The 106,058-nt window shown below is 44.1% G+C and overlaps 3 protein-coding genes and 1 long non-coding RNA gene across 6 annotated transcripts; 1 reads left to right on the top strand and 3 right to left on the bottom strand.

The window, feature by feature from the left end:
- Positions 1-3,256: 3,256 nt before the first annotated feature.
- LTO1 (LTO1 maturation factor of ABCE1) lies at positions 3,257-11,721 on the bottom strand. 2 transcript variants are annotated; one of them, XM_083466146.1, is made up of 5 exons: positions 11,562-11,721; positions 8,770-8,875; positions 8,378-8,448; positions 6,075-6,192; positions 3,257-5,220 (listed from the first exon to the last, which is right to left on the bottom strand). In XM_083466146.1, the coding sequence occupies exons 1-5, from the start codon at positions 11,618-11,620 to the stop codon at positions 5,152-5,154; spliced, it is 423 nt and encodes a 140-aa protein (XP_083322272.1). In that variant the 5' UTR covers positions 11,621-11,721; the 3' UTR covers positions 3,257-5,151. The 2 variants fall into 2 exon arrangements, with proteins under 2 accessions (XP_083322272.1, XP_083322273.1); XM_083466147.1 differs by having other exon boundaries at positions 8,790-8,875.
- A 12,762-nt stretch (positions 11,722-24,483) lies between these two features.
- FGF19 (fibroblast growth factor 19) lies at positions 24,484-34,776 on the bottom strand. The gene is made up of 3 exons (XM_083465809.1): positions 33,760-34,776; positions 33,165-33,268; positions 24,484-26,774 (listed from the first exon to the last, which is right to left on the bottom strand). The coding sequence occupies exons 1-3, from the start codon at positions 33,992-33,994 to the stop codon at positions 26,448-26,450; spliced, it is 666 nt and encodes a 221-aa protein (XP_083321935.1). The 5' UTR covers positions 33,995-34,776; the 3' UTR covers positions 24,484-26,447.
- Positions 34,777-61,032: 26,256 nt separating this feature from the next.
- Positions 61,033-79,751, bottom strand: FGF4 (fibroblast growth factor 4). Its single transcript, XM_083465852.1, has 3 exons — positions 78,809-79,751; positions 74,777-74,880; positions 61,033-66,878 (listed from the first exon to the last, which is right to left on the bottom strand). Exons 1-3 carry the CDS (start codon positions 79,149-79,151, stop codon positions 66,702-66,704), a joined length of 624 nt encoding a protein of 207 aa, XP_083321978.1. The 5' UTR covers positions 79,152-79,751; the 3' UTR covers positions 61,033-66,701.
- Positions 79,752-80,088: 337 nt separating this feature from the next.
- On the top strand, positions 80,089-82,477 carry LOC310689199. Of its 2 annotated transcripts, none has more exons than XR_014517395.1 (2): positions 80,089-80,203; positions 81,990-82,477. It is a non-coding gene; the product is annotated as an uncharacterized lncRNA (long non-coding RNA). The 2 variants fall into 2 exon arrangements; XR_014517396.1 differs by lacking the exon at positions 80,089-80,203 and adding an exon at positions 81,272-81,357.
- The last annotated feature ends 23,581 nt before the right edge of the window (positions 82,478-106,058 follow it).

Below are 106,058 nucleotides of genomic sequence, written 5' to 3'. Positions count from 1 at the left end.
CATGGTCTGAGGGATGGTGGACTGGCCCATGGCTGAAAAAGGCTGCTGACCCCTGACATAGGAGGATTCACTTCTCAGTAAACATACATAGGACTATGCTGTTAGTGAACAAGTGAGCAGAATATTGCCACCCCTCATACATCCATATGCAAAAGGTCCAGAGTCATGGTTCCCAACCATGCCCACAGGAGGGCAATTTTTAAGGGGGGCAATTTGAGAATGAGTTGTAAACAGCTAATGGCCTTTTAGGCTTCCTCCACATGAATAGTTTTTGAAAAATAAGAATTATATGTCGGGGGGGGGGGGGAATCAGGATTTTAGAGATGCTGAGGTGGGGCATGGCCAAAAAAAGGCTGGGAACCACTGGTCTAGAGGTTTATGTTAAAAGGGGACACAATGTTCTGCCCTAGACTCATCGTTAGGAATGGTGGGTTAGAAGGCTTTTAAATGAAATAAATAGCTCACCCTTAGGTCCCACTGAAATCAATATGTGTAACTAACACTCACCCAAAAATTGTGATTTTATTCATTTTGGGGTGAGGTATTGTTGTTTTTTGCAGCTACCATGGATGGTTATTTCTATAGATGTCGGCTGTGTGTTTTTAATGTTATAAACACTCTTGAGGGCAGGATTGAGCTACTTTGGCAGGATATAAGTGATTTAAAAAATATTAAAATTAATTAATGGTCCGTTTTAAGGAATGTGAGCAATGAAGCTGCACTTGGGCAAAATTGCTGTAAGGTCCTATTATATTTGCACTCATGAAAGCTATTGAAGTTATTTAACTCGTAATACCGAAAATTACCCCCCATTACAGGCTGCAATCATATACATATATACCTGGGGGAAAGCTCCATTGACCTCAGTGGTTTATGGTAAATACACGGGGGTGGGAAACCTCAAGCCTAGGGGCTGAACGCAATCCTCCCAGACAGTGTCCCCTTCCAAGGTCCTTGAACTGTAACATTATCTTGCTTGCAAGGATGGAGAGTGGCGTGTGTCCAGCCACAGATGTATCCAGCAGCCATAATCCCCAGAAGGCTGCCTATGAAGGAATGCAGCCCTTGGGCTGAAAATGCCCCCCCCCCTGCCTAGGGTCACCCTTTACATATTAATGCATTTATTTACTAATCTTTTTGTGATCTTTGGTTTGACTACTTTGCCAACTGTATAGACCTACATCCTTGCAAGGAAAGTTCACATGGCATTCTAACTAATAGTCAAAAGGACCATCAAGCCAAGTGGCATTAACGACGTTTAAAGTCTTCTAAACCTCAAGCTATTCTGCTCTAACCATTTTTTAAATAATCAAATTAACTAATTGGCAGAATGGGTTGCAGACAAGGAAACATAAAAGGCAGCATGCTACTTAGGATCAAAGCACAAGGGTCATTTTTGTCTGTGTCAAACATGAGTGTAATATCTTGTACAAGGGAGACATTTTCTTATATATTTTAATGGTCCAGGTTGTGTTACTCCTAAGTGTAGAGTCTTTGATATAATTAAATCTTCACCTTAAAAGCTGCCGCCTAGAAAGAGACATTCCACACTTGGCATGGTGTATATTTAATTTGGTAGTACTGAGAACAATAGGCGTAGACATAAAAGAGTTTATGGATCTTAGGTTTCAAAAACCTTGCAAACCGAGATTAATCTAATCTCCTTTGTGTAAACCAGACCCATATAAAGGAATCAACACCTTTCCTAAGCTAGTCTGTAATATTAGGGGGCAGGTGGATTTGTTGCTAATTTACAACCATTCCTCCAAAGGTACACACTATACAGCTGGACAGTAAGGAGGTCACCAAAGATTTTTACATACATAGTCATCGGCTCTTAACAAAAATTAATCTAATGTAAAAGTCTCAGTGGCTAACTTCCGAAGCAGAGGAACTCAACAAATGTCTCTAGACAGAAATCCATATGCAAATTAACTCTTAATGGATAAATTGCACACGAATCATTTTGGAAATAACTTTAAAGTTACAAATAAACTGTGATCCTCGGATGAAGGGCAGTATATAAATTTAATAAATTTAAATCAATAAACGTGTCTCTTACAAGTGTCAATTTGTACCTTTATATTTCCAAAATTGGTGTGTGCATTTATCGGTCCTACAACATAAATCAAACCATCAGATTTAATAAACTGATGATCTTCTTCTGGTATAGTGGTCCTGATTAGGTGGGAGAAGGAACTGCCAGAGGATCCCTTCTAAGCCCTCTCATGGTGCTCCAACCTATAGTCCCTTCTCACCTGTTGAAGCAATACAGATTTCTGTCAAGGAGGCAGAGAAGTCTCTGCAGTTGGCCATTTCTAGAAAAACAAAGAGATAGCTGCCATATATAATGCAAGGTTTTTTAGCCAAGCGTACAGTATTTTATAAAACTGAAAATTAAGTCTCTGGGCAACAAATGGCCTGTCTCTGTTACTGCACACATACATGTTTGGATTCAGAAATGTGCAACTGGAAAGTCACTCAGACAAAGGAACTTGTGTGTCTCTTTTTCCCCACATCAGTCCGTTGCACCAGACAAAAATATTCTCATGTGGGGTTGGAGCATCTCCAGAGTGGCAAAGGTGAGGCACAGGAGGTTGCAGTTCCACTGGTGCACATCTAGCTAGGTTGGGAAAAGGCAACATGTTGTTTGTGGGCTCTAAAGCCCATCAACTCTGAACACTGGCTAGATCCATGCCCTTGACTGCAAATCTGCAATATTATTTCAACCTCCTCAGCCATTATAATTAGGTAAATGTAAACACATGAACAAATGCTCTAGCTCCATTCCCCCATTGCCATTTTCATTGCTTTCCTACTCAGAGCTGGCAAGCCTCTGTAGCGGGGAACCTTTTGTACCGGTGGAGGATTCCCATGTGGTTTAGAACCCTAGAAAAACCAGGATTTTAAAACAGGTAGTGATGGGGGAGCCTCTATGAATTGGGAAATTAAAAGACTGGTGATGGGAGTAGGAGAAAGCAAACATGCTACCAGCTTATGACCTGGTTGCATTAGTCTATTGTAACTTTTGAAGAAGGCTTATGTATACTGTTTTTCTCAATTTTACTTAATGGGGCATATAGCTAAATTACTTCTGGTCCCCTTGCTAGAGACTCCTCCCCCTTCATTACGCCCTCACATTAGTTTATTTTAGCTAATTTGTGTCCCCTCACAAAAATCTGACTAAATTAAGTGGGTTAATAAATTCTCATGAGTCTGCACTTTAGATAGTGAACTGGACTGCCACAAGAGAGAATATGAAGAAAAAGGTTTTAATACAAAGAAAAGGATATTCCAAAGTGACATCTAACACCAGACAGGGGACACAATACAAAACAGGCTGTGGATGTGACCATCTCATGCAGTACATTTGAGTCCCACGATCAGCATTACAAACAATATTAAGAGGTGTAGTTATGAACAAAATGTGAGTAAATGGTTACAACTGAACAATCCACCATGGACATGAATGAAGATTATCCTGCATCAGAACAAATGTCAGGGAGAAGAATATTTGCTTGTTTGCAATGGAAAAAATCCTGAAATCTCATTGAAATGAAAAGGCAAAGCTGGAAATCACTGTACTGCATGATACAATGAAGCTGTAAAAACATGGAAAGCTGTGTAACATAAAAATGGGTCCTCGGGGGGGTGGGGTGGTTTCAGTATTTTATTTTACCAAAGCAGTTTAAGCATACAACATTCCATTCATTTTGGAGGTTAAATTTTAAGGATTACATGTCTATATATGAAAAAAGGATCTCTTGAAAAATTCTCAACCGCCTTTGGAATTTCCAGTGAAACACAAAAGCAGTTTTACATCTTTATTTCCTAGATGATATATTTACTTTTCCCACTAGGTGGCCCTAAACTAGCAGCTTGCTTACAGAGATCTATTTGGTAGCTTAAACAGAAAGGATACCTTTCTCCTTGCATGGATGCAGCACATGTATATAGAGCAAGATAATAGAGGGAAACCAGAGCTATGGGTCAGCTTCTTCTTTGCCCTGTGCCCAACAAACATGCATGGGTTTTGTTGTTGTTGTTGCTGCTGTTGTTGTTTTGGGGGGAATCACACCTAAATTGAGTTATTACATAATCATGTTCACAGGCACCAAGAATATCATCCACTCCATTTAAAAAGTGAATATTTCAAGTACAGAGATGCTGAGATTAAAAATGGGTAGGGAAGAAAGAGTCAACACTGTCAGTGGGAATCCCAAAAACTGCAAGGAAACACTGGCTTTTGCAAGCAAACCATCCAACTTCCTTTAGCTGAGCATGTATGCTGGTCTCATGTTGTCAAGTAATGTGGCGACAAAGAACAGAGTGAAGAAATAGATTTCCCTAGCCAGAGCTGAGAGTTAAACTGGTACTTACTTTACTTACCCTTAACTGCAACCAGTTAAGGGCACAGGTAGGAGGAAAAGGGGTACACTGGGCCAATTTGTTCCCTTCCTAATAGGATCCTTTAAAAAGCTTAAAGAACCGCAGCCAGGGCAGGTGTGTGTGTGCTGGCCCACAAAGGCACTTGAAATGTTCTGCAAAGGCTCCCACTTCTGTTTCCTTATTTTGATGAGAGTCTAATTGTATTTTCTAGAAAAAGTATTAAAGCCAGGCTAAGTCATTTCCACATCTCAGTACTGAAGATATTTCTTATCTCAGTGTGTGAGATATTTCAAAGGAAAAGTGGTGTTTTGGAATGAAACATTCTTTGAGGGCCAGCAGGTCAGATATCTATTAAAAAATATGCTTTCATCTGTGAACTATATCACTATAGTAATATCAGCTGAGACTGCACAGCATGCCGGGGGGGGGGGAGACACAACTACATATAAGGATAACATCTGTTTTACAGATTAGGTTGCTGCATTTCTTGCACTAATATAGTGCGATATATCTTTACACACATTTGCCAGGAGAATGTCAGGTTTACAAATGAAATTTTGAAAGTGTTTACAAGACCCAGATCAAAGTATCTGAAGTCATTTCAAAGTTACCTACTCAATACAAATGACACCAGTATATTAACAAGCCACTGTGTTGTAGTCCAATTTCCAATATTAATTTCTAGCCTCATTTTCTCCACTCAAGATTTCACCACTTCTTTAGTAGCCTGATGGGAGTTCTTTTCTCCATTTGTGGTCCTTTTCAGAATGTAAGTGCAGATCCTTCAGCACCAAGTCTAACACTAGAAGGAATATGCAGCAATGAACGAACCTAAAATGAAAAACAGAAATTGTAAGCAATGGTTTTTATAGTTATACTATGCATTATCCTCAAGTGATATACATAATTAGTCACACTCAGAACAGATCCATTAAAGCCAATGACCCTAAGCTTACTTAGTATGATTTAGTTGGATATTACCAGTTAGTTAAGTTACATTGGGTGACATCTTACTCAGTGCTTCCCCCCCCCCCCAGAAAAATAGGTGCCGGTACTCACCATGTTGTTACGGTAAGGGCCACATTTTTTAACAGCAACAAAAGATGTGCCAGTACTGCGTGCCCCTTGAGTGCCCCCTGACAAAAAGCACTAATCTTACTGTGTCCGTACGCTTCAGGAATGGCTTTTTGCACATGCAGTGGGACTTTCCTCTCTTTCCCTCTGAACTACAGCACCCTGCACACCTCCAAAATCTGTTCCATATTCTCCAAAGCAGATTTTGGGAGACATGGGAAGGTATGGAGGGGGGTGGGAAACAGGGGGGCGGGTCTGCTCATGCAACACTGGATATCAGCTATTATTCCATGGGAATAGCATACAATTTGAATACAGTGGTGCCTCGCAAGATGAAAATAATTCATTCCGCGAGTCTTTTCATCTTGCGATGTTTTTCGTCTTGCGAAGCACGGTCCGTCGCAACTGCGCCTCTTCAAGCGGCTTTTAAAAAAAGCGCAAGACGTTTTCGTCGTGCAAAGCAAGTCCATAGGGAAATTCGTCTAGCGAAGCAACGCAAAACCCTTTCGTCTAGCGAGTTTTTCGTCTTGCGAGGCATTCGTCTTGCGGGGCACCACTGTACAGCTGAAATGAATACTCCTTTTATTCCAACACTAAAATCAGTTTCTAACCTGTTTAAACCGTCCTCTGATTTTCTCCAGGTCTTCCTGAAGTTTTTCATAGGCTGGGTCCTCACAAGGAAATGTCCGAATCATCTCTATTAATGACTCTAGAGCTTTTATCTTTTTACTGAAAAAATAAGACCATTTTATTTTACAAACAGTATTTAATAATTTGATGTTTTGAAAGGCAGACTTTGGTCACACAATCCCTTCAAATGTATTCTGCTACTGTTATTCATTTCAGCATCATACCACCAAGATGGACAACTCACAAAAAGCAAAGCTATGTTCACAAATATCTACCACTGAGATGTGGGACCCACTTTGACAATGGCCCCTTATGCCTTGGCATCAATAATACCTGGAAAGGCAAATCACGCAAGTCAGGACTGTGATACCCAGACTAGCACTGCCTCATTCTGAGGGATTGCAACAGAGAGCCTTGCCATTTGACCAATCCACAGAATTTCTTTTTGCCCCCATTTATTAGACCAGCATGAGATGCAGCCATGCTACCCTAGAATTATATGTAGTAATCCATTTGAAAACCTGTTCTTCTGAAATATCTTCAAAACATATATAGATAGTAGCACACTTTGGACATTCAAATTGAATGTGTGAAGAGAGTACCTTTCCTCACCTCCAGTGAAATGCTTTGCAAATGTGTCTGCATTTCCATTTTGTCTTTTTTGCACAGGATCTTGGCTGAAGTCAGAAAAAGCCTTCCTGCTTTGTGCTCACAACATGGTGCCCATGAGCGCACAAGCATACATGGCAGCCTTCCCTAGCATTCATAGGGTCTCCTCTCCACTGAAAATAGGTTTGAAGTAAGCATTCTACTGTAGCCAACAGAATAGGTAAGAGAGCTCATTTTCTCCAGTTTGCATATGGGCCCCCCAAGAGAAGCTTAATCAACCAACTGATTCCTTAAATCAAATGACAACCCTAAATTATTTCCTGTTCCATAGAAGGGAACATTCAGTAACTAAAAAAGATGCTTGAACAAATGGAATTTGAACAAAGATGTTCCACACCTGTATCTTCTACCTGTATGCGGAACAACACCAGCTCAGAATTTTTTTCCATATACCTCTTAAAGAATTCATGTAAACACAGGTTTTCAGCATGCTTAGTGAGGGCAATTCAGCAACAAATGCAGCAGAACAAATGACACGGGTTAGGGCCACAGGTTACATCATGTATGCTGTGCATTGGACAAAAAATACTACATTTCAGTTGTTTTTCAGAGTACTAACTAGCAATGCAATCAAAACTTTTAAATAAACATCCCTATTTAGCAATCTGGCACTTGCTGGGTCAGAGCGGCATCCATTTGCCAGGCAGCGAGCCCAGAAATGCTTGTCTATATATATAAAAAACCCTGATATCCTACACATGACCTCATCTCTTAATGTCTAGCAGTGGATTCCTGCCAGTTAACAGTCACCTCTGTATCTGAAGGAGGAATGGAAACTGCATCCACATGATATTTAGTGGTGGTCATTGCCAAAACACTTAAAAATACAGAGGTAATCCAGCCAGACCAGCATGAAAGCATGTTATAAAGAGGTGGTAGAGAGAGGAGAGACACATGGTTTAACTTACATCCCTTTGTTTCAGAAGGTAAAAACATCTGTACTGCCCAGTGAAAGTCAACCGAATACCATGCTTGAGCATTGCTAAATTTGGAAAGCCAGAATCATGTTTTCTGAATCCTGATATAGATGTAATGTTGCTGAACACAAATAAAATGGTACAATGTACGATACTGTGCTAAGAGTTATTGGTATGATATAGGTGTCACATAATACTCGCTCCACATTTGTTAAAACCCAAGCACTTAGTGTGGCAGCATCTACACTTTGGAACTGTATTATTTTTGGCGCCAGCTAAAAATGTTCTTGTTTACTCAAGCCTACCCAGTTGCTTAGAAAAGCTGATGTGAATTTTAAACCGTTTCAGTATTTTAACTTCTTGTATGTTTTAATATATTGTAATTTCCCCCTCACTTTATGGTTCTATCTTTTTGTAAAATGTTTTGAGGGTGTGTGTTTTTACACAACCAAGCAGTGTATAAATTTCATGAAATAAAATTAATAGATATTTGATGCTTAAATCCTGGTCACTCTTAGTGACCAGCGCTGCTACCTCCCCAGTTATTTTATTGTTGGTGTTATGGTCTTATGGTGTTACGTTCTCTCTCCTCCTTCTACTGTGATATTATCTGCTCTCTCGCTCTCTCTCTCTTTTTAATCTGAAGGAAACAAAGAGAACCAATGCATGATACACTGGCTTTATTTTTTAAAACCTACCTGTTTTTCTCATCAGAGCCTTTATGAAGCAATTTCTGCCATGTCATTGCAAAACCAAGATATGATCCAATCTACAAATTTGGAAAGAGATCATTTAATTTTCCTTGTTATGCCAATTATGTCTTTTTCATTTAAGAAAATCTCAGATATGTATTTAACGGGACTTACTTCCATGTAAATATACTTAAGAATGAAGCCTAAACGAACCTGTTTGAATCTAGGATTGTTACTACAATATGAATTTTGCATGGAACTTGGATATGTCCAATAACAGAACAGCAGAAACAGTGATGCTCGCTTTATAGATGAATATACATTCAGGCTCCAAGAAACACAGATTGTCATGTTGCTTCTTTTGATCAAAATGCTCGTTTTATTTTTTTAACACATACTTCTAAACCAATCTTTGCACCTTGTTGTATGCCATATTGCCTTCCTTCAAGGAGTCCAGCACATGTTCCTTCAGCATATCCTTCCTGATAGCCTTCACCATGAAATCTGAAATGAAAGATTTTGAAAGAGCTGTTAGGCTGAAGCAGCGAAAGAGTGCTTGCACCTTGGAGGCTAACAGCCCAATCCTATGCATGTTAACTTCAAAAGGAGCCCCACTGAGTGTTAACCAGCTTGAATGGGATTAACTATGTGCAGTTGATTTCTTCAAGTATGACCAAACTTCGCTACATCATCTTAGTGCTACATACTTTTTATTGGGTGGCATACAAATAAGGCAAATAAGAAAATAAAGTTATACAGTTAAGTAAAGCCATCTAGCTATATGGCCCCCCCCCCCAAAGTAATAACTCATTGTCTTTGTCCATGGAGTTTTCTTGGCAGGGATACTGGAGTGGCTTGCCAGTTCCTACTCCAGGTGGATGACGTTTGGTCAAAACTCTCCACTATGACCTGTCCATCTTGGGTGGCCCTGCAAGACATAGCTCATAGCTTCTCTGAGTTATTCAAGCCCCTTCGCCATGGCAAGGCTCACTGGAAGGACAGATCCTGAAGCTGAGGCTCCAATACTTTGGCCACCTCATCAGAAGAGAAGACTCCCTGGAAAAGACCCTGATGTTGGGAAAGATGGAGGGCACAAGGAGAAGGGTACGTAAGAGGACGAGATGGTTGGACAATGTTCTCGAAGCTACGAACATGAGTTTGACCAAGCTGCGGGAGGCAGTGGAAAACAGGAGTGCCTGGCATGCTCTGGTCCATGGGTTCATGAAGAGTCGGACATGAATAAACAACAAGAATTCATATTTTGTTGAATTCATAAAACCTAAGGACAGGACAGAACTTCTGGAAAAAGAGCTTCAAGGGGATCCAGCAGCAAGCCATACTTTTAGAAAGTCATCTTAAGCTTCTTTGAGGCAGTTCCCCCAGCAAGCAAATTATATTACAACTGAATTCCCTTAGTTTAAGTCAAGTATTTATTTTAGGTGGTGTTGAGTCTATGGTAATGCGGAGGCACTTTACTAATTTCCCACACTTTGAAAGTACTTGTCCATGGGCAGAGAGGTGGTCGAAGTTATACAACGCTATGTTCTAAACATAGATGGAAGCTGTTAGATGCTCTTTAGGTGACAGGGTTGCACTTTTAGCCCAAACTGATTCAGGTCACACAAAAAGTGTTCAAGCTGCCAAGGTTATAAATGGTTTTATAGATTTAAAGTTTCTAAGTTGTAAGGCAGATGAACTGGTATGGCAGATATGAGCCTGCGAGTACTGGAAGACTAGCCTTCCAGATCTTTTCCCATCTGGCCTGACAGAGCAGGGCCCTGACTCTGCAAAAAGCTGCAAAAGCTGAGGCTGCGGAACAGACTCTTGGGCTGGAGTATTATTTAGGGGCAGGGTCTTTGTTGTTGCTGCTGTTATTTGTTTGGGGAGTATCTCTACTTTTAGATCTTATGATTTATGTGGAAATTGTTTCAATCTGGTTGTGTACTTTTTAATGTGTTTTATATGTATCATTTACTTACTTTTGCTATGTTTCCATTCACATAATTGGTTTCATGCTGTAAGCCGCCTTGAGCATTGTTTTAACTATAGAATGGCAGCATATAAATAAAGTGATGAAAATGAGCCAGAATATATGCATTACAATTTTATTGATATATGGTCATACAGTGAAACTTGACTGACTAGCCTAGTGGTCTTAACGCTAGTGAATATGAACATACTTTGTAAAAGCTACTATTCTCATTAGGGTTCTAGGGGAAGCAAATACAACATTAAAGTGAAAAGAAACAATACAATCACACAGAACAGCCCTTCTAAGGCAGGTCACATTTACTCTTATTTTACAAACTAGAGAATGGAGGAAAAGTAAAAACTGGCCAGGCCTACCCATGAGCTTGGAGCGCGCGCTCTCTCTCTCTCTCTCTCTCTCTGTGTGTGTGTGTGAGAGAGAGAGAGAGAGAGAACCACCACCACCCCATCATTCTCTGTGCAATCTCATATTTTTAACAGTGACACAACAGGCAGAAATCTAGCAGGTTAAACTTTCCTCTGGTATTGCATCTCTGGGAGGAGGAGAAACTGCATTTCTAACACACAGGTGTTAAAATGACAGCAGCCACGGGGGGCATAATATAAGTTTATGACATTCTAAACTCTCTCATATAACACTAGGCCTCTTGGGCAGCCAACGAAGCTGAATGTTGGATGTTTCAGGAGGGGCAAAAGAAAGCACCTCTTCAATCAAACCACGGAACTCGCTCCCAGGAGCCAGCGATGGCCCCCAACGTGGACGGCTTCCAAAGAGGACTAGACAAATGGATGGGAGGAGAGAGGGCTGTCGATGGACGCAGCTGCGAGGCAGCAATGCTTCCGAAGACCAGTTGCTGGAAACCACTGCAGGGGAGCTTGGATGCTGCTTGGCCGCTGCGAGAACAGGATGCTGGGAGAGATGGACCGAAGGCCTCATCCAGAAGGGCTCTTCTTATGGGGCCGAGTTTGAGCCCAGATCTCCCAAGGCGAAAGCAGTTTCCCTGAGAGAAGCAACAGCCTCAGCACAGGGTTCCTCCCCGAGGGGCCTATAAAGCCAGGCTCAGAGCCACAAGCCTCATCACCGAGTCCAACGGGGCCCAGGGACGCCGCGCCTCTCTGCCCGATGCGGAGGCGAAGGAAGCGGGCAGAGCTCCCCGCAAAGGACGCCCAAGGCAGACCCGGGAACACCATCCGGCCCTACCTCGTCTCCGCCATGACAATGGTATCGAAGGCGTCCGACCCGCCCGCGTCAGCCTCCATGGTATACGACGGCTCCTGCCTCACCGGCTCCCAACCACCGACTGGTTCTCTCACCGTGCGGCGACGTAAGGAAGCAACGGACGGCAAGCCGGCGGGGCCAAACGCGATCGCCCTCGTCGCGCATGCTCGAAAGGACTCGGGCTTTCCCTCGTGACGTCACAGCCCGACTGGCTGGAGCGCCGCGCTCACGGTGTAGTTTTGGGCCGTTTTCCTCAAGTGCCGCGTTTCTTTGCTCCTTCCCAGGTCAGCCGCTAGAGGGCGCCGGTATTCTTCGCGAAAACGCCTCGTCTCTTTAGAGAAGCTGAATCTGAGCGCGCCGCCTTTGACTGCTGTTTATCACGAGGATAAGGGCTTCCCCTTTCGCTGTGACGCGTCGGGCGTTTTCACACGTGACGCGCAAGAAAGGAGGCAAACTTTCTGCTTTCCGGATTTCTTTTTCTCTGATATATAATATGAGATATTCCAAATTAATTATCGTACTGCTTGAGTTTATTGAGAACTATCCGACACATTTTTATTTTTAGAAACTGCATATGTTGCATTTGGTTTAATTTCGTTTTGCACAAATTCCCCTTTCTAAACAGAACAACAACCGCAAGCCCCCTCCATCTCTTCTCATCTGTGGTTGGTTAAAGACTTGTGCTACCAATATTCATGCATGTATTTGCTCTTTCAAAAATGGCACAAAATGCGAAAACAAATTGTGGCATTTTGAACTGCATTGGTGTCTTTTACTGTGTTCTACTACACTGGCAGGGTTGCTGTGGTTAAAGTATGTATAATAGTTTGGAAGTATATGAGAGTGATGGATTAGAAATATTCTATAGTGAAATGTATGAGTTCCTTTTCTTTTCTTGGCTGGTTAAAAATTGACAAAGATTTTGGACAATTTTTGAGCAGTTTTTCAAGTACCGAGTGACCCAGACATGGTCATTCAAGTGCAGCGCTGAGACATCCATCTAATCTTCCCTGCTGAAACAACAGAGCAATTCCATCCAAAGTTATCAGTCAAAATTTCCTTCTGTAAACAGTCATCTCAGCTGCTAAAACACATTGTTTATGGGGAAACTGGGAGAACTAGTAACTTTCACAGGGTGACACTGAGCAAAGAGCAAGGTCCAATTTAGTTGATTCCCTTGCAGCCTCCGACCTAGATGCAAGCAACACATACCAAGAAGTACAAGATACTGGCTTTGATGCCTGAATGGGAAAGTGTTAATTAACATTTTTTAAAAAAAAAACTTACAAACTATATTTGCATAAGAAAAAAACAATCAAAATGAAATGGTTGGTATTCACTGAGTATTGGGAAAGGGCCATAGGTCAGTACTACAGCATCTGTCTTGCACGCAGAATGCCCCAGGTAGAGTTGGGAATGTTCCCTGTCTGAAATTCCAGAAAGCCATTGCCAATCAGTGTAGACAGCAAGATGGACCTAACTCTGTATAAAGCCATTTTCTATGTTCCCCCAAGGAAACCATGCTCATCAGCTGATGTGGCACATACAGTGGTACCTCGGGTTAAGAACTTAATTCGTTCTGGAGGTCCGTTCTTAACCTGAAACTGTTCTCAACCTGAGGTACCACTTTAGCTAATGGGGCCTCCCGCTGCCGCCGTGTGATTTCTGTTCTCATCCTGAAGCAAAGTTCTTAACCCGAGGTACTATTTCTGGGTTAGCAGAGTCTGTAACCTGAAGCGTCTGTAACCTGAAGCGTCTGTAACCCGAGGTACCACTGTACATTCCATCTGTTGTGATTTACGGTGATTTCCAACTTATCATCTGTGGGAAAATGATTGCTTGTACATGAGAGCATGAGCAAAGTTCTTATTGTTACAGGGTGATCTCATAGCTAGAAGCATCCTTGGAGCATGAATAGCGCGTGAACAGCTCGTGCTGTCCCATATGATTGGCTAACGTAGTATGGCCTGATCGCTCGCATGGTCTAGTACCAAGGTCTTTATCTGCTGGCTAGAACAAATTGCTTGGCTTGTATTTTTTGTATCTTTCTATTTCACACAATAAAAGCTGTGCTGCATTAGCCCTAGGAGCAGCCATATTTCCCTAGGAGCAGCCATATTTCGGAACCTATCATGGTGTGAGACTGATTTTTCTTTGGATGCCGAGCTGTAACTCGACAATTGGTGCCCCGTGTGGCGCTCTTCTGTTGCCTCGTCTTCGCCCAAGGAGACACCAACGCCTTGAAACCCTATTTTACGCTGTTTGCCGGTGATGACCTCTCACCTGACCTCAACCCACATTGCAGTTGGAGACATCGCCATATTGATGTGCCCTGGATAAAGTCACCTTCCACAGCTGTTCCAGTGTTTCCTGGCATGTTGAAAGGCCATCTTCAACCCTATCGCGTTGGCCCCCCTTCCCCCTGGGAAGCCACCGTTTCTACCACTTATCGTTACAGTTTTGCCGCCTCTTGTCTGGGAAATGAACCTGGCTTTGAAGGATGCCCTCGTCAGACCGGCATCGCTTGGGTTTTGCCCCCCAATAGCGACCATCCCATCTGTGTCACCACGTTTCGTTGGGTTTGGATTTTTGGCTCAGCAGTGCACGGAGCAGTACATGAGGCCTATTTACAGCAAATGGGCTCCTGTATCTGCAGAAATGGCTGTGTGGCTTCTTCTGGATTGTGGTTTTTACATGCCAATAATCGAGCCACGAAATATCACGCAGGTTGCTCGGAAACAGCTATTGGAATAATTCACCATTCTCACCCTTATTGCCCCCCCGAGCAACCAATATGGCATCGTCCTGAGTGGCCCCACAATTCCACTTCACACGGGTGGAGCCTCTCCGGGAACTTTGTAAAACGCCGCTTTCGTCGTGCTGCTCTTTTGCAGAAGGCCAGGAGGCCTGAACTTTATCATCAGATTTGGACTAACAATACTTACGTTAGAGACATTAATCATTTTGCTTCTATGCTTAACCTTTCTGATTGTTGGATGTGTATGCATATCCCTCCTCAATCAAAAAGATCTGGCATTTTATTACATGGTGTCAGGGGTTCAGAGACAGAGACACAGGTGAGGGAGGAGACGGAGAGCGACGAGGAAGAATCCCAGGACAGTGAGGAAGAGGATGACAATGACTTGAGATCTTCCATGAGTCTCTCAAGTGAATCGGAGGATTCTCAGGAGGGGGCGCCCCTAGTCAGGACAAGGGGGGTCACAGGGGGGACCTGCCAGGAGCAGGGAAGCAGCAGGGAAACCCCGAGCGGGAGTGGGAGATCGGGGCCGGCTTCCCAGCAGGAACGAAGGGAAGAGAGGGGGGTTCCCAGTGTGACACACGGAGCGGAGCAGGAAAGAGACAGGGGAAGGAGATCTGGGGAGAACGTCCTGCCGGAAGAGGGGGAGAGTAGTACAGGGAGTAGTGTCAGTGTCAAAAGGAAGGTCAGGGGTAGCGAGCGCGCGCCAAGTTCAAATGTGGAGGCGCGCGGAAATGGAGAAAGCCCGGAGGAGGAGCCCAGCCCCAAAGCACGAAGGAGGGGGGAACAGGCATCTCAGGAATCCGCTTCGGGAGAGAGCAGGAGGGAAGGAACCCAGGGGGGTAGAAAGACCCTGCGGAAAAGGAAAGACAGGAAGCGGTGGTCTAGCACAAGCCTCATAAGTTGGTGCAGGGGCGGGGACGAGTCAGAGGGGACTTCAAACGTCTGACGTTAAAGACACGGGGCTGCACGCCTCGGTTGTGGAATCTACAATGAACTGCAATAAACATCCCTGTATATAAGAAGAGCTTGGCGTTGGTCTTTTGTGAGCTGAGACCTGAGGCAGCCTCTGACAGTAAGTCCCCTCCAAAACTACGCAAAATTTTTTTTTGCAAAGCTCACAAAGTTTGGCAGCCCTGAGTATGGAGCAGCAGATAGCTGAGCTACGCAACGCAGTCTCCCGGCTTACCACTGAGGTAGTGGTCTCGCAGAAGAAGGGGGAAGAGGCGGAAAAGCGGTGCCAAGATCTGCAAGCCAGGTGGGATCATGCATGCCAGGTGGGGTTCCCGGGGACCAAAGCGGCTGGAGTAGCACTGGGCAGAAGAGGGGGCAACTTGGTAGCCCACTTCGATGGGAACCTGCAGCAATACCCCAGTTTTAAAGCAGACGTAGAATATGCGTTGCACTTGCTTCGCGACGACTTTAAAGATGAGGAAGAGAAAGTGGGGTTCATTGTGTCCCACTTGCATGGGGAAGCGAGGGCTTGGTTGCGCAATCTGTGGCGTGAGGATTGTCCTGCTCGAAGGGACTCTGATGAATTTATCAAATGCATGGACGCTTGCTTCCAGTCTAGTGTGGATGTGGATGTGGCACGCCATCAGATCCATGGTTTAAGGCAAGGCAAGGCTTCCGTACGTCAGTATCATGCTCGCTTTTTCGCCTTGCTGAATGTGCTGCGCTGGGAGAAGGATTCTTTGGCTGTCAGAGACTTATTCTGGGAGGGGCTATCTGGCCCTGTGAAGGACGAGCTGGCTAGGGGGGACAGACCTAAAACCCTGGCAGACGTGGTGCAGCGAGCGCTTGCCATTGGAGTGCGCCAGGAAGAACGCCCTTGGCGCAATGAGGGGGGTAGCCAGCTTCACGCACCGCCCAGAGTGCCTCCTTTGTTTCCCAGAGATCCAGGACGTCCGCGTCTCTCCCCTCAGCTGCAGCCAGGGGAGGAGCCTATGGAACTGGGGAGTGCTAAGGCTCAGTCAGTGGCCGGAGCCCCAGCGTCCGGAACAGTCAAGAAGAAGCCTCCTAGAGGGAACAGGAAGTGTTACATCTGTGACTGTGCAACGCACATGGCGAAAGAGTGTCCCCAGAGGCTCCGGCAGCACACTGCAGCCTTGGCAACAGTAAATGCAGCAGCACAGCATGAAGAGCTGTTTCAGGGAAACGACAATGCCTGGCTGGAATCAGCAATGTTGGGGCACAGCCAGGCAAGTCAGTAGAGCAGTCCCCAGCGCTTTTGCAGCCTACAGACCCCCTGCCACCCAAACCTGTAGTGCAGCTCACTGCAACCCTCCAGCTACCTAATGGACGCACCCTGGAGGTCCCCATCACAATTGACAGTGGGAGCAACGCAGACTTCGTGGGGGTGCAGTTCGTCAAGCAGCATCGCATAGAGCTTCTGCCAGCCACGCTGCCATTGAACGTCGTCACAGTGGATGGCAGGAAACTGCTGGGGGGGCAAGTGGTACAACAGACGCCGCCCATGGTGATGCAGATTGGCAATCACCGAGAAGTCATCAGTTTCAACGTCACCCGCCTGTCAGACACGCCTATAGTGTTAGGCATGAGTTGGCTGGATAGGCACAGCCCGACCATGGCGTGGTACCAGCGGCAGCTCACCTTCGGCTCGTCCTATTGCGCGCAGCATTGCATCCAGACCGGTCAGGAGGAGGAGGGCCAAGAGGAGGGGCAGCAGCTACGTCTCAGCATGGCGCAAGCAGTACCCCTCAAGTACAAGGGGTTTTTGGAGGTTTTCTGCGAAAAGGAGGCTGACCAATTGCCACCTCACCGGCCCTACGATTGCACTATTGACCTCTTGCCAGGGACAACGCTGCCGCCTGTGAAGCTGTATTCCATGTCCGAGGAGGAGCTGCAGGAGCTCCGGGAATTCATAGACCACAATCTGCAGCGGGGATTCATCCGAGAATCGAAGGCTGTAGGGGGCAGTCCTGTGTTTTTTGTGAAGAAGAAGGACACGCCCCAAAAGAGGCTCATCGTAGACTTCAGATTCATAAACTCAAAAACAAAGCCCGCGGCCTTTCCCATGCCCAAGATCGACGACCTGCTCGCGACGGTGCGGAAAGGGAAGATCTTCACCAAGTTGGATCTCCGCGGAGCTTACAATCTCATACGTGTGCGAGAGGGTGATGAGTGGAAGACGGCCATGTTCACGCCGTTGGGCACCTACGAATACAGAGTTATGCCGTTTGGTCTCCAAAATGGCTCCCACTTTTTCCAAGCTTTTATGCATCATGTGCTGGCGGGACTCCTCTACAAGAAGTGCGTATGTTTCCTCGACGACATTCTGATCTTCTCAGAATCGCCGGAGACTCACGAGAGCGACGTGAAGGAGGTCCTGCAGAGGCTACGGGAGCACAGGCTCTACGCCAAGTTGGAGAAGTGCCAATTCGACGTGACGGAGGTGGATTTTCTGGGCTATAGGCTGTCCGACAGGGGACTAGCCATGGACAGTGCCAAGGTCCGCGCGGTGTTGGACTGGAAGAGCCCGCGAAATCGGAAAGAGGTCCAGAGGTTCGTCGGCTTCGCCAACTTTTACCGCAAGTTCATCAAGGGTTTCGCCAAGGAGACGGCAGCTATCACGGACACTCTCAGCTCCAAGAAGAAGAAGTTCACCTGGACGGACCAAGCGGAGCAGTCCTTCAGGAGACTTAAGAGTCTCTTCGCGTCCGAAGAACAGCTGCTACACGTGAATCCTGGCAGGCCCATGAGGGTGGAGACTGACGCATCTGACAGAGCGGTGGGGGCCGTCCTCTTACAGGAAGACCCGCAGGGAAACTGGAGGCCCTGTGCTTTCTACTCCCGGAAGCTCAGCAAGTCGGAGCAGAACTACACCATTTGGGACAGGGAGTTGCTGGCCATCCACGCAGCTTTCAAGGCGTGGAGGCACTTTCTCATCGGAGCCAAGCACACCGTGCAGGTCCGCACGGACCACAAGAACCTAGAGTACTGGCGCACGGCGAAGCTACAGAGCCAGAGGCACATACGCTGGGCAGAGTTCTTTGCGGATTTCGATTTCAGGATAGAGTACATCCCAGGCGACAACAATGTCATAGCAGATGCGCTCTCCAGGAAACCGCAGTATCTCGAGGCGGCGGCACCGGTGGCAGCCAAGCACATTTTTGCACCGCAGGCGTGGGCGTGCGCTTCAGCCGCCGTGGACCTGGAGGCGGTGCGTCACGCGTTGCAGGCGGATCCATTCGCACAGTCCAAGATGGAAGAGGTGCGGAGGGGCACAGCGAAGGACGACGAGTTCCAGATACGCGACGGCCTGCTGACCCGTAAAGGTGCTCTCTACATTCCGGGAGACGATCTCCGCGCGAAGGTTCTGCAGCAGTTGCACGACGCACCCAGCGCTGGCCACTTCGGCAAGGAAAAGACGACAGAATTAGTGGCCAGAGACTTTTGGTGGCCCCAGATGCGAGGGGAGGTCGCGGAGTACGTCGCCAGGTGTGACACGTGCCAAAGGTCCAAGCCAGTGCACCAGAAGCCAGCGGGACTGCTGGAACCACTGGAAACGCCACTGCAACCGTGGGAGAGGGTGGCGCTGGACTTTGTCACTGATCTGCCCAGTTCGCGAGGCAAGACGGCGGTGCTTGTGGTTGTAGACCTGTTCACCAAGATGGCGCATTTCATTCCTTGTGCGAAGGTGGCGACAGCGGAGCAGACAGCCAAACTGTTCATCGACCACGTGTTCAAGGTGCATGGCTTGCCACGGTCCATTCTGTCTGACAGGGGGCGCCAGTTTGTGTCCAGTTTCTGGCGGAAGCTCCTAGGGATCCTGCACGTCAAAATCAACCTGTCGTCGGCGAGACATCCGCAGACCAACGGCCAAGCAGAGAGGGTCAACGCGATCATGCAGCAGTACCTGAGATGTTACGCCAATCAGCGACCCGCGGCTTGGGTGGATTACCTGCCGATGGCTGAGTTTGCCTACAACAACACGAAGCACGCGTCTACGGGGGTGACGCCGTTCTTTGCTAACAATGGAAGGCATCCCAGAACCTTCCCGGGGCTCGTAACGACGGGGGAGGGGGAGCCACAGGAAGCCGACCATTTCGCAGCAGAATTGCAAGAGGTGCACGACGAGCTACGGAGACATTTAGAGCTAGCTAAACAAGCCTATAAGGTGCAGGCGGACAAACACAGGAGGGAGGGGGAAGACATCCAGGTGGGAGACTGGGTATGGTTAGCGGCCCAAGCGGTGCCGGCCAAGTCGTTAGCTAAAAAGAAGCTAGGACACAGGCAACTAGGGCCGTACCAAGTTGAGGCCAGGATCAATCCCGTAGCGTTTCGATTGACCCTCCCCGAGGGTTCCAGAATGCACCCGGTCTTTCATAGGTCGATGCTCACCCCCTACAAGGCCCCACACAGATTTCAGGAGTCAGGGACGGCACCAGAACCAAGCAGGGAGTCGCCCAAGAGGGGGAGGTCACCTAAGGACGAACCAGTCAACGAGGTCACAGAGATTCTGGACTCGAGATGGGGGGAAGAGGGAGTAGAATATTTTCTCGCCAGGGAGGGCGCCCCGGCCAGCACCAACAGTTGGGTGCCAGACTACGCTTTGGACGAACCCCTCCTCAAGGACGAGTTCCATGCCCTTTTCCCACACAGGCCCATGCCAGCACAGTTTTTCGACGATTGGCTTTTTACGCCCACACTTTCCGCCAGCACCTTCCGAGGGTTCTCCTCCGCAGAGGAGACGACGCCAGAGTCGAGCCCTCCAAGGGGATCGTGTTCGGGGGTGGACACCGACCCTTCTTACTGGTGGGACGACCAACCAGAAGAGGACTGGCGCATGAGGTGGCGGGTGGGTCCTTGGCAAGCAGACCCCACCCAGGCAACAGGGGGAGGGGAGGACGTGAACATGTTGGGAGAGGACAATGGGTTCGAGTACACAAACAATGAACTGGAAGCAGAGGAGATCGACGTCGACGACCTGTGTCCGGCAGCGACCTCCGCAACGACGGAGCCCCCGGAACCTGCGCCCGAGCAGCGGGAGGGGGGAAGGGGGGGTTTCGAGGGGGGGATGGATGTCAGGGGTTCAGAGACAGAGACACAGGTGAGGGAGGAGACGGAGAGCGACGAGGAAGAATCCCAGGACAGTGAGGAAGAGGATGACAATGACTTGAGATCTTCCATGAGTCTCTCAAGTGAATCGGAGGATTCTCAGGAGGGGGCGCCCCTAGTCAGGACAAGGGGGGTCACAGGGGGGACCTGCCAGGAGCAGGGAAGCAGCAGGGAAACCCCGAGCGGGAGTGGGAGATCGGGGCCGGCTTCCCAGCAGGAACGAAGGGAAGAGAGGGGGGTTCCCAGTGTGACACACGGAGCGGAGCAGGAAAGAGACAGGGGAAGGAGATCTGGGGAGAACGTCCTGCCGGAAGAGGGGGAGAGTAGTACAGGGAGTAGTGTCAGTGTCAAAAGGAAGGTCAGGGGTAGCGAGCGCGCGCCAAGTTCAAATGTGGAGGCGCGCGGAAATGGAGAAAGCCCGGAGGAGGAGCCCAGCCCCAAAGCACGAAGGAGGGGGGAACAGGCATCTCAGGAATCCGCTTCGGGAGAGAGCAGGAGGGAAGGAACCCAGGGGGGCAGAAAGACCCTGCGGAAAAGGAAAGACAGGAAGCGGTGGTCTAGCACAAGCCTCATAAGTTGGTGCAGGGGCGGGGACGAGTCAGAGGGGACTTCAAACGTCTGACGTTAAAGACACGGGGCTGCACGCCTCGGTTGTGGAATCTACAATGAACTGCAATAAACATCCCTGTATATAAGAAGAGCTTGGCGTTGGTCTTTTGTGAGCTGAGACCTGAGGCAGCCTCTGACACATGGTATTCCTATAAATGCTTCATATAAGATTAGCAATAATATGAAAGACAATCGCATAAGTTTACCTCCTGTATCTCTATCGCTTGTAGAATTAGCTCCGTATTGTTTTCATTTTAATCACAATAGCAAAAAAATTTTAGGTCATTATCCATATTTTAATTGGACATATGAATACATTAATGGATCTTCTTGTTTTCTTAATGTTACAACCATGAGTGGTAGGCCAAAGGTTTTAATTAATAATGTCACAACTTACATGACCTATGAACAACAAGCTGCGTGTAGAGACTTTTATGTTTGGTTCGACTGGATGAGAAAGAGCAGCAGAACTACATGTTTGCTTCAATCTGATTTATGGTTATTTTGTGGCACACATGCCTACAAAGAAATCCCCTCTGCCTTTTCTGGTACCTGCACGTTAGGTATAGTAGTACCCTTGGTGTATAAAATAGATAAGCTCCCAGCGGTCCGTTTGCGTAACAGAAGGGAAGTACAATCACCTATTTCTCAATATACAGGGACAGCCATTTCTAGGTCTCTTCTGCCTTCTTTAGGTGCAGCCATGAATTACCGTGATTTGCATAAATTGGCAAACTGGACAGAAAATTTGTTTAATTCCACCATTTTGGCTTTAAAAATGATTAACAAAGAAATATCAGAAATAAGAAATGTAGTTCTTCAACATCATTATGCTTTAGATGTGATCCTTGCTTCTAAAGGTGGAATTTGTGCCTTAATTTATTCTCATTGCTGCATGTATATAACTGATCAATCGACCAATATCTCTGCTACTATTGATCATATGGAACAAATGATAGCCCATAATCCTTTGAATCCACCTGAAGGTTTTGATCCATGGGAGTGGTTGTCTTCTTGGTTACCTAATGGATTATGGTTAAGAAAAATATTATTGATTGTAATTGCATGTATTGCTGGCTTCATTATGGTGTGTTGTTGCATTCAATGCATACCCTCTTTGATTTCCCAATGCACTGCATGGTGGTACCGACCACGGCCCACCACAGGGGTTACAAGAGGAATTTATGTTGCAAAGTGTAGACGCTTAGGCAATGAAGTGTACGATTTGGACTAATGGTCCCTCTTTTCCTCTAATAATATAAACAAGAAAAGGGGACATGTGGGAAAATGATTGCTTGTACATGAGAGCATGAGCAAAGTTCTTATTGTTACAGGGTGATCTCATAGCTAGAAGCATCCTTGGAGCATGAATAGCGCGTGAACAGCTCGTGCTGTCCCATATGATTGGCTAACGTAGTATGGCCTGATCGCTCGCATGGTCTAGTACCAAGGTCTTTATCTGCTGGCTAGAACAAATTGCTTGGCTTGTATTTTTTGTATCTTTCTATTTCACACAATAAAAGCTGTGCTGCATTAGCCCTAGGAGCAGCCATATTTCCCTAGGAGCAGCCATATTTCGGAACCTATCATGGTGTGAGACTGATTTTTCTTTGGATGCCGAGCTGTAACTCGACAATCATCTATTATATTTCTGTGTTTCTGTTTACAATCATTATTATAGTTTGTTGTTTGTATCTTTGAATACTTGCAGTCACTCCCTCTAAGTCGAGTGCCAAAAGGATTGGAGACAAGAGGAAGGTGAGAGATGTGGAGAGGGTTATTGGCTTGTTCTTGTTTTTCATGTATTTTGTGTTTTTCCATCTTGTACTTTTATGTTGTGAAGTGCCCTGAGATCTACAGATGAAGGGCAATATACAAATTTAATAAATGATAACAATATGATAATAACATCCTTGAGGTTTGCGGAAATACATTTATTTATTTTTTTAAAAATCCTGAAAAAAGCCCTTTGAGGACTGAGATTGTTCAGTAGTCATGGAACATTTGGTAGCAATGGAGGGTGGGGAAGAATAAAATATAAGGGATGGGCGATGGAATTCCCTGCTTAAGAAGAGCCAGGCTGCTTGGAACACTCAATGGGGAGGATTCCTGTTAGGAGGTGAGGAACTACTGCAACATTTTGTTGCTGAACCCACTATGACGAACATGCATCAGTAAGATAGGCTTGTTGATTTCCACAGAGCTTAGGCGCCTGTAAAAGCAGCTGTTGTGTTGGCAGCTATGTAGCCCATTCCTGCCCTTGCTTTAGCTGCTGCAGTGCAAATGGGCAAAACAGTAACAAAAATTGTAATCCTGTGCATGTCTACTCAGAGGTAAGCCTCCTAGTGTTTAATGGATGTGGATGGGAGACCTTCTGGTAACGATACCACCTTGGTTTCTATGATGGAAGAAGTGTGGGATAGAAATGTAAAGAAATAATACTAACTTTTGGTACAGAATAAAAAGGACAGCTATTTTCCTGAGAATGGGGGCAGTTAAAAAGAGTCAGACTGTCTGTTTAAAGGAATCAGTTATTTGATTAAGGCAGGCATAGGCAAACTCGGCCCTCCTGCTGTTTTGAGACTACAATTCCCATCATCCCTGACCACTGATCCTATTAGCTAGGGATGGTGGGAGTTGTAGTCCCAAAACAGTTGGAGGGCCGAGTTTGGGGATTCCTGGATTAAGGAAATGTAGACTACCTATATATTATATCTAGGGTCACAGGAAGACACAGCTAGTGCATTTTTCTAGTACATCAGAGGAAGTTAAGTGATGAGTGTTGCTCAAGGACAGAAAGAAACTTCTCTTCTGCTGCAAAATTCCTTACTGGTAAGGAGAAATTTTCTCCGTGTTGTATTGCACAAGTGACTGATCCATTGTGGATGCTCCTGGTTACCTTTGAAATGCAGTCAGGTGACAGTGAGTTAAACTGACTAGACTGATCTGGTATGATGTTAATCTATAGCTGCATTCCTACACACACACACACTGCACACCTGCTTGGTAGCTGAGTCTATGAAGTCAATAGAATCTATTACTAAGTTTTTCCTGATATGTTACCACAGGAACATATAGGTGTTGTTTTTTAATCTCCTCTAACTGGAATGCACAGAACATTGTAAGAATCTCTGTTTTCATTTGCAAACAACCAAGCTTCTATCTCAAAGGCTGCAACAATAGCCTTGAAACAATAGCAATATCAGACAGAGAAATCTGAGAAACTGGATAGGGGAGAGATACCACAGAATTCCAGTAATGAAGGGGTATGTTTTCAGAGTGCTACATAGTTCTTTAGCCTCTCCTTAGCACTGCCAGGAGCAAACTTAGCAAATATGCGCCCTTTCGATTAATGCACCCAGGACACAAATTCCAGGGTTGTTTTTTTCCTTGATGCCACATATAAACAATCTGAGTAACACCAGTACAGACAACAGACAACTGAACTTTTCATTCTAATTGGGTTTTTATTAAAAATGTTACATGCTAAAGCTACAGATTTTACACTCACAAACATTTTTACATTTCATTTCTGCTCACCCTTATAAAAATTACAAAGCTTTGCTACCTTTGGCCCAGACTGCTTTTTGTTTTTAAAAAAGACACTGTTGGAGTACATAAATAGAAATTTAAGTATAAATATGGTAACAAAATAAATGGATGTATGTGTTTAATAAATTAATCATAAATATTGTGTTGACAAGGAAGTGCTACATCAGGAAAATAATTATTTACAGAGCCATGCTACTATATACATACAAAACCCTTTGGGAAAGAATATTATCCCATAGTAAGCTAGTTATTCACTAGAGGAAAATCTAACGTTAGTAAAAACTGCTATTTACAAAAAAAAATAATCCATGAAATAATACTCACAATTATATTTTTTAAAAATTCCATCATGTTAGTCTATAGAGATTTAAAATAACTGAATTATACCCAAAGCATCTCTTACAAGTCATAGGTGGCATTTATCCATTAGGTCAAGGTGTGGAACCTCAGGCTCAGGATTTGGCCCTCTGTGCCCCTCAGTCTGGCCCTTGCCACTCTCCTTAGGCCACGCCTTCTCTCCCTTGGGCACATCTCTCACAGAACTTGCTTCACCCACTGAGGGTTTTTGTCTGGTTAGAATGTGAGCTATGATGATATCTGCCTGCCTGATCATCACAAATCCTTAGTACTAACCTTCTAATCAAATTCAGCCAGCCAGCAGATATATGATACAAAAAGTAACCTATCAGGGTTTTGTTTTGTTTTGTTTTGAAAGTATTTTAGTTACATAAAATTCTGGGTCAGGCAAAATCAGCCTCCGGTTAGAGAATTGGTTACCTGTTCAATTGTTTTTACTCACTCCAGAGATTGCAGCCTTATCATACTTTTGCTCCTTCAACAAATAATGTTTTGGAATTGTGCACGTGTTCTGCCTGATGAAGAACCTGTGTAAATTGAAGGTTGGCATAGTCTTTTGGCAACCATCATTCAGGTACTGTGAACTTCAGTTTACTAAACACTCAAAGGGGCAGCACAGCAAAGAGGATGCTATTTTCACCCCATTACCATTCTGGTCACTCTCTACAAGTTAGAGGGCAAATGTCCAAAGTGGGGAGCCTCAATTACTGATGGAGAATGCCCACTGTGTGCTTGAGAACCTTGGAAAACCATGGTTCTAAAATGTGGGGGGGGGGGGAGCCTCCATGAGCACAGCAGACTCCCCAATTCAGATTCCTGGATGGTAACTGGAATGGTGTGAGGGGACAGAGCTAGCGTGCATAGTGTTTCCGTATGTTTAGTCAACTCCGTAGAAGAAAACCTGAAGAGGCTTGCTAGAACACAACTGCTTGTTAGTTTCTTTTGTCCCATTCCCTGTGGTTCCTGTTACCTCCTGTAGGGATCAAACGTTCAAGGACAGAAATTGCATCTCAATAGCTGATCTTCTGAAAACCAGTAGCAGAGGTTTGTGAAAAGATTGTGTGCTAAGTTACTTGTTTAGCTTCCTTTAACTGGCTGCTCCTCTTTAATTTCTGACACTGATGTGTTTAAGGGTCTTGAAGAGAAGGACTTATCCCTCTTTGAATGAACTGCATTTGTTACATCTGTCATCAGGCCTCAGAGGTGAAGGAAGGAAGCAGTAAAGCAAAATATTCACAATCTTATCCCTCCAAGCATCCTCCAAGGCAGAAGAAATACCTGCACGCTACGCATTTTTGTCATTCCTGAATTAAATGGCATATTTTTGACGAATGCTTTCTAAATACCGTGCCTGTGTGTCTGTAGTCTTCATGGTATTCGTATTGCCGTTTGACAAGAAAGGGTAGTGCCGCATCTGAATGTAGCCATGTGTGAAATATCACTGCTAGAAATAATATCCTGCTGGCAATGCTTTTTTTATGGAGCACAACTAACGTAAGGAGCACTTGTTCTCATTTCCCAAAACTAAGGCTTTTCACGGATACATCTGAGGTGATGCCGAAGGGATCCATGCTGTCAGTTTCAAGAGGGGGACTGAAAACTCCGGATTGCAAATGCTGCCCAGTGTCGCCATAATCTCCAAAATCGGTTGACTCCACCGGCACAGTGTTGATCATTGGCAAGAAATGAGACAGTGGAAAGTCTTTCCCTTTATTTTGTTGCCTTTGCCTGGCAGTACTTAAGGACACCAAAACTCCATATTTCTTGGACTTGTAGATGTTGTAGCCATCTGGGCGCATCTCCTCTTCAAAGGAACAATCCTCTGTAGAATAACTGAGCTGAGAGGAAGTGAAAAATATTACACATTGGCTTTATACATTTTTTGCACTCTTAAATGGCATATGATGCAACAGTGTTTAGGGAAACCAGCCGTCTTATGGAATGATCTATTCAGTGTGCTCTACGTGGCACTACCTTTGAAGGTGACCCGGAAACTACAACTAATCCAGAATGCGGCAGCTAGACTGGTGACTGGGGACGGCCGCCAAGATCACATAACAACGGTCTTGAAAGACTTACATTGGCTCCCAGTACGTTTCCGAGCACAATTCAAAGTGTTGGTGTTGACCTTTATAACCCTAAATGGCCTCGGCCCAGTATACCTGAGGGAGTGTCTCCACCTCCATCATTCTGCCCGGACGCTGAGGTCCAGCGCCGAGGGCCTTCTCGGTAGTGGCGCCCGCCCTGTGGAACGCCCTCCCATCAGATGTCAAAGAGATAAACAACTACCTAGCATTTAGAAGACAACTGAAGGCAGCCCTGTTCAGGGAAGTTTTTAATGTGTAACACTTTAATATATTTTTAATCTTTGTTGGAAGCTGCCTAGAGTGGCTGGGGAAACCCAGCCAGATGGGCGGGGTACAAATAAGAAATTATTATTATTATTATTATTATTATTATTATTATTATTATTATTATTATTATTATTAACCATTCTTCCATAGAGCTAAATTTGATACAGACTAGTGCAGGAAGATACAAGGAGTCATTTATAACCCAAACATGGAGAATGGAAGTTCTCTGTGGGGTTATGAATAGGTGTGGTTCTGCTTTTATAGATTTACGCAGTAAGATTCAATTTGATTTCTCTTACTCTGCTAACTGGTTGTAAAGCAAGAACTGTTTTGAAGCCACAATGGCCCATCACAGCAACCCACAGTTCCTAGCTGAGAAGGCTTGTTTTCGCTATGTAAATATAGCAAAAGCATTGCAGCTCAATGTGCACTTGAACCAAAGTTTACTGGAGTTCATGAGACACCCCAGGCTACCAGAAGCTAAAGGCAAATAACAGGGGAAAGGTTCACGGTAAAACAGATTGCTGCATAGTTAAAGCAACTGTCATACAGGTCTTGATTCTGATGAGGTTGCTGAACAGGCTGCCATTGCCAAGTCCTGACTGGACAACCTACCGTATTTTTTGCTCTATAAGACTCACTTTTTCCCTCCTAAAAAGGAAGGGGAAATGTGTGTGCGTCTTATGGAGCGAATGCAGGCTGCGCAGCTATCCCAGAAGCCAGAACAGCAAGAGGGATCTCTGCTTTCACTGCGCAGCGATCCCTCTTGCTGTTCTGGCTTCTGAGATTCAGAATATTTTTTTTCTTGTTTTCCTCCTCCAAAAATTAGGTGCGTCTTGTGGTCTGGTGTGTCTTATAGAGTGAAAAATACGGTAAGTTGTGTCAACCTATCCCAGCTATGCCCTCTCAAGTTTGTGGTGTTAGATTCTAGGGGGATTTCTGTGTTTTATTGGAGTCCTAGGTGTCCTCTCCCATTTACCAGAACCTGATTTGCCTCCTTATATACTAGGGCAATGAAGCAATAGAGTTGACAACTAGAACACAAATGGAGAAAGATCTAATATGGGTTCGCCAAACAGACTAAACACTATTTTGGGACCATCTCCATGATGATGGTGACAGTAGAGCACTTTCATCTCCATCGCCATTGCATCGGCACAGCACTATCCAGACAACATTTTTCAGGGTGCCCCTTCCAGCATTATGTGAGAGAACCATTGATATTTTAAAATATAAAATTTAAATGATAAGCATTTTTAAACAGTGTGCACACAGTCCCTGCAATGTGGCCAGCATTTAAAAATTAGACATGAACCATGTTTAGTAAGCTAATTTAATTGAAAAAATCCCTTTGACAAAATGAGGATTTGTATTTTATAATGTCACAGAGTAAGAATTGGTCATGTAGTGTTAACATATATTCTGAGTATTGGAACCAAAAAATGTGCTCGCTAACACAGAAAGACTAGCACATAATAAAACAAAAACAAACAAAAAACAAAACAGGATGGTGATTTTAGTCTGTTCCAGGTCCTCTGTGTCACTGCTCTATTTCTTAAAACTCTGGTACTATTCTGGTTCGGTCATTAGAGGTGACTGAACTCTCTGTCAACTCAGAAGTATCGCTGATTGCGTCTGGGGCTTCGATGATAAGAGAAATGGTGTTCGTGCATGAACTCTTTACCTACCAAGTCCCTGTGTCATACTTTCCTCCCTACACGTGTAACATATTATGCTGACAATCATCATTAAGAAGTAGAAGAGGCTAGAGCAGAATTCTCTTAATGACTAAATAGGCTTAAAGTGCAGCACTTCAGATGTGGACTGGGCTATCAGGCATGTGGAAAAACATGTTTTTGGTTTTTGTCTAGATTAGGGAAACATCTTGAGATGAGAGACTGCTGCCATGCAAGTCACTTAACTGCCTTTAACTGTTGAGTTAATTCATTAATTTTCACACAGTCACAATGCAGAACAAAATTCAGTATGGCAATAACAGTTTGACTTGCAAGGCAGTCCTCAGGCATGTTTACACAGAAATGAATTCTAAAGTGTTCAGAGGGGCTTATTTTCAAGTGTAGCCTTACTTTTTGTAATGTGAATGATACAGATCTATACAAAAACTATACAGTAGTACCTCAGTTTTCAAATGTCTCCATTGACGAACATTTCGGTTTTTTAATGCCATAAACCTGGAAGTAAATGCTTCCATTTTCGAATGCACCTCAGAAGTCGAATGGCTTCGGCTGAGGTACCACTGTATTTTTCTCAATTTTCTCTATTAAATTTGCAGGCCGCCCTTTGCATCTCGGTTTCCAGATGTTTTGGAACTCGAATGATCTTCCGGAATGGATTACATTTCTTAACCAAGAGGTGGTTTACAACAAGTTCTGTCACTATTTACAGACAGCAGCTTGAATGAGACTAAATTTAAAACCCATTATTTATATCTGTGTTTACTGTTGAAAAATAACATTGGGGCATGTAAGATATGCACGTTAGAGAGTTATGAATGAGGATGGAGATACTAGTGTATCCCAAGGTCCCTGGTAAATTTCTATATCCTCATCTGCTGGAAGACCACATAAACAGCACTTTGAAAGCATGCTAACCTGATTGGACTAGATAACACTTGTGGTCCCTTCCAACTCTACAATTTGTTGATTAGCTAAGCTCAAGTGAAAATAGCTGCACTGCTCAATATGCATTCACATTTCAATGCACTGATTTCAATAGGGCACAACCATCTATAAGTGTGATTTGAGCTGTTGTGCTGGTAAGCAGTTACATGATTATTGGGCTGGAAAGGGATCTTGGGGTCAACCAATCCAGCCCTCCGCAGTGCAGGATCTGTAACTGCAGGATGCAATGGCGACACCCATGACCAATGACTCTTTCGTCTCTGCTTAACACCCTCCAGTGAAGAAGAGACCACCACTCCCCGAGGCAGCCTGTTTTGCCATCTTAACATCTCAGGCCATTAGGAAGTCTCTCCTAACGTGTAGCAGAAATCTGCTTCCTTGCAATTTCCACCCATTATTTTTAATCCTTCCCTCTTGAGCAACAGAAAACAAGTCTGCTCCATTGTCTGACACCACTTCAGATATTTGAAGAGAGCTCTCATATCTCCCCTTAATAGTCTCTAAACATACACAGCACTTTCATGACTTACTCATGGGACTTGATGTCCAGACCCCTCACTATCCTGGTTAGATTAGGCTGATTGACCTACTTTAAACTGACTCAACATCAATAAAACCGCAGCAATCCACCTCGCAACAAATCTGGTTTCCCACAGAGCAGAGTGCCATATATTCTTAAATTAGTCTCCTTATGAAGTTAACTAAATAAGAATGACACATATCAGACTTTGAGACCTGATGCTGGTTATCTAGGGTGATTTTTCAGCAGCATCTCAGTTCTCAGGTATACAAGGGCAGAAAAGAATACATTATCCTCCAAGTAGGTTATGGAGGCTTTTCAAACCGAATGGGGATTAGAGCTCTGTGGACCTTCGTGATATAGGCTGCAATTCAAGCCTGTCCCCTCCTGGTGGCGGCACTGAGCAGTCACCCTATCCACAGCCCTGCTGCACACAGTAGCGGAGGCAGAAGCTCGGGGACATGAAGATCACTGTGCCAGCTTGAAGTTGCTCATGCAGCAACGTGGCCCAATGCCGTCATGCTACAGCAGTGAGACTGGCTCAGGGTTCAATGAATCATGGGGTGGCTCAGCCCTGCTTGAAGGAATCCCCTCCCCCAGTGGCACTCCTGCCCACATGACTGGTAGAAGGAAGACTGGTAATCTGTTATCCTGGGCACATACACACCTCGGAGTAAGCCCCACGGGGATTTTCTTCTAAGAAAACATGCCCAGGATTGCACTGTTAGAGACATTCAAACTAAAGGTACCGTAATTGTTTTTTGGAAATCCAGGCTTCAATCCTGCACCCATTTCCTTGTACGCCTCATTGAACTCAATGGGAATTACTTTGGGCTAGACGTGCATAGCTTTTGGGGTGCAGTCCGTGCTCCACTGAAGGCCACGGCCGGACTGCACCTTCTGTCCTTAGCTCACGATCTAAACATGGAAACGCTGTGTATCATCTGAATGAAAATGGGTTGTGTAGAAGAGCTTAAGAATGCCCCATTACAATTGTAGCAGAGAACCTGTAGATCTGGTGAAGGCTGGTCTGTTAGGGCAAATCAGGCAGCACCCCGCCCATCTCAGCCAGCCAGCCCCCCCTTTGCCTGCCTTTGTACTTTGAACTGGTCCATAGGGTGACCTTGGCTTTCGGCTTCTCCTCCTTAGCCGCTCTGCTGCCCTTTTAGGGCTTGGCAGGGAAGAGGATGAGGACAAACCCAGAATTAGCTCTACCTGGCATTAGCTCTGCATCTGCCTACCATCAGTCTCCCTGCCTTCCGCCCAACAAGTCTCTGTGGGCACTGCATCAGCTACCACTGTGTAGACCAGCTTTCTCCCAACCTGATGCTTCTCCAGATGTTTTGGAATAGCTGTGCTGGCTGGGGCAGGTGGAAGTTGTAGTCCAAAGTGTCTGGAAGTCACCAGGCTGCAGACACTATAGACAAACTTTTGAGTCCATCACAGGTTCCCTCAACTTCAGTTAAGAAAGCAACAAAAGGTGCCGATTTCCTTCACCAATAGCTATATTTCTATAAAACCACAGCTAGAGGGGAGTGGGGAGGAATACAGGAGCAATCTCTGGCAGATTATCTGCAGAATGACCTGAACAGCAAGAAGATTTTGTGCTAATTTAGTAATTCCATGCAATAAATATTTGGCATATATCCCAGTCCAACTGGAGAAATTTAAGCCCATGATTAACTGTCCCATCAAAAATCACTGGAATTTATAAGTCCTTAACTTTGACCAAATTACACCAAGTTATTTCACACCAAGATTCAATAATGCCTTTCCTAGCTTTGAACATCGGGAATCATGTGTTGGTGCAAAAAGTTACACCTTCACATGCATGATCCTAATCAAAAACAGGATAAAAAGAGTAAGAAATTGGAGCTGGAACAAATGTTATGTAATAAAGATCTCAGGGTACAAACACCTTCTGTAATGTTATGGGTGTGATGTGCTGGTTGTATTTTGACATGGGAAGCCCTGCTCAAATCTCTGTTTAGTCGGGCAGGCTTACTGGGTGGCCTTGGGTACATCCTTATCTCTCAGCCTCACCTACCTTAAGGGTTGCTGTGAGGACAGAATGAGATAAAGATCAACCATCCAGCCTGGAGCCCCTTTAAATAGTTCAGAAAAGAAATCTAAACAAATCGTAAATCTTAGTAGTCCAAATTCTGGAATGCTGCTGGTTCTGCCACTATTCATAGAGGGAAAAAATACACAGAGTAAGTGCAAAGAAGAAGCTATTCCTCCATTTCCTCTTTTGTTCAGTTCAAAGTTATTTGTTATTACCTTAATGGTTATTTTATTACCATGCTACCTTAATCCTATGCAGCGTGGACTCTTCCCTTTGCCTGAACCTTACCACCAGCGAGACTGGAGTTCCCAAATTACCTCGTGATTGGATTTTTAAAATTCTTTCTGTTGCCTAATCACAGAGCCCAGAGCTTAACTAATAATAATAATAATAATAATAATAATAATAATAATAATAATAATAATAGGTTTCCTTTCAAACCCGTTTAAGATCGTGGCGCGACGTGTTTAGACTGCTTTGTTGTGTGGGAGTAAAATAAAATTGGCCAGGCTGCTATTGTTTTGTCTGGCCCGGGAGCACTGGATACAAATCGCCAGGAGCCGTTGTGGGGGCGCATGCATGCAAAATCCTTTCCCCCTCGGGGCTCGGGGCATGCCTAGGTCGAGGGGGTCCCCGCCGCAACTTACAAGCCCGCGCAGCCTTCCCTCCGCTTCCATGCAGAGGTAGCGAGAGCTTTCCACGCCCTTGATCGCCACCGTACGAACGGACACGGCTCGGATCTCCAGCAAACCTGCGCAGCGAAACAAAACGCAGCGTTAGTACACGGTGAGGTGGAGACGGGAAAGTTGGCTCTGCGGGAAACAACCTCTCCCTCTCTTGCGCGCGCAGCTTTGCCGGACCGTCGGTGTTTTAGATCCCTGTCCCAACTGTACTCACCTATCCCCCTCCCCTAGATACACGTCAAGGACCCGCACATTGGCATAGCCAGGATTTATGGGGGGGGGGGGCAGGCCACCCACCTGTCACTACCCGCTGTCCGGCTCTGTCTCGGAATGAAATATCTCAATAGCAATTGTTTTAAATTCTTTTCTTTTGTCCCCAAGTGCTCAGAAAAAAATGTATCAAAATCTTGTTACTTTTTTTTTTACATTTAGTTAACTATTTATTTATTTGATCTAGCGGGGTCAGCTGCCCCCCCCGCCCCCGCCCATGGCTCAGGAACCGAAGAAGAGAAGTGGCTCTGCAAGATTGCGCGGCGCTTTGGCGAGCGCGGTTACTTACTATGCAGATTCTGGGCGCTGGCGCCGTCCACTCGGCCGTCGCTGTTGATCCTCAAGAAATAGCTGAACGAGCTGTGTCTGCCGGCGGTGTAGAGGTGCCTCAATCTTATGGCCTCTCCCCAGCCATAGTTGACATGTGGTCCAGCATCGGTGAGGGGCAGGGACCGGGCGAGCGTGACCAAGCAAAGCCCCACCAGAGCCAGGAGCGCGCCAGCTTTGCGCAAAGTCGGCCACATCTTTCGCCGAGGAGAGGAGTTCCACCGCAGCGCAAACGCAGGCAGAGGCGCAAAGGTTCCCGCGGAGAAGAAGACCGAGGTGGCCAAAAAAGACAGGGCGGGGTGGTGGTGAAGCTCAGGGCTTTGGGAGCGACTTGCTTCAGGAGCGATTGCAGGAGAGGCAAAGCCAATCCGCGGCCTTTTATAGGTCTCCTTATCAGCCCAATCGATAAGGCTAATTCCAATATAGACACTGCTCCATCGCAGGACTAGGGCCAATACCCGCCCCGCTGGATCGATAAGGATTACATCACAAGCCCCGGGACACCCCTTCGGGTTGCATTTCTGCCGCGCGCTTTATTTTATTGCCAAAGCAATTCGCTGACCGCTCTTCCAGCGTGGCTTTAAAAAACGCGCACGACGAGCAAAGTTTTCGGAAGACTAGCGAGCGTGCTTCCAAAGCTAGGATCAGAGGGAGGAGAAATGGGTGCGCGGCGGGAAGCGAGAAAGAAAACCTTGAAAAGCCGAGTGCACCCGGAGGCGCGAAGAATAGGAAGAGCGAGGAAATCAATGGAGAAATGGAAGTAAAAGGAGAGATCAAAGGCAGCAGAATTCACCCGAGACGTTCCAAATTCTTTCCGGGAGGAGGGTTTGGGTGGGGGGCGTTGACCCTCCCTCCCCCTCAATCTGTTCGCTTTCCCCAAAACACATTCCCACGACCCACTCCTTGCAAAAATGCAAGCAATTTCATATGTGTTGAGAAAGGGTTGCTTTGAATTTCGCCCCTTTTATGGACGAGAACCCCAGCGCTTTTTTAAAAAATACCCCTTCCCCGTGCTGCTAAGGCAACAGCAGATCATCCTTTCGCCATTGGCATCTCTGGAAGTGGCGTGAGCGAGGCTGGCCCGGTCGCTCATTGTATCCCGCCAGAGACCACAGAGCTTGAAAAAAGGCCGGCTGGAGAAAGTCTAAATCTCAATGGAATTTACTAATGACCCGGAAAATCGCCCACTTAGGGGGCGGGGAGGTTGCCTCGCCTTTGTTCCACAAGGTGGCCAGAAACGCGTTGGCTGATGCAACGCCTCCCAAGATTGCAAAGCAAGGGAATCCCTACATGCAGCCTGGCCCCCTCCTCATCTCCGTGCCTCTGGGGTGAAGGAAAGAGCAAGCAGCACGTACTTGTATAGATGTCTAACCTTCTTCCTTCCTTTTCTTTATTGCATTCATATCCCACCTTTCCTCAAAGGACCCCTCTCCTCCCAATTTACAACAACCCTATGCGGTAGGCTAGGCCCAAATAGTGACGGGCCCAAAGTCACTCTCAGTGAGAATCGTGGCTGAGGAGAGACTTGAACTGTGGCCCTCCAGGTCCAAGGCTACCCTGCTTTAAAGAAATCTTTTCATTAATATGCTTTTTATTAATACACTGTATGTCATAGCATAACACCACATAGCTCTGTATCTAGTTTATATTGTTATCATTATTTTTTACGTATTTATCTTAAAGCATTTCCAAACTGCTTAATATTTAAAAATGTCTAAGCTGTATACAAAAAAATACAGCATTAAAGACTTTTTTTAAAAAAAGTTTCATAAAAACAGAGTTGCAACATAAAAAACCAGCAAAACAGTATTCTAAAAACAGATAAAACTGGGAATTCAGTAATAAAACAGTTAACAAGTTAGTAATGTAAACAAAAGCAATCAGAGAGTCTCAGGCACCTTAAAAGATGAACACATTGTTTTCATGGGCTCAAGCCCGCTTCATGGGATATGGGTGAAGTGAAATCGTAGTTGGCAGGTAACTCAATAAAGGAGAAAATGGGAAGGTGGGAGCTGGAAGGTAATGAGATGCAATTTTGCAGTCAGTGTGATAATGATCTGACAAAGTGGGTTTGAGTATGTGGAAAGCATATGCCATTATAAATTTGTTAGTCTTGAAGATACCACAGTTATTTTTTTGCCATTGACTAGCACACTCTGGATGTACAATGGTACCTCGGGTTAGGTGCTTCAGGTTACAGACACTTCAGGTTACAGATTTGCTAACTCAGAAATAGTACCTCAGGTTAAGAACTTTGCCTCAGGATGAGAACAGAAATCACACGATGGCGGTGCGGCAGCAGTAGGAGGCCCCATTAGCTAAAGTGGTACCTCAGGTTAAGAACAGTTTCAGGTTAAGAATGGACCTCCAGAACGAATTAAGTTCTTAACCCGAGGTACCACTGTATATAGAATGTGTGCCTACATAAATGTATATGCGTATGGTACAAGCATACACAGTGATGTGTGTGTAAAACTGTTAGGTAAAAGTTACATAGTAAACCTCTGGGTGGCACTCCAAGGCCAATAGGCAAGGACTTCTCAGACCATCTTTGGTTAACTTAGCATTCCACCCATTCCCAAAGTTCCTAGGCTGGACTGTCAAAACAGAGGTGGAAGCGCCGATTAGCTTTGTCTTTTTCCTAGTTAGATTCCCTGCTCTAGGAGCCACACAGTTGCTGGGCTTCCAGGTATCATGGGCCCAGCTCCCTTGTCCTGACAAAGGATAGTGCAGATCATTTCCTAATGATGTACATTCAGGAGACTTTCTTCAAAGCCTCTAATGTCACCTTTCACTCAGTGCTAAAGCTCTTTACCTGGGAGTAAACCCCAAGAGGAAGTCCATGGATTTCAGTCGGCCTGCTTTCAGGATGAATTCATTGAATACAGCTCTCTGTTCACTAATGAGTTCTGTTGATTTCAGTGGGACTTCCTTCCTGACAAATATGCTGCAATGACTGTCCTAGTCTTATAGTTTTCCTAAATAAAACTATGCTTAAAACATTTCGGTACTTGACTTTTACATATTTATACGCAAAAATGTCTATATCTCCAAAATTAAGAACAGCATAATATCAACATCAGTCTCATAAAATGAGTACAAAATACATGAGTTCCTGGCAATTTTTTGAGCAAATTGTTTTGCTTTTTGCAATGATTGGAAGCTGTCAGTAAATGTTTGAAGACGACCTGTAGGGCTACACCCTTACTGTTCTGTTTCTGTTTTTATTATGTATTTTGGTGCTGGTCTTTAAAGCCCTAAATGACCTTGGCCCAGTGTACCTGAAGGTGTGTCTCCACCCTCATCATTCTGCCAAGACACTGAGGTCCAGCTCTGAGGGTCTTCTTCTGGTTCCCTCCCTGTGAGAAGCGAGATTACAGGGAACCAGGCAGAGGGCCTTCTTGGTAGTGGCTCCCTCCCTGTGGAACACCCTCCCTTCAGATGTCAAGGAAATAAACAACTATCTGACTTTTAGAAGACATCTGAAGGCAGCCCTGTATCAGGAGGTTTTTAATGTTTGATATTTTTATTATGTTTGTAGGTATGTTGTAAGCTGCCCAGAGTGGCTGGGAAAACCCAGCCAGATGGGTGGGGCATAAATAATAAAATTGTTGTTGATGGTGGTGGTGGTGATGATGATGATGCTGTGTTCTGGCCTGAGATCTTTGTTGGAAGGATGGTATACAAATTTAATATATAAAATGAAATAATGCATTTGTGTGAGACCATATCCTGCTGAATTCAGTGGGGCTTATTTCTGAGTAAACACTGGGAAGTGTTCTGTACCTCTTACCCTTTAGAGATCCAATTCGTTAATTGTACAAGGGCTGCTTCTTAGTTACATTGCTTTTTACCTGCATAGCCTGCTTGCATAGGAAACAGTGTACATATAAGCACCTGGCGCTGTCACATACAGAGTGTTGTGCAAGTCTTGGTTTCATTACTAAGACCAGGTGGATACAGTAGAATACTTGTAGCAAGATAGAATGCTTTGCTGCATTGGGGATTGAGCCCATTAATTTCCCCATGAGAATTAATGGATCTGCATTTGGGGAAAATAGCAGATCAAGTGTTCCAAGGGCTTAGAGAATGACAATACAGAGATTATTTAGCTTTATAGGAAGGCTCTGAAATTAGATACATCTATGATGAATGGATTTATTTTGGGAATGGATTTATTTTGACTCAATATATGTTTGGTATTTAGGGACCCATCTGGCAGAGGCATGCTCAAATTCTGCAGCTAACCTTAATTCTTTGTTTGGCCACAAGATGGCACTTTAAGCCGTAAGACTTCTCTCCCTCTTCCTGATTCTACAGAAAGCAGTGCCAGTTTTGAAAGTGCCCTGTAAGCTTATTGCGGCTGCCTTCTCAAATACTTGGCTTTATGTTTTGTGTAGCAGAAGCTATGGACACTATCACTGCCTCTGCTTTAGGCAAGACAAAGTCCATTAAGACAGCTATGTTAGAGCTCGTTCATTCACAAAGGGTCTGGTTCTCGGGGCATCAATTTCATTCACAAAAGTTTCCATTAATTGAAGTCAGGGGTGTTGCTGGGCTATTTATTAATTAAAACATATACACCTTTGAGCATAAAACCCTCTCAAAGTGGACTACAGGTCCCACCATCCCTGTCCAGAAAAAGCTGACCAGTGCAACTTGGGAGTCCCAGATAATGGGAGTTTATTAAAGGTGAAATAATGAATTTAGGCAGAAAGAGACTTAGGCAGGAAGAACCAGCTGCACAAATACGATGGGGGACCTGGATTGCCAACAGTACATGTGAAAAGGACCTAGGGGTCTTAGTGGACCACAAACTTAACCTGAGTCAACACTGTGATGCAGCAGCAAAAAAAGCTAATGCTATTCTAGGCTGCATTAACAGAAGTATAGTGTCTTGATCAAGGGAAGTAATAGTACCTCTCTATCCTGCCTAGGTCAGACCTCACCTGGAATACTGTCTCTCGTTCTGGATGCCACACTTTAAAATAAACCCTGCAAGGATATAAATAAAGGATTCCATTCTATGTTCTAACAATGTGAAAAGTAATATTCTGCTCTGACCACAGACCGGGATGGCATTTCAATCTCTAGTTACAGATGTCTTTCAAAAATCAATACAATTAGAAAGCTAATTTTAAGCGCAGCTGATGAAAAGGCACTGACAGATATTTTACGTAATGGATTCTTAATCACTGCTGGTAGTGAATATATTCCTAAGAGACGCACAATTCTTCAGACTTCTCAGAAACTCTGCTAATTAAAAAGAAAGGGAGCAGCTTTCCCCAAGCAATCAGTTTCAGAAGTCATTGGGACTATTTTCATTTTCTTCCGGGTGTTTTGAAAGCAGGGCTTAATTGAAACAAATTTCACAAGGTCAAACATGATTGGGGAGAGGGCCATAGCTCAGTGGCTGAGTATGTCTTTTAGCCTGACCTACCTCACAGGGTTCTTGTGAGGACATCCAGGTAGGACTGGGAATCCCTGAAGAGATGTTGTCAGCCATTGCAGAGCAGGTGGATGGATTAATGGTATGACTCAGTATAAGACAGTTTCCCATGTTGCTGTTTGCTTGCCCACTCACCATTCATTCCTACCGTAGATACAATTACCTTCAAGATGATGCAATTTGAGGAACGCATACATAAGTGATACAAATTTATTTTTAAGATCGTTTACCCCCTCCCTACATACACATTGTGGACAACTTTGAAATACATCTTTTAAAAAATCAGCTTTAAAAGAATCAGCTGATTTTTAAAATTTATTTTTTCTCATTTCATCATCTTTTAATTGTAAGTTGACCAAGAAAAAACCCTGCGAAATCTTTCTGTAAAAACATTCCTTGGTTGGGATCTCTCTTGCTACAGAGAAAGAAACACAAAGAACAAGCAGCTGTACTGTTGTGTCACTTCATTTTTTTAAAAGTCACTGGAATCAGTTGACAAAATTACTTTCCAGTATTATAAATACACTGGCCAAGATTCCAAGTTTCATTAAACCAGTTGCATAAATCTACTGGTGTTTAGACTTATTTCCTCAAACAACATCCCCCCTCATACACCTCTGCTATACCCCATGGCAAGCTGCTCTTGAAAATGAAGGGATTAGATCTGATAGATGATAGATAGATATAGATATAGATATAGATATAGATATAGATATAGATATAGATATAGATATAGATATAGATATAGATATAGATATAGATATAGATATAGATATAGATATAGATATAGATGATAGATAGATAGATAGATAGATAGATAGAGTGATAGGATATGAGGACTAGCTGTTCAAAGTCCCTCCGGCTATTTCTTCTCAACCTTGGGTCACCAAATGATGTTAAATTACAACTCCATCATCCTCACCCAGTTTAGCCAATTGTAAGGGGTGAGGGGACTTGTAGTTCAACAATATCTGGGAGCTCATGGAGCTTATAAATCTAGGACAGGCATAGGCAAATTCTGGCCCTCCAGATGTTTGTGACTACAATTCCCACCATCCCTGACCACTGGTCCTCTTAGCTAGGGATGATGGGAATTGTAGTCCCAAACATCTGGAGGGCCGGAATTTGCCTATGTCTGAACTAGGCAGCTCTTAGAATCCCAGTTCCTCCTGGTTCTGGACATGAGATAGATGGATTCCTTTTTTGTATACTAAATATTTTATGTACAACCTATTTTCCTTGCCCAGCACTATGGCTGGCTCCAGGTTTATGGAGCTGTCAGCAAAGTGTCCTCTGTCGGTGGGCTTCCTTGGTGGTGCTGGAGAACAGCAGCAACACAACGGTGAGTCCAAGATGACTTGGAGTCACCATTTAAATTTCCCAGAATGCCTCTGATGTTGCTCTGGGACCCTGTGGGAAATGTAAATGACAGCCAGGCTCCCTGCCCAGCAAAGTTTCCTTGTGTATGTGTGGCACTGAATCCCACTACAAACTTCTATCATGTTTTAAATCTAAGCATGCAGTTACAAGTTCTTCTCTGGAATATATTTCCTTAGAGGAAATTCTGCATAATTAAAGTAGATCGAATCTATTGCTGCAAACCTGCCCACATTTATGTCCCATTAGTCACAATGTGAATGACCTATGTGTTATTGTGCTACTATCCTAGTGTTTTTGGCCATATGTAACTTGACCTCTGGTTTAGAAGGAAATAGCCCTTCTGTTCCATTCATTTTCAGATTATTTGCTCTCAGTGTTCGAAAACTGATTTCTCTTTGTAAGTTTACTTGCCAAACACTTTGGCTTACATGTGTTCTTTTCAGTTGAACTATGGATTAATGACCCCAGGTAGAGCTTACCCAACTCTTCTCTGGAAAAAGAAATAAAGGGGGGGGGGGACATTTTCTAGCTCTCCTGAGAAGGGTAAATTGGGGTTGTTGACATTGTTTACTAGGGCTTTCTTCACACATTACATTCCAGGCATCCTGGGTTTGGCATGCTGGGAATGCTTGTAGACCAAAACAATGTTTTGTCTTGTTTTGTTTTTCCACTCCTATGGTAAGATGAATCTTGCTTGTTTTCAATAGAATTCTTAGTTGAGCTGGCCAGATGTTTGGTATACTACTGTATCTCTGGAGAGTTCATATTGCCCTAAAGCAGGGGGCGGAACCTGTGGCCCTCCAGATGTTGGCCCTCCAACTCCCAGCAGTCCCAGCCAGCACTGCCAATGGTGAGAAATGATGGCAGTTGTAGTCCACCAGCATCTGGAGGGCTGCAGGTGTCCCACCCTCCTCTAAACAGACACCACTGGGCTGATTTCTACATGTGTATCCTGGTTCCAAGGTTAACTCAGGAATATAGAAATAGAGAAAGCTGCCTTATACTGGGTCTGACTGTTGATCCATCTAGCTCAGTATTGTCTGTTCTGATTGGGTGGGGTGGGGGGCAGGTCTTCAGGGTTTTAAGCAGAGGACATTCCAAAGCTAGAGATGTGAGCCTTCTGAACCTGGAACCTTCTGCATGCAAGGTGAATGGTTTCCCACTGAGCTATAGCCTTTCCGCTCAGTCGGTTATTTCAAACATTAACTCACCTGGAAACGAACCCTATGTAGTTCAGGCTAGTTAGCACCATATTGAAAACCCACTCATTTGGGTGGGACTTGCCTGAGAAACATGGGTGCTGTTTTGCACAAGTAGCTAATAATGTTGAGAAGATCCATATGGTTGATCTCCCTGGCAACAACCATTCCATTAGGCTGGTGTAGCCAATATTGTTATCAGTTGGGCCTCATGCAAACCACCAACTCTCTAATGCTTTGGCATTCCCACTATGTACCGTACTACCTTAGGTTTTGTTCCTTCAGGCTTTCCATACTTGTGTGTACCTCTGAAGTACCCTGAGCCTAGTAGTCCTTCTTTCTGGGTAGGGACGTGGGTGGTGGTGTGCTCTAAACCACTGAGTCTCTTGGGCTTGCTGATCGGAAGGTTGGTGGTTCAAATCCACTTGACATGATGAGCTCCTGGTGCTCTGTCCCAGCTCCTGCCAACCTAGCAGTTCAAAAACACACCAGCGCAAGTAAATAGGTACTGCTGTGGCAGGAAGGTAAACAGCATTTCCGTGTACTCTGGCACTCGCCATGGTGTCCTGTTGTGCCAGAAGCGGTTTAGTCATGCCGGCCACATGACCCGGAAAGCTGTCTGCGGACAAACGGCATCTCCCTTGGCCTGAAAGCAAGATGAGCACCAAACCCCCATTGTCGCCTTTGACTGGACTTAACCATCACGGGGTCATTTACCTACCTTTGCCTTTTTTGGGGTGAAGGGCACACTTTTTGCCACATAAGCATGAGCATGGAGAGACTCAAAACAGTATAAGTTTACATTAGTATACTAATAGAAATAGTCATTTTGTTGCATATACTTTTTTTCGGAAGTAAATAGAGAAAAGCATTTTTGAATGTTATCCTTTTCCCCATCGTCATCATCATCATCAGGCCCTGTATGCAATCATTTATAGTCTTTATATTTTGGGCCAAGTGACATTTGCTGAAGGTTATTTAAATTGGGTTGACTCCAGAAGCTTTTGAAATAATTTTAATTCGAAAAGGAGAGCCATACATCCACTGGTGAATCATTTAACATTTCCAGAGTATGTTTTATAAATTATTTGTTGTGATGTGCACCGCCTCCTGCCTTCATGACAGTTTCTTAACTAATCATGTTGGGGGGGGGTTGTCGCCATGAGTCATGGCTCAGGCACAGTGGAGGTCAAGAATTGAAGGCCAAAGGTCACTGGAAGCATCCTGCCTATGGCAGCTATAATTGACCTTTATTTGACAAAACAGAAGTAACCTGGGATCTAAAAGAATGGTAGTCAAATGGCCATCTGAACATTGCATCTGAACATTGCATTTGGATTGATTGTAATCAGACTTAAATGGTCAATTAAAAGGCGATTTGAAAGTAAGATGAGCAGAACAGATAACGAAAAGACAGAGAAACTTAACTAATAAAATGCTTCGCATCTTAATTTGAGTCTGCTGAGGTTGCACACTTGTATGAAAGCGGACCAGTGGTAGATATGCCTGGTCAGTGTTTTGTTCAATAGTTTTACTTTAAGTTGCAATAAAATAATTCATGGAGAGGAAAGGTCCGGGTTAAATAGACAAAGATATACTGGAGACAATTTTGGACACTCTGGTGAATTAATATGTCTTCACACTGTATGATGTGGGTAAGTTTCATGGCTCTTCCCATTTATTCCCTGTGTTTTATTTGACCCATTTTTAGATGATTATTTACAGTATATCTTTTATGACATTATAAGCTGTCTACTGCATGGTGCCATTCACTAAGATATGGGCTATAAATAGGATGAAAAAGTGTATGTGCACTGAAACTTCTTAGGCTCTTACTGCTTGTGTTGCTTTACCAATGATATCATAGGAATGAATCCAGACACTTTGATTCATTTTGTTTAAAGTAGTTGATAAAAATATAGAGCATTTCTCCGAACAGCATCTACCAAATTAGAAGTCCATATCACTCCTTGGAAAACAAACTCTGTTCAGTTCAAAGGAGGTGGTTAATAAGTGTTCCTGAAGTGCTTGAGGGAGCTCAGTTTCTCTTAACCTCTTCAGGGATTTCTCTGGCAATGTGTAAGGATCTGATGCAGAATAAGGAACAGGACGGCTGCAGGAAATAGCACACCTCTTTAAAAGGATATATAATTATAACAATTATTTCTTTTGTTTGTTTGTCACTTTGTGCAAGAAAAGTATCCAAGTGACTTACAACAGCATAAAATACAAAACAGCTGAAATCAGTGAGGAAAAGCCACATACAGTGGTACCTCGGGTTAAGTACTTAATTTGTTCCGGTGCTCTGTTCTTAACCTGAAACTGTTCTTAACTTGAAGCACCAATTTAGCTAATGGAGCCTCCTGCTGCCGCTGCACCGCCGGAGCCCGATTTCTGTTCTTATCCTGAAGCAAAATTCTTAACCTGAAGCACTATTTCTGGGTTAGCAGAGTCTGTAACCTGAAGCGTATGTAACCTGAAGCGTATTTAACCTGAGGTACCACTGTACAACAAATAAGAGGGCATAATCATATGAAGGCATCATACAAAAGTAAGAGCCCAAAGCCTTGGCAAAAATGTCTTAGCTGGATGCCTTAAAGCCTATAATGATTGCATTAGGTGTGCTTTCCTGGGGCGAGCATTCCACAAACAGGGAGACGCCACTGAAAAAGCCCATTCTCATGTTGCCATGCTCCACGCCTTCCTTAGAGGAGGCACATAGTGAAGGGCCTCTGATGACGGACCTCAGGATCCAGGAAGGTTGATGATGGGATAAGCTGGTCTCTGAGGCAAGGCTTTATAGGGTTTATATTGGACCTGCTGGAAGTGCAACAGCCAGGATCATTTCATGTGTAACTTAAGGGTTAATTCTGTTATCAGTAAGCCAACTAATCAGAGCAGTGGTGGTGGTGGTGGTGGTGGAGGTGTTGCTTAGCAACCAGGCAGAATAGCATGATCCTTATTAAAGTAGCATATGCCCTGATTGGTTGTGTAGTTCTGAGGGAGTTTCCCATCTGCATGATCCCTGCTATGTACAAGCCCTATACTAAGAAAGACAAAACCTCTGTTTGCTTATTTCCCCCCATATTATACACTATTTTTGTTCAGTTTCCTCAGCAAAGTGCTATCAAGACTATATGCATTATTTTGCAATATTTTAACATTATTTATTAATTTTGTATACCGCCCGTACCTGTAGATCTCACAACATAAAATCACAATCAAAAACACAAAATGCATAATAAAGTGTATTTATTTAAGTGGCTTTTCTAACAGGACCAACTTTTTAAAGCCATTCAATAATTTCGATCAGAAGTGGCCAGACTTCAAGCTTGTGAGATCTCCCCCCTGTCCCCGGAATATTGAGATATACCAATTTTAGAGCCTAATGCAAGGTTCAGAGCTGGCCAGAGGAAGAAGGAAGCTAGGTACAAAATGCTGCTCTGGGAATGAAGTCAGTTATCTCCTGCAAAGGGGGGGGGGTTCACCCTGTTCTTCAGTTGAGGGCCACATTCATCCAGGAATAATTCATCAGGGGCCACATACTGGCGGTGGGCAGAACCAAAGCAATGATGGAGGGAGTCAGAGACAAGAAGTGTTCAGGATTAACTAATTTGGGCAAAAGACCACACTGCTTCAATTTTCACCATGACTACATTCAATTACAATTCCCAATCCTCTGAAGGTATCATCAGAAGTAGTAGTTCAATATTACTACCATTCTGAAAAGCAAGTGATAATCTTCCTTTCTGACTTTGGTGTGACACAAACACACTAACTATTTTTACTTGAGGCAGCTGTGGGGCAGAATTTATACAACCAGGATTTTTCCCCTTGCCCCCCCCCCAAAAAGACTGGGGTGCCCTGCATACATCAGTCTACATCTGATTTAAAATAAACAGGTAAGGACAAGACTGAGTTACAATAAATAAGATACGTAACACACCTCAAAAATCAAGTCAGCAGAGCTTCTCAAATTCCTGGTCAGAGGCAATTGCTCTAATGAGACGTATGCTGCAACCCCAGAAGTAGGTGCTTTGGTTTGTGAACTTTGCCTTGGAATAAGAACATGTTTCGCTTCCTGTTGAGTGTGTTCCGTTTGTAGATTGAGTCCCCCGCTGTTATGGAAAAGCACACCTTGGTTTAAGAACGCTTTAGTTTAAGAACAGACTTCCGGAACAGATGAAGTTTGTAAACCAAGGTACCACTGTAGATCCACACAATATATTTAAAGCACATCCAACACATATTTAAAGTGCCCGATTTGCCCCAAAGAACCCAGGGAATTGTAGCTGAGCTACAATTCCCAGCACCCTTAACAAACAACGGTTTCCAGAATTCTTGGAGGAAGTTGTGTGTTTTAAATGCACACCGACTGATCTTTAAGGGTATTGTGTAACACCCCCCTTTTTTACGTGCTTTAGATAAACATTTGGGAGTTAGAGAATCCCTTACTGATATCCTGCAAATCTTCCCTTGCCTCCCATTCAGCTGTCTGCCATGGACCTAGAGTCCCCCTCCTCTTTTTCTAATGTGTCACTTGTGTCAAGGTAGCACATCTTTTGGCTTCAGTATCAGCAAGGCCTCTCATCAATCATAGTATGTCACTGCCAACAGTCCTGGGCTGGCGAGATCTTTTGCATTTCTCCAAAGGATATGAAAGGCAAGCACACTTCATGGCTCCCCTCTTCTGTCACTCCATTGTCATTCAGCAAATGGGACCAAAGGGGAAAGCGATCAGCACATCAACTCTTCAAGCCTTCCCCAGTCTCCAGCTGTCATCAGTTTTCAGCTCTCTTGGCTGATCTTATCTGCTGCCGAGTGATTGAAAGTAATTTGTTTTGGTTGAAAGTAATTTGTTTTTGGAGAGTAATTAGATTATCTCTTTGGTGGCTTCCTACCTGGTGACCCAGAGCTTCTCTGCGCCTTGTTGCTCATTAACATCAATTACCATAGAGGCCTTCTTCAAAGAAAGGCATCCACTGCCCGATGAAGGGAGCCCATTATGGAATAGCCTTCTTATTCCTGTTAGGAGATAATAAACGTTCTGATGTTCACCAAGCATTTTAGGGTCAAACACACATGACCCTGCTGAGCTCTTCCTTTTCTGTCTTGAGGAGGGGAACTCGTAGGAATTACAAAGCAAACTGTGGGGTCTGATTGGTTGCATGTCATGTGGAAATGTGTGTTGACATGAGCATAACAGGACAAATTTGGAAGGTGAACACTTGTGTGGCGAAGGGGCAGCGCTTTTTAAAAACTGGAACTCACTGGAACTCAGTTCCAGCACCTCTCAGGTTTGCGCCACTGCCATTCTAGGAGAGGAAGGTGTTCGTGGTGAGTTCCAGCACCTCTTTTTTCTAGAAAAAGAGCACAGCCAAGGGGTATTCATCGACACTCCTGAAGAAGGGCCACAGCTCTGTGGTAGAACATCTGCTTTACATACAGAAGGTCTGAGGTCCAATTCCTGGGGAAACTCAGCCAGATGGGAGGGGTATAAATAAGAAATTATTATTATTATATCTCCTGGGCAAGATTCTTGCCTGAAACCCTGGAGAGCCACTGCTAGTCAAAGCAGATAATACTAGGCTAGATGAACCAGTAGTCTGACTTAGTATAAGGCAGCTGTTTATGCTAAGTAGCAATGCAGTTAATGCTCTATTGCACAGCCAGTTTCAGAGGTTCTTAGACCCATGGGCATCATGGATGCTATTAAGACATGTCACAGGGTTAGAGCACCTGTGTCAAGGTTTTCTCCTCTGGTTAATTTACAAGGCACGGGTTTTATAAATTCTGAAAGCATGCGCCCGGGTGTATGCTGTGTGTGTTTTAATGCCTCCCTCCAACTCAAACCCTGTAACTTTGAATGAGCCTCTTGCACAACATGATGCTTGTCTTTCTGACACAAGGCCCAGCTCATGCAAGTGCTAGCCAGCACCCCCATACGTGTGGCGGGGCACAGGGTCCAGCTGCACAATCTTCTTTGCGTGTCAACAGTGCTGTGATATGAAAGTGACATGCATACATCTAGATGCATGAACAATTCATGTGTGCTATTCTGCTACCAGTTTTGTTTTTAAAGAGGAAATGTCCATAGGTATTGGGCAAATGTGCAAACACATATTGTATGCCCCCTGCAACATTTGATAGAAAATATATGGGTAAGTCAAGGTTTTAACGCTGTCTATACCTGCTACTGGTTTTGGACATTTTGGACATCATCATCATCATTATTATTATTTACTGAATTTATATACCACCCTATACCTGGAGATCTCAGGGAGGTTCACAGAACAAAATCAAAATATATAATTAAAATATAAACAACAACCCAATAACCCTCTCCCCAAACCCCACATTTTAAAAGGCCATATGGGTTATCTTTGAATCTACATTTGTTGTTGTTGTTGTTGTCTAATGTATTTATACCCCACCTCGCCCCAAGTTGGGATTCAAGACAGTTTACAAGATTTAAAAATAACACCATAAAATACAAAGTAATAAAAACAAACTAGTGAAAAAACAATTAAAATACATCAGAACACATGTAGAATCAGACATTAAAATACAGTTTACCTTGACAGCAGCCCAATGGCCAGCATTGTCTGCACCTTAGTTTTGAAATGCTGGTCAGTTACTGCTGCTTTCTAGAAATGATTTTGACATGATACCCGCTGATAACATTGATTGGTAGATGTTTATATTATTTAGTAAAAACTGATCAATCAAAATAAACTCAGAAGGGTTTGCTACTTTCAACAAAGAGGGGCAGGGCTCTCCCACTGACTCCTCACCTGGACTGCAAATGTACTCCCAGAAGCCCCCAGCAGGGCTGTGGAAACCGCTTTTCACCATAAGGGCCACATTCCATTGCTGGCCACCTTCTGTGGGCCACATGGCAGGGATGTATGGAATGAGATGAGTGGGCTAAGAGGTGAGAGGCAAAAAGTGGGCAGAGCAATCAGTGTGACTCTTCCTTTTTCTGCAGCGGACTACACTCCAGCGACGCAAAAGTGTGTTTCCACATACAGTGGTACCTCGGGTTAAGTACTTAATTCATTCCGGAGGTCTGTTCTTAATCTGAATCAGTTCTTAACCTGAAGCACCACTTTAGCTAATGGGGCCTCCCGCTGCCGCTGTGCAATTTCTGTTCTCATCCTGAAGGAAAGTTCTTAACCCGAGGTACTATTTCTGGGTTAGCAGAGTCTGTAACCCATAGCTGTCAACCAGCGCCGTGTCCCGCTGCTGTCCCTTATTGATGATGTCCCTTAAATTTCCCGGGTTTCAAAGGAAGCAGCTCTTCTCCCTCCCTTCCTGCCGGCCAGGGAGGAGGGAGGCTCCAACTGTGTTGCTTGGCTGCGTTGCTCACCCAATAAGGGTCTAAGAATGACTGGGGGGTGGATCTTGCATGCCTTGTGCCGATCAAATCGGCCACGTTGCCTGGGGACTTGCCTTTACTCAGCGCTTCCCAGCGGAGAGGTGACGGTGGTTTTCCTTGCTGCATCCGCTTTGGCGGGTTGCTGCGCTGTGGGAACCACCGCTTGAGGCTTCGTTTGGCTGGGAAAATCCCTTATTTTGGCTGCTGATCCCTTATTTTCAAGGCTGCTGGTCCCTTATTTTCAAATATGTAAGTTGACAGCTATGCTGTAACCTGAAGCGAATGTAACCTGAAGTGTATGTAACCAGAGGTACCACTGTATGCACACGCAAGCACCTCCGTCTATGCAACCAAGAGACATCCTTACAGTTGAAGGACATATTGCAGCTGGGCAAAAGCACTCAAGGATTGTGTAGAGCAGGACCCCTCAGGGACATGGCAGAGGGAAGGTGCGGCCTAGGAAGGAGGCATGACCTGGAGAGAGCCCCAAGGGTTAGAGAGGCTTGGAGGTTGCCCACCCCTCTTAAGCAATGCTGGGGTGCAGCTGCAGTGCTGAGGGACTACCAGCCATGTGTAAAACTCAGCATGCTGAGTGCCCAGCCTTCCCCTGAGGTAAATATGTTTTCAAAACCAAACATGTTTATTAGAAGAAGAAAAAGGGCACATTGAAATGATATTAAAAGCATCTTTTCCTGAAAGTGTGTATGTTGTGATGATAATGTGCAAATTCCCACCACTTTTCCCCTTCAAGGAATCACAGAATTGTCAAGTTGGTAAAAGGTTCCAAGGGTCATCTAGTCCAACCCCCTGCATTGCAGGAATCTCAGCTAAAACATCCGCGACATCTGTCAAATGCCTCTTAAGTCAACACGTAAATGAAGTAAACAACTTTCCGTTTTCATCTTTTCCTTTCGGGTGGTTATGTCAGTGCCTGTGAAAGTGATTGTTTTATATGTGTGCCAAAACAAGAATAATAAAGAGCTTTGAGGAGTACCGTTGGCGGGCGTGTAAATGGGGGGAAGGAATGCAGATGCAAAGTAGCTAAATGACCTTTCTGAAACAAGCACTCCCCCTCAACTACCATATTTTGTCTGCGTTAAAGCCAGTTAATATGCTTTTTTCCCCCTTGCTAGTTTTCTTACAGTTTGTCCCCCCCAAAAAACACTTCCTTTTCTGATAAAAATGCATTTGGTCTCCAGGACCGTTTAAAGAGGGACCTTTCTCTTTGTTTGTTAAATAGCAAACCCAAGACTCCATGCCTTGTATAGAATTTGCAGGGCGTGCCTCTCATGTTAATTTCTGAAATGCTATATGAGGGGTCAGCAAACTTTTTCAACAGGGGGCCGGTCCACTATATTTTTTGGGGGGGAAATATGAACGAATTCCTATGCCCCACAAATAACCCAGAGATGCATTTTAAATAAAAGCACACATTCTACTCATGTAAAAACATGCTGATTTCTGGACCATCCGCAGGCCAGACTGAGAAGGCAATTGGGCCGGATCTGGTCCCCGGGCCTTAGTTTGCCTACCCATGTGCTAAATGGTCTCAGGTACCGGTACTTTGAGGCACATAGGAGGCTGCATTATATATAACAGCTTAGAATGTTTGTGGCTGGACCTGGAAGCCCATACAAAGATTTTCACTAGTGTGTAGAATCACTAGAACATCACCATCTGGATAGCTCAGTTGGTTACAGCATGGTGTTGATAATGCCAAGGTTACAGGTTCATATGGGACAGGTGCATATTCTTGCATTGCAAGGAGTTAGACTAGATGATCCTCAGGGTCCCTTGCACCTCCGCAATTCTGTGGCTCTAGGATCACACATGGGGGAGGAGTGGAGGACCCTCTGTTAGGCAAGAAGAAATGCTTGTGCTGGTGGGACAATTTCCTTAGTGCTATGTTGAATTCCTCTCTGTTTTTTAACCAATTGCATTTTAATGTGCTCCTATCTTATCTGATTTTTATTGTTATATTGCTTACTTGCTTTTGAACTAGTTGTTTTATATCATGGATTTTATTGCCGATAGCTGCCTCCAGCACTTTTGTATGAGAACAGCCAGGTATAAATGGAACTAACAGAGGCATAAAGAAAGCTTCTGGTTAAAGCCTCCTTTTTCTGCCGAGGCTTGCTAAGGAGAACACGTGCAGAAAAACAGGGCGTGGATGAAAGAACGAATTAATATAGGCCAATTAACAGGGAGCAGATAATTATTAATCTTCTCTTGGTTAAAACTGGCTTCCATGGACAGCCTGCAGTTGTTTGTGATGAAAGCATGACTTGAGGATGTGAATTTGCTTAGCAAAATGGAATGGAGCAAAATGACTCGTAAAATGGCCCTTTTGATTAGGTTTTGTATATTCTATGTGCAGTCTGAACAACTCTTACTTGCTAAGGCAACCAGCTGTCAGACCTGTCTTCTTGAAGCACCATTCCCAATACAGACCATAATAGTAGCCACTGGTGTGTGGTATGCTGACCCCGCTGACATGGCAAGGGTATTAACCTTTGTGATCCTGACCCATGTCAAGTGGCAGAGGCCACCACTGCTCTGGTTGACTCCTTCACCACATGAAATCACAAACCAACTTCGTTCTTTTGTAAAGCTCAAGCACCAGCGTCCTCAGCATTTACAAATACTGATTACGGGACATGGTTGTGTGGTCCCCGCCCAGTGCATCCTTTCCCCACAGGTATAATAGAGATCCAGAAATTCCTGCAAAATGAGGAAGATTGGAGTGCATATTATTTATTTATTTATTGACTTCTGCAGCCAGCAATACCAGGGTACTTGACAATCCACAAGCCACCAAAATACCAACAATCTCAGTTAACCATCAGTGAAACACGAAGTATCCAAACCAATGTTCTTTTAATTGTACAGCAGCAGAAAATCAACGCAACGCAACACCCAGAGCACAAGTCAATTTGCCCCCAAAGTCTGGCTGGGTAAGAGCGTATTCAGCTGCTGTCAAGAAATCTCCACTAAAGATGCTTGGTGCAATTCCAGGGGTAGGATGCTCTATGGAGAAGGTCTTCTTGTGAGCCACCATCAGCCAGGAAGACCATGGCAAGGGACCCCAACCCCACTACCAGTTGGCAGCCACCAATCTCAACGACTGAGCTGGCAGATAACTGCCCTTCCCTTTAATTCCCAGTACAGTTATTAAAAGTATTGTATGCATTTTCTTTCAAGAAAGTAGAGGCTCCAGAGATGATGGCTAGGCTGGGAAAAATGTTCGCCCGTAGGCAATAAGTTATTAGCGTCCTCATAATTTTTCATCTGCATAAGTCATTTTCCACTCACATTGCCAGAACATGGTAAAATCCCACCGAGAGCAGAGTTTGGCACAATGACAATGTCCCTGTGCATTAGATATGACTTCCTTGTTGGTACTTGAAAGCTTATTCAGCGCCTATTTTCCTTTTAATTGCTGTTGCCTCCTATTCCAGGGTTTGGGGCATTAAAAGACTGGGGAAATTCAGTGGGTTTCAAAAATCAGTTTTGTGACATTTTAGCTTGCCGTATAAAGATATTATGGATTGTGGAATGAAATTAAATGACTCCAAAGGCAAAAGTCTTGAATGAATAAATGAATTTTGTATGATAAATTCTTTTCTTTGACATCAAATTTACCTGTTTCTTATTCTGCTACTTCTAAATCCTCTGCATTTCTTTTTGTGTGTGTAGGATTTCTGTCAAAGATGAACGTTTTTGTTTTCTATTCCAAAAACTGGTAGGAGGCTTTTGTTAATGGTTGCATGGGTGAGAAAACAGAGTGTTAGATTGCCACTTACTATACATATGTCATGACATGGCTTAAAAAGATAAGAACAAATGATGAGTGAAATTTAGCATCTCCGCCTGAAGTAACTGTTGTTTGCCTATGCAACTGATGTACGTAATTCAATTATCAGGATTAGGCTTATTTTGCCCATAAAGGGATAAACAAACCTTTAGCCTTTACCTTAGTCAACAGAAAAACTCTATATACATTATTACCAAGTGTTCTTCATGTTGTTAAAACTGTTAAAATTAACCAGACTCTGCAGTGTTAATGTAGAGCAGTCTATGATATTTCTACAGAATGAGAGCTATTTATGATCAATGCTAAACTGATTAGTGTTGTGCATTTCACCCTAATGTTATACCCTAGTAGTTCTTGCCCACAGTAGTAGATATGATAGTCATCCAATCTGAATTCACCCATTCACTCTGAATGCTAGTTGCCGGGAATCACAAGTGGAGAGATTGGGGAGAGCACTCGGGTCCTGCTGATCCCAAAGGCATCTGATCAGCCACTGTGATGGGCCATTGACAGGATCCAGCAGGCTCAGTGATAAGTTGTGGGTGAACATATCAGATGACACAGCGATTCTTCAAACAGCTCTTGTTTATTCAGAGGCCAGAACAGAACTGAGCTGAAGGGTTCAGTCAGCCTGCTTATATAGAGCTCCAGTACACATAATTGTAACAACTTTCTAAAACTATCCAATCACTAAACGTCACTTTTGATCCCTTATTTGCATAACTATCTACAGTATCCCCCTGCTGGCCCAGGGTGAGAACTTCAGTACATAACACTTCTGTCATGTGATCTATCTATCTATCTATCTATCTATCTATCTATCTATCTAATTTTCTGTTTTACAATTTAGAATATTCATTTAAAGATCCTTAAAATATCAATGACTTCACTTCTTCTCTTTCCATGGTTCACTTTGCATAACATAAATCCCTGCATATTTTATATCAACTAAACTATTCCGTATTCCATTATTACATCCATCAAAACTTATTTACACTGTTGAATCTATCTTAATGCTGCCAACGTTTTCAAGTGTACGCAGTTTCCCCCCATATATTCAATAAACATTTTCCAGTCTTCTTTAAATGTACGTTCTTCTTGTTCTCTTATTCTATATGTTAGGTCTGCAAGCTGCGCATATTCCATCAGTTTAAGTTGCCATTTTTCTTTAGTTGGGACCTTGCTCCTTTTCCATTTTGGAGCTAACAAAACACGGCCCACAGTAGTGGCATACACAAATGGCCTTTTTTGACACCTGGGAATTTCCGTCTGAATTATCCCCAACAAAAAAGACTCTGGTTTTTTTTGGAAAGCACTTTTAAAGCTGGACCATAAAGAAGGCTGATCGCCGAAGAATTGATGCTTTTGAATTATGGTGCTGGAGGAGAGAGTCCCATGGACTGCCAGAAGATCAAACGTATCCATTCTTCAGGAAATCAGCCCTGAGTGCTCACTGGAAGGACAAATCCAGAAGCTGAGACTCCAGTACTTTGGCCACCTCATGAGAAGAGAAGACTCCCTGGAAAAGACCCTGATGTTGGGAAAGATTGAGGGCACAAGGAGAAGGGGATGACAGAGGACGAGATGGTTGGACGGTGTCCTCGAAGCTACAAACATGAGTCTGACCAAACTGCAGAAGGCAGTGGAAGATAGGAGTGCCTGGCGTGCTCTGGTCCATGGGGTCACGAAGAGTCGGACACGACTAAACGACTAAACAACAACTTTTAAACATTTTTTTCAATTCATTATGGATTATTTCCCAATACTTTTCTTTACCCTTTTACAGGTCTACCACATATGAAAGAACGTTCTTACGTTCTCCATTAGGTGCTATGTGGAAATGAATCGCATTGGAACGAATGGAAATTGTTTCACTGTGATACACTAAGGAATGGGAGTATTGGCCATGGGTTCCTTATGTAAAAGTTGAGTAGATTAAGTTCTGTGGGGTTTTAGAAACTGCTCAAGAGGCAAAAATAGGAGAGTCATCTCAGCAGAGAAGTCTAATGAACATGTCAGAGAAATGTGTCAGAATTGAACTTGCACATTTCGACATATCAAGGTAGCACTTTATTAGTTTGTCCAAAGACACTATATTTGTGTTTCACATATTGTTGTTGTTCCATTGAAATGCATTAAAGGGTCTGTCAATGGAAAAATGTGAAAGGATTATGCCTGCAAGAGTTCATATTACAAAGAGAGGGGGTTGGGTTTTGTTTTGTATGGTTTTCTTGATCTCACTCTTCCCTGTGGCTGTATTGCATAACTGCATTTATCTGTTACTGAGCACCTTTTATGCATATCAAATTTATTCTGAACCACATGCTTCCTACCAATTTAACCGCATTAATAAGAACTTAAGAAGAGCTGTGTAGGATCTGTGGGGTGTATTGCTAGAGCAGTCAAGTCCAACATTTCCTGTTTTCCTAGAATGGACACGTAGGGGAATGTGGCTTCAAAGAGGGAGGACTCCCTGTCATACTGGTTGGAAGCCACCTCCCCCTGCGTGTGACCAGGTAGATGGGTGTGACCCTAGCTGACCCAAGGCCAGGCACACAGCCATCTTTCTCTTTTGGACTTCTCTTTTGACCAGCTTTTGCTCCTGGCTCTTAGCCAGCACATGGCTCATCCATAACAAAGGATGCAAGCCCATGTTGTACGTCTAAGACTTAGCTCAGACTTCTCTTCTCTATAATCTACAAATGTACCTGTAACTACAACTCAAGCCTGCCTTCAGATTGCTACTGGATGCGAGTAAACTTTATTCTTCTTTTTCCAAGAAGACTGTGTTGTGTTGTTATTATTTTAAGAGGGAAATAAAGGGGAAATTACTAGGAAGAATGCAGTCTGCACAAAGGGCATCCTGGATTGCTTAGTTAAAAGGTTGAAACCAGTCATCAACAGCTTCACTGTTTGCTGCAAGGAATGTGCTCTGCTGTATGCTCACTGGCGTGAGGAGGGTTCATATCAAATTAATATATCCTCTCCTACTTTCCTTAACTTTCCTTCCTACAGGTTCAGGCCCACTAGACCAGCATCCTGTTCTCACAGTGACCAACCAGATATTTATGGAAAGCCCACAAGGAGGACCAAAGTCCAACAGCACTCTCACCGCTTGTGATTTTCAGCAACTGGCATTCAGAGGTGTAATGTCTCCAACAGTGGAGGTAGAATATGGCCACTGTGACTAGTAGTCATTGATCCTCATGAGTTTATCTAACCTTATTTTAAAGACATCCAAGTTGGTGGTCATCACAACAACTTGTGGGAGCTTATTCCATATTTTAGCCACTGGCGGAGGAAGAGGAATGCGGGGGGGAGCACACCGCCCCTGGCAGCACAACCCCCAGGGTGCCATCGCTGCTGGCCCCCCCGCCCACACTGGGCGCCCTGCCCCCACAGGCGGCGCCCCCCGCCCCCGGGATGTGACCAGCCCCGCCCCTGGTGCCAGAGCATGAAGCTCTGCCACTTAGCTATGCACTGTGTGCATAAATATTCTTTTTTGTCCGTCCTGAATCTAGCAGTACCAAGAGCAATGTCCAAGCCTAGAAATTTATTTGCTCATATCTAATCGGACATTCAAGCTGAGGGTTGTTTGTTTTGTATTGGGCAACCTTTTTGCTTGGATGATTGATTTGTGAATGAATCAATGCAATGCTGTAGAGACAAATTATAATACTTAACTCCAGTCAAGATGAAAAGATAACCTCTGTATGACACTCAAAAATTATTTAAAAAGTGGAGTTTTGCTCCTATCAGTTATAGAGGACTAGAATATTATCATGTATCACTCGCTGTTGCTTTGAGCATCACTGTGGTCCTTCCACTACACTCCTATGGAGCATCATGCTTCTTCATTTACACTGTTTCATAGCAGTTGAAGAAAGTGATTTGACAATGTTTGTCTCCATTAGCATCTCACAGTTCAAACTGCCTGTTAATCAGGCTACCTCTGAAGTACAAATCTGTCCTTCAACAGCTTAAAGGAGTCTGAGAAGTGTCAAAGTCACTTAGTAAAACACTATGGTTCCCAGTAAGTTGCTATTAGTATTTACTTCTCTCTTGCATTCACTCTACGCTTTGTCTCCAGTGGTTTCAAGAAATGTATTTGGGAATGTTAGCTGATGATCAACACAGCTGCTTAATGTCAAATGATGCACAGCAGGTCACCCTGAAAGAGCATGGGTTTTAGACCCACCTGGAGAAATACTTCTCATGCCAGTCCCTTGGGGTGGGGATGGAAGGCTAGAGAATGTTTAGATTCCAGGGTTTAAAGCAAAACTCTGTAAAGAGATTATGAGCAGAAACATGTTTTTCCATGGCCTGAATGATAGAGATTCCACGTGTTTGTGGGTGAAAATGCTCCTGAGGTACTGACCGAATACACCATGTTTAACAAAAGTTCAACAAACCCTTGTGGAACCCTTATTGCTTGTACTTAAATATGGGATGCAAGTTTTATTGTTTCAGAGATCAGGAGCAGCCATTGCTTCTTCATTCCAGAATTCTATGTGTAGAATCTGATATCCGTTGTACTGAGGAAGGACTTATTCAGCCTGCTAACTGTATCGTGGAACTGAGTCTACAAGCTGACCTCATGGCTACATTATTGTTATTGTTGCCATTATTGCTCATCCCTGTCACCCCCTGCTTGGTATCACCTCTTGCCTAGAGAACTCAAAAGCTTGCCACATTCTTCTGACATTTTGGTTGAATCCAATAAAGGATTGTGGATTTTTTTGGTGTGTGTGTTTCCCCCCCTTATGGACTAATCTTTGTACTCTCTCTTTCTCTCTCTAATCATTGTTCTTGCAATAAGCTGGAAAAATTCGTTCCAGGAGCCTTCTTTACTTTGCTTATATTGTTCAAGATTTTGATTATTGATTTTGATTATAAAATATATTCTCATCTCCCCCATGTCCTTTCATTTGCTCCCACCCTAATCTAGTGATCAAGCCTTGAGGTGCATTCCTCATCAGGCATGAGAGACTCATCAAAAGGCCCAAGGGGGAAATGGGTGGGAGAATGAGGGCTAGCTTTTTTTTTAGTAACTAGTGGTTGTGGATGTTTGTGGGGGAGAGGGAATCATAAAACTGAGTAGGAAAATCCTTATATTCTCAGAATATTTCTTATCAACAGAGTTCCCTACAATTATTTGCTTTAATTGTTCATCTGTATTCATCCACAACTTCTATATCCTCAAAAGTGTTTATTATGTCTGCTGAGTTTTGCTCTTTCACAATAGCAAATAGAAGGGGAAGAAATAGAGGCAGTAAGAGATTTTACTTTCTTGAGTTCCATGATCACTGCAGATGGTGACTGCAGTCATGAAATTAAAAGACGCCTGCTTCTTGGGAGAAAAGCAATGACAAACCTAGACAGCATCTTAAAAAGCAGAGACATCACCTTGCCGACAAAGGTCCATATAGTTAAAGCTATGGTTTTCCCAGTAGTGATGTATGGAAGTGAGAGCTGGACCATAAAGAAGGCTGATTGCTGAAGAACTGATGCTTTTGAATTACAGTGGTACCTCGGGTTAAGTATTTAATTCATTCCGGAGGTCTGTTCTTAACCTGGAACTGTTCTTAACCTGAACACCACTTTAGATAATGGGGCCTCCTGCTGCCACTGCACCGCTGGAGCACAATTTCTGTTCTCACCCTGACGCTCTTAACCCGAGGTACTATTTCTGGGTTAGCGGAGTCTGTAAGCATATGTAACCTGAAGTGTATGTAACCTGAGGTACCACTGTATGGTGCTGGAGGAGACTCTTGAGAGTCCCATGGACTGCAAGAAGATCAAACCTATCCATTCTTAAGGAAATCAGCCCTGAGTGCTCACTGGAAGGACAGATCCTGAAGCTGAGACTCCAATACTTTGGCCACCTCATGAGAAGAGAAGACTCCCTGGAAAAGACCCTGATGCTGGGAAAGATGGAGGGCCCACGGAGAAGGGGATGACAGAGGACGAGATGGTTGGACATTGTTCTTGAAGCTACCGGCATGAGTTTGACCAAACTGCGGAAGGCAGTGGAAGACAGGAGTGCCTGGCGTGCCCTGGTCCATGGGGTCATGATGAGTCGGGCACGACTAAATGACTAAACAACAACAACAACAAGTGTTACAAATGGGCAACCCATCTGAGATATCTAGCCATGTCATTGTCCCAGTCCAGAGATCTGCTTGTTCAGGAGATGGTGCTGGACTTTGTGAGACACTGGGAGATTTTCCTATCTTTTCATGAGAAAAGGACAAATTATCCATGTACATATGTCATGTGATTTGATGTCAAATCAGTGATTTGCTGTTGAATATGTGACCTGTCTGAGGTGACCTGAATTCTCTGGGGTGTTTTGATCTACTGTGACTTAGCACACATGTAATACCACACCTGATACTGCAATCATCAACTCTGCACTCCATGGCGAATTCTGTCTTCCTTCTCCTTTGCTTTACATTATTGGGAAGCTCTTGCACTATTGTCCACAAAAAGAGGAGCTATGGGAGCCCCTTACAAGATAACTTGAGACACATATTGAACAATTGCTTTGTGCCACTCTCTTATGTGAAGTGCTTGGCCATATGCATCTGCTGGGATTGTGCTGATGGGAAGGCTACAGCACAGCTCATATATTTTTGCCTAAGCCTCAAGGATTCATCACGGGTGGCCTATATGTGACATAAAATCCTCAACCCAGCTTGGTCGCTCATACAATTCGGTTAAAGGCGAAATGCTTGTCAGCACCAGATATTTACAACAGGTCAGTGCATCTGTTTTGTACATCCAACCTGCTAGGGCCACACCGCATCCCATGCTGGCAGCCTCCATCTGCTTCCTGTCACTCAAAGTAGCTCGGAAGAGAGACCATTTCCTCCCTGCTTTGTCTTCCTCTCCTTTCAGAAATGAGGTCTAGATAGAAATCCTGAATCAATGTGGAGACCAGACAGTTCAAGAAGAAACGTTTGTGTGAAGGTCTTTGCTGTGAACTATTATTATTAGTATTAGTAGTAGATAGGTAGCCGTGTTGGTCTGCCATAGTCAAAATAAAAACATTCCTTCCAGTAGCACCTTAAAGACCAACTAAGTTAGTTCTTGGTATGAGCTTTCGTGTGCATGCACACTTCTTCTGAAGAAGTGTGCATGCACACGAAAGCTCATACCAAGAACTAACTTAGTTGGTCTTTAAGGTGCTACTGGAAGGAATTTTTTTATTTTGACTATTAGTATTAGTATTATTTTATTTGCATATATATGTGTGTGTGTGTTGTTGTTTTTTCATTTATTGTTGTCTCCTTTAAACCATGATCAACAAGCAAAGAACAATCCTTGGGTACCACTTGTGGGTCAAAACTTGGGTTTGGACATATATCAGGACAAGCTGAACTCCGTCTGGTTTCCTGGTGCCGCAGCAGGACTGGGAGTGGAATGGAACAATAACTTATCATTAGCATGCACCGGCATGCAGGACGTTCACATTAAACCACAGATTGTTTTTTAACAATGGTTTAGTCTGATGTGCAAACCAGGCCAAGAGGACATAGTGCTGAATAGGCATGCATAAGATTGCACTATTGGGGAGTGTAATTGCAGCCATTCCTGGTAAAGGGACACACTTATCAGGAAGTAAACTTCCATTGAACAGAGTGGAACTTATTTCTGTGTAAGGGAGCATAGGCCTGCACTGTTAGTCACTTAATAAATGATTAGTAACCCGAGCCTACGCATGCTTACTCCAAAGAAAGCCACACTATGTTCAACAGAACGTGATCCTCAGTAAGCATGTTTAGGATTAGGGAGTAAGTCCAAATGGACACAGCAGGACTTGATTCTGCATAAAAAAATGCTTCAATGTGTGTTGTAAGTGAAGCAGTCATTTTATTAGACTTTATTATACTATTAAAAAGGGGGGGGGGATATAGTACTTTTGTTTTCTACCTGTGGGCACAATGGCATTTGAAATAATTTCAGCCAGTGCACCATGCCCGTTGTAAACATTTATCTATTTATTATGCATTTAAATGTGCACAGCACATACACCACAATATTAAACAACACCTGTATAAAACTACAGACAGATCTGGTAAATGGTGAAAGCTTGTACCATGTAACATTGATATCAAAGTTTTACAACATTATCTGAACACTACAATATAAACTACCTCTGAGTACACCAAGGGTCAGGCTGTCAGCTGAGCACTGAAAGGAAGTCAAAAGGAACACTGAAGGAGAACTGTCGACACCCAATGGGTTTAGGCAAAGCCAATGCTTCCAGTTGCTTTGACTTTGGAAACAGAAATACTTGAGCTTCCAGATAGTAGTCGTGATGGTTACAAATGCAAATACCCACATGTGAGAGGAAAAGAGGAGGAGGAGGAGGAGAGAGAGAGAGAGAGAGAGAGAGAGAGAGAGAGAGAGAGAGAAAGGATACAGAAATACCTCAGACTGCACAGAAACACTTTAGCGTCCCATGATGCCAAGAGCTTATTTCACTTAGGATAAAATAAACAGAAGCAAGATGGTTTGGAGGATGGGAGAATCTGTGGTCTTCCAGGTTTTGTCAGACTCCTTTCAGCCCCAGCTGGCATGGAAAATGGCCAGAGATGATGGAAAGTGTGGTCCAACAACATAAAGAGAGCCACAGGTTGCCCATCCTATGTTTAAAGAAACCCTGGTCCAGCTATATTCTGATCGCACTGATGGAATACTCCCATTGGCTCTGTTCAGAATCAGCTGGTTTTGTCCCAGCTTTCTCAAAGAATGCTTGGGGAAGCTCCCTTGGTTATTTCCAAGTTATCCCCGGGGGGAAATAGGAAATGGGAAATCAATCTTTTGCTTCCAAACACAGTAGGGCTGACTTACCACATTTCTGGAACAAAGTAACACACACTTAATGCAAGAGCATTAAGTCCAAAACATAAAATTGCCCGTTGCCACTGTGGTTACCCCCTCCTTTTCTCAAGGGTAAGGTTGTTTTGAGAGGAACCAGAGAGGGTAACTGGTTTTGAGAGAGAACTGGCTAGCAATGGGGATGGGGCAACCCCATGTTGTGCCAGACCCAACTTTGGAGGGGTCTGGCCTCACCTTATAATTGGGGTGTGTGTGTTTCAAACCAGTTAAGTTCATCTTCCATACTCCCCAAATTCTGAATTAGCTTCCAACAATACCTATGAGTAGCTTTATTCTTCAAGGTCATCCATTAATTACAGTATCTATGCAAGTCATTCATAAGCACAATATGGTTCATGTATGTGTAACTCTAGTAATATACAGGAATGTAAAAAAAGAAAAGAAAATGAAGTGAAAGATGAATTTCTGCAGCCTTGGTATTTTGATGATACACACATGACTCCAGGACATAAGGTGGTGGTGTTGTTTTTTTAATGTAGCACCATGATTGTAGCTAGGATCAGTTTGCTATGTAATTTTATTGATTTTTATTGATTGGGAGCACAGCTGCCCCTCTTGGCTACGTCCATGGCACCAGTTACAGTTTACTGTTACGTGCATGGGCATGAGCTTATATGAGCCCCAGGCTTGAAGGCTCTCAGCTCTGCTTTCTGTGGCTATCAGCAGAACAGGAGGAGCTTTCACTTTCACTTTTAAACTAAGCAGAATGCCCTGCAGTGTCTGAACTTGGTTAGCTTACTACAAGTAGTCAGCAAGTCAAGTTTATCAGACATGGTTTGATACTGACCAGCATTTAAACAAACTGGCTAGAAAGCTGCCTTATCTTCTCCTGCTAAGAAGGTCTATCTAGCCCAGGATGCCTACTCTGAATGGCAACAGCTCTCCGGAGTTTCAGACCGGAGCTGCTTCCAGCCCTGTGTGGAAATGTCAGGGACTGAACCTGGAACCTTATGCATGCAAGCAAATGTTTGATTGTTAAACTACAGCCCTTCCCCATGAATTTCACCAAGTTTGGGTAACAAAACTTGGTTACCTTAAAGACAAAATCTGGGCTCTGGCTGCCACCATCCCTCCCTCCCAGCAGATTTTGAAAGTTACAAAAGAAACGGGAAGATAGCAACCTCCCCCGCCTCAAACACAAATGTCTCAAACTGAAAAATCCCCCCAATAGGGCCACACCTGATTTGCCACCTGAAAAGGAGCCAATGGCTCAAGCTCAGCCATTTTGATCCACCCTTGAGACTTGGTGGGCCAGGATCATCGCTTGCTTTGCATACAGAAGGTTCCAGGTTCAATCCCTAACTTTTTCCACTTACAAGGATTGAATAGGAGATGATGGGATAGACCTCAATCTGAAGCCCTAGAAAGCTACTGACAGCCACAGGGAGGCAATACTAGGCTGGATGGACAAATGGTTCGATTTGATATAAGTTGGCTTTCTATATCCCTGCCATAAAGAGGAAAGCAGAACAAGGCAGACTGAATACCAGGCGACTCAAGGTTTGTTAAGCTACAGATTAAAGACATAACGATCTCAGTTTGCATATATACTCAAAAGAAACCCCACTGAAGTCAGTGGGAATAGTTTATGGATTGTGGTCTAAAGCAGCCCTATCGAGACAAAGCTTGCCCACTCCCATCCTAAATCTCTGTGGCAGCAAGGCTGCCTGCAGTAACAGCAGCATAATATTGCATTTGTGATATTGCTCTTCTGCAGCAACTAGAATTATGCCTCATCATAACCCTTGATTTTCTGGTTCTCAAGTCAGTGCCGTGTGAGCTATTGCTAAGGCTTCCTAACTGTTGTTTCCAAGAACTTTGTATATTGCTTTCAAAGTTTCATTCTATTTAAAAAAGACACCCAATCAGCTCAAAACTTAGTAGAAGTTTCAGACTTCCCTTTCCCCCGCCTCTCCATCCCCCTGCCATCATTCTTAAACCTGCCTGCTCATTCTTTGCTTTAAAGACATGGTTTACATTCACAAAATATATAAAGAAAAATATAGGGTTACTGGATGGCCATATAGTGCTGCAGCCTGACAGCTGTCTGCAAATATTTTCACCATGATTATCCTTACTAAAAGTAAATCACTGGGTAAAGATAGCACAAACGTGACAAGGCTCAAATTGGATGCAACCAGCACTATCTGGAATACTTCTGGCTACATAGGGAGTGGGGGATTTTGGATGCCCCCTCCCACAGGGGAATTACAACACTGAATGAACAGGGAGGGGGGGTATGAGAGAGAGAAATGTATGCACCTTCCATGCAGACTGTGTTAGAAAACTGGCTTCAAGAATGAGTGAGGTAGACATGAATCAGTTATGTCAGGGAATGAAATCCTAAGGCTGCAACCCATAAGCCATTTACATCACAGTAGGTCAACTGCATAGGGATAAGCCTATGTAACAAACAGGCAGAGCAATCCTATAGTCCATTGATGCTGTGGGAGCAATGCACCATATCCTTTACTCCATCATGCCGGGGGCAAGAGAGAGGGGGAGTAGTTTTCTCTCTCTCTCTCCATTTCATCCTCAGTATGGAATTTTCCTTATGCCCACTCTACAGCTGGTGCAAAGCTGCACTGTCATTGGAGGCAGTTTGGCTCTACATCTGCATCTGTTCTGCCCCACCCATTTCCCTTCCCTGCAAAACAGATATGCCAGCGTTGAGATGTGCCAGCGTATTCATGCATTTGCACCAGATTAGTCCAGGAGCAGGCACGGGTGGCGCTGTGGGCTAAACCACAGAGCCTAGGACTTGCTGATCAGAAGGTCGGTGGTTTGAATCCCCGCAATGGGGTGAGCTCCCGTTGCTCAGCCCCAGCTCCTGCCCACCTAGCAGTTCGAAAGCACGTCAAAATGCAAGTAGATAAATAGGTACTGCTCCGGCAGGAAGGTAAACAGTGTTTCTGTGCCCTGCTCTGGTTCGCCAGAAGTGGCTTAGTCATGCTGGCCACATGACCCGGAAGCTGTACGCCAGCTCCCTTGGCCAATAAAGCAAGATGAGCGCCGTAACCCCAGAGTCGGTCACGACTGGACCTAATGGTCTTTACCTTTACCTAGTCTAGGAGCAAAGATATAATCCAGGTCCTGATAGTGCAGCAAGGCTTCCACCATATTCCAGAGCCCTTCAGCTGCCATATCCTGACTGTACTCTCAGCAGATTTCGGCCTCCCCAGAAGCAGCCCTGTGATCCTGGCTTCTGAAAGCTGCCATCGACAGGCAAGGCTTTCTCACAAAATTACGGAGGTCCGGGATAATCAGCTATTGCTATGCCAGAAAGTAGGAGAGCTGTATCTCCAGCTGCTAGCAATGCCGGCGATCACTGGAATGACTCATCTCCAAAGCGTACCACTAACAGGCCCTTTCCCAGCGAGGGTCTGCCCTCGTGCATCTCTGGCGATCACTCAGATGATCACTTTGCAGCAAGCACAGCTACCAACCAGAGCATCAAAGCCAGTTTCTGTTACAACAATGTGCTCTAAGGTAACTTAGACATACTGTAGTGGGTTATGGATTGCAGCCTTAAAGGCAGCAGCACATTTTCTCCTTCTAAATATTGCATTAAAAACAATACATCAATAAGGAAGTAGAGGAACAATACATCAATAAGGATGTAGAGAAACTTCAGTCATCTGGCCATATCAGAGAGAGAGAGAGAGAGAGAGAGAGAGAGAGATCGAGATCTTGTTTGATGACATGCTCTTCAGACATTGCCAGAATTACACATTTGGCAGAGAAGAGGAATAGAGTTATCACATTTAAATTAAATGTTACTAATTAATTGTGGCCTGCTGGTTTCACACAGTGTGAACCTTGATGGGGGAAAGAAAGTGACCACACAGTTACTGATGGGTCAAAAGGTTTGCTTTTGTCCAGTTTTTTGTTTTTGTTTTTAAAGTTAAAATAGAACAATATTCCTGGAAATTGATTCTACATGTTTAAGAGTTGTCTGCTAAGGGCACAGTTCACCCAGCACTGCTGCTGAGCAGCCGCCATGTTAGTTCAAAAGAGTCATTCGCCCATATTACTTGGTGAATCGCATCTCAGGGGCTCCGAAGAGATTGACTGCAGGGAAGTTCAGAGTTCAGCAGCAGCAGATCTAAAAACAGCTTTTCAGGGTGGTACTTCAACACTGCACTTTCTGCCCCAGAAGTAAACTGATACCATTTCAATGAAACAGCAATGCTGCACAAAAGGAGGTCAGACATTGTGCATTGCTTGCAACAAGCTGGCATTAGAACAAGAGGGAGGTTTTGCCCACTCATTCTTCAAAGACTAAAGACCTTACCTGGCAGTTATCATTGGTTTCTTTAAAAAAACAAAACAAAACAAAAAATCATGTTCACTAGCCAACACTGTACAAGACAGAGAACAGTGCAAAACATTGTAAATATAGGAATCGGATTTCACGTTTTAAAAAACAACAACACATAATAGCAGCACACCTGTGATAACTTACCCAAAACAAAGTAAAATAAGCCACAATGCAAAAGAGTCCTCTGTCGTTGCATTGTGCAATGAATAGCTTAAGTCGGAGGATTTTGTTTTATGCTTTTTTGTCTTTTTTTTTTAAAGGAATTTCTTTTTTAAAAATCAGAACTATAAATAACTTTCTGGCAATATATACAGAATTAAATAATTTAAATATCTTACATCTACTCTTGCATAAAACTCTTAAAAGAAAAGTGCACCATAGGTTTCCCCTCCTCCGCCTCTCGGGTCTCTCGCCTCCTCCCCACTTCCCTGAGGTTAAGTCTGAAGGGACAAGCGCTCAGATCCTAGGAAGAAAATGTGTCACTGTCATGGTGGGAGAGACTTTGTTGCCTTTCTTTGTTCGTCCGTTTTTGCTCAGGGCTATGTACATCCCGGGGTAGATCTGGGATTCGTAGGCGTTGTAGTTGTTGGGCAGCAGGATCTCTTTGAATTTGCACTCATCGTTGAAATGGTTCTGAAATGAGAATTTGGGGGTAGAGGGAGGGAGGGAGAGAGAACGATGGAAGTTTTCTGTTAGGGATCAGAGGTCAGAGATTTCTGCTGAAAAACAAAGCGGTCTACAAAATGAAATAAATACAAAAAATAAATATGCTATTATATTTCTCTTAGCACATCTGTATACCACTTTTCAAGAATAATATATTTCTCAAAGTATTTGACAGGAGAATTTAGAGGTTGCCAACTTTTTTTGGGGGGGGGGAGGACTCTTGTGCCTTCTCACAGCTGCACAGCAGACAGAAAGTTAACTTCACACAAGTGGTATTTGATGCTCCATTTTGCATTCATTAAGATTTCCTGTGAGCCACAGAGACCACAAGCTCTTTCTTGCAGAACAGGGAGTTAGATGTAGAAAAGATTTGTTTGTTTTGTAGAACAGGTGCAGGGACGATATACCTCAGCAGCTGACTTTTTTCTAGTTTTCTTTTCAAGTGTATCATACTGTACAACTGAGGCTTCAAATTGCCCTTTTGAGACAGAGACCATGATTATTTTTAAAAAAAAAAAACAAACCACAGGCTTTGCATCACGCTTGGAGGGCTGCTCAAGAATTTCATCCGATCACCATTTTTAAACATTACATGAGAGGGGCACTGTGGTTTCTGCATTTTTCTGAGGTTTGCAATACAATTCTTGGGTAAAAAAAAAAAAAGTACCAATATGCAAATGAAATGTGTATTTTAGGTTGTGATACAGAAAATATGTACTTTTCAAATGAAATATGTACAAAAAATTGTAGATACTGAGGGGAAAATACTTTTAACAATGCAGTTTTTAAAAGGAGTTTTAAAAACATGCAGATTGTCGAGGAAATTGGACAGAACAGATTTATGAATGAACACAAATAATCCATGCCTAGATTAGGAGCACTTCCACATGGAGATTTTATTGACGTGTCTTGGACACATTCAATCAGGCTCAGTCCTTTGAGATCCACAAGCCACTCATGAGCAGCCTGCCCTAATGGCATATTCACCCACATGATAGATCAGAGATAGATCAGGATAGGAGTGGGTACCTAAATCCATGCACAGGGATGGCAAATGCTGTAGGTCTGCTGTGGATTCCCTTCTGAATGCTGCGTGTCAGTGTTTGGTGTGGTCATAGGCAAAAGTGGGTGGAGCAACATTAGGCTACATTGCAACCACACAAAAACCAGAGGATTTCGCATGCACACACACACACACCTCTCCATCACATGATCACAGTTTAAGGGAACATTCCAGCCAGGAAAAGCACTAAAGGAGAACACAGAGCAGGGGAAGTGAGGGGTGTGGCCTGGGAGAGAAGCACAGTCCACAATCCATGCCTGTCAAATCTGTTGCGAAGTGTATTTCTGAGATCTTTGGTGCCGATTAAAAAGAATGCAGACGTGAAGCTGTTTGTCTTCCCATTCCTTGTAACTCTGTAGCCCCAGCACCCATCCTTCTGAAATGCTACATCTTACTTTCCTGGTGGCACCTCTATGATAAATGCCATTTTCACACTAATCTCATGGCCTACAAAACCACAGGGAGGGAAATAGGTTCGCTCCTCTTCCCCCCCCTAAAAAAACAACAATTTTTAAATGCACCTAGCACATTCACCCCAGACATGCTTGCCTGTAATTTGGCAGGTTTCTTATATAAGAGCACTGAATAACACACATTACTTTTACGCAAATTGCCCACAAAATAAAAGGGGGTCCACCCCTCAGTGCTCCTATCCCACTATAAGGTGCAACTAGGCAGAGGGCCTCCTCGGTATTGGCACCCACCTTGTGGAACACCCTCCCATCAGATGTCAAGGAAATAAACAACTTTTAGAAGACATCTGAAGGCAGCCTTGTTTAGGGAAGTTTTTCATGATTGAAATTTTATTCTGTTTTTAAGGTTCTGTTGGAAGCCGCCCAGAGTGGCTGGGGGTAAAAATAATAAATTATAATATAATTATTATAACCTTGCCTGCAAATTTTACCCAATTCTGCCAACAAATATAGAGAAGATATATGGACAGTTCCATTAAAAACAAAAAGTAAAGGTGTCCAGAACAACAACAACAAAACAATCCTCTATACCAATTTTTCTGCAAGGCCTTATTCATTTAAGAAGACGCACGGTGCATGAAACTTTCACCCAATTTTGTCAAAAGGGAAAGGCTACAGCCATTTAAAAAAATCCTCTTAATGGGAGAGGCCTGACACTTCATTTTTTTCTGAATAGGAATTCAAATTCAGACCCAAGTCAAACTGGGCAGCCTCCAAAGCATTTGAGATCAAATTGGGCAATTTTCCAATGTGCCAAACTGTAGGCTGTACTGAATCTTTTGTTTGGTGCACAGCCCAGCGTCTCACTTCATGCTGGTTACAGTATTTGAAATGGTTAGAAGCAGCAAAATAAAAATCTACATTGTCTCCAAAATTTTCAGTTTCTTATCGGTGGCACTCCAGGCCTAGGAGATCTATTTCTGGACTCTTGGCCTTAACAAAGCACTAGCATTGGTAATACAGTGTTGGCAGAAGCTGCCCACCCCAGTGACTACAATGTATAGCTTCTCCTTCCCCCTGGAAATGCTTCTTACATATCTGCTCACACAAACCACCACCGCTGGGACTCAGCACCTGGATATCCTCAGGTGCCTGCATTCCTACCTGTATGCTTCATACGGGTTTACAAATGATTCATCTGTGCTTGGTGCACAAACACAGCATCAAGTCTGCCTGCAGTTAAGGATATTGGCATGCTCTTTCAGCTGCTAGTACATAATGCTTTCCAGTAGCATGTCTCCATCCAGCAACGCGGTACAAACTGCAAATAGCCTCCGCTATCTTCTGACCCACATTGAGGGTAGATCTCAGTATCCACCTCAGAAATCCACCACAATAATGATTCCAGGGATATCTACCCCAACAGTGATTCCACCACGGAATCTGCTCTCTGATTGTTTGGCCAGTCAGACCTCCAGCCTCATCTCAGCAATCTATGGGTCAAAGTCAACTAAGATTTACTCTGAGTTACGTATTTAAATTATGAAACATGATTAAGTTAGGTCTATTAATTTAAATGGGTCTACTCTGAGTAGTGCATAGCTGAATGCTACACACACACACACTAAACTAAATGAACTGGCTGCTTGAAGCATGTGGGTGCATGCACTCAACTGCAGGGAAAAGTCTCCTCTTACACTTGCAACTGTAAACCCTCTAGGATCTGTACATGCATGGAAAATCCTCAGGCAGCTGCCTTAAAAATGAAGTGGGAGGGAGACATCTTTCCATTACATTAAGGCTGTTTCGAAGAAGGGAGATTGGACTCGAAGGGAGATTTTTATCAGGGGAGCTATGCACTCTAGTACTAGAGAGGGAGAATTCTCAGCCCCGGAGGAGTAAGCTAAAAGGGTTGTATAACGAGGCAAGGGTGGGAGAGGGGCACGGAGAGTTTTGCTTGTGTTCCCAGCATTCTTCCTAAATAAAGCTGCTTGGTGGCTTGCTGAAATAGGGCGTTTCAATGTTACAAAATGGCATAGGGAAAAGAGTCGTGGGGCTATCTCCATACATATCGCAGGCAAAATCTGATAGGTGCCCCAATGATACCTGCACTACCACATTCCACAGTGCAATCTTTATTGTATCGATGCACTATCTCGGGTAGGGAGTGAAAGAGAATGGTGTTTTCCCAGGTTAAAAAACATATATGGAATAGCCAGCGCTGGAGGGGGGGGGAACACCCATGTATCTCCATCATAGAATGCTGATCACCATCCAAGGGTCAAAGTCAGAACTGTTGGTTTATTAGAAACAGATTTTCTGAAATTGATGGGAATCCTCCAAGCAAATTGCAAAGAGTTGTTGAAGTTCAGAACAGCACACTGATGAGGAAAATGACTAAACCTAATGGGAAGCTAGGAAGCTAGACAGAGTTACTGACAGGTACACAATTCTAAGCCTTGTCCATTGTTTGATTTTGCCCCATCTCCTGGGAAATCAAGATCCCTGGTCACTGGAACACAGACCTTCACATTAAGTTCACTAGTTCTCCCCTCCACTTTGCTAATCTTGAGCTGATCTTGACTTTTGCAAATGTTGCAAATAGCAACATCACAGCTAGAGGATACATTACAAGCCCACGGCTTTGGCTTTTCCCCAGAGACACTGCAAGAAAAGATCTTGCACTATTCCAAGTCTCCACTGACCTGCATCTTCTCTGCATGTAGACTTTTATACTACAACCCAAAGACTACATATGCCATCGCTCAATATGCTTTGTAAATGCAAGTGTGGCATCTCAAGGCCCTTGTGGACCACAGTAATCCACAAACTACTTTCTCCAACTGGAACTAAGGTGTTGTGGACTGTGGTTTGGACATTTTATACTCAAATGTTCTTATATCGCATGCAATAGCACAAAGACGTGGTGATCATGGCCACTGGTTTAGATTGCTTTTGAAGGTGAATGAGACATTCATGGAAGACCAGGCTATCAATAGTCACAAACCATGATGACTATGAGGAATTTCTGGAATCAGTAACCCACCGAATACCAGCTGCTGGGGGAGCAACAGTGGAAAGGGGTTCCTGCCTTTGAGCCCTGCTAGAAGGAATAGAAGGGCCTTTGAGCCACCGCTGCCGCAGAGCTGCTCTAAGAGCTTTTTCTGAGATGTAGAGCAAAGGATGCAGCCTTTGCTCAAACACACAAAATGTTATAATACTGCAGAAGGGAAAAGATAATTGGTGACAAATCTCTATAGACGCAGAAAACAAAAGGAAGCGTCACACTCAATTCTATCTCCCAAAGTGAGAAGAAGTCCAAGGTTAAAGACTTTTGCAATGAAAGCCTTGAGCCTGTTGCATCCATAGCTCCCTTTAGGACAAGTCAATGCAAAAGTGATCCTGTTGCGGAATCATTGGACCAAAAGCCCTGCTCACACGAGCTTAGACAAACAGCGAGGCCACAAGAGAAGGACAGCTGGAAATGACCATAAACAAGACTTGTATTATTTTTAGTAACCAAGTGGGCCTCAAGAAATGAATGCCTTTGGCTATTTGTTCTCAAGATTGTGTATGGTTTGTTTGTGTGTTTTTTGTAAAACATTTTTTTTTGTAAAAATGCAGATACAAACAACTAAATCCTTCTCCAGAAGATCAGATGAATATTTGTGTATCTGAAGTCTGAATATCATTTATTGATTTGCTTTGTCCCTTTTTCAAATAATGGCCAATAAGCAAATGGTGCAATTGCTCATCAGATTGCGGCACAATGTGTTTTCCCCACTTTAGATAACTCCAATACATGTTCTTTTTAAATTAAAATTGGAAACCAAACTTCACCTTACAAGGGACCAAGTCTGTGCTGGAGATAGTTCTGAGCCATTGCTAGATTTTATATTTTCAAAATATAGGAAGCAGCACTTCTTGCTTCTTAGTTTCAGCAGCTCCTTGTGCAAGAGGAAAGCTCTTTTGAACTTTGCCGGGACTTAGCTAATTAATGGTGCTTGGTGCTTCCAGATTGGGATTGCTTCCAGACTACAACTGGATCATTCAGATCCAATTGTTCTCTGTGTGTGTTTGGTTAGCTTCAACGCATTCCCATTTTTCCTGTCATAGATCTTCATTGCTATTCCACTGCTTGCCATCCAAATTAGTGGGTTGACCATAATGCAATATATCCATAGCCATCTTCAATACTGGGCATTCACACAGGTATTTCTGTACCTATGAATAAGCACCAAAAATTGCCACTTAGTGCACAAGAGCAAATGTTTCCTGACTTATTTATCATGTGTCATGATAGACAAATTGAAGGCTTGTGCTGTCAAGGGATGGTGGTAGAATATCCATTTCCCATTGGTTGTTTGTTTGTTTGGTTGTTTGTTTGCTTGCTTGAATAATGTTGACTGCTCAAGCATTCTGAAGAATTATTATTAATATCATTGCAATCAACATTATTATCATTATAGCATGCTGTATGTGCTACATTACCAACTGCAAGGTAATGTCTTGGATGGAGATCTTGAGAGAGCAGCTCTTCCTAACTAGATTGTTGAAATGTGAATTCAGCATCCAGCAATTGCTGGCATGGTTCTATCCTTTGGGCCACTGAAAACAAAATGGCTTCCTCAATGAGGAAGAAATGGAAGTAAGAACGTAGCATTAGAGGCCACAGAAACATCACTACACATGTGACAATATACCTATCGGGGTGGGGGGGGAGAGTGTTGTTTTTCCATGTTGGATTTTCTGAAGTAAGGGGGAATGCAGATTAAAATGCCAGCAATTTGATGATGACAATGTTCAGCAGACCCTGCAAATACCGGTGTGGATGAGAAGCACCAATTCCACAACCAACTTCGACCTGGGAGCTCCTTGAGACTATCTAAAGCAGGGATGGGAAGCCTGTGGCCCTCTTGATGTTGTTGAATTCCAACTCCCATCACCCTTGACCATTTGCCATGCTGGCTGGGGCTGATGGGAGTTCAGAGTCCAACAAGTTCCCCATCCCAAAATCTTCTGGCACTCCATCTTAAGACTAGTAAAAGTGGCAGGCTTTGAGACTCCAACATCATATCCAGCTCTTTCTCCCATGTTTCCTTCCCTGAGCTCATTTTACTTAACACCCAGGTTGAAGAAAAACTCCGAAGAACTCAAAAGCTTGCTCACCATTTTGTGATGTTTTGGATGCTCTAAATCAAGTAGCTTTGGGGAGCTTGTGGCTCTCCTCGGAACTGGTGTCCAATAACATGTCACTGCCCTGCACAGGCTTTCTCAGAGGGCAGATAATTCTACTGGACCTCTGCATCAGAATGACTGGTGCAGTCATACTCAATGCAGCCTCCAGCAGAGGCTAATTGAAAAGGGGGGAGGCCAGAGCATCAGATGATGTCAAGACACAGTAAGCACAGCCCCCTCTCTTTACAGTGGTACCTCGGGTTACATACGCTTCAGGTTACATACACCTCAGGTTACAGACTCTGCTAACCCAGAAATAGTGCTTCAGATTAAGAACTTTGCTTCAGGATGAGAACAGAAATCGTGCTCCAGCGGTGTGGCAGCAGCAGGAGGCCCCATTAGCTAAAGTGGTGCTTCAGGTTAAGAACAGTTTCAGGTTAAGTATGGACCTCCGGAACGAATTAAGTACTTAACCTGAGGTACCACTGTGCTGCTACTTTGTCCCTGTGGCAGACTCTCGGACCTGCACTGCTCACAGATAAGCATACTGTATGTAGGGTTGCATCCTTATTTTATTTTATTTAAATATATTTGTGCAATAGCAATAGTGTGTAATAGCACCACGCAAATGTGTCCCTGGAACACAGTTTGGAATTTATTTTTTATCGCCTCGTAAAAACAAATATGTGTAAATCCTTATATTATCAGATTGAAGCTTTTTGTATTGCCCTTTAACTTGCCAAACAAGATAACCAGGTGCTTGTATTTTGTTGTTGTTGTTTTTTTTTTTTGCACATTAAGCTTGCACATTAAGATTCCAGTGGCAAGGGAGGTCTACCCAAGCACTTCGAGTTCTCTACCATAGACCACCTCCAAGATAACTGAACAGCTGCCACTGGGACTTGCTCAGTAACCTAACCTGACTATTAAAATATGCATTGGTTCAAATATTTCTGTGCTGATTTTCCTGCAGTTTAAAGTGTTGTTCATCAAATAAAAGAGGGTGTTAGTATTGCTTAGAGCAGAACCACTAAAAACAATAGACTTCTTCTCTGAGCATTACTTAGCTGGGTATCTCTCATTGGTTTCCATGTTAATATATTTTGAGAGGGTCAAGACTCAGGAGCACTCCATTTTACATCAAAACAACACATCAACACTTTAAAAAGGGGGTTAAAGACACATAGTTGAGCACATTCATGACTACTTACAGCTCCATAGAGTTTGCCTTTACTGTTCATGGCTACAAAGAGTCCACTTTTAACACCAAAGAGGCTCACCACTCCTCTTTCCACAGGAGAGATTTCAAGCAAACCTGTAAGAAGGGGAAAAATGCATAGGGAGCCAGCTAAGAGATATATCTGAGTGTAAGCCATTGCTGTTCTCTTAAATCACAAATACCAGCAGCTGAGAATAACATTTCATACATCTGATGAAATAGACCATAGTCCATGAAAGCTTATGCCATCATAAATATATTAGTCTTTAGGATGCCACCAGTCTCTGTTGTTTTTGCTCCAAGAGACTAACATAGATGTCCCTCTGGGAAAGGATAAGAGGATGCTATACTGATTTAGCAGCAATGATACAATTCTGAATCCATTTTCTGATGTCATCAGTGGGGCTACTCAGAAGTAAGTGTTTGGGAATAGTCCACTCCTAAGCACATCCTATGTTTTGTGAACAGGTGACTTTGGGCAGCAATCTCCAAGGTGCTCAGCTTCAGAGCAATTCCTTTGATCTCTTTGGGATACTCTAGAATTAATGAGTTGTGATCCAAAGGCTTGGTTTCTTTAAGGCAATCTAATTGGTAGATGTAGGCTTGCTCTATATGTTACTGCCACTTTGTTGAATATACTTTCAGTTGCCCCACTTGGTGGTGACTCTCATGTGGTAAACTGTACAGAGCAAGGTTGATGTGATTTTCTCCTATGATTGTGTGTATGGTGGAACATGCGAATGTACAACTTGGTGTCTGTCAGTATGTGATAATGGAGGTTGGAGGGACATCCTACTGTTAATAATTCTATGTCTACTGTATATACCCTTTTAAAATATGTTGTGGAAGGGGGGAATATTGTGTTGTCTTTGTTTTTGTTTTTATTATGTATTTTCTGATTTTTATATTGTGGTTTTCATGTAGAACATAAGATCTACAGGACAGTAAAGGGACCCCTGACCATTAGGTCCAGTCGTGACCAACTCTGGGGTTGCGATGCTCATCTCGCTTTATTGGCTGAGGGAGCCGGCGTACAGCTTCCGGGCCATGTGGCCAGCATGACTAAGCCGCTTCTGGTGAACCAGAGCAGCACACAGAAACGCCGTTTACCTTCCCGCCAGAGCGGTACCTATTTATCTACTTGCACTTTGATGTGCTTTCGAACTGCTAGGTTGGCAGGAGCAGTGACTGAGCAATGGGAGCTCACCCCATCATGGGGATTCAAACTGCCAACCTTCTGATCGGCAAGTCCTAGGCTCTGTGGTTTAACCCACAGCGCCACCCGCGTCCCATCTAGGACTGTATACAAATTTAATAAAAAATAATAATAAATAATAATATATCCAGTGCTTTTTTTCTAGAAGTTGTTACAGTAAGTACCAAACTTTTAACATATCCATTAAAAAAATGCTTGTACTCCAAACTGTTGAGTACCCCTGCGAAAAAAGGCACTGCCTATATCTAATCTATCTATCTATTTATTGATCAATCTTCTAATAAGAAGAAAAATTTGCTTTTCTCACTGAGTGAGCCAAAGTAACTTGCATTAAAATTACTGGAAAAGTTGTGGTGATGCAAGCAAAGGACCGTTACACGATAGAGGCTCAGCTCCTAGAAGCTGGCAGCATCTAGCAAGGATGCAAGCTAATGACACAATAATACTGGACAATAGGAATCACTCTCTGGGTGCCAAGCTTCATTCTGCAGCCTTGAACACACACGCTTATCAAGGCACTATGCTTCATCAGAGTAGGGTCAATCTCTACTCAGGGGCACAATTTAATCTTCCTCTCCCCATATACATCTACTCCTGCATGCACCACCCATCATTATTTTCCCCATGATCACCCAGATATCTGAAAAGGAATGAACTGTGTTGACATGGTCAAACTACCCCTTCTGGCTGGCCACACTGAATGACTTTCCATGTGCTAAACATTGCACATGGACTGGTTTGAAGTGGTTCTCTGTGGCAGTTGTCATGTGTGTAGATTGACCCTGATGAGGTTTGCTGCCTAATTATCAGTCTACATTGGCAACTCTATGCATGCAGGCTCAGAAGTCAGTCCCATTGAGATGAATGGATTTGCTCCCAGGTAAGTGTGTACAGGAGTCCTTTGCAATTCCATTCCGTAAGTGAACAGAACTCCTTTAAACCCCTGCCATTCATTAAGTGACTGCAGAGCACCACAAAAGCACCCGGATATGGTTAAAGTGTGTGTGTGTGTGTGTGTGTGTGTGTGTGTGTGTGTGTGTGCACGCACGCATGTTTTAATGGTTGGCAGTGATCCCCCACATCGTCCAGGTTAAAAAAAGTAACAATATGTTTCAGGACATGTGAAACATTTGTCATGCTTCTGTCTCTAACCCTTCCTCCCCAGTCCTATTGTTTCAGTTGGACCGTAGTTAGAATTAGAGCCACAGGGCCATGAGGTTAAGTCACTAACAGATGCTTTTCCTAGTGGACTGCCCTAACTTCTTGGCAGAGCTTCTGTGGGATCTGGAATCCCAAATTAACTATTTGCAACCCTCTTGCAAAAGGAAGGGGGGCGCGCTATTTGAGCAGGGTCTCACTGCAAACCAGGAGGCGTCCCGCTGGGACAGTGAAAAACACCTGATTCCTTTTGATCAGCAGTAGTATGGCTAGGAGCCCATGCAACAATTGCTTCAAGACAGTTTATTCTGTTCACAGTGGGAGTGACGCAACTTTTTATTTCTGTGTAACCAGTTCCTGAACTCAGAGCTGGGGACGAGAAAAGTGGCTTATTTTCTAAGACTGGACTCCATTTGAAATACCTAATGCAACCAAGCTTACAAATCCAGAATTTAGGAATGCTTTTTTTTTTTACATTTTAGATTGCCGTCCTCACGTATCCCACTCTAGATCAAGAGTAACTCAGCCAGCCACAGAATATATAGCTGCATAAATTATAGAGCAGTCACCCCCAACCTGTTGCCCCCCCCGCCCCAAACTCTGTGCTGGCTGGGGTTGATGGCAGTTGTAGCCCAAAACATTTGAATGGCATCGCGTTGGAGAAGGCTGTTATACAGAACATAAAATGAATAGTTCCCAAGATGGCACTTTGCATTAGGTATTTTAACACTTTCCCTATGCATTCATGAGGACTAGTGGCTTTAAAAATGGAATAATTTGATCATACTCTTCTGCCATATATGACTATTTTTTCCCCTTCAAAATTGAGTATGAAGGTAGAAATGCCTAACAGATCCCATTAAGAGACTCTTCACACATTGCAATTCCCCTTGGACCAAACACACAAAATGCCCAAGGAATAAACTTATTTATAAGGGAAACAGCATGAAAATGGCAAATCAACAGGGGCGATCATCTTCACATGCATGCGTTTTGCTGCATATGCGCAATGCGATGAAGCAACACACAGTAAAATCGCCACACCTGACATATTTCTCCCCTGTCTGCAGAAGTGTTTTCTAACCATAGAAACCTGACAAAACGCCCTTTAGTTCCACCAGTTTAACGGAGGCATCTCCGAAGTTGCTGGCTTTCGAATCTGCAGTCTGCTTTTGGGGAGGCTGGGTCAATACTATTTGTCTGAGGGACTTGATCACCTGGGTGGCATCGAAAGCAGCGCAGGCCCGCTTTGCTGAGACCCTGCGCTCTTTCCCTTCCTTTTCCTTGCATTGCTAGACTAAGCACCTTTGCTCGGGCGATTCTAGGTAGAATTACAGAACTGTCGAGCTGGTGGAAAAGACCTCAAGGGTCCTCTAGTCCACCTCCCTGCATGCAAGAAAATGAGCTCCAGACCAGACCGGAGCATAAGGGACCGATGACATCAGATGATCATTATTCCCACACCCTCCAGCGGGTCCCAGGAGAAAACTGCCCGGTGAGCTCGGAAGTGGTGAGATTTAACCCTGTCGTTAAAGGAACGGCAAAACTCCCCAGAAGGCAATTGTGAAATGGGCTGGCGGGGCTTTGCAAATCCCACGCCCGTGGAGAGTGCCACAGTCTCTGGCCAGGTGGGCGCAGGTGGCGACTTACTGTGCCGGTTTTCGTTGTGGATCCCGTTGATCCTGCCGTCTGGCAGCACCTGGATGTGGAAGCCGATGCCGACGTTGCAATAGAGACGTCTGAGCCTCTTGATGCCCAGCAGATAGTCGCCGTCGCGGTTGGGCTCCCTCCTTTCCCCGGGGATCCTGGCCATGGAGCGCGAGAAGAGCGTCTCCCAGCGCCACTCCAGGGTGTCGTTGTGCTGGGGCTGCTGGTGGGGCTGGTGGGGCTGGGCGAAGGCGGGCATGCAGCGCCCGGCCAGCCAAGGCGACAGCAGTCCCAGGAGCAAGACTGGCAAGCAGGCCGAAGAGGGGCCAGTCATTCCGAGCAACATGGGCAGCACACGTGGTGCCGAGCAGGGAGGCGATCGCTCTAAAAATATACCCTCTCCGCGCGCCCAGAGAGAGAGAGAGAGAGAGAGAGAGAGAGAGAGAGAGAGAGAGGAGAGCTTCCCACTTCGGACTGGAGAGATCACAGGAGGAAAGCGGTGGGGGGGGGGGAGGGCCCGAGAGAGAGAGAGAGAGAGAGGGTGGCAAAGAGGGAGCCCAGGCAGCTCAGTCCCCCAAGGAACTGGAGACACTCTGGTCAGGTTGCACGGGAGAGCAAGCCACGTTGGGAAGGGGCTGGGCGAAGACCCAGGGAGGGGGCGCCCGGCAGAAGCGTCGTGGTGGAGAGAGAGAGAGAGGTGGGGGCGTTGGGGAGATCGACTCAGCCCCAGCTCCTTCTGAACTTGATCTCCGTCCCAGAGGGCTCCTGTCGAGCGGGGATCTTCTGGTCCGGCTGCTCAGCCATCAGCCCCTTGACCCCCCTCAAGCCACGGCATTTATAGATCCATGTGCCTCGCTTGCACCTATTACATCACCACCGAGTGCTGGAGGCAGCAGCTGAGTTGAGCGGAACGCGAAGTGATCACCCCGAGATGATCATCACCCGCCACTTCCAAGCGGAGCTGGGCAGAGGAAGAAGGGCAGAGAGTATTTTTTTAAAAAAAGTCCACTTTTAATAAAAAGAGTGTATTCCACACACACCCTTTGAAAGAAGAGTTAACAGGGCACTTTCCGCCGCGGTTCCCTTTTCTGGTTGCCAAGCGCACGCCAAGCGCGACCGAGTCCCCAAAGGCGCAGAAGAATGCCCAAGACGCCTGCCTCCGTCTCCCTTCCAACAATGTCATACTTTGTGGAAGTCTGTGGAATTTAAGCTTCGGCTGTTTCCAAGTAACATTGCTTTAGAGTGCGCAAAAAACACACACAACAACCACCAAAAAAACAAAACAAAACGCTCCATGAAAGGCCAAAACAGTTGTTGCAAGAAAGGAGAGGTTGGAAGCACTGAAAAAACCGAACTTGAGAAAAGTTAGTAAGGGAAACTCTCCGCACAAAAGAGAAGGTATTAAAGGGCTCAGTGGAGACAAAACGAGGATCTGAACGGGACCTTTTAAACTGGGGGAAACCGAGAGCGGGGAACGGGGGGAGGAAGGCCAGACTTTGGGTTAAACTTGCACTCTGAGAACCCAAAAATGCGCTCTAGCAGCTTGGAAGAGCAAGGAGACAAATTCTCGAGCGATCACCCGGATACATTGGAATGGTATCTTAAAGATACTTTTGGTATCTGGTCGTTTTAGGTTACACAGACGCTTCTTCAAGTGTCAGGCTGACAGCCCAATGGAGGAGCTGTTCTCTGGTTACATATATGCTCCTTGGAGTCATTTTTCTGCCTATATGTATATATAGAATATAGATATATATGCTATTCTGGCAGCACCAGCCCAAAGACGTTTTCCTTGGAAGGGGATCCCTGCTAATTTCAGAGGGTTTTTACTTACAAGGAAGGACGCTCAAGACGCTGAGAAGAAGAGGAACGTATATTTGGAGAAAACTATTCTTTTATTACTATATTTCCATTTACGCGCTTCTAAATTCTAAGATCCGCCAAAACCGGAGCTCGAGCATATTCGAAAAACGACGCAATAACACCATCAGCATCATTACCGGAGGAACCTCCTTTGGTTTCTGGTGGGCAAGCCGGACTGTTTTAATTCTGGGGTGGCTTGATTTTATATATATATATATATATATGATATATATATATAGTGTAACCTTGATCGTGGCGTTCTTGGAGGCCGGATTTCGTATACTCCAGTGCGATCATACATTGCTAGGCTGCCTTTCCTGTGTTGTGATCCTATTATATTATGATTTTAATAAATGAACAAATACACGAGTCTTCCCCCTCTGTAGAAGTTACCGCCCTGGACTTTCTGAAGCAAGACAAGGGTTGGAGAGGTAAATGATTCAGTAGATGTACAGTTAAGAGAGTGAGCTGTGGACCGCACCAGTGCGCATCCCAGCCTCAGCCTGGAACGGGTGCGGTGGTTTGGATGCGAGCCGCGTGGACGTCAGAATGCCGGCTTACCTTACAGGGCTGTTGTAAGTGCCAAGTGCGCGAACATTCTAACCTCTACAAATTATTTCGCGCGTCGTCTACACAATCAATGTGATTTCATTCTAAAGGGCATTAACGTCCCACTGGAAACAAGAGGCGTATGAGCTCTTTCTTTCATGTTCACCTGAGGGGGGGGGGAGGTGTTTAGGTTTCAAGGGATGGCTACAACGCAGCGTACCTAGAGCAATTCTAGGCGTGTATACGCGCCCCCCGCGCCCACAATGCCCTCAATGAGGCTCAGGCTGCAATCCTGAGGCCACCTGTACCTGGCCTGCGAGTAAGCCCAGCTGAACTCAGAGGAGCCTTCTTGGTCGTGCATTTTTGTGAGTACAGTACATAAAAGGAGCCCAGTGGCCATGGGCATAGCCAGGACTGGGGGGCGGAACTGACGTGATTGGTCAGTTAGTTGAATATTTCTATTGTTTTACTTGATGGCGGGGAGCAGCTGCCCCCCTGCCCCCCCTTGGCTACGCCCGTGCCAGTGGCCCATCTAGCCCCCCAGATGCCCATGGGAAGCCCGTAAGCAGGAGTTGGGTTCAAGAAGTGTCTCCCCTCTGGTGATTCCCCAGCAACTGGCATTGAGAGGCATGCCACCTTCGAAGAGTAAATTCAGAGAAATTCAATTTTTTATTTGTCTGCCTCAACACCATTCAAGAAAACTGTTGCAATGCAATAATAATGATAATCGATCGTTTTATACTAATTAAGCAATGGGTATTTTTGCTCCCAGGTAATCTTAGGATGGCTCGGGAGGGAGCCCAGACTCGTCCTTCAGAAGCAACAGGTGGGAGAGTCAGAAGTGTTCTCTGCGATTCTGAATGAATGAGCGAATGAATGAATGGACAGCAGACGACAGGCCGCTGCGCTGCGCTGCGCTGCGTGGTGTGAGTGAGTGAGTCAGGCCTTTCTCGCTTCCCGCAGGCTTTCCTCCCTTTCACGCCAGCGAGGTTCCCCGCTGGTCCAGCACAGATGCGAGAGGAGAAAGCGAATTGCCCAGAGCCAGATGACAGCTCACCTAGGTGCGAAAATCGCCGACCTTCGCTAAATCCCAGCACAAAGCGACCCGCCTCCCACCCCTCACTCAGCCTGACTGCTATGAGGCTCAGCCTCAGATTTACGTTGTTTTTCTTCATCATTCAGGAGCGGTGATTAATACTCTCCAAAATATGCCCATACCCAAAATTATTGAAGTTAAAAAATTTAAATCTCCCAACGCAGGTTATTTCTGTTTCTGCTATGAATTTTGTTCGTATTCTTTATATAGGTTTTTTAAAAGCCGTTTTGTGTACACCCCTTAGACATTCCAAATTTTACCCAGTCTATAAATACCTGAAATGAATATACAAATAATGTCCATGCACAAAATGATGCACATATATTTAAAATATCTCAACACAGTTTATTTCTGTTGCTTTGATGAATTTTATTTGTTCTTATTCTTTGTATGGTGTTTTTTTTTTTAAAAAAAGAAGAAATATGTCTGCTGTTTTGAAATTCTAAATATTAAGAGGTAAACATGGTTTGGTTCTCCTTCATTCCCCTTTAACTCCCTGTTTAAAGTGGTGCCCATGTAATCAGCTGTGTTAAGTGGGGATCCATTAGCATAAGAAGGGACCATGGCCACTAACATGGGCTGCTTTTTCTAAAGAGCCAGTGTGGTCTAGTGGTTAGAGCAGGGGTCTGCAACCCACGGCTCTGGAGCCACATGTGGCTCTTTTACACCTTTGCCGCGGCTCCAGGGTGGATACTAGTGAGGGGAGGAGGCGCATTGTGCGCCCCGACACTCCCCACTGTGGTGGGCGCTGTACTGGCTGTGACGTCGCATGGGGGCGGTGCGTGCGTTAGTCACGCACCGTCCCAACATCACTTTCCCGCCCACCCGCCCGCTACATTGTAAGGGGCATGTACGCTGGTCACTGCATTGAAAGGGGGCATGTACGTTGGTCACTGTTTTGAAGGGGAGTGAAGAACACACACACCAAAAAAGGTAACTTGTTAATTTAACGTTTATTTCTATGAGGAGGAGTAATTCTAAGGGGTAAAACAAAGAAATAATTTAAAAAGTGACAAAAAAGTTATTTTTATAATGATGAGTTTTGCGGCTCCCAGTTGTTGTTTTTCTTCGGAAACGTGTCCAAGTGGCTCTTTTTGTCTTAAAGGTTGCAGACCCCTGGGTTAGAGTGTCAGACTAGGACCTGGGTAGACCAGGGTTCCAATCCCCACTTGACCATGAAGTTGACTGGGTCACCTTGGGCCAGTTGCTGCCTCTCAGCCTAACCTGTTGTGGGGATTAAATGAAGAAGCAGAGAGCCATGTGTGCCACTTTAAGCTCCTTGGAGAAAAAGGTGGGATACAAATGCAATGTGTGTGTGTGTGAGAGAGAGAGAGAGAGAGAGAGAGAATGAGAATACACACACACACACACACACACACACACACACACACACACACACACGAATATGACAACAGGTCTGTCAGTGGTTTTATTGGCTCTGAGGTTGATGACATCTCCATATGTGGAGAGGCACCCAGTCCTTGGGATGAGCAAAAGGAGATGGCTGTGGTTATTGCTTCCTGCCCCTGTGACTTTCAAGGGCAGACCTGGCTTTGGCCAAAGCCTTTGAGTGAGTCCTGGTTGAAAATAAGTCTTGGTCAGAGCTAAAGGGCTAGGGTTCGGGTGGATGGATGGTCCATGTGGAGTTGAGCATGCATTTTTATGATGTGCAGAACCCTGATCAAATCCTTCATAATGTGAATTCATAATATGAATTAGCTTTGGGAAAGGCAAACTTAAAAGGGGCTTCAGCATGTTACAGAATTTTGTGAATACATATTTGTATACTGCTAGTACTGATAGTGTCCTTGTAAAACAGGAAAACTATAAAATTGCAGCTCCCCATTATATGAACATACTATCATGCGTGTTACACCTTTGTGGTGTAACAGAGTGTTGGACTATGACCTGGGAGACCACTCAGCCATAAAGCTCACTGGGTGACATTGGACTAGTCACTATCTCTCAATCTAACCTACATCATCACCATCACCATCACCATTTTATAATTTGGGGGGCTCACAGCATACTGTATATCAGAACATAATAAAACATCAAACATTTAAAATTCCTGATACGGGACTGCCTTCAGATGTCTTGTAAAGTCAGATAGTTATTTATTTCCTTGACATCTGAAGGGAGGGCGTTTCACAGGGTGGGTGCCACCACTGAGAAGGCCCTCTGCCTGGTTCCCTGTAACATCTCTTTTGCAGTGAGGGAACCAGAAGAAGGCCCTTGGAGGAGGATCTCAGTGTCAGGGCTGAACGATGGGGGTGGATATGCTCCTTCAGGTATACTGGGCCAAGGCCGTTTAGGGCTTTAAAGGTCAGCACCAACACTTTGAATTGTGCTCGGAAACGCACTGGGAGCCAATGAAGATCCTTTAGGACCAGTGTCATATGGTCCCGGCGGCCACTCCCAGTCACCAGTCTAGCTGCCGTATTCTGGGTTAGTTGTAGTTTCTGGGTCATCTTCACAGGGTTGTTGTGAGGATAAATTGAGGAGGGGAAAACCATGTACACCAGCTTGAGCTCCTTTGAGGTGGGGTATGTGAGATATAAAATGTAATAAACACACACACACACACACACACACACACACACACACACACACATCATGCATAACCCCCATAATTCCCCAAGGGAGTGGGAAGAGACCAAGTATGGTCAACCCATGATGTTCTCTGCACTCCAACTCCCATAATCTGACTGGCTATGTTGGACTAGATAACCCCTGTGGTCCCTTCCAACTATACCATCCTATGATTCTATGAAACCCTGGAGAGGTGTTGCCAGTCAGCACAGACCACTATTCTTCAACTTTGGGGCCTCAGATGTTGTTGGACTACATCTCCCAGCATCTCATCCTGGCTGGGGATGATGGGAGTTGTAGTCCAGTAACATTTGAGGAGCATGTACTGGTGCTATATTGGACTGACTCAGCATAAAGCAGCTTCCTATATCCCTAGAAGTGGCGAGTGTTGATCAGCCAAACACAGTAGACCAGGCTTCTAGTAAAGACCAGGCCTGAGGTTTTATATTGTTTGCCTGATGTAAGTGCCATGTTGAATATCAGACTGGGAGACTTGAATACACACAGAGCTCCAGGAAGCTCATTAATTAGAGCCCTTCTTTCCTTTGAAAAGTACAAGGTGGCTAACAACCAGGACAGTATAAAATACAATAAGCAAAGGCAGAAACTGACAGCAGCCCACTATACAAAGTTAACCACTGGAGATATGACAGGGCAGTCAGGGAGTCAAGTATGAAAAGCCATAAAAGTCAGGTGGCTCCATCCAGTTTCTAAGGACCAAAAAACCTTCCTGAAGAGAAAGGTCTTTGCACTACTTTGACAGAGGCCATGGAGGAAATGGCAAGGCAAGTTTCCCTGGGCAGGGAATTTCAGAGGTTCAGTCACAGACATGACACTCTCAGTGGCCCTTCCTAAGCTGGGACATGGAAACTGAGAAGTCTCTTAGGTTGCATTCAATATTCCTGGATCCTCTGCACAAACTGTCAAAACTGTGTTATTCTCTCTTTGGCTGTCTTGGGGCTCTGGAGAATGCCTGTCCTGCCAGTATCTGGTGCTGCCCCTGCTATGGCATCACCTGCAAGAAGAAGCCGAGCACAGAAGTCCTCCTTTCCCTTCACAAAGCAGAGAGGTGTTTCCCATACATATTACATACTGTTGTGTGTTTGAGGGATTCCATTGTTGAAGTAGCCAAGCCAGCTCCTTGGTGATGGCTTTAAATGCAGGTCTGGTAGTGAGAAGGACCAAACCAAAGAGGAATGTATGTGTGAGAGAGCTGGGCTTAGAAGCAGGCTGCTGAAAGAAGCCAGAGAATGAGAGCCATGGCTGATTTCTGCTTAAATCCAAGGCAGTGGCTATGAGGGAAGCAAGACCTTCTTGGGGTGTTAATGCTGTGAGCCCCTCAGGTTGTAAGCTCAGGTTGTATATATGTACCTGTATAAAGAAACCATATATCCTAAAGACATCACAGTCTCTGCGGTCCCTCATTCCAAGGAAATTGAACCCTGGGTAAACGCCTGGAACCCCTGGTATCTCACACTGCTCAGAGATTGATGTGCAACAATATTTTGGCATCTCCATCAAAATGTGTGGAAAAGGACTTGGGAGCTTGATGAGCAAAATGAGTATAGTTCATAAAAGGGATAAATTATTCTAGAGCTTTGAGCTTACAGGTCTAATCTTTGCTCCATCTAACTACAGTATTCATCACATGCAGAAATACAGTGTATCGACTGGGTATACCGTCCGTCTTCGCACAAACAGGCATTTATCTTCAGTGACAATATTTTGAGTTAACTTATATTGATGATTCACTCCGCTGAATGGATGCTAAATTGGCACAATTTGTAAACTCCGAGACTGAAGGAGCGCATTGTCCCAACACCCTTTGATCTGCCTCATTGGGGCGAGCGGGATAAATAGATCAACCTTTCGTTAAGTATATTGTTGGACGGATTCCCCTCCGCCCCGTATTTGTATGTAACTAGGTCAGTGAAAACAAATGGGCCCGTTCCTCGGCTTGCGCCTCCTCGCAGGCCCCTCATCGCACACGCCTCTTTTGATGATTATCATATCAGAAGCCAACAAGCAGCAGCAATCAGTGGAAGAGACTCGACTGCCCAAGCTTTCTCACGTTCACGTCTGGCTGATTCTCTATGTCAGAGGGGTGTGTGTGTGGCTGGGAGAGAGGAGAACCAGCTGGAATGCAGACCAGTATTGGGGGGCCCAGTGGCCAGCGAGTGTCTATGGGAGACTCCTCACCAGCTAGGCCTCAGGAGGCCGCGCCACCTACGAAATGCGCAGGCACATTGAGGCACAGGCTGACAATCTGAGTCGATGGACACACAAACTCTCTTTCTTCCTCCCTTTCATGCTACTGCCCTATTTGATCTCTGTGCTTCTTTGTTGCCTGCCGTTGTTCACGCCTTGCCCTGATCAAAAACGTCTTCCTTCAGATGAGAGTGCGCTGGAATATGTCGGCCAGAGGCAATGGAGTATGGCAAGAGCCAGCCACAATGGGGCATTGAGCAAACAGGCAGCAGTAAGGTGGACAAAATGTGTTCAAAGATACACAAAGCCTTAATGGGACTTTCTCTCCCGCCTTCCCTCACCACTTTTTTTTTTTTTTTTTAATTGTAATGCATATAGACAATCTGAACAGCTATTACCTCATTCTCTGCATTGGTGAAACTGAAGTTGTGCTTCTGGAAATGACATCAGTTATCAACGCTGTGGAAGACTGGTCTGCCTCAATGGATTTCAAAGCCTTGCCCACAAGTCTGGTGGCTTTTCAAAACATTTTCAGTCTTATTAGGGAGGATGCTACTCTAACGTTCTTCTGCCTATGTGAGGTGCAAAGGACTGTGGGAGGTGACTTTCAAGCAATCTTAAATACAGTGGTACCTCGGTTTTCAAACATAATCCGTTCCAGAAGACCGTTTGAGTTCTGAAACATTTGAAAACCAAAAACTTAAAAGCTGACAGCTAGGCCTCAGGATCTTGCAATCAGCGGAAGCTGCATTTCCTGTTCGACTTCCGAGATGTGTTTGAAAACCGAAGCATTTACTTCCAGGTTTATGGCATTCAAAAACTGAAATGTTCATCAATGGAGACGTTCGAAAACTGAGGTACCACTATATTATTGATGATGCCAAAGCTTTTGAAAATATTTACAAGTCTTAGTAGGGAGGATGCTACTCTAATATTCTTCTGCCTATGTGAGGTGCAAAGGATTGTGGGAGGTGACTTTCAAGCAATCTTAAATATTATTAATGATGCCAAAGCAAGTTAAAGTACCGGTAAATATTCTTAATGAGGCCAAAGTAAGGCACAGCCAAGCAACACAGGTTTGAAGTACAGGACCATGGTGGAGCCTAATCCTAAGTGTGCATACTCAAAAATAAGTCCTATTGACTTAGAAAGAATACACAGGGTCACTTGAAACCATACCGTTTGATTGAAGTGACTCTCACTGAGTTCAGTGGGGCTTACTCCCAGGTAAGTCCACAAGGTTGAATCTGAAGTCAGGAAAGTCAGCTGACGTGACCATCCTGGGGTTCTCTGTCCATGCAGTCTCTAGATCTCTCATCTATGTTCATCCAACTTTCAGTGTGAACTATGTTCAAAATATTGTTTTAAATAAATTGTTGGTGTGGGCACTGGCCTTAGTACATGAGGGGGGAGGTAGAAATGAAGGGTTTCCACAGTGAGCTTTTCATTAGATCAATTTGAACATATTTACTAAATTACTCCATAGAGGGAGGTTGTGAAAAGATATAGAATTGTTTAGGCAAGGAATAGAATGACAGAGCAACATGGAGAGGCCAGCTAACCTGCAAACATTCTCTGTGTTAAGTGGTCTGTGTTTGTCCTTGTTTTGTGGCTACTTTTGTGTATTCTATATTGTTATTGTCAAAACACCTTCCAGCCTACATTTCTGTTGTAAGAAGTACTATAGTTAAGAAAACTAAAAGCCTTTTAATTAAAAATGTGTTTGTGTTTTTGGATTCTGTTGTGTGTATGTATGCATGTATACACACACACCACCACCACCAATTTATAGCTTATTGTATAGTAAAAACAAAAATGGTGAGTTCCCAATGATGGCCAAAGAAAAGGCAACAGATCTCAATCAACTCTTGATCTTCAAATAGGAAGTGCAGTGGTTCCTACTTTTCTTGACCTTGAAAGAAGGGTCAGATTTCTCCTATTCTGGAATCTCTAAAGATTCAGTAAAGAGGCTCCTACTATTCTTGTTTTTGAAAAAGTAAGCAAAGTGATGGGTACTATTGGTGCACATTTATGTGAATGTACTCTTCTACTATTCCTAAAGCACTTCAGGAAATTTTGCTGGGCAATATGAATTAAGGCTTTTGAATTATTTGTTGGTTGGTTTTGGCCTGAAAAAGTGGCCTGTGATGTTTTAAAGTTTGCTCCTCTTCATTATGGGCACAGTCCTCTGGGGTGTTCCATTCAAACGGATGCTCTTGGTTTTCCTTGCACGATTTCTAGACAATTCCAGTGCTTCAACAGGCAAACTTTCCCAGTGGATTGTTCTCTCAGTCAGTTTGGTTCTCTGAAGACAAAATGCTCTTCAGATCTCCTTTGTTATTGTTTTGTTGAAATGGGGTGGGTGTGGATTGGTCTTCCAGACCCGCATTTTATGACATATACACACTGTCAGAGGTGTTGTTAGGGCGAACGAGAATGAACCCCACATCTTTTTCTAACTGGAGAGCAGGATCTGGGTTACTGGGTAGGATAGCAATTTGGAAAAATAAACTGAGGTGACTACAGATTACTTGGAGATTAATAAATGGAAGTAATCAAAGGGGAATTGAATTGGTTTGGAGCAGGATCTATTGGGAAATTAATGAGGTTAAGCCATTCATTCATTCATTCATTCATTCATTCATTCATTCATTCAATTTCTTACCCACTCTTCACCATAAAGTCCCAGGGTGAGTTAGCAGCAATTTAAAAACACAATATTAAAAACAAATTAAAGCAAATTACAGTTGTAAGATTAGGGCAAGTTTTAAAATATCTATATCTCAAGTGTCAAAGGCCAGGGTAAAGAGACATGAGTTCAGCATAGAATGGTAACTACATAATGAAGGTGCCAGACTTTGTGGGGAGGGAATTCCACAATTTAGGGGCCACCACAGAGAATGCCCTATCCCGGGCCTTCGTTTTGAACTATTGGGGGTGATAAAATTACCATGAGGGTGCTCTTTGCTGATCTTAACACCCAAGAGGGTCTGATGAGAAGGAGGCATTCTTTCAGATATTCAGGGCTAACGTCATTTAGGCCTTTAAACCTAAAGCACCTTGAATTGGGTCCAAAAACGAACTGTCAATCAGTGCAACAGCTTTAAAACAGTGATAATATGAGTTCTAAGCAACTCCAGCCAAGAATCTGGTTCTGCATTTTAGTCCTTTGGAAGTTTCCAAGTCATCTTAGAGTGCATTGTAATAGTTCACTATGGAAGTTCCCAATACTGTGGCTAATGAATTAAAGAGGAACTGATTTAGGACAAGATACAAAGTAAATGAAGAATTTATCTTGTGTGATTTGGATGGGAAATTAATTGGTTCTCACTTTCTTTGGCATTTAAGTTATAAATGTGTGTTTGTGCATATTTGGGTCTATGGGTCTGCACCCCAAATCTTTTATGTATCTAGCAACATGTCTATGAACAAGGAAATGTTTCATAAAATGCTAGTCTGGTGGACAGATTTTGCCCCTTCCTTGGTTTTTGTGGTGTGTTCTGTTCAACAACTCTTTGCAATAGCTCATTACCATATTCCATTAAAAACGTGCTAGCTCCTTTTATCATTGTCACTGATCCTTCTTTAATTTCTCATGCTTATACTGTTTGTGTTTTGTTCTTTTTGAAATTAATGAATGAAAATATGCATTCTGCTTTCTTGCCAGCCTATAAAATGTATTTCTTTCCTGATCTTTTACAAGAAAGTAAAATAATGTTGCTGTTATTGTTGTGGGAAACAGTAATAAAAGTTAGCTCGCTGAGTTTTCTTTTTATTATTACTTTTAATATTTCATGAATTGACCTTACAGTACAGCATCAGTTCCTTATAGAAGTGGCATTCTCCACATGGGGTGACCTCTGTTTTATGATTCATCTTCATATACTTACGCATATACTTACGCAGCAACCTCATTGTTGTAAGCAAATGACGTGTCTTGCTGAGTTTTAAAAAACCTTCACCATATAGCTTAACGTAAAATCTGTCTCTACACATACAGAGATAACCAGGGAAATCATAACCATCTTGAACAGTACCAATATCTAAATATAGATATAGATATAGATTTTCCAGCTGACATTTCTTGCCACAGCTATGAATGAAATGAAACTATCTTTCATTTCAATTTATCCATTCTTCCACCCATCCACTCATCCATTTTCTAGTCTCAGAAGATTAGCCATCAATATGATGTAGGTCTGAAACAAAAAGCCACAATGTAATACAGAGATGGCCAACTGCTGGGTTCTCAGGGGCTCTATTTTCCAGATAGTGGTCCCAGAAGTCTATTCATTCATTCATTCATTTTTGCATTTCACAAAATGTTTATACAGCTTAAGCAATATCTCTGTCTCTATCACGGCCTCTATCTCTAGCTACAATATATCTACGCTGTTTACATAAGATGGTATAATACATTCATTGAAGTCAGCAATAAAAACAGTGGGCATAATACAATTATCAACATACACATAAAATCGACATTTTATTAAAACACCACCACCACCAAATGTGCATAACATTTCATGCATGGATAGGGTTGCCTAAAGAAAAAAGTTTTTAGTAGATGTTTAAAACAATACAAGGGGAGTGCCAGCCTATTATTAAAAGGCAGGGACTTTAAACTGCAACACAAGCTGACCCTACATAATTCAGTGCTGGATCTTGCCCATCAGGCCATAGCTCAAAGGGTTGACAGATCCAAGGCCACTCGCACTGCAGTAAAACCTAGGAACCGTGGCTGCTGTGTGTGGAGCAAAGGCAGGAGAACGCTGATCAAGATTTCATGTTGATCATGCTTGGCTCCCCAGGGCTCTGTCCATTCTCAGAGCATCTGATACAATTGTAATATACAGGTCTTGGAGCAGCAGATGACCTGAAGACATCCCCGTATAGGGAAGGTGTTATGTACTGAGCTTGGATCCTAGAACAACAGGCAAGTAAGATCCTAGAAGCCAGCATCCTGACTGGTCTGCAGGAGCCACCCAATCTGGCTCCAGGAGGAAATGAATCAGCAACCTGATTGGCCTGCAGCAGCAGCCCAATCAGGCTCCAGGAGGGGAGTTGAATCAGCCAATCACGCGGGAGCCATTGTGTAAATAATGTATATATAGCCAGAGGTTTTTGGGAAGACTCACTCCCTGTTTGCCATGAGCTGAAATAAAGAGCATGAAATCGACACTCGACTCCCAGTATATTTCAGAAGTTTTTAATGTTTTGTTGTGTTTTTAATATTCTGTTGGGAGCCGCCCAAAGTGGCTGGGGCAACCCAGTCAGATGTGTGGCATATAAATAATAAAATTCTTACTGTTGTTATTTGCATCATCTTAGCCTTTATGATGCCCTTCCTCCTCTGATGCAAATCCTGAGGGAGCTGCCAGGGCCTTATTGCACGTGGCTGCAGTGTAATGTGCAATTTGCCCCTGAGCCAGTGAGTGTTACATGTGAACCTGTGGACATGTGAGGCTTAGTCTGGGCAAATCTCTGCGCACAATTCTTTATGGAAGGATAGGAACAAAATCACTGTCTAATGCCGCAAATTATGCTTTAATGAAGCAAAACTTCCCTGCCTAGGGAATTCAGACAGTGACTGCGCAGTCACTGCTGTGCTATTTCCCGAATGCTATATACAGGCACAAAATATTCCACTCAGAGACATGGCCAGAAAAAGCACTTCAAGGCCCAAAGTCTCATCAGAGTCTTAAATAACTTAAATGTACCACTCCCTCTACCTCCCAGAAAACAACAAAGTGGTAACCCAGTTTGTTGAAAAAGAACAGATTACATGGGATTTATTTAGCTATACAGTGGAACTTCATTCGTTCTGGAGGTCTGTTCGTAACCTGAAACTGTTCTTAACCTGAGGTACCACTTTAGCTAATGGGGCCTCCCGCTGCTGCTGTGACACCACACGATTTCTGTTCTCATCCTGAAGCAAAGTTCTTAACCTGAGGTACTATTTCTGGGTTAGCAGAGTCTGTAACCTGAAGCGTCTGTAGCCCGAGGTACCACTGTATCAAGATTGAAGCAAAGGACAGAGTTTTGTTTTGGAAGGTGGTGAACATTCTTGGCCGGGGGGGGGGGGGAGGATATTGTGCTGAGTGGTCGTATAATCACATGCAACCAAGCATGGAACTTCAGGCAATATAAAGTTGGATGACTTAAGATCTTGATGATACTACAGACTGTTAAATGAAAGGTAGCTTCCAAATTGCAACTTTTATTGTTTAGGAGAGGGGTGGGGAAGCTTTTTTCAGCTCAATGACCACAAATGGGGTACAGGGTCAGAGGCAAACCCATCAGGCTATTTTCTTTATCTAATACTAAGGATGGGGAGTTCCCAGTTTTCAGTATCTGTGCCATTGGGAGCTTTCTTTCTAAAGCTATCTGCCCCTTTTGGGGGGGGGGGTCATGAGCAGTGCCAGATTTAGGGCAGTGTGGGTGGCTCCCCCCAAAGGGTGCTGAGCTGAGGGGGCCCAAAATTGAGAAAACCCATAATTCAAAAGATCCATTTGGGGCATCAGGTTGTGGGTTCGAGCCCCATGTTGGGCAAAAGATTCCTGCATTGCAGGGAGTTGGACTAGATCACCCTTGTGGTCCCTTCTAACTCTAAAATTCTATGAAATAAATACCAGGTTTTTTTTTTAAAAAAATGGGCCTTGCTCAGTGTGCTCTATTACCAAAGATAACAAAGTCCTCCCCTGTCATGGCTAGGGAAGAATGGTCAAACCTCCCCTTCACACTATTATTATTATTATTAAATAATAATAGCATTATTATTAAAACAACAACAACAACACCCTAAAATAGTCATTGACTATACAGTATCAATTAAAGTACCATCTAGTTTACCCTCAATTCCAGCCCAGAATCATACAGTCAGGTAAGCCTTCCAGAATCATTTAATTTGGTTTCACAGCTACCCCATACAGCAGATCTTTATTGTATCTTCTTACAATAAAGATCTGCTGTATGGGGTAGCTGTGAAACCAAATTAAATGATTCTGGAAGGCTTACCTGACGGTATGATTCTGGGTGCTCCATCCTGAACTTGCTATCTGCATCTTATTCCAAGCTCCATTGATTCAGGTTTGTCAAAGAAATGCATTTCCTCTGAAGAAAGATGAGCTGCGTAGAGCACATGAAGAATGTGATTTGATTCAACGCATCTACACAGGGGGAGGCACTTAGAAAAGGGCAAAATTATTATTACAGCACTGGACATTTCTACAGTTTCCATGACCTTTGGGCTGGGGAGGGGTTGAGCCAGCGTTATGAAAACAACAGCTTTGTTCTGATTTCAATGACCACATTTCCCCACAGATTGCTGATAAAAATTCTGAAAAGAACAGTCCATTCTTGAAGATGCAGATCTTTCTGAAAGTTTAAGTAATGTTGGTGCCATCTATAGGAGAAAAGGAAACACTGGGTAAGCTGCTCCCTAATGTCATGGGATAAGCGGGCAGGCCATCTTATTCTGGGGTGGGGTGGAGAAGGAAGGAAACTATTTCAGCTTCCTAGAAATCACAGGGTGCATTTCAACAGCAAAATAAACCTGGATAAGTCTGAAAGTAGGTGTATCAACAGCTGCAGTAGGCTACCTACTTTTCCTTTGCCATTCCGGGGGGGGGAAAGGTGCAGACACAATTACGATCATTTCCAGGGATTGTAGCAGTAGTGCACTCGGGACAGGGCCTCATTAAGCAGGGCAGTCCCAAAACTCAGCAGGACAAGCTTATCACATTTTGAAGTGAGTGAAGTAATGCACACAACCACCTAAATAACAGGCTCCCATTGAGACCCTTTAGTCCAGAATCAAAAATTACCTAAGTGCATTGTGGGATTGTAAGGAAGATAAGGGCACTGATGGGCAGCAGCCAGGCATGAACAAGGTGCAGATTCTTGTATACCATCCCTTTTAAGACTTGGAGTAGAGCATGCTATTGCTGAGAAAACACAGAGTTGAAACCATGAACAATTGGAATCAAAGTTTCATAAACTTGATCAGTTCTGTATTTAGGGCAGCTCTCTACCAGCTTCACCTGGTACACCAGCTGAGACCCTACCTGCCCATGTATTGTCTCGCCAGAGTGGTGCATGCTCTGGTTATCTCCTGCTTGAACTACTGCAACACGCTCTACGCAGGGCTACCTTTGAAGGTGACCCGGAAACTACAATTTTTTTAAAATAATAATAATTTTTATTAAGTTTTCCATTTAACAATCCAATCATATCACCTTAATTATTCCAAATTACATCAATACAAATCATAAAGTCCAAATATTTTGCCAAATTATAAATTTTTGTTGGGGGTTCCCATGCTTTGAGTTCGGTAGACCTGGAAACTACAATTAATCCAGAATGCGGCAGCTAGACTGGTGACTGGGAGCGGCCACCGAGACCACATAACATTTGAGATCTACATTTGCTCCCAGTACGTTTCCAAGCACAATTCAAAGTGTTGGTGCTGACCTTTAAAGTCCTAAATGGCCTTGGCCCAGTATACCTGAAGGAGCGTCTCCACCTCCATCATTCAGCCCGGACACAGAGGTCCAGCGCCAATCTTGTCATCCGAAGGAGCCCTGGCTGCCTATAGTCCCACACACCTTTACCTGGGAGTAAAGCCCACTGAACTTAGTGTGGCTTTCTTCTGAGTAAACAGTCATTTACTAGATGCAAGACAGCAGCACCAGGTGACCCTACATCCCTTGGCAACATCCGAAGGCCCTGTTCCGCTAGGCGCAGGGGTGGATTGCACCCTGCACCTGGGAGAGTCAGGCCCAGGCTGCTACTGGGCCCAGCACTGGCAGCAGCAACAAGCAGCTCTGGCTTCCCGGTTGGGAAACACTGCATTAGACTACACATATTCCAGCACTGACAACAAGGCCTCTCATTCCTGATTTTTCAGTACCTAACGTTTCTTAATGAACTGAAGTCAAGATTCACTGCTGTGTTTGCTTATTAAATAATAATAATGAATAAATAAATAATCACTGGTGCTATAAATTATGAAGCTAAGAAGACCTGAATCCAAAGACCTAAATATTGTAAAAAGAAAGAGGGAGAAACCTTCTTTGGAAGGTTTCCCCTTTTTAATCTAAATTTAAAGAGATGCATAAATGCTGAATACATCCCAGTAAATGTTTCCAAGCACAATTCAAAGTGTTGGTGCTAATCTTTAAAGCCCTAAATGGCTTCGGCTCAGTATACCTGAAGGAGAGTCTCCTCCCCCATCACTCAGCCCAGACACTGAGGTCCATCTCCGAGAGTCTTCTGCTGGTTCCCTCACTGCGAGAAGTGAACTTACAGGGAACCAGGCAGAGGGCCTTCTCGGTAGTGGTGCCCGCCCTGTGGAACGCCCTCCCTTCAGATGTCAAGGAGATAAAGAATTACACAACTTTTAGAAGACATCTGAAGGCAGTCCTGTATCGGGAGGCTTTTAATGCTTGGTGTTTTTATGTGGTTTTTATGTTTTTAGATATGCTGTAAGCCGCTCAGAGTGGCTGGAGAAACCCAGCCAGATGAGCGTGGTATAAATATTATTATTATTATTACAGTCGTGATGCAATCAGCCTCTAAAGGATATGGGTTTGGGAGGGGTTTTCCTCTTTTTTGCAAGTCTAAATCCTCACAAAATAACAGAATTAGGTGAAGGGGAGAATTGTACCCGATGTCACCAATGACATCACAAGCACTATCAAATTGGTGCCTGTGACATCAGAGCTACCTAATCAGTCCACATGACACTTTTTCTGAGGGTACTCAGAACCGTACCGGCACTTTTTTATTATTATTATTTTGCAAATGTTAAAAGTGTTCACTTACTGTAACAACTACATGGTGAGAACCAACACCCTTTTTTCTATTTTAAAAAAGGACTGGTTATTTTTATTTTTACTGCTATTTAATTTCTTACCATCCCTTTACCATAAGGTCCCAAGGCAGGTTTCAAAAAATATATATCAAAAATCAATTCAAACATGTTTCAGATTGATTTCATTTTTTTGGATACACTGCACAAGAAAGGCAAGCCTGGTGGATAATTATTTGTGAAAAATAACATGCTATACAAAGTTCCATGGTTATGGATTTGTTTTGTTCAGACTTTCATGCCTTACCCCATGGTTGAGGATCCATTCTCCCTGACATCTGTTCACTACCAAAATCCGACTTTTCCCTTCACCACCTCTTGGCTCCTCTTCTTCCAAATTGCCCACAGAACCCCGGATCGTTGTCTCACAATCATGACATGTAACATGGTCGCTGAGGTGCCTAGATCTGGGCACAATCCTAACTGTTGCAACACAGAGAAAATGAATACTGTGCAAATTTCCCAAGGCCAGAAGTACTGGATATTTACAAGATTAAGGATGAAACTCTGCTCCCGCTGAAGTTAGCAGTAAAGTTTGTCTTGACTGTATAGGCCAAGAGTTCATCTTAAAACTGCAGTTCTGCCTGTCAGCTCAATCCATCCACCCATTCCTGCATCAGGGTGGCACAGGTGTAACATGCGGGCAGAATTCAGCTTCATAAATCATCCTGGAATGAGGCTGAAGGCTGCTGACATAGTGTTGCTGAGAAACTTCCTGTGTGAAATAGCAACTGGGATGGTGCTTTTTGTCCCTCTTGTGCAACCTCCCGAACCTCAGCAATGCTCCTGCCCTCTGCTCTGCCCGGTTACTTTTGATGTTGCTCATTAAACAACACAGGCCTACTCCAATGTGGAGATCAATCTTCATTCCCCTCATTCCTGGGAACTTTCGGAGTTGGGCTTGCGAGCTATTGAAATATCATCTCCCTCTCTCCTATCTGTTGCTATTTGCAAAAGAAGGGCTCTTTTTATTTTTGTGACCCATGGAATCTGAAAAACAAAACAAGGAAAGCAATTCATAAACCGAGTAAGTCTGAAACGGCTGAACCAAACATCCGTCAGCAGTGGACAGACTATGACAGACTTCTCGTCCATCAAGAGAGATCTAGGTGCTCAAATGTTAATGCACACAGGTAGTGGGCTGCTTTGTATTATTGTTGTTGTCATTGCACCATCAACTCATTGCCGTAGGAGGTAGACATGATCATTGCCTACAATCATTGGTCCACTTAGTTCAGCACTGTCTGCTTGCACTGGCAACAGCTCTCTAGGGTTGCATGCAGTGGGGGTCTCTCAGCCTTACCTGGAGATGTCAAGGATTGAATGGGGGACTTTTTGCACATAGAACATGGATGTACTCTCCCACTGAGCTATGGCCCTTGCGCTTGAGAACAGCACCACACCACAGACTTCAGCTATTTATTATTTGCTGGGGAAAGCACTAAAGCAGGAAGGTCTGGAAAAGACCCCGTCGCAAACCCTGCTAAACTGTCCTGATTTCCTGGCCCATCTGGACCCAGAGCTGTTCAACTCTGGTGGGTGTCTACTGGAAAAGTGAACTGAGCTGTCCACAACAGAATCTGATGGTATAGATCAGGGATGGGGATCCTACAGCCCTTCAGTTGTTGCTTGAGCCCAGCTCCCATCAGCCTCAGGCAGGAAACACAACCAGTGCCCAGGAATGATGGAAGTTGGAGACCAACAACATCTAGGCAGCCAGGGGTTCCCCATCCCTGGTATATGTATTGTTGCCTGCCTCCCCAATCTCTGATTGGTGCAGGTTTCCAGGGTTCTATGTGCATACCCCTGTGTCCTTTTGGAATGAGGCACAGTGGAGTCTGTGGTGTCCTTATGATATATGGTTTATTTACACATATATACAACCTGAGCCTAAGATGGAGGGGTTCACAGCATTAACGCCCCAAGAAGGTCCTGCTTCTCCCATAGCTGCAAACCTTGGATTCCAGCATAAATCAGGCCTGGTTCTCTCTCTGCCTTTCTAGCCTGCAGCTTTTGTATCCAGCTTCTAGCTCACATGACTCAACTCTCAACTCTGGCCTTTTGTCTTTCTAACTAACGGGGTGGGGGGGAGGCCCACCCATTTTTCCTCTGGTACAGAGACACTCTCTTTGTTCCCTTAATGATTCATACTTTGGGGGGGGGGCATTACCAGGCTGGTAGTAGATTATACCTCTCATCCTCTTGCATGCTTTGTTGTCCATTATTTGTAATACTAATGGAAATAAATTTGTCTACTGGTTATTGACTGAAATAACTATACGGAATAAAGAAAAAGGCTTATTTCATTTCAGTGTTTTACCAACAAGTGGAAATGCATTGATAATTAGAATGTGCACTGGTTTAGTAATCTTTCTAGGACCTCTGCTACATTCTCCTTGCCTGCATAAGTGATAGGGATGCGGGTGGCGCTGTGGTCTAAACCACTGAGCCTCTTGGGCTTGCTGATCAGAAGGTTGGTGGTTTGAATCCCCGTGACGGGGTGGTTTCTGTGTGCTCTGGTTTCCATCACGGTGTTCCATTGTGCCAGAAGCGGTTTAGTCATCCTGCCCACATGACCCGGAAAGCTGTCTGTGGACAAACACTGGCTCCCTTGGCCTGAAAGCAAGATGAGCGCCGCAACCCCATAGTCGCCTTTGACTGGACTTAACCGTCCAGGGGTCCTATACCTCCCCCCACATAAGTGATATATTTACCAAAGTTCCACTTAACATGTTCAGATGTCTCCGGTGCTCTCAGAAGAGTTTTATTCCTTTTTTAAGGATGAATATATGATCAGTATAATAGGCGCCAACTTTATGGGGGTCTGGTCCCTTTGCCCCCCAATAACCCCCCCCCCCCCATTTTATGCAAGTTGATGTCTTCCTCTCTCCCTTGGGCAGCCATCTCCCCACCCCCACTCCTGGCATTGCTGTCTTTACCCAGCTTGCCTCCTGGCTTTCAGTGCCAAGTGTGTCTGAGCTGGAGCAACTAGGGAGAGGAAGGTGGACAGGCCAGTCAGCTGGCCGGTAGGAGAGGCAAGGCGGGAGCAGTGAGGCAGAAACTTCTTGCACATGGGTGGGGTATGAGAGGTGAGCAGGAGCAGGGTGGGGGCACAGGGGAGGCCTGAGTCCAGTTGCATGCAATTGAGGAAGGTGTGCTCTGCAGAGAGAAGAGGCGCCACCCCCAATATTTTGTTCATGTTGGTGCCTATGAAGTATGTCCAAACCCTCTACTGAGGTGACATTAGCTTTTCTACTTTCTGTCACCCAGGTGTCCCTGAGTTCCTGTTTAGGAGCAAGAATTTCCTCAAACATCTCTGAGAAGCTTTGTGCCTCTTTTACACTCAGCTCTGCCATCCCTCCCTTGTCCTGTGCCTAAAAGGGAAATGTCACTGTCCCTTTTTCTTTCTAACCATATTTGCACAAGGTTTTTACAACGCCTTGAGGCAGCTTCAAGGCAACCTCTTTAGTGAGCATTTGTCCTGTTTGTTTGCACAAAGTTTGTCGGGAGGCTATGAGAGGTCGGCTGTCTATTGGGCCTTCGTTCTGATTTGTTTTTACAAAGAGGTTATATGACATCTCAAGCAATTGTAATCCTATATTTTCTTGTGGATTTTCTCATCACTTTATTTATTTCAAAAAATTCCAGGGCTGCTTTTGTTTTTTGTGTGCAGGTGGGGGCTCTTGTTGGGTATGAGTAACGTTGCATGCCTCCAGTCAGCAGAGGTGGAACTAACAGATAGTCAGGGGGAAATACATTTTGTTGTTTCCCACTAATACTGAAGCTCTGCTCCTTCCTCTTGTGCTCTCGCTCTCTCTCTCTCTCTCTCTCTCTCTCCTTGCACAAGATTGCTATGAGACTTCCTCCAGTGATGTAAACTTTCAAAGCCATTTCAAAGCCATCCTTGTGAATATGAAGTAACTGTAAATAATGAACTCTTTAATGAACTCTTTACCATTGGAACTTCTGCCTGTTTTATCTTTCCCCATTAAGCAGTCTTAGGTAAAGAGTAAAGGGACCCCTGATCATTAGGTCCAGTTGTGGCCGACTCTGGGGTTGCGGCGCTCATCTCGCTTTATTGGCCGAAGGAGCCGGTGTACAGCTTCCGGGTCATGTGGCCAGCATGACTAAGCCACTTCTGGCGAACCAGAGCAGTGCATGGAAACGCCGGAGTGGTACCTATTTATCTACTTGCACTTTGGTGTGCTTTCGAACTGCTAGGTTGGCAGGAGCAAGGACCGAGCAACGGGAGCTCACCCCGTCACGGGGATTTGAACTGCCGACCTTCTGATCGACAAGTCCTAGGCTCTGTGGTTTAACCCACAGCGCCACCTGCGTCCCTTAAGCAGTGTTAGTGATGTGTGAATGGGTCAGAATGGACAGTGGTAGGACTGAGTAACTCCAGGCAGCTCTAGTTTCTAGGTTTTACAACTCTGCAACACACACACACACACACACACACACACACACACACACAGACAAACAAATTAACTAACACACACACACACATTATAAGCCCACTAATTCTATTTTTAAAACCTATTGAGGGTTTATTGTCAAAGTGCTCCAAATCCACTTTTAATGTGCAATCATAATTTGCTGCTATGGGACTGCATCTCACCTACAAAATTGTATTTCTTTATTTACTATGTTCAGTACCTGCCACTGTGGCTTGTTTCATGCACACGCACACACCCAGACAATGCCAATATGCAGAGGGAAAATAATTTTCTGAATGTGGCAGAGAGGAATACAATTTCATGGAATAGTACGGCATTCCAACTTGTCAAATCCATGGAAGCTGAAGGTCTCTTCATACAGTACAATAATTTTGAATTCTGTATCTGGGAACATAATCAGTGTTAGAACATCTGCCTTGGATACGGAAGGTTCCAAGTTCTATGCCTGGCATCTCCAGGTAGGGCTGGGAGAGCACCTTGAATGAGACCCTGGAGAACCACTGCCAGTCAGTGTAAACATTAGTGAGCTAGATGGCCCAGTGGGGTGACACTGTATAAAGGAGCTTCTCATGTTCCTATGAAAGGAACAATCCAGTGTCTGCAAAAAAAGGGGGTAGGATGGGGGGATGTAAGGCTTTGCTATACATCTATATTGAGAATATGCTCAGTGGCAAACCCTGTGAAATGTTTAAAGAAGCCCAGCATGGGAGCCAATGCTTAGTCACTGATGCCCTGCCCATTCACTTTCCTTCTCCCTTTGTGCCAAATTTGCACAACTGCTCAGAGGGAGAGTGCAAGACAGGGAAAGGGAGAGGCTCGGTCCCATGATCTTTGCAGGCTCAGAGAGGGAAGGTGAACAAATAGTGACAGCAAGGAGCTGCTGCAGAGGTGCAAACCTTTGCAGCTGCCCAACAATGCCTACCTTTGATGCCTCTCAGCCTCGTTTTTTGAAAAGTGCTTTAAAATATATTTTATTTTGTGTAAAACTTAAGAGGATTTTACAATTAAGCAGCAGATAAATTCCATTAAATAAATATACAAATAGGTGACCTGACCAACCTGCTACTGAGTTTTCAGTATAAATATATAAAAATAAATTATCATTATATGCTGTATGAATTGCATTCCTTATATGACAGCATCCATTTCTAAAAGCATTTTTACATTCAATTTTTTATTGTAGTTCTTCCTATTTTAGTACTTGGAGGTTATACGTATGACAAATGCATTTATAGTTGGAGACGTCTGTGCATAAATATATTTATTCTACTCTATTTTTGTTATGCTTTATTTTCTTTTTTCTTTCTGTACAAGAGCCAATTTCAGCATATTTTTGCCCCATTAAGATGATGTCAATATAAAATCCTTTGGGCTGATCTAGTTGGTCCTTTATGTACACCTGGCACAGCTAGCCAACAACTGCTGCTCTCTACTTGAAGGAGGGCTGTGGGCTGATGCTATGGGGATGGTTTCAGCACCAAGAATTCCCTTCCCATGGAACAACATGCATGGGTGTGGAGTGAGGGGGGTCTGGTGAGCAATGGGATTCTGCCTATTGTTTTTAAATTTTAAAATGATTACAGATCAATTTTATGTCTCACTAGTCCCCCCCCCCCAAAAAAAAGAAATAACAACTCCAGGAAAATATTATGACCACAGATTAGTTATCTCTCATCACCTCACTTTCAACAAAATAGCACATAAGGATCTTGAATAAATATTTTCCCCCTCCTTTTGTGCCAGAAATGGATGTTAAGTATTTGGAATTCCTTCCATCTCCATAATTTAAGTGAGCATCTGCCTTCTTCCATTGCTTTTTTTTTCTTTGTTCCTTCTGTGCCAGGTCTTATAAAACAAGATACCCTAGGATTTCATTCTAAAAATCTTATATTACTGCCTTGTGGTATACTGGACACGACAGATTCCTGCTTAATAATACTGTCTTACAGAATTCCTGCATGGTAACTGAATCCCAAGGGATTCCTTCCTGGTAATCATATCTCCCTGGGCTTCTGCAGCAATGCTTCCCAACAGGATATCCCTAGCTCCACCAGATGACAAGTTATGAAGCTTTCTTACCATTTCAAAGATAGTCTAACAACGTAAAGAACATGGACACAAAGGAATTGCATCATGGTTGCATTCCTTCATTTATATGAGCGCATGAATGCTAAGATCTTCCTGTTTAAATTAGATTTAGGACCATGAGGGCACATTTGGAGCTGTGTGGAAATGGAGCAGGTATATTTCCCCCCCTTCATACATTCAACAGATCCAGTGCTCAAAGTATGTGGGATGTCCTCATGGGAATTCAGTCATATTTAGTCTCCAACCCATCAGAGTTGTCTCTCCATTCCCTCATAATGCCAGGCAGCAGTGAAAAGAGTGGTTAGCCTAAGCTTAGCTGCTTTTACAGAGCAATCCAAGACGTGCCTATTCTGAAATAAGCTCCAGTGATGTCAATCCCAGGTAAGTGAGTATAAGATTGCAGCCTTAAGCAGCTGCAGTGGGACTTCTGTGTAGTTAATCCACTCAGGTGACGCTAAAGTGAAATTCCCATACAGGCAAATCTTGAATGTATGCCACCGAGTCCTCCAGAGCTTTGGCCTGTTGTCTTGTTTCTTGTTTTATTGGGCCTCCATACATTGTGGACTCCAACATTAAACTTGGCCAACCTGGCCAATGGACAGGTGATGATGTGAGTTAAACACTATCTGGGTTGCCCATCCCCGGTTAAAATGCATCATGGTCAGAAACCATGCTAAACAAATCATTTCCCCTTAAACTAGAAAGAAGTTGTTTATGTCATTCTCTGTAACAGAACAAATACTGATATGCAGCAGATATAAAGGCAGAGGTATCATATTTGCACTACTGTAAAAGAAATACAGTTGGGCATTTCCCATTTGTCAAGCTCCTCCATATAGACTATTGTCATTGTTGGAATTAATTATGTGTATGATCGGCTGCACTGGCATGGCCTCTATGCCCTGGTAAACTTAAACCAGGCTCATATACACCAAAATAAATCACTGCAAATGCAGCTCCTGGACGTTTCAAAAATGTGAAGTTACAGAACAGATCCACGCCAACTTCTTCTCTTGCACCCATGAGAAGAAAGAATGCAACAGTTGTCTTGCAATTACATCTGACCCCAGTATGGCAGACATGGGACTCCTAATTTGGTCCACAAGGCCATTTCTTGCCCACCTGTCACTCACCTGACACCATAGGACTTCAGGTGTGGGAGAGGTGAAGCTGCAGCTACAAAGGAACCATCAGGAGGTTTCAATGGCACTCCTAGTTGTTCCCTAGCAAGTGTTGCTTCCATTCAATACTATATAAATTTGACCCCAAATGCAAGCCCAGGAGTTATATCCACCTGATGCCTTGTGATGTCAGGTAATTGACTGGTGGCAGGGCCATCTTTACCCAGGGGTGCAAGGGGTGCGGGGCACCTGGGCGCCAAATTCTGGGGGGCACCAGGCACCCGCCACTGAAGGCACCTAAGCTCTTAACTACTATCTACCTGTTATGAAATAATAAATAATTTTGATCAAGCTAGAAAAACAAAATACATATATACCTAGGTATTACCGAAATGCATACCTACTGTTTCTCTAAAGGACTTTCGACTTTGTGTGCTCATTTACCAAAGACGCGCTGCACCAGCGGCACCGCTTGTCATTCACAACAGCGGCATGCATGCGAAATTAACTCTTACAAAACATTATGTTACGTATTGTATTGAGCTGCTATGCGGCAGCAGGGTCAGCGGCAGCTTTGACACGACTGATCTCGCACCGCCTGCCTGCTGGCTGCATGCAAGCCACGCGAGATCAGTCGTGTCAAAGGTGCTGCTGACCCCGAGTGAAACATTGCAAATTGCATTTTAATTTCATTACTTACAGTTCAAATTTGTTTAGAGAAATCATTTTAAAAAAGTGTGGTGTCTGACACAAGCATAATAAAAGTTAATTTGGGGGCTAAACTAAATTTGGGGGCGCTGGGCAGATCTTTGCACCCCGGCGGCCTTGACTGGTGGGCAGCACATTCCCTCCTTTCAGATGTGGTCCCAGTTCTCTGTGACCTGCTGTCCAAATGGGATTCCACACTCCTGAGTTAAATGGCTAAGAGCCCAGTCCTGCACTTGAGTTCCGCCAGCTGAGAGGCTATAGTTAAGAAACCCCACTAAGCTTGTGAAACCAGAGAGATGCCGCCAGGGTGAAAGACACCCTGGCATACCTGTCTGGATAAGCAGGGAGCACACTTGCACTCTATCCAGTACTGCCTCTAACCACATCCACATCCGATCAATGATGCAACTTTACACCAGCCCCAGACCTGACGCAATGCATTTCCTTCTTAACAACTAACGGTGGAAATAATCCATAACAACAACAACAAAAACCCTTGACAATCAACCACAGAGTTACAGATTTTTAAAATTGCAACAACTATACATTTATCTGCATGGTTTTTTGCCTTAAGTATGTTTTTGGGGGTTGCAATCCAGTTCCTTCCCACTGGCTTCAATGAGAAGAGCAGGGGGAGGGGGCACAGAATTGACAATCGCCCCACCCACCTTGCCATGACAGAGTATTGGATGGGGTG

This window comes from Podarcis liolepis (assembly GCF_965112155.1).
Source record: "Podarcis liolepis genome assembly, chromosome: 1".
NCBI lineage: Eukaryota > Metazoa > Chordata > Lepidosauria > Squamata > Lacertidae > Podarcis > Podarcis liolepis.
This window is presented reverse-complemented; position numbering and strand designations above follow the sequence as displayed.

Excerpts from the sequence above, each read along its gene's own strand:
- FGF4 (XM_083465852.1), bottom strand. The coding sequence starts at position 79,151 with ATGTTGCTCGGAATGACTGGCCCCTCTTCGGCCTGCTTGCCAGTCTTG. Across the intron at positions 74,881-78,808 it reads CCACAACGAAAACCGGCACA|GTTTGCTTGAAATCTCTCCT; the intron begins GTAAGTCGCCAC and ends CCCTTCTTACAG. Across the intron at positions 66,879-74,776 it reads AAGGCAAACTCTATGGAGCT|AACCATTTCAACGATGAGTG; the intron begins GTAAGTAGTCAT and ends TTCTCATTTCAG.
- FGF19 (XM_083465809.1), bottom strand. The coding sequence starts at position 33,994 with ATGTGGCCGACTTTGCGCAAAGCTGGCGCGCTCCTGGCTCTGGTGGGG. Across the intron at positions 33,269-33,759 it reads CAGCGCCCAGAATCTGCATA|GTTTGCTGGAGATCCGAGCC; the intron begins GTAAGTAACCGC and ends TTCGCTGCGCAG. Across the intron at positions 26,775-33,164 it reads AGGGAAGGCTGCGCGGGCTT|CTCAGTTATTCTACAGAGGA; the intron begins GTAAGTTGCGGC and ends ACTTCCTCTCAG.
- LTO1 (XM_083466146.1), bottom strand. The coding sequence starts at position 11,620 with ATGGAGGCTGACGCGGGCGGGTCGGACGCCTTCGATACCATTGTCATG. Across the intron at positions 8,876-11,561 it reads ATTGTCATGGCGGAGACGAG|ATTTCATGGTGAAGGCTATC; the intron begins GTAGGGCCGGAT and ends CTTTCATTTCAG. Across the intron at positions 5,221-6,074 it reads TCAGAGGACGGTTTAAACAG|GTTCGTTCATTGCTGCATAT; the intron begins GTTAGAAACTGA and ends TTTTCATTTTAG.